At 45.4% G+C, this 134,016-nt stretch overlaps 9 protein-coding genes across 11 annotated transcripts in view; 6 read left to right on the top strand and 3 right to left on the bottom strand.

Annotated features, from left to right (window-relative positions):
* Window positions 1-6,155: 6,155 nt before the first annotated feature.
* nog5 (noggin 5) lies at window positions 6,156-6,794 on the top strand (the record flags this gene model as incomplete). Its single annotated transcript, XM_080010066.1, has 1 exon — window positions 6,156-6,794. The coding sequence occupies one exon, from the start codon at window positions 6,156-6,158 to the stop codon at window positions 6,792-6,794; it is 639 nt and encodes a 212-aa protein (XP_079866192.1).
* Window positions 6,795-9,931: 3,137 nt separating this feature from the next.
* LOC307237354 (C-reactive protein-like) lies at window positions 9,932-12,735 on the top strand (the record flags this gene model as incomplete). Its single annotated transcript, XM_080010067.1, has 3 exons — window positions 9,932-9,989; window positions 10,866-11,073; window positions 12,327-12,735. The coding sequence occupies 3 exons, from the start codon at window positions 9,932-9,934 to the stop codon at window positions 12,733-12,735; spliced, it is 675 nt and encodes a 224-aa protein (XP_079866193.1).
* Window positions 12,736-28,420: 15,685 nt separating this feature from the next.
* On the top strand, window positions 28,421-43,840 carry LOC307236430 (polycomb protein suz12-B-like). Its single transcript, XM_080008850.1, has 17 exons — window positions 28,421-28,679; window positions 29,721-29,767; window positions 29,891-29,955; window positions 32,905-32,973; window positions 33,721-33,767; window positions 33,872-33,957; window positions 34,301-34,574; window positions 34,826-34,919; window positions 35,305-35,410; window positions 36,903-37,095; window positions 38,284-38,366; window positions 38,588-38,731; window positions 39,780-39,937; window positions 40,542-40,737; window positions 41,064-41,143; window positions 41,413-42,046; window positions 42,625-43,840. The coding sequence occupies exons 1-16, from the start codon at window positions 28,523-28,525 to the stop codon at window positions 42,044-42,046; spliced, it is 2,433 nt and encodes an 810-aa protein (XP_079864976.1). The 5' UTR covers window positions 28,421-28,522; the 3' UTR covers window positions 42,625-43,840.
* A 157-nt stretch (window positions 43,841-43,997) lies between these two features.
* Window positions 43,998-60,201, bottom strand: crlf3 (cytokine receptor-like factor 3). Of its 2 annotated transcripts, none has more exons than XM_080009229.1 (9): window positions 60,116-60,201; window positions 50,544-50,668; window positions 49,436-49,643; window positions 48,015-48,102; window positions 47,615-47,792; window positions 47,266-47,491; window positions 46,606-46,744; window positions 46,403-46,515; window positions 43,998-45,723 (listed from the first exon to the last, which is right to left on the bottom strand). In XM_080009229.1, the coding sequence occupies exons 2-9, from the start codon at window positions 50,658-50,660 to the stop codon at window positions 45,455-45,457; spliced, it is 1,338 nt and encodes a 445-aa protein (XP_079865355.1). In that variant the 5' UTR covers window positions 50,661-50,668; window positions 60,116-60,201; the 3' UTR covers window positions 43,998-45,454. The 2 variants fall into 2 exon arrangements, with proteins under 2 accessions (XP_079865355.1, XP_079865356.1); XM_080009230.1 differs by having other exon boundaries at window positions 50,544-50,671; window positions 60,116-60,190.
* A 2,186-nt stretch (window positions 60,202-62,387) lies between these two features.
* On the top strand, window positions 62,388-69,088 carry LOC307236436 (mpv17-like protein). Its single transcript, XM_080008858.1, has 4 exons — window positions 62,388-62,798; window positions 63,003-63,073; window positions 64,451-64,480; window positions 64,912-69,088. Exons 1-4 carry the CDS (start codon window positions 62,492-62,494, stop codon window positions 65,125-65,127), a joined length of 624 nt encoding a protein of 207 aa, XP_079864984.1. The 5' UTR covers window positions 62,388-62,491; the 3' UTR covers window positions 65,128-69,088.
* A 2,874-nt stretch (window positions 69,089-71,962) lies between these two features.
* nde1 (nudE neurodevelopment protein 1) lies at window positions 71,963-79,909 on the top strand. Of its 2 annotated transcripts, none has more exons than XM_080009705.1 (8): window positions 71,963-72,128; window positions 73,011-73,123; window positions 73,681-73,834; window positions 76,056-76,204; window positions 76,509-76,645; window positions 76,779-76,946; window positions 77,424-77,509; window positions 79,730-79,909. In XM_080009705.1, exons 1-8 carry the CDS (start codon window positions 72,051-72,053, stop codon window positions 79,877-79,879), a joined length of 1,035 nt encoding a protein of 344 aa, XP_079865831.1. In that variant the 5' UTR covers window positions 71,963-72,050; the 3' UTR covers window positions 79,880-79,909. The 2 variants fall into 2 exon arrangements, with proteins under 2 accessions (XP_079865831.1, XP_079865832.1); XM_080009706.1 differs by having other exon boundaries at window positions 72,003-72,128; window positions 73,007-73,123.
* Window positions 79,910-84,536: 4,627 nt separating this feature from the next.
* Window positions 84,537-108,814, bottom strand: LOC307237355 (uncharacterized protein; the record flags this gene model as incomplete). Its single annotated transcript, XM_080010068.1, has 42 exons — window positions 84,537-84,774; window positions 85,999-86,171; window positions 86,916-87,024; window positions 87,459-87,667; window positions 87,805-87,928; window positions 88,195-88,283; window positions 88,459-88,587; window positions 88,716-88,877; window positions 89,137-89,349; window positions 89,498-89,710; window positions 90,113-90,361; window positions 90,470-90,622; window positions 90,766-90,870; window positions 91,065-91,271; window positions 91,601-91,745; window positions 92,103-92,315; window positions 92,842-93,013; window positions 93,416-93,539; window positions 93,640-93,777; window positions 93,893-94,099; window positions 94,302-94,433; window positions 94,569-94,677; window positions 94,863-95,023; window positions 95,440-95,509; window positions 95,633-95,754; window positions 96,097-96,284; window positions 96,578-96,692; window positions 96,882-97,055; window positions 97,173-97,346; window positions 97,627-97,779; window positions 97,880-97,998; window positions 100,206-100,301; window positions 100,705-100,848; window positions 101,035-101,133; window positions 101,286-101,349; window positions 101,457-101,549; window positions 102,098-102,121; window positions 103,136-103,235; window positions 103,400-103,427; window positions 106,501-106,657; window positions 107,724-107,894; window positions 108,650-108,814. 42 exons carry the CDS (start codon window positions 108,812-108,814, stop codon window positions 84,537-84,539), a joined length of 6,030 nt encoding a protein of 2,009 aa, XP_079866194.1.
* A 3,040-nt stretch (window positions 108,815-111,854) lies between these two features.
* hoatz (HOATZ cilia and flagella associated protein) lies at window positions 111,855-112,319 on the top strand (the record flags this gene model as incomplete). The annotated part of the gene is made up of 1 exon (XM_080010069.1): window positions 111,855-112,319. The coding sequence occupies one exon, from the start codon at window positions 111,855-111,857 to the stop codon at window positions 112,317-112,319; it is 465 nt and encodes a 154-aa protein (XP_079866195.1).
* A 20,298-nt stretch (window positions 112,320-132,617) lies between these two features.
* gsg1l (gsg1-like) overlaps window positions 132,618-134,016 on the bottom strand; it is a gene marked incomplete at both ends in the record, with an annotated part of 24,237 nt that continues 22,838 nt past the window's right edge. The window contains one exon of the mRNA XM_080010240.1: window positions 132,618-132,975. Coding sequence (XP_079866366.1) covers window positions 132,618-132,975 — 358 coding nt within the window. The remainder of the gene's footprint in view (window positions 132,976-134,016) is intronic.

Here is a 134,016-nt window from a genome sequence, read left to right on the forward strand (position 1 = left end):
ATGTTGCACATATTAAACAGCATAGGATGTTATCTTTAATAAATGATATGAACATGAGTTAACACAAATAAATGCAAGCAACTCAGTGATTTCAAGAGACGAAGAGAGTGTTTAGTACGTTATCAGAGAAGTTCATTTGGATGACCCCGCGGCTGATGGGGACACTTGCATGGTCAGAGACCCAGAAAATGTTAGGAATCGACCGAATCGTTATTGCAGCAATTTGCACCCACAGTACATACAGTTTAGCCCCTAATACACCATTGACCTCTTGGATAAACTCATTTTGGCCCATTTGTGTGGTTTATTTTCTGGGGTTTTGATCGCTCTTCTTTAGGCTGCACAGCCATCTAATGGTGAAACGTTGTAACTGTCACGCGTGAAGTCGACTGTTTCCCATTGAGGTATTTGAAATGAGTGGCGTATACAAAAGGACATTTACTGCAATTTGCTCCTGTGCGTTCGCATACGCTCGCCAGCAGAAAAGTTCTACGATATATATTTTTTCACACACCCATGTTTCTCATAATGTCGTGAGGAATAAGTGAAAAAAAAATATATTTATTTTTTACAATAAGAGTGGACATTTTTTTTAACCCTAACCTTTTTTGTCACCGCATAAACGCTCAATAAAGCTCAAAAGCATCAGTTTTATTGAAGTAATTCAAGAACAAAACCTCTCACCTCTACCCTACTCTACCTTACTCTACCTTACTCTACCCTACTCTACATTACTCTACTCCACCTTACTCTACCCTACTCTACATTACTCTACTCTATTTTACTCTACCTAACTATACTCTAACGCTTACTCTACCCTACTCTACATTACTCTACTCTATTTAACTCTACCTAACTATACTCTAACGCTTACTCTACCCTACTCTACCTTACTCTCCTCTACTTGACTTTACCTAACTATACTCTAAACCTTACTCTACCCTACTCTACCTAACTCTACTCTACTCTACCTATCTCTACCCTACTCTACATTACTCTTCTCTACTCTACCCTACTCTACCTCCCTCTACCTTACTCTACTCTACTCTAACTTACTCTACCCTACTCTACATTACTCTACCCTACTCTACCTTACTCTACTCTACCTTACTCTACCCTACTCTACATTACTCTACTCTACTCTACCTTACTCAACTCTACTCTACATTACTCTTCTCTACTCTACCCTACTCTACCCTACCTTACTCTACCCTACTCTACCTTACTCTACCTTACCCTACCTTACTCTACTCTACTCTACCTTATTCTAACCTACTCTAAATTACTCTACTCTACCTTACTTTTCTCCACTCTACCTCACTCTACCCTACTCTACCTTACTCTACTCTACCTTACTCTACTCTAGCTACTCTACTCTTCCCTACTCTACCTTACTCTACTCTACTCAACTTAACTGTACTCTACCTTACTCAACCATGCTCTACGCTACCCTACTCTACCTTACTCTACCCTACTCTACCCTACCCTACTCTACCTCACTCTACTCTACTCTACTCTACTCTACTCTAGTCTACTTCTACTTTATTCATGAGGCCTTAGTTTCCTGAATAAAATTAAAACTGAATGGCAAACAACAGCCTTTGGTGGCGAAACCACCAGAGTGTACTTTTTGCGCATTATATATTATCATGTTGAGTGTTTATTGATCCCTGTCCGAGAGCTTCAACTAGCGACCACTGAGCCCTGATTTCTGCTCCTCAAAGATCACACTAGAGTTCCGCCGCGTGTGTGGCGGGTGCACCCTCAGTCGGTGCATCGATGATTTGGCATCTCAGGAACTGCTTAAAACTTGTGATTTGAAACTTGTGACTTGACACAACTGCCTCATTACCGTTATTCTGCGTCGGTTTGAGGGGATACGATGATGATCTACAGGCCCAATCACATCACACCCGCTAAAATAGCTAAAATAGTAACAAGGCCGTAGGGTCTGTTTGAGCGGGTGACTCAGAGAAACTCACGTCACAGGGCTGGGAACAGCCCTGCAGGCCACCATTCTTCTTCACAGTTGATGCACCGCAAGCACCAAGAACCCTGATTTTAAGGGTGAAACCTTCACGCATTGCTTGGACATTACACATTACGATTACACACATTAGTGCTCGTCTCCACCACAAATAACAACAGTTCCTCATGATATTATTCCAAAGAGCCGAAAGCGATGGTGACTCTCACCCAGAAAGCGTCGATGACGGCAGCGAAACACGCCAACAAAAAAGTTATTTTTCAAATATAACGCCACGCAGGTGGCATGCAACTTTCCAAAATCAACCAATTGTGAGTAATGCAATGGTGAGGCTGATAGTGCCGTGAGTGTCCGGACGTTACGCAGAGTCTGACATGCTTCCCGTACGCAGGGCTTCTGGGAAGCTCATAGCAAAAGTAATGAACGATATAATTTGTACTTTATTGATGTTGTTGATGATGTAGATTATTTTTGTATCAACCGATAAAGCTCCTGAAAAACGTCCCTTTAATGACAACTGAGAATTGTAGTATCTAAATGAAGAATGCTAGCGTTGGTGCTTGGTATCAGCAAGACCAAACCTTTCTTTTTTTTTTATGGGATGAAATTATATCAACAAGCATTTGTCAAAAAAAAAGTCATATAAATACATAATTAAAACGGTGGATTGCGGTTATCAAACTTGAAGGAGTCTGTGAAGAGGTCCCACTTATAGCCCATGTTATGGCTCTTCTTGGATGGCAGGTTACTCTAAAGCTCCAAACACGACGTGAGCAACCACTAAAAAACAAAACCTGGCTTAAATCAGAGCCCGGGGCTAATGTGTTGTCCAGGAACCTTACGGCTTCAAAGAGCCACGGGCTATTTGTTCGGCACTTTAAGGCCTACATAAGCACGTTGTCCCGGGGCGCTCTCAGTGAAAACAGCACAAGTATGCACGCAGGCTGCTTGGTGTTCCTGTTTTAACGTGTTTGATGTCCCTGTTGACCAGCGCAGTGATTTAGAACGTAGACTGAGGGCTGAGCGCCTTTTAGCCGGTGTGTGTTACTGACTTCAGCATTTCTTTTTGTGCATGTTCATGTGCAGGAAGTTTCTTTTTTCCGCTACAGATGAAAGACCATGCAGATTGAGAAATTAGCCTGGTATTCAATATTGCTGTTAAAATTGTACGTGTGTGTGTGTGTGTGTGTGTGTGTGTGTGCGTGCACGCGCGTGTGCGTGGCTGTTGCATTTTGCAACAGATATTGGAAACTATATTCTTTAGTCCATGATACTTTTCTTTATCAAATTAATCTAACAATATTTATTACCAATACTCACAAAGGCAGCAACAGTGGAGCAGATATAGAGCAAATAGAAAATATGCTTCTATAAAAGACCTTTTTATTGGAGTGTAATTTCTTCTTGAAAATCCGAAATAACGTCACTATCAGACTTTGATTTGATGGGACATTTTGCCTGTATCACCCAACATTTGGCTCCACGACTCATTTTTATCCTTCTGTTAGTTTTTTGCCCCTCACATAGGACGCTTTGGAAGACTATGGGATTTTCTGCCACCAAAAAGCAGTATCTCCACCCTGAAGATGGGATCTATATATCTATCTATCTCAGATCTATCTATCTATCTATCTATCTATATATATATCGTTTTCTAGCATGTTCTAAGTGCTTCACATCCCAGATATGATAATCAAACTGTTAAATACCACAATTAATAATAGTTTTAGAATATGAGTGTGGTCGGTGAAAGGTCGGCGATGAAAGTAATTTCAATAATGAATGTGACACAGAATGTGAACGCATCTCTCATTATCAGCTCAACTGCGCCTAGAATGACACCGAGAACAACAAACCAATGAGCTCGCTCGCCGGCAAAACGCAGGCCATGACATCATAGCGCGCTAATTCCATCATCTATTTTGGGCTCTTCACACCTTTCCTCCTCAACACCTTTCTGTGCACGGGCCACTAGGAAACACGTCAGCGCGCGCGTAATGGATGAATATCAGCGAGGCAAAGAGGGAGAGACATCCGATGCGGTTTCCACATGAACGTCGCCCGTCACGCTGCGCTTCGGCCTCAGACTGACTCCGCGACAACCTTTCACTTCCCAATGAGTCCCATGCTTTTATGAGTTTGGCACGGTTTGCAGGGCGCAGGGCCAGAGAGCTACGGGGGATGCCCGGAAATCAGAAAGTAATAACTTATCTTGAATGGTTTCCAATCTCAGCGTCACCAAAGTCAACACGGACCAATAGATGGCCTTGAAAGGCCCCCTTCACATTCCGCTTGACTCGTAATCTGTGCTGCTGCATTAGGACAAATAGGTCCGCAGTTATCAATACCAAATACAATGAGAGAAGATAAGATAAACCTTTATCAGCCCCCCACCGGGGAAATTTACATTGTTTCAGCAGCAAAAAGGGGATAGCAGAAAATAGAGAGCATATCAGGGTAAGCACTATAAACAATATAAAATATATAGAAATAAACACCATAAATAGGAACCAGAGTACTAAGCATATTGCCCATATCTTGACACATTGCACATCAGGGATTGTACTTTTGTTTTTTGTTTGACACCAAGTGAGTTTACAAGGAAACAATTACAGACATGTAGTTATTGACAAACAACACAGTACACCTGTCTGACTCATTTTTTTTTTCTTCTCATTCCCATACGTAACAATGACTCAGCTGCTCATTTTCAAGGCAACGGGCGTGCGTATCATCTCCCTGTCAAACAGGTCCTAGTTCGTTTACGGACGCGCTGAATGACATCCCATTGTCACGTCACCAGAGTCTCACAAACGGGCATCTCTTTGGGCTTACACCCAGCGCACACGAGCGGAACCGGCCAACGGGGACTCGAGACGGGAGCAGACGGCGCCAGGGGGAACTTCCGGGGTCATTCCTTCTTCTTGAGTCATCTGGAAAAACAGTGAGGAGAAGAGAAAGGGCGGCGGGAGTTCAAAGTGTGAGGACAGTGCAATCTGGAGAAACTGATTAAGAAAATGTGTGCGGCGAAAAAAAACAAGCCAAAACAACTGAGCAAAGGGAAAAAAAAACGCACTGGGTAGAGCGTACTGAGCTGTTCTTTCATGTTACTCCACCTCAGCACGTAGGAAAGTGCGGGTGTAGGTGTTGGTGTAAAGGGTCAATATGTTGTCTCATTACTTGTCCTGCCCCGGGCGCGTCAGAGCTACCTGCGCCAACGTCTACCATCACTGTGATCAAACTCCATAATGGATTACAGTAATAATCTCCATATACTATTAAATCCTCCCCCGCCCGCCCACACATGGCTGTGATCAGTCCTAATCTATGCGAATTATAAAGTGGTATAGTTATAAATATTGTGTTACATTTTTTCAAATGACATAACTTTTTGCATCCAGAAATGTTTTTCGGTGTGCCTGTTGCAGACAGGGGAGAGAATGCGGCCCACAGGTTTGCAACATAGGCGTTGACGGAACACTGGGACGCTTGCCGTGATAATAACCTTCACTGGCGCATCAATGAGAAACTCCTAAATGTTCAGAGTAGTCGGTGAAACGTGTTACTATTTGTGGAGTAGGATAGCTGACGTCAGGATGTCGCTGTAGCTTTTCCCTGTCTTGTAGTGAAAATGATTTTATTTGTTATGGTTAAAATATATATATATATATATATATATATATATATATTTATTTGGGGGGGGGGGGGGCACTCACACAGTGCCCTGCTGCTCTCTATGGTTGGTCTGCTGCCACCCGGACACTTATGACGTGTCAGAGAGTGGTTATAAATGAGCAGCGTGGATTCTGGTCTGTTAATAAGTGCGGGATTGGCATGAGCCCGACCGAAGCTGCATGGGACTACACTGAATAGAGACATCAGACTTCATATCATTTATTCCCCAGGGGAATTTTGAAGACCTCTTGGGCCAAAAGTTTGAAAAACATCTTCTGCTCTCGGGGGAAGGAGATCTGAGTGAGGTTTGACATTCTTTTGGATTTTCACGTGGACTCTTTGGACACTCGCTCTGTTTATCAATGGCACCGTTACGCCAGTTGCACCGGCGTCGTCACCTCCACGGCCGTCGTGCCGCACGCCGCGCGTGTATATCCGGGTGTTGAGGTCCTCGGGGGTCTGGTATGAAGGATCCCCGGCACAGCGGTGGAACATGAAGCTGCTGCCGGTTCTCCTCCTCTGCGCCTCCCTCCATCCCGCACGGCCCCAGCACCGCCTCCTGCTGCGCCCCGCACCCAGCGACCACCTGCCGGTCCCCGGCCTCCAGGAGGACCCCCACCCGGACTACGACCCCCGCCGGAAGGACCTGGCCGAGAGTGCCCTGCGAAAGAAGCTGGGGCGCCACTTCGACCCGGACTTCATGGCCACCGCGGCCCCGAACCTCTCCGCCTCCGTCGCCGCCGTCGCCGAGGACGAGAGCGCGCTGTTCCTCGCCGAGCTGCGGCGCCTCAACCTGAGCAGCGGCGCGGGCGCGCCCCCGCACGGGCTGCGGATCCCGGCGGGGCGGGGCTTCCGCCGCAAGCTCGCGCGGACCCTGTGGGCGCACACGCGCTGCCCCGTGGCCTACGCGTGGCGGGACGTGGGCGCGCGCTTCTGGCCCCGCTACGTCAAGGAGGGCCGGTGCGTGGCGGAGCGCTCGTGCTCCATACCCCGCGGCATGTCGTGCAGGGCCGCCCGCTCCGTGGCCAAGACGCTGCTGCGGTGGCACTGCCAGGGCTTCCAGGAGCGAAAGCACTGCGCCTGGATCCCCGTGCACTACCCCATCGTGTCCCGGTGCACGTGCTCGTGTTAAGGCTCTGCGTGACGGGTGGTTCTCGACGTGGGGTCTGCGGACCCCGAGGGGTCTTCGCAGTAATTGCGGAGAGGGTCCGCCGCAAAGTACAATTTCTTATAATATATTTTGTATGTTTTGTATATATATATGTGTGTGTGTGTGTGTGTGTGTGACATATATATATATATTTACATGTTTTAATATATATACAACATATGTACTCCACATGATGGTTATTGTTGTGAGATTTGCACTTTTGTCAGTTTAAGGTAAATGTTAAACCTGCACGGCTATTTATTATAAAAGTGCGTGTGATTGTGTGTGTGTGCGTGTGATTGTGTGTGTGTGTGTGTGTGTGTGTGTGTGTGTGTGTGTGTGTGTGTGTGTGTGTGTGTGTGTGTGTGTGTGTGTGTGTGTGTGTGCTTGAAGATTGGAAAAACGTTGCTGCAACATTTAGATGGTAGGGTCAGAACTTAGCGTAAAGAACTGAAAGCATGGATCAATCCTGCCTTGAGGGTTAGGGTTAGGGTTAGGGTTCACACTGGTGGTGTAATGGTGTGGAGGATATTTTCTTGGCACACTTTGGGTCCCTTAGTACCAACTGAGCATGGTTTAAAGGCCACAGCATACCTGAGTATTGTAGCTGATTGTGTTTTCTTCAAGTATGTTTTCCTTGCACTGCATTCTCTGCCTGGTTGTAAGATTAAATAATGTAATGCTATTTAAAATTACTTTTAGGAGGATTTAAATGTATATTTAATACAACACAGTCAATTAATTCTATTATATAATTATAGGACCCAGAATCGCGATTGTGGCGCCTCCCCTTGCGGCTGCCTGCGCGAGCACCTTGTGTCGACTACGCACATTTTGGTATTTTTTAGTACTTATAGAGCTTATTGTGCGTAATCACCGGGTGTCATGACATTTCACTGCATATATGTATGAACGTATGTATATGTATGTGACAAATAATCTCTTGAACTTGAACTTGAACTTGAACTTATTTTATTTTGGAGGTGGAGTGGGGTGGCGCTCAGATAAGCTCAGTCTTCCAAGGGGGGCCATGGCAAAAAAAAGTTTAGGAACCTCGGTCCCAGTTTGACTAATCTTGACCGTGACTTGAAATGACTTAAAATAATGTAAATCGTAAAGCTTTTGAGATGTAACTTTCTTTGCGGAGCCTGATAATATTATTTTGTGATTTTGGTTGCACAACACACATTGCAAACTCTTGACAAGTTCATTCCATGCTCGGTTCAACCATGTGTAAATTTGACTATAAATGTATTCAAATAAACACATTCAGTACACAGTCCCCTTTTGTCAGTCTCTTCTTGCTAAAGATTTGTTTTTGCTTTTATATTTTTGTATCTACACAAGTTTCTTTTGTAAAATGATATAACGAATGTCTTAAGTGTGACACGAGTCTATTAACTGCATGTCTGCTGGGACTTTCACACAGTAGTGACTACCTTTATTTGGCTCACCTTGCACTCTGACCATTAACATCTGCAATGCAACTGTGGTGTGGGGATGGTGTGGTTTTCAGTTTCAGTGAATTAAAGGTACTATAACACTTCTTCAATAGGCATGAACGTCAAATTTCAATTATAATTTGCAATTACAAAGGCCATGAATGTGAGAGAAAAATGCAGATGATCTATGCTTTGAATGGTGTTTCACATGTGTTATACAATAGCCTTTTTCATGTTATATAATTGTATGTTACCTAACTCCTAAAATATCACATGAGTTATGTGTTAAGCTTTGAACTGCTAGTCTTACCTTTTTGCCAGGGAGTGTTCAACCATAAGTCACATCATTCTGCAGTCATGCATTCGCTAATTTGGCATTTCCAATCAAGTGAACACCTTTACCTAAAAAAAGAATAAATAAATAAATATATATATATATATATATATATACTTACTGTATATATAGCTTAGCGTATATAGCTTAGCTTTTAAAACACATTGCCTTGGGTTTTTTAATGAGTCTCTCAGAGTTTAGATGAAGAGACTGTTCTTTCTAATAATACTGACTGTATTGTAAGACCAGATCACATTCTATCTTTACTCAACCTTGTGTGGAGATAAGGATAACCCCCAGGGGGCTTGACAAAGCATTGTGGTTTGTTTTATAGCACAGTAAGATTGTATCTGTGACCTGAGTTTGGCCGTTCAATCACTGTATGAGGCGAAAACCCGGGATATGATTGAGGGACCGTAATCTTGTAAATGGCACCTGACCAATGGCACACAACCTTTCATCAGTATGAAGCCCTCTTCGTCAGAGGCAGGGGTAGATTGATCAGACCACCGCTTTGAAGCAGTTTTGTACCTTTCTCTTTATTCTGCAGAATAAATATCTTCAATACTTTCAGTTTTTTTTTCCTGTAGCGGAGAGATTAACTTCACCGATCACGCAGGGAGAATTCTCCAACCTGAATGAAAATGAAATACATACAATCACACACGCACAACACATCAAGGCACACACAGCCACACACACAGTGACGTTGCTATTCATTAGTTGTTGGTAGTCTTCCTTCCTGATCTAATGTGAGAGTCAAGTTCTGTCACTAAATATATTTTTGTAACGACACAAGTTTCTTTTGTAAAATAATATAACGAATGTCTTTTAAATGTGACACAAATGTATTAACTGCATGTCTTCTGGGACTTTAACACAGTAGTGATTACTTTTATTTGGCCTATCCTGCACTCTGACCGCTGACCATTGACATCTGCAATGGAAGCATACATAACCCCAACAGCACAGAGTTCACATCATTACCACATAGAAACAGAAACACAAGCATACAGTATATAAACAATGACAGACTTCTCAGGTTTTATCTGAGCAGATATTGCTTGGTCCGCATTGTCATTGGGAGCAACTTGGAGCTTCAGGCAAGTGTGACTTTTATTCACCAGAAGCAGACTGTGCTGGTACGTATTCAACTGCATTATGGCTGTTTGGTATATGCTTTGGTAGACTCTTCTATCATTAGATTTCCTTTTTGCCTCTTTGATCATAAAACCAAAAGATTTAGGACGCACCGGCACAACTTCATCAACAGCTGGTACAAAGCTATATGCAGGTTGAATTTTTGATTTTTGTCTATTTTTTTGTTGGTTTGTTCAGGCAACATGAAGTGGGTTGCAGTTTATTTCAGTGCCATCTTCTTCCCGGCCATGGCTCTTGCAGGTATTAAAAGTTCCCTTTCCTTTGTGTCTGTAAGTGAATGCCTGTGCATCAGCAAATTCTGAGGTTGAAGTGTTTCAGACACAGCTCTGCTTACATGGTCATGTGAGAAACAAGTTTAAATACATCAGCATCATGTAAAAATGTGTGTATGAAAGTGTGTTTCTCCATGCACATGGAAATACAGTATTACATCCTCTCTCACAGCAAACTACATCCTGCTGCGTGTTCATAAACAAACTAGGAAACCTGTGGAACAGATGTGAGATGTGACTGTTCAACTCGCATAAAATTCTCAATGTGATCCTACAAATCCTTTTGTGACCTTAAAAAAAAGTCGTGAAACTCTGACACATTATTTGGGAGGCACACTATCAATTGAAATGATGGCTCATTCTTTGTAACAGGGATTTTCTTTGTAAGCAATCTACGCATAGCAAAATATCTTAAGTGAGGAGGCCGTGCAATACGAATCAGAATCGGGCTTTCATCTCAATTTTTGTGCAAGCCCAAGACAGCGAATAGTAAAAGAAAAAGAAGAGTTAGTGAAGCAAAAGTAAAATACACTAAGATATGCAGTATAACATACAGAATTTGGGGATGGTAGCTCAGGCGGTAGAGCTGGTGGTCTAGTGATCCAAAGGTTGCTGGTTGGATCCCAGGCTCCTCCTGCTAGCATGCTGTAGTGTCCTTGAGCAAGACACTTAACCCCTAATTGCTCCTGATGGCTGCGTCCGTCAGCGTTTGAACAATTGTAAGTCGCTTTGGATAAAAGCGTCTGCTTAATGTAATGTAGAATTTATAAATAGCGGTGTTATGGTTATCTTTTTGAAATTGTTTTCCCAAATCAAATCCTTTTTTCATTCCCTGCTTTTCCAGGGGGAGCTGTGGGCAGGACACTGGTATTCCCTGAAGAGACAGCTAACACCTATGTTGAGATGGTTCCTCAGAAATCAATGACCATGAGGGCTTTCACGCTTTGCATGCGCGTGGCAACGGAGCTGAAAGGAGAGCGTGAGGTTATCCTCTTCGCTTACCGCACCAGATACTTTGATGAGCTCAATGTTTGGCGTGAACTGGATGGCAGGTAATTTTAACTTGGGTTTAACCTCCTCTGCACCGACCTCACAGTCACTCCTCCTCTATGGCAAGCTGTTCTAACATTTAATGCATCGGACGAACGACCTTTCCAACAGTTACTCGTAACTCTATTAGTTTTACTATTCAAAATGTATTTGCACCTGATAAAATGTATATATTTATTTGATACTAGTAACTATTCCAATTGTTACTAGTAACTATTGCAATGTTCATAGTAACTTGAATCCTATGGGGCTGGTAAGTAGTAACTAGTAACAATTTTTGTTTTACCAGTAACAATGTATTTTTTACCCGTCATGAAAAATTACTAGATAAAACAGCTTCGTTATAGTTTCATTTAAAAATGTACTTGTAACAAGAGGGAAAGTTACTTGTCACTAATGAATGAGTACTTGTACTGAAATAATAGTGACTAGTAACACAGATTCCATTACCAATCTCAATACATACTAGTCTGAGGCAAATATCTGATATCTCAAACACAAAACCCCAAAGGATTCAAGTTACCAGTAACATTGCAATAGTTATTTGTATCGATTGGAATAGTTACTAGTATCTAATAAATAAGTACGAGAACCTCATACAGTTTGACTAGTAAAGCTAAAATAGTTACTGGTAACTGTTGGAATAGTTACTCGTAACTAAAATGAAGGTACCAGTGACTTTTAAACGTTCGTCCTATGGATTAAATGTTAAAATGACTTGCAATACTCTTCTGCTATCTGAGCATCATTGTATATCCTTCCCCCTACAGTTTTAAAGCTCGCTCACCTCTCTTCTTCCAGTCTTTATTTGCATCTTTTATTAGGAGATGGAGAAGACACATCACATTCTGATCTGCCAAGTTATCCTGTTTAGAAAGGGCCACATTGGGTTTTAGATGGTTTACTAGTCAGTGCAGGAGCTGCCCAGGAGATAATCTGAAGGTAGACTTCTCACCATATCATAAGAATGTTCCAAAACCAGAAAATAAAGAAAAAAGACATTCAAAAAATCAAAAAGAAAATCTAAATATGTGAGCTATCAACGGGAAAATGGTGATGTGAGGTGAAATGGTTGTGATGACTATTAAACAGTCTAAGACTCAATTTGACACGGTATGTTTGATTAATTTGTTACGTTGTTGAGTAGTATATACAGTATATCCGGTATTTAATATGAAACATTATATTAATGAAAAGTTTAATAAATTAACATTGATAATCAATAAATGTGGTCTGTGTGTGTTTAAAATGTTAGATTGTCTTTCGCCCTGAGCGGAGAGGCTGCTATCTTCCGTGTCCCTGAAGATCTGGGAGCACTGGAGACCCATCTGTGTGTGGTGTGGGACTCCAGCTCAGGCCAGTCTCAACTCTACGTGAACGGCAAGAAAAGCTTAATGAAGATTTACAAGAAGAACCACACGGTGCAATCAGGGGGCAAGGTTATCCTTGGCCAAGACCCCGACAGCTATATGGGAGAGTTTGATGCCAATCAGAGTTTCACTGGAGAGATCAGTGATGTCAACATGTGGGACTATGTGCTCTCCCCAAGACTGATCCAGGACCTGTCTGAAGGGAAGGCAGTTCCGAGGGGCAATGTTTTTGACTGGGAGACAGTTGAGCTTAAATTGAATGGCAACGTTCATTTAGTGACGTATGAGCTGTAGCTTTCACAGAACTTTTCCTAAAGTCACATGAAGTCTTGTGTGGAAGTCAGTTGTCAAAAGTCACGGGCAGTCATGATCTCTAATTGAATAAACGACTCTGACACATGAATACATGACTATTGTATGTGTGCTTTTTGTCCATCCACCAGTGGGGTTGTCAAGGTCACGAAACCAGAACCACCCCATTCTTCACCTCCCCTGCACACCTCCATAGAGTTAAAGAGCAGAACGAGATGCCACTTCTGCAGATCGATTGCAGCACCTGGACTGAGCAACCCCAGCACTGTACACTGATTGCCCACAAACAGGGGGGCCGCCAGCGATTTTGGGCCCCTTGAAAAGATTTCACATTGGGCCCCACCCTCGAGATCTTATCATTTTTTAGGGCAACTGTCAGACACAGGCCCTTAGATTCGACTTAACTTCCCCCCATATGGTGTTGGTACTTGGTATCAGCAAGGCCAAACCTCTTCTTATGGGATGAGATAACAAGCATTTGTCTATAAAGAGCAAAAACATATTGTGGCCTTTTAGGCATTCTTGGCCTCATGTGAACTTCAGTTCGAATGACAAGAAGTGAGTTTCCAAGGAAACAATTAAAGTGGTACTTTGACTTACGAGTTTAATTTGTTCCGTGACAGAGCTCGTAATTCAATCTGCTCGTATAGCAATTCAATTTTCCCCATTGAAATTAATTGAAATGCCGTTAATCCGTTCCAGCCCCCAAAAAACCACCCCTCGTGTTTTTAAACAAGGAAAATATATTTATAAATAACAAATATTGTATAAAAACATAATAAAAGACAATAAAAGAGAATGTGTAGATGATTTTTGCCTTCTCGCAGATGAAACCCTCTGTCACGCTATCTCCTGCGAGCTGCTTCTCCGTCAACCACACCAACAACAGATTCTCCATCTTTTCATGGACAGCGGTCCGCAGCTTAGACATTATTTTAACGCCCTTGGCTGGCGTAATACCCTTTATCGTCTCCTTCTGCTTCAGTATGGTACATATCGTAGAAGTACTACGCTCGTACTGCCTCGCCAATTCCATCACACGCACACCTCGCTCATGTCTTTCTATTATTTTGCGCTTTAAGTCAATGGACATCATCCGCTTCTCAGCACTTATTTTTTTCGGACCGGATTCGCTCGCCACGCCCACCAGTGGCGGCACCTGAAGCTCGCTCCTCCCAACTCACATTTTTGCTCGCAAATGAATACAAAATACCATAACTCGGAAAACCCGTATGTTGGTGCGCTCGTAACTTAAGGTACCACTGTACAGGCAAGTAGTTAGTGACAAATAACAGCACACATGCTCGTGTTAAGGCTCTGCGTGACAGTGGTTTTCAACATGGGGTCCACGGCCCCCCAGGGATCATGAAAGTAATTGCAGGGGAGGTCGGCAGCAAAATTAAATTTCTTATTATATATTTTTATGTTGTTATTATATATATATATACATGTATTTATATATTTTTAAATAAATAAATAAATATTTATGTTTAAATATATACAACATGTTTACTCAACTCCACATGATGGTTATAGATGGAAGATTTTAAATTTTGTCAGTTTAAGTTAAATGTTAACCTGCACGGCAATTTATGACGAGTGAAGAGTGTGTATGTGTGTGTGTGTGTGTGTGTGTGTATTTTATTTTAGGTGTGGGGTGGGGTGGCCGTAGCAAAAAAAAGGTTGGGGACCCCGGTCACAGTTTGACAAATCTTGTCCAGCACTAAAAATAAGTTTGACACCGCTGCTGAAGGTTTTGGAATTAACATAAGGCTTAACAGCTGAACATAAGCTCAGAGATCAATTAATGTACATCTCTAAGCTTTTGAGATTTAACTTTCTTTGGCGAGCCTGATAATATTATTTTGTAATTTTGGTTGCAACTTGCAACAGAACACACATTGCAAACTCTTAACAAGTTCATTCCATGATCTGTTCAAACATGTGTCCATTTGACTATAAATGTATTCAAACGAACACATTCAGTACACAGTCCCCTTTTGTCAGTCTCTTCTTGCTAAAGATTTGTTTTTGCTTGTAGAACTCTCCAAACCCTTCGACAATCGGATTAGAACTGACTACCATGGATCAATATCCCATTGTTTGTTTTGGATGTTGGTTCTCTTTCAGACTTTCACCAGTCAACTGATAGTCAGTGCTCCAAGTGGATTCAAGTATGTTCATGTTGCAGTGAATTAAAGGTACTATATGTACTTGTTCAATAGGCATGAATGAAACACGAATACATACAATCATACACTGTATTACATTTCACTGCACATATGTTTATGTAAGTGACGAATAAAAATCTTGAATCAATCACACGCGCACAACACATCAAAGCACACACACAGTGACGTTACTATTCATTAGGTAGTCTTCCTTCCTGATCAAACGTTATTGTCAAGTTCTGTCCATAAATACATTTTTGTATCTACGCAAGTTTCTTTTGTAAAATAATACAATGAATGTCTCTTAAATGTGACACAAATGTATTAAGTGCATGTCTGCTGGGACTTTAACACTGCAGTGACTGCCTTTATTTGTCTTACTTTGCACTCTGATCATCGACATCTGCAACATAAACATACATACCCCCAACAGCAAAGAGATTAAATAGGCCACCACACAGAAACAGATACACAAGCATATATAAACAAAGACAGATTTCTCAGGTTTTATCTGAGCAGATATCGCTCGGTCAGCATTTTGTAATTGACTTTTTTTCACCAGAAGCGGACTGTGCTGGTACGTATTCAACTACATGTTTTCTGTTTGGAATATTCTTATCAGACTCTTCTATCATTTGCGATAAAATCAAAAATTTTAAGATGCAATGACACAACTTCATCAACAGCTGGTAAAAAGCTATATGCAGGTTGAATTATTTTTTTTATTTTTTATTTTTTGGTTTGTTCAGGCAACATGAGGTGGATTGCAGTTTATTTCAGTGCCATCTTCTTCCCGGCCATGGCTCTTGCAGGTATTAAAAGTTCCCTTTCCTTTGTGTCTGTAAGTAAATGCCTGTGCATCAGCAAATTCTGCTCATTTACAGAGAACAAGGCTGTCGTGTTTCAGACACAGCTCTGCTTACATGGTCAAGTGAGAAACAAGTTTAAATATATCAGCATCATGTAAAAATGTGTGTATGAAAGTGTGTTTCTCCATGCACATGGAAAAACAGAATTACATCCTCTCTCCCAGCAAACGACATCACGCTGCATCTTTATAGACAAACTAGGAAACCTGTGTGTAGAGGTATGTTCTGGCTCAGGGCCAGGGAATGAGGGAGGGAGGGAGGAGGGATGGAGGCAAAACAGCGCCGGTGGCCGTGTAACTATTCGATGTTCCAGCAAAATGCAGCACGTGGGCCAAAAGGACAACCTGAAGGCTCGCAGGCGAATAATGAAAACTTTTGTTAGTTCCGGCGCTCTTGCCGTGACGTCTCCAGCAGGTTCGGTAACGTGCTCGTCTCGCCCAAGCCGCCAGACATGTCACGGCGGGAACGCACCTGAGCGCAGATCTAACAAACGTTTTCATTATTCGCCTGCAAGCCTTTAAGTTGCATTAGGGGGATGGTCAGGATGAGGATCCCAACTGAAAGACACACGGTTGAGGGAGTATTGACAGGGGCTTATTGAGAAGACACAGAGAATCCGGAACAGGCAACAGGCGGGGGATCAGGATGGGCAGAGACTCGTGGCGGGAAAGACAGGGACTCACGGCCAGGCTATGACCGGAGGAGGGCTCCCCACACCAGATCATCCAGGCGGTGGCCACCGAACAGTTTGAGGAAAATCTCTCAGCCCGCGCCGCTAGCTGGGTGTGTTGCCTCCAGCCAGCCTCCCTCCAAGTGGCCATAGCCCTCGCTGACGACCACGCCGAGGTCTACGTCGACACCGTCGGCTACTGCACCGGACCGCAGAGGGGTGCATTGAGGGAACCGTGGGACGCCAGCCGTAGAGAACGCTGCGGGCGTGGGAGTCGTCGCGGGACCGGCCGGTACCAGCGCCACGGACCTGGCGGCCATCATCTTCCTCCTCCCATTACGGAGGAGAGAATTTGGGTACAAATTGGCCGGGTTTCAATTCTTAATGAGAGGAGCCGGGGGTGCGCTCACGGTCTGTAGGTATATGGGAGTCTTATGCAAGGTATATGCAATTGTTAGTCTCTAAAAGTCGTCGGGGTTCAGTCTTCCAGGCAGCTCATTATAACCTGATGACCAGTCACTTAGGACACAAGAAAACACTCGAGTGGATAATGGCCCGTTTCTATTGGCCGGGCATCTGGGCGGGCGTGCGGCGGCACTGTGTTGCCTGTCCCAAGTGTCAGCTATTGAATCCACCGGCTATTCCCAGAGCGCCGTTGATGCCCCTCCCCTTAGTCGAGACGCCGTTCGAGAGAATCGCTATGGAGCTCATTGGGCCATTAGACTGCAGGCTATCAATTTGTGTTAGTCATAGTGGACTTTGCGACCCGACAACCAGGAGCAGTGCCGCTGTGTGGTATAATGGCCAAAAATGTGGCGCAGGCGCTGTTTCAGGTCATCTCACAGGTATGGATTCCGAAGGAAATCCTGACCGACCACTATGTTTATGTCACGCACACTGCACAAACTGTGCACTACTGGGCGTCAATCCGGGCCGGCATTTACCACCCGCAGACAGACAGCCTTGTCAAGCGCTTCGACAAAACGTTAAAAAACCAGATCCAGAAGTTGGTACACGATGACAGCCGTAATGGGGACACATGGCTGAACCCCCGGTTGTGCGACAGTGGGGGTATGTGGCGGCCCAAGGGGGTGTGTTCAAGCGGAGAGTCAGCGGAGTCTCTCGGTTGATTCGCCCGATCCGCAGCAGCTAGGCGGCCCCGGGATGGGAGCCTGCACCGCCTGTCTGCAGTGGTGGCTTGACCACCGCCCCCTTGGCCCGCCACACTGTGGAACAGATGTGAGATGTGAATGTGCAACTCTAATTAGACTCTCAATGTGAATCTAATAATCTGTTTGTATATCAAAAAAAAAAAGTTGTGAAACTCTGACACATTATCTGGGTCGCACACTATGAATCAAATGACAGCTCATTGTTTGTAACAGAGTTTTTTTGGTGAGCAATCTATAGCAAAATGACTTACAGTAAGTGAGGAGACTGCAATATGAATCAGAATCGGGCTTTCATCTCCATTTTTGTGCAAGCCCAAAACAGTAAAAAGTAAAAAAAAAAGTAGAGTTAGTAAAGCAAAAGTAAAATACACTAAGATATGCAGTATAACACACAGCATTTACAATTTCTGTGATTGAGGTTATGTTTTTCGAATTCATTCATCAAATCCTTTTTTCATTACCTGCTTTTCCAGGGGGAGCTGTGGGCAGGACACTGGTATTCCCTGAAGAGACAGCTAACACCTATGTTGAGATGGTTCCTCAGAAATCAATGACCATGAGGGCTTTCACGCTTTGCATGCGCGTGGCAACGGAGCTGAAAGGAGAGCGTGAGGTTATCCTCTTCGCTTACCGCACCAGAAACTCTGATGAGCTAAATGTTTGGCGTGAACTGGATGGCAGGTAATTTTAACTTGGGTTTAACCTCCTCTGCACCGATCTCACAGTCACTCCTCCTCTATGGCAAGCTGTTCTAACATTGAATGCATAGGACGAACAACTATTCCAACAGTTACTCGTAACTCTATTAGTTTTACTATTCAAAATGTATTAGCACCTGATAGAATGTACATATTTATTTGACACTAGTAACTATTCCAATTGTTACTAGATACTTTTCCAATTGTTATGAGTAACTATTGCAATGTTACAAGTAACTATTGCAATGTTAATAGTAGCTTGAATCCTATGGGGATTCAAGTCCAAGTTACAAGTTACATCACAATAGTTATTTGTAACAATTGGAATAGTTCCTAGTATCTAAAACACAAGTATAAGTAACTAATTCATTTTGACTAGTAAAGCTAAAATAGTAACTTGTGACTGTTGGAATAGTTACTAGTAACTAAAATGTAAGTACTGGTGACTTAAAAAGTGACTAGTTCGGCACTTCTCTTCTTCCAGTCTTTATTTGCATATTTTATTAGGAGATGAAGAACACATATCACATTCTGATCTGCCAAGTTATCCTGTTTAGAAAGGGCCAAATGCCAAATTGGGTTTTAGATGGTTTACTAGTCAGTGCACAAATATTGCATGACCCCTTGACCATTCAAGTGAGAAATGCTAAAGCAATGATGCTTCCGCCTATCCAAAAGGAACTGACAAATACAAAATATGATAAAATTAAGTAACTTTGAATAAAATATGTGCTAGCGTAATGGTCAGCTGTTCCCACCCAGGAGATAATTTGAAGGTAGACTTCTCACCATATCGTTAGAATGTTCGAAAAACCAGAAAACAAGAATCATCATCATGAACAACATGAAGTACAACATGAAGTACAAATCAGTGTTGTCTGTGTTTAAAATGTTAGATTGTCTTTCTACCTGAGCGGAGAGGGTGCTATCTTCCGTGTCCCTGAAGATCTGGGAGCACTGGAGACCCATCTGTGTGTGGTGTGGGACTCCAGCTCAGGCCAGTCTCAACTCTACGTGAACGGCAGGAAAAGCTTAATGAAGATTTACAAGAAGAACCACACGGTGCAATCAGGGGGCAAGGTTATCCTTGGCCAAGACCCCGACAGCTATGTGGGAGATTTTGATGCCAATCAGAGTTTCACTGGAGAGATCAGTGATGTCAACATGTGGAACTACGTGCTCTCCCCAAGACTGATCCAGGACCTGTCTGAAGGGAAGGCAGTTCCGAGGGGCAATGTTTTTGACTGGGAGACAGTTGAGCTTAAATTGAATGGCAACGTTCATTTAGTGACGTATGAGCTGTAGCTTTCACAGAACTTTTTCCTAAAGTGGAAGTCAGTTGTCAAAAGTCATGGGCAGTCATGACCTCTAATTGAATAAACGACTCTGACACATGAATACATGACTATTGTATGTGTGTTTTTTGTCCATCCACCAATGGGGTGTCAAGGTAACGAAACCAGAACCACCCACTGCACACCTCCATACAGGTCACAAAGCAGAACGAGATGCCACTTCTGCAGATCGATTGCAGCACCTGGACTGAGCAACCCCAGCACTGTACACTGATTGCCCACAAACAGGGGGGCCGCCAGTGATTTTGGGCACCTTGAAAAGATATCACATCAGGCCCCACCATCATGTTCTCATGATTTTTTAGGGCCCATGTCAGACACAGGCCCTTAGATTCGACCTAACTTCCCCCCCATATGGTGTTGGTACTTGGTATCGGCAAGGCCAAAGGTTTCTTATGGGATGAAATTATATCAACAAACATTTGTCTAACAAGAGCAAAGCCATATTGTGGCCTTTTAGGCATTCTTGGCTTCATGTGAACTTCAGTTCGGATGACAACAAGTGAGTTTCCAAGGAAACAATTACAGGCAAGTTGTTATTGACAAAGAACAATACACATGCTCGTGTTAAGGCTTCGCGTGACAGTGGTTCTCCACATGGGGTCCACGGCCCCCTAGGGGTCCTCAAAGTAATTACAGGGGAGGTCGGCAGCAAAATTAAATTTCTTATTATAAATTTTTATATATTATGATTATATATTATATTTTTATATTTTTATATAAATACATGTATTTTTTTATATATAAATATATATATATATATATATTTTTTTATAAATTATAATATTTACATGTCTTAATATATATACGACATATTTATTCAACTCCAAATAATGGTAAATAATAGTTTTTTTCGAACGTATAGTATCTTGGTTTTTTTAATGAGATTTTCAGTTTAAGTTAAATGTTTACCTGCACTGCAATTCATAATAGAGAGTTTTTTTTATTGTAAAGATTGTGTGTTTGTGTGTGTGTGTGTGTGTGTGTGCGTGCGTGCGTGCATGCGTGTCTGTGTGTGCGTGCGTGTATGAGTATTTTATTTTGGGGGTGGGGTGGGGTGGCGCTGAGATTAGCTCAGTCCTCAAGGGTGCCTATGGCAAAAAAAAGGTTGGGGAGCCCAGTCACAGTTTGACAAATCTTGTCTAGCACTAAAAATAAGTTTGACACCACTACTGAGGGTTTTGGAATTAACATAAGGCTTAACAGCTGAACATAAGCTTAGAGAGGTCACTTTTCCAATTGTTATGAGTAACTATCCCAATGTTAAAAGTAACTTCAATCCTATGGGGATTCAAGTTACTATTAACATCACAATTACATTTCACTGCATATATGTATGGAAGTATGTATATGTATGTGACAAATAAAAAAAATCTTGAACAATAGTTATTAGTAACAATTGGAATAGTTCCTAGTATCTAACATATAAGTACTAGAAACTCATTCATTTTGACGAGTAAAGCTAAAATAGTGACTTGTAACTGTTGGAATAGTGACTCGTAAATAAAATGTAGGTACCGGTGACTTTTGAAAAGTGACGTTCATCCTTATCCTGTTTAGAAAGGGCCAAATGCCAAATTGGGTTTTAGATGGTTTACTAGTCAGTGCACATATTTTGCATGACCCTTGACCATTCAAGTGAGAAATGCCTAAGCAATGGTTTATTTGATTTATATTTTTTGTATTTTTAGTTTTATTATTTTTTCGTTTGTTTTGTTTGATTGATGTTATGGCATTTATAAATGTGCTGCCGGTAAATTGTTTAAAAGCGTAGATAACCAAATAGATTGGATTTTGTTTTATCCACTTTGAGTTGTGGATTATGAATGTTTGTGAGTGTGTAATAGAAAGGTATTATTTTTTTTACATCAAATTTGATATTTAATGAATTCAATATTGAATGAAATGCCATTGTGGATGAAAGTTGCTATACATTCATATTTGAAGAACACTAAAGTTACTGTAACAAAAATCCTGCTGCCACCCAATGTCAAAGATTTAAACCCCCTCCAGAACCAAGCAGATGTCTACGAAAAACGACCTTTTGGATCCATCATGGGCCGTTCAAAGCCTCAGGCGGCCCCAACACTGCGCCCCACATACCTAAGAGGGCCCCACAAGGGACCCTCCCTTCAGCAATGTCAAAATGAACTCATTAACTGTGTGAAACACCTCTGCGCCCTCCACCTACGCTGTAGCCATCTTCCGAGAGGCTAAACCAACGGTGATCCCAGGCGACAGACCAGTGCACGCCCGATCATCAAACTCAGGCCGGCAACTGGGTGTCCCTGAACGTACACAAAAGAAAGTGGGATGAGCCCCACGGACAGGGCCTCTTTCGGATAACTCTGCCTACTCCCACAGCTGTGAAAGCTCGCGGGGAAAAAAACCAAAACGTCTGGTTCCCCATCGCCCACTGTACGTCTGAGCCAGATCCCAACCCATCTGTCGCCACCATCCAACATGACCTGAGAGAGGCAGCGGAGGACATTAGAGAGAATCTACATCCGAGGCTGAGTAAACACACCCACACTAGCTAGCGCTGATACATCTAAATGACAGTAGCAATCCGGGAGCAAATCTGAATAAATAATACCATCCTGCCCACTAATTAGACCGGCACTTGCTATAGTACAGCGCACTTCGGTAATTCCGTCAGCAGACCTGGACACTCTCTTGACTATGCGCGCTGAATCACAGAACACCCGCCGTAAACTTAACGTCCAGCGGCTCGAGGACGCCCCCCGGTGTCGACATAGATGCCTTTGGAGTTCCAAGGGGGCTCCCCTCACGGATTTAAGGCACAAAACCCAATTTCAGGTGGATTTGCGTCTATTCTTTGTCCCTGGTGAACAATTGACAAAAATGTCGATTGGGTGAACTACATCTATTATAATCAACAACGCTTTGCCAATTACAAGTTTCAATTGTTCGAGGCCCTCGGTGAGAAGCTAGACGCAACTTTCCGAGTGCCCTGGCAAAATCATTTGGCCCTAGACATGAACCTCGCCGAACAGCAAGGCATATGTGAAATGTTTGGTGTGCAAACTTAAAAACCTTAGGAAAGAGTTAAAGGACAATGCCGACCATGGGCAGTGGAATACTGCCTGGCCGGACAAACTGTTCAGCAAATGGGGAGTCCTACTATCCAAAGCCGGTGTTATAATGCTCGTTATTTGTTTCATTCTGATGTTCATCGGATGTTTCTGCATTTCGTTGTTATTTGTTTTGTTCTGTGTTTCTTTGAAGCCTCTTTTATTCAGTACCTTATGCGGAGATGTTCGATCTCCAACGGGGAGTGATGGTGAGTCTCAGAATGGTTGAACAAAGAACTCCTTCGCAGGGCTTGTGAGGAGCTTGGAACATCTGGACTCGGCAAAGATAAAGATAAGGTCTTATCATAAGGGGCCCCTCTCGCTATGCACATGTACCCGCCCTTCAGAATATATTACCAGCTTGCTCCGATCATCCGTGCTATGATTTTGAAGGCAGTGGGGGTGCAGAAAATGGCTATGATGGCGGAAACTGATCCCCTGCTTTTGTCTCCTATCCCAGGAAATGACGACCCTGATATTGCGACCTTGGAAGGGATGATCGACCAATGGCTGTGAGCACCGGTAGGATGGAACCTCGGGTTGAAGTGTCTGTTATAAGCATGGTGCCTTCAGGTAAGATGTGGATGCGGTGAAGATGCAATACCCACTGGAACCGGAGAGGCTGCTATCTTCCGGGTCCCTGAAGATCTGGGAGCACTGGAGACCCATCTGTGTGTGGTGTGGGACTCCAGCTCAGGCCAGTCTCAACTCTACGTGAACGGCAGGAAACGCTTAATGAAGATTTACAAGAAGAACCACACGGTGCAATCAGGGGGCAAGGTTATCCTTGGCCAAGACCCCGACGGCTATGTGGGAAATTTTGATGCCAATCAGAGTTTCACTGGAGAGATCAGTGATGTCAACATGTGGAGCTACGTGCTCTCCCCAAGACTGATCCAGGACCTGTCTGAAGGGAAGGCAGTTCCGAGGGGCAATGTTTTTGACTGGGAGACAGTTGAGCTTAAATTGAATGGCAACGTTCATTTAGTGACGCACGAGCTGTAGCTTTCACAGAACTTTTTCCTAAAGTCACAGTCAAAGTCAGCCTTGTGTGGAAGTCAGTTGTCAAAAGTCACGGGCAGTCACGATCTCTCATTGAATAAACGACTCTGACACATGAATACATGACTATTGTATGCGTGCTTTTTGTCCATCCGCCAGTGGGGTTGTCTCGGTAACGAAACCAGAACCACCCCATCCTTCACCTCCCCTGCACACCTCCATAGCGTTACAGAGCAGAACGAGGTGCCACTTCGGCGGATCGATTGCAGCACCTGGACTGAGCGACCCCGGCGCTGTACACTGATCGGGCGGCCAGGGATTTTGGCCCCCCCTTGAAAGGATATCACGTTGGGCCCCGCCATAATGTCGTCTTGAATTCCCCTCCCATTTGGCGCCCCTGCCCACAAACTCCACTCTCTCCTCAAAATGCACATAAGCCTGTTTGTAAAACCTACAAAACGTTTGTTTGACTCGCACACTAAAAAAAAAAAAAAAAAGAAAAAAAAAAAGGAAGCTTCCAACTCGATAAGCTCCTGCGGGAGGTCACCACGTGGCCCGGGTGCGTTTCTGCTCCGGCGGGAGGGGAAGGGACGGAGCTCCGATGAAAAGAAGTTTAACACACGCACAACGAGGGAGCCCGAGGCACGGACGGGGTTCGAACCCGCGATCTTCGGTTTACGAGACCGACGCCTTACCACTTGGCCACCGCGCCTGGTGATGTAGCATGGGGGAAATATAGCTTGTCAAAGATGCGCCCCCCTCCCCTCGACGTCAATCCGTCGATAGCGCGTTATTGAACGGATTCATCGACGAAAGGGCGCCGATCGACAGCGCGCCGAGCCTTTGAGCTCGGGGGGTGGGTACGGCGTCGGGGGGGGGAGGGGAGGGGGTGGGACGCCATGTCGAGGCAAGAGCCGGGAGACCCGGAAGTAGAGATGCTAACAAGTGGGTTTCCACCAACCTCTTCCTGGACGGCTCGGTCACTGCAATCCTGCCGAAATGGGACCGAAATGCTGCGTTGACGACGCGGTTTGAATCGCTTGTTGACGGTCGGATTTTGTCCGCGACACATGCGGTGAGTGGAGTATCCCGGTGTTTCCTTCACAGCCGTCGGCCAAGAGAAAAACAATCGACGCGGGTCCCAAATCCGAGGGGGGCGGCTAACAGCTAAAACGTTAGCCAGCCATAAATGGCACACGCAGGGCATAGTGTCCGTCCGTCCAGCCAGCCAGCCAGCCAGCCAGCCAGCCGGCCGGCCAGCCGGCCAGCCAGCCAGCAGGGGGTCCTGTATCACTCTAATGTCACCGGCTGGCTGCACACTATCCCGCCTATTACACGGCTACTATTGCTAAATAAACCAATGGATTGGGACTGGATTTTGGTGAGAGGTGCGTGTTTAACAAGTGTGCCTGGTTTCAGAGCTCAACAACATGGCGCAACTCCTTCCCCCTACGTGGGACTAACCGATTTACTGTCGGTGCATGTCCGCACTCCTCTCTTCTCGTCTTCCATTGTCGTTCCTGTGGGTCATCACTAGACGTCGCGACACTAGCTACTGTTATAAGAGCGCGGGGGCGGGGTGAATCCGGGGTGGTTGCCCGTGGCAACGGTAATTATTCGGAAATAACACTGTCGTCCAATCAGAATGGAGTATTCCACAGACAAATTATAGCCAACATACGTATTTATTCAAATAGAAATTCGGCTGGCGCTGGCTTTTGGTGTTTTTTTATGTTGTATACGTCACCTGACTGGTGTTTTGTCTTAATGTCAAACATTACTAATGATTGCTTGTCAAATATTTATTGTGTGTCAATACCTCATCAAAGCACTAATAGTCGTCCCTAAATATCGTTGTCCAGGTTGCAAAATTGCTTCTTTGAAAAACCGTCCACAGGAAAAATAATGTCGTACAAATGATCATCTTTAACCAACACCTAAGAAGAGATATTATGCAATACCTCGTTTGTAAATATCACTATCAAAGAAGTACGATAGGGGTAAAAAAAAAGGCATTTACTTGCTTTTAACCAACTAATGAAAACAAACAAGATTAAATGACACCATGAGAGGTTTGCTGGTGCGCCATCCCACTCATGCTGTGTGTTCTCCCGTTTCAGTCTCTGACAAATTCTCCGAAACTGACCCCGCCCTCTGCCTGCGCTCCGCCATGCCCCTGCTGGTAGATGCTGTGTGGGCAGTGTGGAGCATCGGAGCCGGAATCTACGACTACTTCCACACCAGCGCCATGGAGGAGAGGATCCACGCGCTGGAGAATGTCCTTTCGATCCACCAGTTTGTCATTGCCGGACTGTCGGCAGGCCTGGTATTCCTCATGACCTACATACTGTGGAGGAAGCATTGAAAACGGCTGACCTCATCTCCCATCGAAAGAGGAAGCATCCGTCTACCATCCATGGCCTCGGAGGCCACCTGAGGCCTTTACATTTACTGTTGTAAATATTGACGCCGAATGATCAGATTTAGCATATCGTCCGGAATGGAGTTATGTCAGGAGTCGCAGGTCGGGCGCTCCACGAAAACTGCTTCTGAGTTTTCAAAGTGCGTTTCCATCCTCAGTTCTTCAGGGACACACAGGCGGCGCAGCGTGCTGTTGGGGGAATCCAGGAGCCCTGGAGGTTTAAACGCCAGTTCCACTGGTGCAGAGCGGGTTGAATTATTTAATGCAAAGAAACTAAAAAAAACTAAGCTGCTCGTGAAAATGGTCTCGATCAATGTGATGTTTGGTAATAATCCTGTTGCACCTTCTTATACAAATAATAAGCAGTTCAAAAGACGTGGGTACTCACACATGGCCGATGGCTGAGCCCGCATTATGTGTCTTTAGTTATATTCTGTTTTAATGTTGTTGTTTTTCTCACATTCATCTGGATTAACACAGCTCTAAAACAGTGTTTATATTAAAAAAAACCCTGTTATGACTGAATTGGAGAAATGACAAATTACATGTGACTCACTTTGTGCTATTTATTTGTGGGTTTGACCTATCATGTGCTAATGTGAGTAGGGTTACAACTACCTTGTCAATAAAAAAGGGAATCTAGCATTACTTTTCGATAGAGATTCAATTACATAACAAGACGCTTCGCATTGAAAATTAGTTAACATCTTTTTATTTCCTGACATTTTTATCAATATATTAGGGTCAAAGCACACAGAATGTGGGCGAAGACAGCTCAGTTTATTTTTCTTCTTCTTCAGCCTTTTGGGGGCCTTAAAATAATGTAAAACTTGGGAAACTGTGCACACTCGTCAGTTCCGGTGTGGCATTTGATGTTCTATTGGTCCCGTGCATTGGGCGTGGCAAAATGGCTGTTAGCGTATAAAACGTTTAAACATCAAACCTATTCACTTTTTTGGACGAAAACTTAAGAAATTTGGTATACATATGTAACATCACTAGACTTAAAAAAAAATAATAATATTGGCACCATGACCTCAACCCAACAGGAAGTCGGCCATATTTAATTAAAGCTGCCATTTGAGTCACTTTTTGGTCATTTTTGTGCTTTGTACTTTCGCAAACTCCTCCTAGGCGATTTATCGGATCAACTTCAAACTCGGCGAGCGTCTACAAGACACCATCACGATTTAAAGTTACGAAAAGATTGAATTTTTCACAACACGGTGTGGAGGCGTGCCAAAGCGTTGCGTTTGATGTTCGAAAAAAAAAAAAAAAAGGCCCTGTTTACATGACCTTTTTGTCACTTTTTGGTCATTTTCATGCTCCGTAATTTCACAAGCTCCTCCTCGGCGATTTATCGGAATCGGCTTCACCACCGACTTGCACGTCGAGGACCCGGTCATCGCTGCTTGCAGCTTTGATTGCAGCTTTGATTGCAATTATATTCACCAACACAACCCTTCCAAAATGCTTTTATTGGTTGAACTGGCACACAACAGCCTTGCTACGCGGTGCTGCGATCAACACGTTGTCACGAACTTTGTTCAAAGGTATTATTCGAAAGAACTTCCTGCACCAGTTTTCGACTGTTAGGAAAGTTATGCGTCAAAGCGACCCCCATGTGATCTCGAGCGACACCATTTGGGGGTCTGGCACCCCAGGTCGGAAACCCCTGCCAACGACTAAATATACAAACAACACTTTGTAGGGGGAAGCAGCGCATGGTAAAGTGTGAGGATTTACAAAATATAAATAAAACAGCTCCGAAGGTACCGCCAGAACTTTAGGTGAAGTGTTAAAAAAGTTGATCACGTAAATAGTGAACCCCCACCCTTCACATCCGCTGACTGACAGTGACGACTGAACTCGGCGAACGTCCAACCAATGACAACGCCCGTTTACCCAAACAAGCGCTCTGATTGGCTGAACGCGTTTGAAGGCGGGCTCATTCAAGCCTAACCGAAGAGGAACCTCCCGGAGCCAGTTACTCATCGGCAGGAGACGATGGCGACCCCGCTCTTTGTACGTTTCTGAAAGACAGAGATGCCAGACCCCGGCGTGCTTCACGGACACTCGCCAGACCTGAACCGAATCCGCGATGTTGTTTTTGGCTCTCGGCGTTCGGTCGGTGCTGAAAAACGCCGGCTAGCACGCAGTCGCTAGCTAGCTAAGGAAGTGTTAGCCGCGGTGGCTTCTGGGGGTTTCGCTCCTTTCGCGCATTTCCAGTCCGCTCAGCCTCTTCTGCTCAGATATTTATTTAAACTGCACGGAAAGTCGGCCGAGGGACCGCGAATAGCTCTCGGTTTGGGAAAATGGCTCCCCATAAACACGGGACCTCCAACGGGACACACGTTGGTCCGGGTCCAGTGGGTTCGGGTTCTGGGATGTACCAGGCGGCTTCAACCAACAAGAAGCCCGACATGGAGCTGATCCAAGCCGACCATGAGCTCTTCTTGCAGGCCTTCGAGAGTGAGTTGTCCGTAAAGTGGTGATCTGTGAGATTATCGTGCTAAACAAAACCAAAACCCTCATCTAATACTTTTTTAAAGAGGGCACAGCCATTCTATGTATTTGCGTTGTGCATGTGCTCCTCGCTGTCTGCTGCTTTGCGTTGTTGGTGGCGGGGTCCGCCTTTGGCATGCGCAAGAGGTGGAAGGCAGCAGTGGTCAATTGGATTAATTAGTTGCGGTCAGTAAACTATCGATATGGATGGACATTCGAATAACAGAAGTGCACCGGTGGATGGTGCAAAATATCACCACCGCCTCAAATGACAAAAATATATATCAAAACTCATTAGAAGATGAATATTTCGAGAAGAGATAATGATCGACCACCTTAGAGAGGAGACCATGACAAACCCGGAAAGTAGGAGGGGAAAAAAGATGCGGGATCTGTTGGAAATCTGAAAATGGGTGGATTATGGATCCAGACGGTATAGATTGCTACTTTAAGTTAAATAGATACCCAAGTATACCAAGATGTGTAATTTTCAGAATTCATAGACCTCTAAAGGCTTATTCAACTAAATGCGAGGTTGCACACACAATGTGCCTGATAAATATTTTGTCAATAACTTGAGACATGTATGAATATTGACAACTTCAATCATCTGGAAGATTTTAGTCACGTGCTACTCCCTCTTAAATATGGAACATAGTTTTATGTGAGGAATGATGAATGTATGTCAGTATAGATGAATGTCTTGATGCATAGCTCCCTTTGTTGTCAGAGACCAGAATGTATTTATCAAGTCCAGTTTATATGCAGTTAAACGTGTATATCCTTGAAAGAAAATCTTGAGCGTGCAACTGCAAAAGGATCCCGTAGGAAGCAAATATCTTTGAGGTCACATTCTTGTGCGTTTGATAGATTACAAAAGTCATGGTTAAATACACAGTCAATGTCACTGTCCTTTTAAAATGCAAACAAGTTCCAAAATTCACAGTGGCAGTTGCCATATAATAACTAGAAATACATTGATTATGCCCCCTGGGTGTCCCTCTGCAGAACCGACCCAAATCTACAGGTTTCTCCGCACCAGGAACCTAATAGCTGTGAGTGTTGTCCTTTCAAAAATAGAAACATGGAGACATGGCTTTCAAATACAAGAGGACCCACTGAACAGTGGGTCCTCTTTCTACTTTTACATGTTTTTATGCCTCTCCCCCCCCCCACAGCCTATCTTCTTGCACAGGACACTGACCTACATGTCCCACCGAAACTCAAGGAATAATGCAAAAAGGTAAAAAAGCTCAGTGGGACCACTGACTTTGATCACATCTGTTTTCTACCCTCTATCCAGTCCATTTGTTTTGTTTTGATTTATGTGTTGTGTTCATGTTGTTGAAGTAGATTGTGTTAGGATATCTCACCAACTCTTTAGCCTGGGATGGTCTTCTGTGCCTTGGGGAAAATTGGAGACTTCCTCATTGTTTCTGAAACAAACTAAAACGTAACAGGGGAAAAAAAAAATCTTCTGTTGATTTTAGATAAACTGTGTATGGGTTTTCGAGTGATTCAGGGCTACCCGCCAAGTCCTTTTCAATGACTGTAGTGGAACAATAAATTCCTCTTATGTATTTTTGGGGTTAAAAAAAACTAATTGCCTGATATCTAAGGTGGAGGATAACTGCCTGAGCCTGCCTTTTGGCAGGCTCTGCTGAATCCGTTAAGACTGGGATAGGAGGCGTCAGTTTTGCTGTTTTGCATACTGTGCCACAGAAATCTTTAGATAGGCCGTGTGTGTTGACTATGGTGTAATGCATTGGTGAGAAATTAACATGGGGCCCACACTGGTGGTGACAAGACGTCTGTATCCTGTTTAAACAATGACTATTCATTTGAAACTGAATTAGTTTGTGTGTGTCGGTGTGTGTGTAGATGGATAGATAGATGGATAGATACAACACACACCCCGATCAGCCATAACATTAAAACCATTGACAGGTGAAGTTAGTAACATAGGCATCCTTCAAGGGGTGGGATATATTCGGCAGCAAGTGAACAGTCAGTTCTTGTCAGTTCATGTTAATGTGTTTGAAGCAGAAAAAATGGGCAAGCGTAAGGATATTGTGGTGGCTAGACGCCTGGGTCAGAGCATCTCCAAAACAACCGGTGAACTGGCACATGGGCGCCCATAGACTCATTGGCGTGTGTGGGAGCGACGCTCTAGCCTATCATGTCCGATCCCACAGAAGAACTACTGTAGCACAAATTGCTGAAAAAGTTAATGCAGGTTATGATAGAAAGGTGTCAGAACACACAGTACATCACAGCTTGCTGCGTATGGGGCTTCGTAGCCATAGACCAGTCAGAGTGTCCATGCTGACCCATGTCCACCGCCGAGAGCGCCTACAATAGGCACGTGAGCGTCAGGACTGGACGATGGAGCAATAGAAGAAGGTGGCCTGATCTGATTAGTCACGTTTTCATCTACATAATGTAGATGGCCGTGGGTTAAGGTCTGATCCGATAGAGCATCTGTGGGATGTGCTGGAACGACAAGGCTGAGTCCATGCCTCCACAGGTCCCGGCTGTTTTGGCAGCACGATGGGGCGCGCGTGTGCGTGTGTGTGCGCGTGTGTGTGTGTGTGTGTGTGTGTGTGTGTGGATCAGCCACAACATTAAGAGCACTGACAGGTAGACTGCATAACATTTATCTTCTCATTCGATGGCACCTGTCAAGGGGTGGGATATATAAGGCAGCAAGTGAACAGTCAGTTCTTGAAGTTGATGTGTTGGAAGTCGGAATAATGGCCAAGCGTAAGAATATGATCTCCAAAACGGCAGGTCTTGTGGGGTGTTCCCAATATGCAGTGTTTAGTACCTACCAAAAGTGGTCCAAGGAAGGACAACAGGTGAACCTGCGACAGGCTCATGGGCACCCATGTGATATACACACACACACACACACCAATACAGAGGTCAAAAGTATTGCGTAATTGCCTGACCCCAAATAAGAACAAAAAAGACAATTGTTGATTGCAGCTATTTGTAGGGCAGTTAATCCTCATGAGCACATGTGGATGGGAATGTAGCTGGATAATATAGTATTTTATTTATGATTTATTTATATGAATAAGCCCTGAATTGTGCACTCATATAATATCCTTTGTTCAGGACACTTATTGAAAATGTTTGTGCTGTAATTTGATTCAATGTAATGTTATGTTTTGAAACAATGCTATCTTCTGAAGACATTAAGATGAAATTGAAATTTGCTGCTATTAAAAGTTGTTAAATAGCAGCATAGCAGCAACATTTTTTAAAACAAGTCCAATGACCATTCCAAACTATCGGTATAATAGTATGAAGTCCCATTTTTAGAGCTTTGACACCTAAATGTAATGTATAAGCAAAGCAGCTGAGATGTGTACAGGCATTTTATGACTGACCATCTTTAATCACTACTTTATATCTAGTATGCAGCAGTCAGTCCTCTCTGGGCCAGTACTCGGGAGTGGTTTATGTGTTTTATTTTATACTTATTAAAGCACTCTCTTCATCCCATATAACTTCTATATAGATCCAGTCAGGCTTTAAATGTGACATGTTGGTGTCAGTGGTGTATTACTTTTAGCCTGGTTCTTTATTCACTGTAGTGAGTGCATGTTTAAAGTGTTCGGCCCGCTCTGAGTACATGAGTTCCCCAACAGAGAAAGTACAAAGTCCACCTGTAGCAGGAACCGGCTTTGAAGTCAAGGTTTCAGAATTTGATTTAAACTATAACCGGCTCTATACAAACCAAAAAAGAGAGCATATTCCTTAACGTATAATAGGAACCAGGCAACCCATAAAGCACAGAGCTCATTAGGTCTGATCAGGGTCTCTAACGGTCTTGGTCTGGTATCTTGGTCTACATCTAGGGGGGGAGGGTTACACTGCAAAGCCAAATTGGATATTCAGCCAGCTGTGTTCAGTTTAGTTTGTCTTAACACGCACTCCCACAGCAGCACAACATAACAGCCAAGGTTAACATTATTTTCTAACAGCAGCGCAGAAATGCAACAACATCAGAGTCAGGATTGAGTGAACGGGCAGCTATCATATATTTGATTTATCCAATTGGGTCATCCCAAGAGATTAGTTGGCCTGAGGAAAACCCAACCAGTTAGGCCTCCATCTGTTACATCAACTTGATATTGCTCACTGTGGAACTGAATTTGACCTGGCGGTGTGTCTGTATCTCCAGGATGAGCTCCAATGTGGACAATCTGCTCTTCAAAGTAGAAAAGATGAGGGGAGAGCAGGAGACACCCAGGTGAGCGGCAACATCTCAATCTTACATTTTCTCTACCTGCTCCAGCGGTTCCCCTGGAAGTCTTCTGTTAGCGGGTGGGCATGCCGTGCTGTCGACAGGGGGTTCCGTCGTAAAAAGTATTTAGGACACTTTTTTGCCTGGCTCCCTTCCCGTGTCAAATTTATGTATATATTTATTTATTTATTTATTTATTTAGTTATTTATTTATTTATTTTTTGTTCTTCTTCAATAAGCCGAGATGATCATTACACATCACAGCTCGCAAGTAGGAGTGGGTGCTATTGCATGATATTTATATTACAGCCTGTTTTACTTTTGTTCTGTAACTGTCTATGACAGGGCATATGATTCGATATTTTCACATCATTTCAAACAGAACATGCTTAAGATCATCTTGCTTAAAAAAAACCTTCAAATTAAAGCTGAAAACAACAACACAGTTTACCTGTACTGTACCTTTCAGCGGGGTTGGGGAAATGGTGTTCACAAAGTATCGTTGGGCTTTAGTTATTAGCCATTCTTACTCTAAAGGAGTTGCATGAACATGTATTCTTCTCAAAGTACAGTATTTTTTTGGGGTGGTGGGGGGGGGGTTGTCATTGGCCTGGTGGTAGACTAAGCCAATGAATTTGTAATTACAGGGAAACACTGTCATCCTAATGTTCCCTGTAAAAGGACACATGAACTGAGTTGTGTGTCTCACTGGTGGAAAGCTGCTACAAGCCTGTATGCCTCTTGTTTCCACAGCTTGGCCTCTCTCCAGCTGACCTTCACTGGGTTCTTTCATAAAGATGGTAAGTTGTTGATTTATATGCCCCCTGCGATTTAGGTTTACTATTTAATGTCATACGTGACCTCACAGGTCAGACTCATTACCTGTTTTTTCCTTGTTTTTAAGGTCAGCCACCCCAAGACTGTGAGAACGAACAGAAATCAGTATCTCTGGAAGTACTTCTGGTTAAAGTCTGCCACAAGAAGAGGAAGGTAGGATACATGTGCATGGTTGTCTGCATGCATTTGTGTATCAAGCTACGTCATTGTAATATTGCAATATAGTTAAATGTTCTCTTAAAGGCTGCATTTCAGTAAAATAATGCACTTTCTGAACGTCATAGACCCTTTGAGCTCTTCTAACTAAGGTCTCTACCCCCTTGGTCATAATATCCACACTACCAATAATTGCTACCCAAATATTTATAGTGTGTAAATGTATAATAAAAGCACCAATAGTCATCACAAAAGTATCAAAAGATATTTTGATATTTGAGTATCAACAATTTCATACAGCCCTATAATGGTGCATTTCCATGTGACTGAACGCCTCCAGGACGTTAGCTGCCCGGTGAAGCAGGTTCCCACGGGGAAGAAGCAGGTTCCTCTGAACCCGGCCAGCAGCTCTGCGGGCGCTCAGGCCAAACCGGGCTCGCTGCCCTCGCTGCTGGTGCCCAGCACAGAGTTTGAGCCCAGCAGCTCCCACATGGTCAAGTCCTACTCGCTGCTCTTCAGGGTGTCCAGGCCCGGCAGGGGGTCGGGCTCCAGCCCCGCGCCCCCCCGCGCTCAGCTCAATGGACTGACTAACGGAGAGGTGCATCTAAATAGAGGTGGGGGAGCAGGGCGTCCTCAGTTCAACCATACTGTGTATGGAGTTGTTGTATCGTGATCAACTTGAGATGTTTGTTCAGCACTGTGTGTGTGTGTGTGTGTGTGTGTGTGTGTGTGTGTGTGTGTGTGTGTGTGTGTGTGTGTGTGTGTGTGTGTGTGTGTGTGTGTGTGTGTGTGTGTGTGTGTGTGTGTGTGTGTGTGCGCGTGCGCGCGCGCGCGTCTCTCTGTGTTTGCATTTCGGATGGTGCAGCCGAATTGGAGAACAGGAAGAGGTGGAGCTCTTCACTAAGAGAAGACGGAGAAACCACGTTTGTGGCTCAGATGACAGTCTTTGATAAGAACAGGTAAAATCCAGTTTCACTCAAATGGGATTTTAACATGAGAAGATGTTCACTTTGTTCAGTGTGTTTAACTGAGAGGGAGTGTAATAAAGCCGGGGCTATCAAAACATTTGTTGTAAATGTAAACATTGTCATAAACATTTGTCTTAGAAACTTGGAGACAACCATCTGGAAAGTGCAAATACGTACTGTATATATTAAAAATTATCCCCTTACTTTTGAATGTCAACAAAATTATTCAGTGATCTACTCAACTCTGACATTGGTAGTATATGTAAAGTGGTGTTTTTAGTGTTAAGAAAAGCCCTCTCACAGAGGTGTAGAGAGAGAGAAGTATACCTGAGGCTGTAGACTCGTGGTGACCGTGTGGGTGTGGTCTTGGGTGAAGGCGCCTGCAGCTGCTGGATGGAGAGTATGAAGTGTCCATGCAGCAGATGGAGGAGTGTCCAGTCAGCAGGAAGAGAGCCACTTGGGAGACCATCCTGGATGGAAAGGTCTGAACCACCTCAACCTAGTTAAACCTGCAGATATCACACTGACATTTTCGCCATGTTCGCTTTGAGACCAAATTGATCGCTAGGCAGAGCGAAAAGTGGAAACCATGCAATGAAAATGTCTTCTAGCAGGGTGCGGTCGAAGTTCATTCGGTCCCATCTTACGGAGCTTGATATCCCGATGTGTGTCAGGCATTATTTCCTGTACTTTCAAGATTTCCTGATAAAGTATATTGAGCACTGGATTGAGATGAGCAAAGGTCAGTCGACAAGAAGAGTCTTAGTCGACCAAGTTTTTCATTGTCGGTTGGTAGCAGGAAAAAGAAAAACCTCCATTCGGGAAATGCGCCTTGTCAAAATGAATCTTAAAACCTTTATGCTGGACCAGTGTATGAAACGCTAGAGGGCTTTTGATTTGAAACAAATTTGAACGAAAATAAATGTTCAGTCTCCTTGCTGGTTTTTCCTGACACATTTAGAAGAGTAATTACAGCTTTTAATGAACGGCTTTTGCCGGTAATTAACAGGCGGCTTGCTTCATGCATGCGCACCCCGCAGCGCTTGTGAATTAAATGTATATTTTAAAGGCTATTTATAAGTTATATTGTGTTGGTGTAACTGATAAATGAACAAAATGTTCAGTCTCCTTGCTGGTTGTTCCGACATATTCAGGATTATTGGCGCACGGATCTCCGTGCGCCACATCTTCATGCAATTGATTTCTATGTCATTTAAATATGTACATTAATAAAATAATAATAAGGCCTTATATGTTTAACCAATGTAATGTTTAGCTGAACCAGCAGTGCTTCATGCGTGCAGCGCTTGTAAATTTAATTCATCTTTTAAAGGCTGGCTATTCGGTTCTGTAATGTAGCACAGTGTTAACAATGTTAGTTATAACATTCTTTCTCAGCCCTCAAACCATTCTCTGATGGCCCAAAAATATTTATTAAAATGATTTAATTAATATCATAAACGTGCAAAGATTAGTCGACTAATGGCTTGAACTGGCGACTAATAGTCGACTAGGAAAATCTTAAGCCGGGAGCATCCCTAATAGATGCATGTCTGTACTGCCTCCCCAGGGGGGAGAGGCAAAGACAGCGCAATGAGGGCACATTTTGCGCACCCGTCTCCATTTCCGACGGTACCGATGATGAAAAAGAAATCTCAATTTGATTCTTTTCCCAAATCGTTCAGCCCTCATACTGAGCTGTCACGACTATTACATAAAAGCCTGATCATAATTGTTTGCACTGACTGTGACCATTATGTAAAATTGGCAGATTTCACAATTATATTTACATTCAAATTTAGGGGAAGAAAACGTTGAAATAATTACAATGTGAATAAGTGCATTTCCATAATTTGAGTAGAGGCAAATTAACTGTCAACCCAATATTATGTTTCAACGTTCAATTCTGCAAATGGCACTTATTCAAAAGGTAGATGTGTATTATCAACCCCCCCCCCCCCACAAACTCTGTAGCTCCTGCCCCCCTTTGAGAGTTTCTCCCAGGGTCCCACGCTACAGTTCACCCTGCGTTGGACGGCAGACTCCTCGGACCGCTCCACCGCCACTGTGGCCAAACCACTCGCCACCCGAAACTCTGACACCAGCTCCCCCGCTGCTGCAAACCAGAGCTCCAGATCCAGCCTGGCCCGGACCGCTCACACTCCAGGTGACCCTGCTGCTTGTGATGCTGCATTTAAAGTGTGTTGATCAGGGATGCGATGACATGTTGCTCATGTTCTTGACCTGTAAATCTGCTCCGATACTAGCGTAGTGTAGGCATGATGTCAAATATTTTTCATAATTTCGTGAAAAGTGTCATTTAGTCCTTAAATATAATAGGGAATCGCCTTTTTGTTAAAAAACAACTTGCACCAAGATTTCATTGTGTATATATTCACCCTAAATAATATGTATTCATCAAGTTTCATTCAAATTCGTATAATTAGTTGAAAATGTGTGTGTGTGTGTGTGTGTGTGTGTGTGTGTGTGTGTGTGTGTGTGTGTGTGTGTGTGTGTGTGTGTGTGTGTGTGTGTGTGTGTGTGTGTGTGTGTGTGTGTGTGTGTGTGTGTGTGTGTGTGTATATATATATATATATATATATATATATATATATATATATATATATATAAAAATTTTGAACTGATGTATGAATTATGGATGTTAATAATTAACCTTTAACCGACAATAAGAATTTTGAGTGACAAATACTATCAGTTAAAACAGTTAAAGTATATTATTTAAAAAAATGTATAAAAAAAAAAAAAAAAAAGGTTTGTTGCATGGTAAAATAAAAATGCATACAATCTATTTATTAAATACAAATCATGGGGGGTGACACGTCCTCGCTGCAAATAGGGAGCACGGAGGAACCAATTCCTCCAAATAAAACAGCAAAGTACCCACTGTTTTCAGTTGTTTTAAAAACGGCTCCAATCACGCAACGGCTCCACGGCTCTCTGATGGGAGCACAACACGGAGAGCCGTGTTCATGTGTAAAAATATATTTACGTTTCCACTTATTTCTAATTTGAATTTGTGAAGTCCAATTAAAATAACATGATTGTTTTTTTTTTTGGTATCCTAATGTTTTAATCTTGTCTAATAACGGTTAATGATCGGTTAACGAGGGTCGGCTATCGGTCAGGAAAAAAACAAAAACGAAATGACCATCCCTATTATGAATTTGAAGTACTTCGGCAAAAACTCTCATGTCAGTGGCTGCTTCTAGGAAACGTGTCCCATTGAAAGTGACGTAATTGGAATGGATCACAATATTCACAGTCTGTCCTGATCATGATGATGTCATCTTATCTGTGTGTGTGTGTGTTGCTGTTTCCGTTCTCACTGCTCCAGCTTTGAAAGAACCAATCAGCTCCCACGTACAGAACAGACACATTTTGGTGGAGCCGCGGCAGAAACTACGGATCTTTTATCAGGTGAGTCCCTGACTGACTGAAAAGTGTTATATCAACATGGGTGTTTAATTTACTTTAATTTTACAATTGACATAATCTAATTAATCTGTCTTTCTACCCTGACCTTTCTATCTTCATCTTGCTATACTGTAATTATATACAAAGAAACTGCGTACCATAATCACATTCCATTAACATGACCATTTTAATTGTAATAATAACCGTAATTCCTGTTCCTGTAGTTTCAGTACAACAACAACAGCCGCCAGCAGACGGAGGCTAGAGATGACCTGCACTGTCCCTGGTGTACGCTGAACTGCAGGAAGCTCTACAGCCTGCTCAAGCACCTCAAGCTCTCCCACTCCAGATTCCTCTTCAACTACGTGGTGAGGAACACAAGCATGTGACTTGTAAGGCTACATGCCGATCACAATCAGATTATGTGGATTCATGTATTTTATGTAGATGGTTAGAAGACTATTAATTCCCAAGCAGGAAACTGGATTGGTCGCCTGCGCATATAAAGCCCCTTTCCCACTTGCACTGAAAGGCGTAAATCAAATGGCAATGTTCCTTGTTGGCGTAATGTGGGGAAAAATAGCTGGCGCCGATGTTCCGTAAAAGTCGTCTGTAAATTTCCGCACTCTCGACTGAGATTAATTTCGGGCTGACAATGGAAGAGTGTGAATGGAAGCAGTAACATTACTGGGACAAGAACGGAAAGTAGGGGTGGAGCCAAATCCAAATAACGGCAAAGCACAAATAGTGGGTTTTTACGAATATGTATTTTGTACAACATCGCAGGTGTGCCGAGGCCCTCGTGAATATATCTTGTCCAGACAATCCGCTACCTCGATGCCCACTTACTCTTAAAAATAAAAAGAAAGAAAAAGGACACCTTGGGGTCCATGGGGCATCAAGGGCAGGTGCTGGGGCACCCTGCGGTTATCCCAATAATTTACCAGGAACTATGTGTGAAAGACTCATAACGGTACTTGGAGGAGCAGTGCATCTTAAGAGGACTCCACTGTTCAGGAACCAGCCTTGACATTAACATATCCAAAACAATACAACACCAGCATTTACACAAATTGCTGCAAAAATACTGTAATATATATTTACTGTAATGAACTGAAATAACATAATAATAACTGAAATATACAATGACAAAAATACAAGATAGAAAAAAATATAAGATGCAAGGACTAAAATACCAATATTGACGTAACAAATGTGGTTTTCAGCCTTTTTTTGGCAGTCATTATGTGCTAACCACCCCAAACTAAGCTTCTGAGCCTGTACCCTTCATTAAATAAATTGACCATATCAGCAGTTAGTGTTGGTCAATACTTACTAGGACTTGGAAACAGATATCAGAATTCCAAGTGTCCTCACCAATACCTCCTGTTTTGGAATACCACACCCCTCCTCCAGCCCCACCCTAAAGGAGCGAAGATCGAGGTGTCCATAAACGAGTCCTACGACGGCTCGTATGTCGGGAACCCGCAGGACGTCCACAACCAGCCAGGCTTCGCCTTCAGCAGGAACGGGCCGGTGAAGAGAACCACTGTTACCCACATCCTGGTCTGCAGGTCGGACATGCCCCAAAACTGCTTCTGTGAACCTGGACAATTTGGAGAGATTTTGTGCTATAAGTCATCAAAATAAGACCTGCTTGTGTTACACTTTTTAGCCATATAGTTATGTCTATTACTGGAGACATTGGTTGCACTTTTTGTTTAGCTTAATAATCTGAGGAATGAAAATATGCAGTTGATGCTTTTATTATATATTATTAGCAGTATTATTGTTGTTATTAATAATAATATCAATTTTGTAATTTTTATTATTATTATTATTATTATTATTATACTAACTGCAAACTTCCTTTAGTGCCAAGTCTTTATATATGCTACATTCCTGTTGATAAGTGGCAGCATGTTACTGTGAGATCCTTTGTATTTGCTCATTCTGTGCTAGTGTACTGAAAAGTACTTTATTTATATATATATATATATATATATATATATATATATATATATATATATATATATATATATATATATATTTCTCATTTAGATTAAAAAAAAATACTTCCCACTTTATTTTAGCCTTGAGAATTTTTCCTTTTTTTTATCATTTCACTGCACCTTACTCTTATGCTGTATGCGACCAGTAAATAAAATCTCCGTCCAGGCCGAAGAGGTCCAGCCCCAGCCTGTCAGAATTCCTGCAGTGTGAGGACGCGGAGCAGCAACACAGGACCTCCATCAGCGGACACCACCGTCTCTACTTCCACAGTGACGCCTGCCTGCCGCTCCGCCCCCAGGAGATGGAGGTGGACAGCGAGGACGAGAGAGATCCCGACTGGCTGCAAGAGAAGACTGCCATGGTGCGTTAGCGGGCCTGTCTAAAGAAATGAAACATTTAAATATAAGAGAATCAATGCACATATTGAGTCAGTAACAACATTTTATTTTAACCCTATAATTCGTATCATGGGGTCAAAAAATAAAAACCCTGAAAATAAGTTATTTTATTTTTAATTAATTAAACTTTGTGTAGGGTATTATGTGCAAAGTATTTTAAGCAGTACCTTTTGACCCTACATGCATTCTGGGCTTAATAGAATCCGAAAAACCCAGCCACTTCCTATCCGTAGTTTCTAGAAGGTTTTTGGTGAACTCACTGCCACCGCTCTGTTGTCGCTCGCTGCAGCAAATCGAGGAGTTTATGGATGTCAATGAAGGCGAGAAGGAGATCATGAAGCTCTGGAACCTTCACGTCATGAAGCACGGGTGTGTACGGGGCTCCCTGACACCCCCCCACCACCACCACACACACACACACACACACACACACACACACACACACACACCTACATAGCAGTCACCACCACAAAGTGTGCTACAGCCTCAAATAGAAGTTGTGTATACTGCATCCATTTGGGGGGGGGGGGGGAGTTATTTACAAAGTTTGTTGAAAAGACTGGATACTCTTGTTCTGCATAGGTGGACTACAGACAGGTGAAGGAGGTCAAAAATGATAATAAAAGCGCTCTCTCCAGTTTCATCGCAGATAACCAGATGAACCAGGCGTGTCTGCTGTTTGTCGATCAGTTTGGCGCTTACGTGGTTGAGCGCAAGCTCTGCCGCAACCTGCTGCTGCATCTGGTGAGCATGCACGACTTCAACCTGCTGAGCACGGCCACCATCGACCAGGCCGCCGCCCGCCTACGCTCCCTCCAGCAGGGGGCGGCGCCGCCGCTGCAGGCCCAGGGGCGCCGAGAGCACGAGGAGGGGGCGGCAGCGGCGGAGGAGGAGGAGGAGGAAGACTGGGAGACGGCGGTGGAGTCCCAGCCAGAACCAGAACCCGAACCCGAACCCGACCTGGCAGGGCTCCCGCCCTGCCAGTACGACGTGAAGGTGGAAGCGCCTGAGAGCGGAACACGAACAGAGGAGGAGGAAGAGGAGAAGGAGGAAGAGAAGGAGGAAGAGGAGAAGGAGGAAGAGGAGAAGGAAGAGGAGAAGGAGGAAGAGGAGAAGGAGGAAGAGGAGAAGGAGGAAGAGGAGATGCAGCAGCAGCAGCAGCAGCAGCAGCAGCAGCAGCAGCAGCTGGTGGTGGTGGTGGAAGGTAGAGGTGTGACGGAGACAGACGTACCAATGACTGAGCTCCCAGTTCCACCCGATCACAGTTCTTAGGTGACGATCACACTGTGTTGCGTTTATTTTGCTTTTTTTTTTTTCGGGAGTTTGTTTTGGCTCCTGCTGTTTTTATCCTCTCCTGTCTACAGCGAGTGCAACATCCGAATAGTTTTAGCAGATTGTAGATTTTGAAGATTCCAATCATGTTTCCATCCACATTTGAGGGGGGTTGTAAACCAGTGGTAGAATTTGTTCCGAAACGTGTACGTGGGATGTATTAAGAACCGGCAAAGTAAAAATTAAATACCTAATTCTTAAACCAAAGATGCGGACCTTATGGATTGGAATTGCCTTATTTTGTAAATCAGTCTTTGAATTTAAAGAAAATAATATAAGGATATGACATAACAAACAACTTGATCAAAGATTTTGTGCTTAATATTCAAATGATGATGGACATCGTTTTGAGGCTACAAGTGTTAAAATTCAGTAAATCCAACCTGTATGACTCACAGGTAAACAAACACAACAGTATTCATTCAGGAGACCGTGTGGCGGTTACAGTGTTTAAAACCAAATTGTTGTACTTTCCAAGTTACATTTTTTATTTTTTTTTTTTTTTTTCTTCCCTTAAGAGGCCGACGTCCTGAAGATCCGGCTTCTGATTGGCCCATGTGGCGCAGACGGAAGCGTCTCCATGACCGACGCACTTTCCGTCTGCCAGATGGACGCCTCCGGAGACGGTGCTAGATGGATGGATTTGTGTGTGAGAACATGTCTTATGTAAACACACACACACACACACACACACACTATTTCAGGGTAAATTTCAGGACTCTGCGGCGTACTCGATCTATGATGTGGAGAAGGTGTGTTCTGGCTGAACTCTTTGATCGCAGCCTATATTGGATTATATTGCAGATATATATTGTCTTTTTTTCTGCTGCGTTGTTTCCAAAATCCGATGATTGGTCTTCCAATGGCCGACAATCACACACTCCTCATATGCCTTTTTTTTTTTTTTTTTCTTTCTCTCTGCCATCAACTTCTCGGTCCTGTCTCCTCTCGTTAGAAACCAGAACGAGGCTTCTCCACAAACTACTCGGATCGGGCCCCTTGTGACCTTAGTGCTGCGTCACTTTTTTTTTTTTTTATTGCGACTGCTCTGTCAACCTTTCTTCTTCTGTGCCTCCTTTTTGTTTTGCAACTCTTTTGTACATAATACGTAGCGTTTAACAAGCTGGACCCCTGTCAGCTGTTGGTGTGTATGCTGTGTATAATCGTCTTTTTTTTCTTTTGTTAGAAGACCAAAGGAGAGGATTTTGCCGAATATTCTTTCGGTCCTCGTTTTGTGTTGAAAAGTCAAGTCAAAACGCGAACGGAGGGCTTTTCCAGCCCAGCAGGGCGACACTTTTTAAAAGGTCCACTCTTTATGAGGCGCGTTTGCCCATGAAGCTTTTTACCTCGGTTAAAAGGCCAGAAACGTCACCAAAATGAGACTGGTTGCTGCGTTGTTGCCCTCCACAATAATCACCAGAAGGTTCCGAGCAAGCACTTATTACAAAGCTCCACCGGCGATCTGTTTCGGGCGGAGCGGCCGAGTCTGTCGTCACGATCTGAGGAATGAGCTGTTTTCCCGTGGAGAAGATCCTTCGTGCCCCATTGAAACTTTAGGGTTTTAGGGTCGTCGCCACCCCACCCCACCCCTTGATTCACTCAAGACCAGCTGCATTTTGCACAAGATGGTTGGCACAGTGTTGAGAAGACTTGTGACTATGTTTAATCAGCTCCAAGTTGGAACTTTGTATCAATTGCAAGAGTCAAGAGAATTGTTTTCTATTTTAAAGAATAAATTTGTACTATTCTTTACCGGCACTGTCTTCTCGTTTGGTGTGGGACGCACCGTGGTTTCACGTAGGACGGAGACGTCTGTCATGTTACGGCTCCACTCTCACAACAAAAACGTTACGGCTCCACTCTCACAAGAACAAAAACCTTAATCAAAGCGTGTGTTTCATTCTCTTTATTGTGGTTCTCCCTGCCTCAGACAGGGTGGAGGACAGAACAGGGTCACTTTGAGGCCACGCTGCGGATCAAACAACCTGAGTACCATCCACTGCTCCGAGATCAGCCCTCCCACCTATTTTTTTTTTTTTTTTTTTTTAAATGGAGGAATAGGAGTTTCTGTATTAAAGCACAGGAATGACAGCTAGTAACAAACCATGTGATGCTCTATTTGAGAATTGTAAACACCGACAGTAATGACTGTTAGGAGTGGACGCAGGGTGGGTGTTTAACCTTTTATTCTTTCATTTAAAATCACCATGTCTTTGTCTTGTCCTCGTCCCCCACATTCTTTCAATGGGAAAAACATTGAGAAACACATTTTTACACCAAAAAAAAATAAATGACCAGAGTGATTAATTATCCACAATCGTTGAGCTCCCTCCTCGAAATCCATTCACATCTAAACACACCGGCTTCCTCCGCAAGTTAAAAGTCACAGTCGTGTAAATACTGTCAGGATTGTCACAGCACAAGAATAACAGGAAGACGTTAGCAAAACGATAAAAAAGGAAAGTTAAAATTAAAGAGCCGTGAATGGAATCGGCTGAACGACACTAGAATCGGAAGGACAGCGTGTAACAGCAACTTTGAACGGATGACATTTGAGTAAAATAACAAATAAAACAGACATTTTTCACAGTGGATGTTTTCAGACCAGCGCGCCTCGACTGGCGCTGAAATCTCAACTTCCGTCGCCTGGGAACTCTTATTTATTCAGCCGTCTGTACGGAATCACCATAAAAGTGTCAACTGTAACGGTATGTAACTAAAAGTATGCAATGCATAGATTAACACCCCATCGCTATGGATACTGAGACGTCCACTGACTCACTGGATGTAAACGATGGCTACCTCACACGCAGGCCCGGCCATGGAACGTAAACTAAACTTAAAAACGCGCTAAGAAGATGCACCTCGCTCGATTCTAAAAAGGCAAAAAAAATAGAAATAACACCCGCCCCCCCGTGAGGTTCTCCGGTGTCCTGGTTCGTCCCAGCAGCATCCTAGCGTTCTCCAACATTCAGCCATGTTGTTTTTACAGATACTGGGAAAACAGTAACGAACGAGGGTCGGTGGAAGCAGTTATTACTATTAGCAGACAAAGTATTAAGACACATCTGCTCAAATTTTGAACCCCACGACACCAACTAAAGTTTGTGAAATTAAACTATATTGTAATGTAAATTTGATAATTTCTCAGGCCCGATTTCGACACGGACATCAGTTTATCCTACGAAACTACTTGAAAAGGTCTTCATTTCATGACTACGAATCAAGTGAATAATGACGATATCGCCCAGCCCTCGACCCAATAGTATCTGGGTTTTGAAGTTAGAACGCCGGCTGCTCCCTTGGGATAAAAAAATAATAATAAATAAATAAAAAAAAGAAAAACCTCTAGAACACCAGGAGCTTCCAGCCCGGGTGGGTGAAGCAACAGCCAAAATACAGGCAGTCCACAGCCTGCTCCAGAAGCCAGTCGAACACCACCTCCCGGTTCCCCGAGCCGATGGTCACCCTGAGCTTGAAGTTGGCCCCCACGTCGTTCAGGTTGTTGTTGTTGACGGGGAACAGGCTGACCACCTCCATGTCAAAGGTCACCGTGGAGCCCAGGGAGACGGCCGGCAGCTGGTTGGTCATCTCTTTACCGTTGACGAACACCGCGCCTGTGTGAGGAAGGGAGGATGAGAGGAAAGGAAACAACAGGAGGACGAGAGAGAAGGGATGGACAGATTCGGCCGCATGGAAACTATGAATCTCCACCATAATTATTACTTATCGGTGGAAAAATGAACACAATTTAAATTCCTGACAAAAGGTCAAGAACAGAAGTTTTGTAAATTATGTTCAAATCTTGATGCCAAAACCATCTTTTTTTGGCCTCGGAATGGAATGGTTTTCATGCTCATCGACCTTAAAGAGCTACAGGATGACCACTTCCAATGGAGCGTTTGTGATGACGCCTTTCTGTCATATGTTTGCCATACAGGACGTCAGTTCCACAACGGACTCCGTCTCCAAATGACACTTTTGCGTGACAAAGGCACGGCCCCCACAAAGTGATATGTTTTCGTCAGAACGATGGTTTCCACACTTATATCATTAAAGCGTTGCAAAAATGTACATTTCTATCGCAGAACTAAAAAGCCCCTGGTAACCAGATCTTGTTTCGTCCATCGAGCCCAAACCAAATGGAAACATTCACTGAACCTTTGGCTTAGGAATCCATGGCTCTGAAAAGGATAATTATTATACTTTATATGATGCAATTACCCTTCCTAGTCCTGCTGGGTACACCAGGCAGTGAGACATCACAGACAGACAGACTGTCTCACATAAGCGTACCGTTGGTGGAGATGCAGACGGCCTGATCCCTCTGCAGAGAGTGTATGTCGCTCTGACTGTCCACGCACACGCACAGAGCGTCGTGCCGGTGCGTCTGTCCCGCTGCGGAGATCCTACACACACACACACACACACACACGCGCGTTACGTTACGTCTTTCAGCCAGTCACTGAAAATACGAATGTGTTTGAGCGGATACTGACTTGAAGGTCAGCGTCTGTCCGCAGAAGTAGGTGGGTGCGTTGGAGTAGAGGATGGGGCAGCGGGAAGGGGTGGAGTCACTGCGCATGGCGATGTTCCGGCGACTGCTGAGGATGTAGCCGTCAGTGCCGGGACACCACTCTGGGGGGGGGGGGTTAGGGTTAGGCTTTCGGTTTAATATGTAAAAGGCACGAGGAGATTTTAAAGCTCGTTTTTTCCTCTTATTCTTAAGAAGTTTTGACCCACAAGTCTGGAGTCATTTTATGAAGTTTCAAGTCAACATGAGTCTGCCTTCGTGCAACATAACTGGGACTTGACTGGAAGTTGTGTTTTCAGTGTTTGAGTACATAATGAATTGGAATCTGTACTTGTCTGTGCTCATGTCCTGTTTCAAAGTCCAAGTTCGGTTCCAAACTGAACTCATATAAAAGCCAAGAATGTCTAAACTGTCCAGATGTGCTCTCACTCCACCCAAAACATCTGACATACATCAGTTGGTGACTCGGGCGGTTACCGCTCCACATACACCGGGGCGGCGTTTCAACGACGTTGCGATGGAGCGAACGCCCGACGGAGTTTTATTTTCTCCCCCGAGAACAAACCGGAGGGGGGAGAGCTCCTCCAGATGGGGGCGTGTTTTGTTTTTTTAATCGGGAGCTCACCGTGCGGCGCCAGCGTGGTGGTGCCGCCCTGCGGGACGCTCCAGGGGCTCCACTCGGTGCGGCCCTCCCCGCGCGCGCACACCCTGAACAGGTGCTCGGCGTGGGGATCCAGGTGCAGCACCAGGAACTCGCAGTCCCTGCCGATGTAGGTGTCCTCGTACTGCCCTCCGGTGGTGCCACGCCGGTACTGCAGCCTGTAGTCCGCCGCCGCAAAGTCCTCGTCGACCTACACCCCCGACCGACGCGCACATGGAAACACAGGCGAAGGAAATGAAGACACAGAAAATTCTTATCACATCTTACGAGATGCGTCACGTCTAGAAAGCTTATAACCCCCTGCCGGTCTGACCTTGCACCAGCGGACAAGCATGCCTCCCGGTCGCTCCTGCAGCTCCTGGATCTGGACGGGAGGGTGGGAGGAGACGGAGGCGTGGCGTCCCACCTGCTCCCGCAGGACGCCCAGCAGGGAGTCGTCCAGCTGGGCTGAGACGTACGGGACGTCCACCAGCGCCGGCACCTCCGGCAGGCTGGACATGAATCGTAGACGTGAGGATTAATGAGCGCGCGCACACACACAGCATGGACATACTCATATGGTACAAGGGGAGGCTTTAAACTTAAAAGTTGGGTCAAAAAAAATCTGAAGTTAATCTCAACTCCCAATGACACAGTTCCAAACTGGTCTGCAACCATCCAGCAGAGGGCGACAACAGTTCCAAACGATACCACCACGAAACAGGTGTGTGTACCTGTCCAGCTGGATGTGCATGGCTTTCTTGGTGAAGCTGCCCAGCTTGTCCTCCTTCTCCCCCAGACCGCAGCGCAGAGCAGCCTCCCCTGTGGAGACAGGACGGGGAAAAAACAGAAGCTACGGAGCTGTCCCAAAACTGTTGAAATAAATAAGTAAAAAGTCACATTCTAAAAGCCGAAATACAGACGCTGGAAAATAATTTGTCTTCAAGTGGAAGTCCCATTTTCTTGTCCGCACAAGATATGATCTCCAGTCCCACAATACATAGTTGTTGCCTCAATATTCCATAGAACAGTTTGAAAAACAGCCCAAACGCTTGACTTTTTGCCCAAACGCTTGACAATTTAATTTTTACATTTAACTTTGTTCATAAATAGTTATGACGAGGGAAGTTAAATCGTTTTTTGTAACTTTCTTCAAACTTTACTGTTTATAGCCGATTAAAAAAACCAAAACGAACTGTACTGTTTTTCGCTTTCTGAGATTTCCGACGCCGATCGGAGATATTCTTCTCCCTCCTGTCCCATAATGCAGGCACATCGCCACGAAGCAAAATGAGGTTTCATTCCAGACGCCGCTTGTCATCATCATTTTCAGGTTCTCCAGTGTTTTTCTAGCTGAATATCCAATTCAGAATAAAGATCGAATTTCAAAGATCGGTCGCCGCTCCGCGCAATTGTGGTGCTGAAAGGACACAGCGCCGCGGTGATGAAGTGTGGGGAAAAAGCAAACCCGTATCTGATGGCTTTTTAAACATCCGGCTGTAACGCGTCGCGACGGCAAGAAGTTGAAATATTTTAACTTGGATGGCAAATGCCGCGTTCCGTTGTCCTTTGCCGGTCTGCCGTCGTGCTCTCATCCACTAACACAGAATCTTAAAAATCTTTAAAAAAAAAAAAAAAAAAAAAACAAAAACGACTAACGGGTAAATGCCTACGATACGTCGACTATGAAGAGTCTGTGTGGTGACATCCCTAATTATGACATTCATGCGTTTGTCAATAGAAGCATTAAGTTGCCAACGCAGCTGGTGTGGTGGCCGCCGGCCTCCTGCACCAAGCACAACGCCCTCGGAATCCTCCATCTCATCCAACGGCTTCAGGCAAATCAGCTGTTTGGCTACGACTCGGCGCCTCCAGCCGATATATTTACAACTTTACAAAGGCGATGGCAGCTTGATAAGAGTGTGATAAGCAATAGAGTTTACATAATCGCCCTGGGGCTGCTGTGTGGGAGCGTTTCTCACACGAGCGGCCTCCCCTTTGGAGACCTGGAGCTACGGGGGGTGAAATTGGTACTGACCTCCTCGTCTAAATCTGGGTAAGATGGGGGGGAGGGGGGGGGAAGAATCCGAAAGTAGCGATTAAAAAAAAAAAAATAATAATAATAAAAATAAAAAAACTCTTCGGCGGACCCCACCTTCCCTCAGCAGGTCGTCGGCCTGGCCCACCCCGTGCTGGATGAGGCTCTGGCAGTCCTCCAGCGGCCGCACGCTCTGCGCCTCGATGGCGTCCACCTCGGCCAGCAGGACGTCCAGCCGCTCGGACAGGAGGCGCCTGGCCGCCGCCTGGAGCTCCGTGAAGTGTCTGCGCAGGGCCTCGCGGGCCTGATCCGAGCTGCCCCGGACCTGGCGGGTGGGTGGAAAGAGCGAGAGGGCGAAGTAGAAAACATCAAATGAAACAACGTATTTTACATTCTCTACCAAGTGTGACGGTGACATGTTACTTGCACACACACACGCACGCGAGTGTTAATCTTTGAATGTGTGCTTTTCTAACTACAGTTTTACTTCTCCTTTCCACACACATACAAACGATGAAGAGAGCGATAAGCAGGCAGACAGCGGGACAAAGACGGACAGCTAATAATACCGTTGAACACAAGACACACACACAGACAGGAAGTGCTCCGCTGCAGACGCTTCACTTCCTGTCTCCTCTCAGTACCATCCAGATAACGACGACCAATATTTTGGGATTACAATATGAAAAAACAAAAACAAAACATGCAGCACAGGAAGGGTGCGTACGGTGGGATGTTTGGGGCGAGATGCCTCCATGATAGCATTGTTTTAAAATTTCACTCACACAGTGTGAGTGTGTGTCCCGTCCTCCCAGGTGAAGAGAGCGGGACTGAGGTAATAAGGGCGGGAAAATGGGTCGGGTGTTTCTTGACAAATCGCACACGTTCCACATATGGCTTCTCAGTAACATGTAGAAACATACAGTATATCAACGTAAAGAGCCCCTAAAACCCCATATACTGTAACAAATCCTCCCTCTGCACCACACAAGCTGTCACTTTATTGCATGAAGCTGCGATGATGTCAAAGTAACTAACGCAAAGTATGGGGCATTCCCCATGATGTCAGACGAATCAAACAACAAATAATTTACTTCTGTGGTCTGGATTTTTTGTTTAAAACACACACACACACACACACACATAAAACCTGCTAAAACACTGAATGGTAAATAACTGTCAAGCCATGAACATGGACTCCTGACAGCTTCCTCCTGCTGCGTACCTGCGTGCGGGCCTGGCTCAGCCCATGCAGCCGCTGTTGCAGCTCACTGCGGTAGTTTTGGGCGGCCTCGATGCTCTCCTTGGCCTCCTGGAGCAACAAATCCACCTCCACAGACATCCTACCACCTGCTGACACACACACACACACACACACACACACACACACACACACACACACACACACACACACACACACACACACACACACACACACACACACACACACACACACACACACACACACACACACACACACACACACACACACAACAGAAATTAGGACTGCCCCCTGAAAGTCGACGAGTCGAATCAGAGGTCGAGCAGCAGTTTTTATTTGGTCACTGTGCATTACAATAAACAGGATAAAACAGAAGCTTAGAAAATGCTCCTAAATAAAAAGAAATGTTTTTTTTTTATGCGTGTGAATCGAACACAGCTCTCCGTGCGTCCCGGTGGCAGAGCCCCGTTCCTCCAAATATTGAATAAAACTGGAAACATTGCGGGGGGGCAGGGCACGGCGCGACTCGTTCAGATGATTTTCTGTGCGCAGCGCATGGAAAGGGGGCGGGGGTGATCGGGGGGAGAGTCACGGAGAAAGTGACCCCGTTACACAGGGCTTCCTTCTATAGCGTTCCACGCGCCCTTGTTCCGTTCCATAAGGAGACGTAAAATAACCCACATAGGCGTCCTAGGAGGCAGCCTATCCCTCCTTTAGGAAGAGCCCAGCCGGCTGACGTTTGGGTTTTAGGTCAGAGATGGTTAAGTATAGGTATAATAACAGAAATGGTTCCGTTGAGGTATACAGTGAGAAAGGGTTAAGGTAAAGATAGAGACAGTTCGATATGGTTATTCAGGCTAGGGGAGGCGTATAGGAGGGCCATAACCAAAGCAAATGCCATTCTAGGGAAATCCTAGATACGCAGAGAAGTTGATCCTAAGTTAAGTTTTAACTTGACGCCTAAGATGGTTTTACTTAAGTGTGAGTTCTAAGACTCCATTCATACCGAGTTGAATATACCAAAAGAGACTTAAGGTGGCGCCTCGTACGGTCGCCTCGGTGCGCGTTGTTTCTGAAAAATAAATAAATAAATAGGAAACATTTGCACATTCCTGCACAAACTGTACAGCTTTATTAAAAAACAACAAAAAAAAAAGCCTTATTTGACATATTCTTATATATTTTACTTATTGTTTTACAGTTATGTTTCATGTGTGCACCGTCCCCCAAGACTAAGGACTTGTTCGTGTCAACTTACTTGGCAATAAAGACGATTCTGATTCTGATATTAACTTTGGACTAATCCAAATTTAGTGTTAGAAGAATTCTTCACTCTCAATTCAATTTATTAACTATTATGTTATTATTATTATTATTTTTTTTTTTAACTTGTTTGAGGAGGACAATCGGGAAATGAGAAAAAAACTGAAGTAATGGATATGACGGCCAGGGTCATCAAGGTATTTATTATAGGAATGAGTTCTGAAAATGGGATGATGTCACTGCTTTTAAGACCATGTGACACCAACATTTATGATGTATGACATGTATTTAATACCTTAACCGCAATCCCAGATGATACCCAATACATATACAGTACGTCGCCATGGTACGTACGCACACACACACACACACACACACACACACACACACACACACACACACACACACTTCATTTTGGCTCGCCACCTGGTCCAAAACCAGTTAATTCAAAGTCTTCCCTCGTTGGGTTCCATGCCATAACTGCCTTTTTCCTCTGGCACGCTAAGGTCAGTGTGTGTGCGCACACCCGTGGCCACATTCAGCTCAAGGTTTTTTTTCTTTTTTAAGTCAGCCGTAAAATTATAATCACGTATCTTACATTGCGATTAAATTGCTTTAGTGCCTGAAAAAAAATAAAATAAAGCAGGAAGATTAAGAGATGGCGCGACGACCACCAAGCGTGTTGTCTCTCAAGGAAACAGGGAAAAAAACATCCCCCCCCAAAAAAAACAACGAAAAAAAAACCTTAAAAGATAACAGCCTCAACTGCCCTTCCAGGAAGACTCTGTTTCACCCTCAAGGTTTGGAAGACTCTTCCCCCAGAAATCCTCCGGCAGCGGTGGTAGGCCACCATGACTGGAACATTTCAACCAATTATGGAAACAGAAATAAATAAATAAATAAATGAATGGGATAGAAAGTGGGATGGGAGTTTAAAACTGAAAATTCAAGTTACAGGATTTTCTGTTTTTTCTTTCATGCAATATCATCATCATCATCATCATCATCATCATCATCTCCATCATTAAAAGTGAGTTGTATTTGTCCTGCAAAAAGTGATGGCTTCAAGGAACATTTCTGACGATTCTACACTGGTTTGGTTGGCTGGTTTGTGCAATATCACTATCGAGCAGTAGAAATTCACATGTTGTAGTTGACGGAGTTTGGAATCCTGTTTTTAATACTCTCTCTATATACAGTATACTGTGTATACACACACACACGATCCTTCTTTGTCTCTGTATATTCCCACTCGGCCCCTATTTGATCTCACCACAATTCCCCGGAGGAAGCACTCCACGTGCTGCAGGGTGTGCCGCGTGAAGCCGAGCGAGGGAAGGGGGAGTGCGTGGAGGAGCAAGTCCACATTGAGTTCAAAGTTGGTGATTAGGAGGCGAAAAAAAAAAAAAAAAGACCGGGGCGACGTGAGACGAACCGTCGAGAGAGGAAACAGGATCCGAATGTAAACCACTTCCACCATCACCAGGAAGTCCAACGCGGCCTGCGACGGGCCAATCGCCGTCGCAGGCGGTGACGCGGACATCCGGGATTCAAACAATCAAACGCGCCACATCACACGCCGGAGGTGCTCATCTCGGTGCCGTTTGGTATTGGTATTGTTTCATAACGAACTAGGAAAGACTGCGTCAAAGACGATGGGTTAGAAGGTTTCGCTTTGAGAATGTTCAACTTGATTCAGACACAACAACTGGAAGCCTCTGCCAAGGCAGAGTGATTAGAACATGCATTGGCGGTGGGGGAAAAAAAAAAAGGTTTTACAGCCTAAATAATGACCTTATCAACAATAATATTTGAATATCCATCTCCAATACATTTCCCTGGATATTGACACATTTGGCGTATGACACATTTCGAGCTTGAAAACCTACTTCCTGTTTGTCTCCTGCAGCGTATTAAGACACCAGAAAGCTGGGATGCCACAGAAATCGACCGTTCTGCCATTTCCTCCTGACGCATCACCTGAGAGTGAAAGGCGGCTTGGGTTTCATTTTCTGGCTTCCCCGGCCTCGACGAGAGGAATACTCGGGCATCGAACTTTGGCAGCAAATGCCACAGAACGCGTCGTGGCGCTCGACGGCGTCAACACAGCTCCGTCATCATCGTGAAGGTGTCGCATTTCGACACCCAGCTCTAGCTCCTCGACGGGGCGGCACATGTCGGGGCCTCTCCTCATCTGAAAGCCAAAACGGTCCCTCAGTCCGGCTCCACCGCCCCGTCCCACCACACCTCCAACACTACGGGGATTCGGAGCTCCCTCACCCCGGTGGCAATTTCGTTCCTCGCACCGCAGCGGTGGAACGAGCTTTCCCCGCTGCTGTCGGCGCAACGGAGTTGCTCAAAATCTTTGGCGGGAGGGTGAAGAGCCATCCCAACCTCCTTAGAATCATTTAAATCTGCTCTGTTCCTTTAAGTTGAGTCATTATCGTATGTACGTGGATAGACACACGTGGCCGAGGTGATGAGGTCAAAAACATCATGAGGTTTTCCACGCTGGTATGTGACTGGTATGTGGATGTTGTAATGCACATTTCATTGTAATTGTGCAACTTGAGTCTATTCTCAATTCATCCGCCAGTCCTTTAAGACACTGCTGCAATATGCAATTGCGAGAGCGGTTTGGTTAAATCAAATTTTCTTTCTGAAAAATTAATCTGGGAAAGACATAAAAACGTGACACGATTGTAAAAAGCAAAGTGGCGGCCTCTTGCCCAACCCTGTGTGGACATCGACAGCTGCCGCCCGAAATTTCAACCACAGGCCTGAGATCTTCCGCCTCGCCGTGACGGAGCTTCAGTTGCCAGTCGGCTGTGTGGGGTAAAGTTGAAGACTGAGTTTTATCTGAGGGCGTACACTCGACGTCCTGGTGGGGTCTAACCGCGCGCGCGGTTATTTTGGCGGCGCGTTCTCAAGTCTTTGGGAAACCGATTGCACATAACAAAGCAACATCAACAAGTCGAAAGCCCCTCTGGTATTAAAATCCTTGTTAGGACAACAGCACGGAGGCTCCTAATCTCACTCAAAACAAGCACGCTAAGGTCAGTTATGACATCACCACGGCCAATGACAACACTTCCCAGTGAAATGTCGGATAACGTGCTTTCGAAATCTTTTGAGCTGTTTTTGAGTCAGATCGCTTCGAAAGGTCAGCCGTACAATGAGATACAGATCTATTTACGATCAAATGTTCCCATCCAAATGTCGACGGAATTTAAAGCTGGTTTAAAGTTTAAATAATGGAATGGAAATTAGCAGTGTTGGAGGCAAATGAAAATGCACCTGAAGACAGTTGGATCGGGTTATTTTTAAGACCAGGAAGTCGTGTCGTTGCCTCGAAAATGTGCACCCACGCAGCTTCCCCGATCTCGACCAATCCCCAAAGCAGTTCCGTTACAAGAGGATTCAAAAAGTTGCTACTTCACAGGATGACTCGATAGGGCGCTATAACGCTTAGGTGACATTTCAAATACAGACAAAAGAAATGCATTCTGAAAAAGCGTTTTCTGAAATCATAGTGCATCCACGTATTTCATACTGTAAAAATTGTGTTTTAATTTGGACCAAAGAAATAGAAGGGAGAGCACTCATCAGTACAACTGGAGGTAACTCTGCTGTAAATTCATTTATTTCATATGGATCACAACTTGCACGTTGCATCGTCGGATTCATACTGCTGTCCCCCAAATGGATGCCTGGCTCCAAATCAGCCCCTCTGTCGATGGATCCCATCACCCTGCACGAACGCACGCATTCTGTTTCCACGCCAGCGCCAGGACGACGTCATGGCGACGCCTCCGAGTCCGGCCGTTGTCAGTCTTATTTCCATTACGGAGGGAAAACAGGAAGTCACTTCCAGGCCGCTGCCAGATCTACTCCCCAGAGCCTCGTCGGCCACAGGAGGCTTCGCGACAGTCTCAGATGGTTTCCTTGTCCCATCTCACACACTCCAAGTCTAACCCTGCTACATAACCTACTGCCATACCCTACTGCACAAGCCTAACCCTACTGCATAACCCTACTGCACAACCATAACCCTACTGCACAACTCTAACCCTACTGCACAAGCCTCACCCTAACCCTACTGCACAAGCCTAACCTTACTGCATAACCCTACTGCACAACCATAACCCTACTGCACAACTCTAACCCTACTGCACAAGCCTCACCCTAACCCTACTGCACAAGCCTAACCCTAACCCTACTGCACAAGCCTAACCTTACTGCATAACCCTACTGCACAACCATAACCCTACTGCACAACCATAACCCTACTGCACAACTCTAACCCTACTGCACAAGCCTCACCCTAACCCTACTGCACAAGCCTAACCTTACTGCATAACCCTACTGCACAACCATAACCCTACTGCACAACTCTAACCCTACTGCACAAGCCTCACCCTAACCCTACTGCACAAGCCTAACCTTACTGCATAACCCTACTGCACAACCATAACCCTACTGCACAACTCTAACCCTACTGCACAAGCCTCACCCTAACCCTACTGCACAAGCCTAACCCTAACCCTACTGCACAAGCCTAACCTTACTGCATAACCCTACTGCACAACCATAACCCTACTGCACAACCATAACCCTACTGCACAACTCTAACCCTACTGCACAAGCCTCACCCTAACCCTACTGCACAAGCCTAACCTTACTGCATAACCCTACTGCACAACCATAACCCTACTGCACAACTCTAACCCTACTGCACAAGCCTCACCCTAACCCTACTGCACAAGCCTAACCTTACTGCATAACCCTACTGCACAACCATAACCCTACTGCACAACCATAACCCTACTGCACAACTCTAACCCTACTGCACAAGCCTCACCCTAACCCTACTGCACAAGCCTCACCCTAACCCTACTGCACAAGCCTAACCTTACTGCATAACCCTACTGCACAACCATAACCCTACTGCACAACCATAACCCTACTGCACAACTCTAACCCTACTGCACAAGCCTCACCCTAACCCTACTGCACAAGCCTCACCCTAACCCTACTGCACAAGCCTAACCCGACTGCATAACCCTCAACCTACTGGGAGTTTCAAAGAGGGATCCACCCTTTGTCAGAGAGAAGGTTAACCAGCTCCACTGGAATTACAGCAAAAATAAATAAATAAAGTAAACAAGATTTATTGTTCGACTACTAAAAAAAACTCTGCTTTCCTAGATCCTATAAGCATCTATGAGTTCATAACCGACACGCACCCAACACCCATCTGCTCTGCCCAGCAGCAGGTGGGGCATCATCGGATATATAGATATAGATATCTATATATATATATATATATATATATATATATATATATATATATTTTTTTTTTTTTTTTTTTTTTTTTTTTTCCCCATCAGACTTGTTTTTTTTGGTTTTTTTTTTTGCTGATTTTGTTTATCTAGCGCTCATTAGTTCTTTTGTCTTTTCTTTTTTGTTGATTGACGAGCACTTTTCTAAAGAGCGGCTTCCGGAAGGATTTCTTCCACGGCTGGACTGGTTTTAATAATAATGACAATAATAATAATAATAAGAGGAGACAAAGCCTGTCTGCTTTTGAATGTTTGACCCACATCAGGGGCCGGAGTGGGCGGGAGAAGAGACCCTGTTCCCACCACAGATTAAGATTAATTATCCAAACAAATTCAAGCTTATAATTGCTTACAAAATGATGCCTTAAATATTTGAAAAAAAAAACAAAAAACAATGTCCCACAGCACAATTGAAATACTAGAGAGATGAATCAAGTCCTCTCGTCCACACGGCATTTCTCAGCTAATCCTCAACAATAAGTCTCTGTAAAGCCTAGACTGACAGTGTGAAATGTCTTTGTATTGTACTCTGTGGCTGTTTAATACGGTTAATGTGTATTCATGATATTCCCTGTCTGTAGAATAGACAAACAAGCCTTCTACTGATAAGACAGGCATACAGAAAGACAGCAGAGAACCCCAGTATATACATATGACACTCAGAAGCTGATAAAACATGTTTGATATTCATGAATATTATTCTTTATGTCAAATAGAATTGATTTTAAAAAAAAAAACACGCAAAAAAAACACTGTAATGATGTGTTACAACACTTAACAAGTAGTCCTAGTCAGCGGCTCTCAATGTGGGATCTGGGGTCCCCCCAGGGGTCCTTTTGAGAGGTTCCAAGCAAATTGATTATTAGTTCGATTTTAACGTGATATGATCTAAACACCATAGCACCATTACAAAATGTTCAATAATGACTTGTTTCGATCATAGTTTGAATGTTATTTCCGTAACTCTAAAAAAGACAGGTCCAGGAGTTTGGACTAAAACAAACCTAATCCAAATCTAATATAAAACAATTTGGGATTGGGGCCCCAGAGACAAATCTAATCAGATGGGGGTCCGGGGCTTAAAGCGTATCAAACTGAGGGTCCTTGATATAAAAAAGGTGGAGAATCACTGGTCAAAGTAATATACACTCACTGAACAGGTTATTAGGAACACCTGTACACCTCCTTATTCATGCAATTATCTAATCAGCCAATCATGTGGCAGCAGTGCAATGCTTAAAAACATGCAGGTACAGGTCAGCAGCTTCAGTTAATGTTCACATCAACCATCACAACGGGAAAAAAAATGTGATCACAGTGTTTTTGACCGTGGCCTGATTGTTGGTGCCAGACGGGCTGGTTTGAGTGTTCCTGTAACCGCTGATCTCCTAGGATTTTCACACCAATCGGCCTCCAGAGTTTAGAGTGGTGTGAAAAACATCCAGTGAGCGGCAGCTCTGCGGACGGAAACGCCTTGTTGATGAGAGAGGTCAACGGAGGACGTGGCTGAGCTGACAGAAAGGCCACGGTAACACCGATAACCACTCCGTGCAATTGTGGCGGAGCAGAAAAACATCTCAAGAGTGCACAACGCGTCGAACCTTGGAGGCGGATGGGCTACAACAGTGGACCACGTCCGGTTCCACTTGTGTCGGCCGAGAACAGAGAGCTGAGGCTGCAGCGGGCACAGCCTCACCAAAACTGGACGGTTGAAGACTGGAATAACAAAGCCGGGGTCTGATGAATCTCTATTTCTGCTGAGGCCAACACATGGCAGGGCCCGAATTTGGCGCCAACAGCATGAATCCATGGACCCAGCCTGCCTCGTGGTAGTGGTGTAATGGTGTGGGGATTTTTTTTTTTCTTGGCACACTTTGGGCTCGTTAATGGCAATGAATCATGGCTTGAAAGCCGCAGCCTATTTGAGTGTTGTTGCTGACCACGTCCATCCCTCCACAAGCGGCCCATCCTCTAATGGCTGCTCCCAGCATCATAATGCACCGCGTCACAAAGCAAGTCCTCGCAAACTGGTTCCGCGACAATGGGTTCAATGTTCTTCAGTTTCCTTCCCAGTCACCGGACCTGAATCCCACGGAACACCTTTGGGATGTTGAGTGAGCGCGGGACTCCGCCGCACGAACGCGCCGCTGACAAATCCGCAGGGGGGGGGGGGTCGCGCGACGCAATCACGTCAACACGGAGCAGAATCTCGCAGGAAACGTTTCCAACGTCGCCTGGAGTCCACGACGAGAACGACCGAGGCCGTTTCGAGAGCCCAGGGAGGCCCTGCCCACTGTAGCCTGGTATAGCGCTCCCGATGAGGCGTTCAGTGAGCGGACGACGCGAGGTTTGGGGATTTGAATCAGTAATCACAGCGAAAATAATTCAGCCGATTCACAAAGTAGTTCAAACTGATTTACAAGTCACGGTGGGGAGGAGTGCTTCGATATAATCAGAGAACACACACACACACACACACACACACACACACACACACACCTCCCTGTCTTTTAACATCTCAGCACTGAAAATGCCAGATGTTTGGACGGGGAGTGTTTGTTGTCATGGTATGCACCGCACCGCTCCGTTCTTGCTGCGCACAAAACAACAAGTGCAACACGACTTGACGCAACACCAGCGCACCCGACAAGTTGAAACCGGCTCACAACAACTTCCGTATTTTTTTTATTTTACCCCCCTCTCTTCCACTGACTCCCATGAGGTCGAACCACCGCCCACCCGCAACACGGGCTCTTAAAATGTTCAAAATGTTTGTTTTTAACAGCGCTGAATAAGTCGCCAAATAACTCCCCTGGGACGCGGGGCGGAGGAGCGTGTCCTGTACACAGACAATGAAAACCCTGCACGTTTGATGGAGCACGCACACACACACACACATTTTTATATATAATCACTCGCGTTTACGACACAATAAATGGATCAACAGTTCGTTCGACATGTCAGACAGACCTTGTGTTCAGTACAGCTGCTCCACCGCCATCTCCTCGACACCCAACACACACATCTGACGCGGTCAAGTTTTTTTTTTTTCTTTTCTTTTTTTTTTGCCCCCGATTTGCAAAAAGAAAAAAAAAGACATTATCGATGATGTTCGGACACGGGCCAATCAGGGAGCAGGGACGTGTCAGCGTCATTCGATCGGCCGGCGTGTCAGCCAATTGGAGGAGGTTCCAACCCGCCCTACTTTCCCCGCCCACCCGAGCCAAGCTCTTGGGTTGCCAGGTTGGTTATCTCTCGTCAGTCTGTCTACTTAATGTAGACAATAATACAATAGTATATTTGTCTTGTGGCGTAAATTATGCGACCTGGCAACACGTTAAAAAAAAAACAACAACTCGTTAGAAATGACGCCATACATTGTTGATATTTGTGCACAAGTCGCATAAGAAACACTTTTGGGACACAGGACTTCCTTCAACGCATCATCGGCGACCGATTCAAACCTCGGCCGCGAAAATCCAACCCGACAATATAATGGAAGAAAGATTCGTTTTATGAAAAACCAAATACGACGCGCATGCGCGGGTGTTGCCGACAAGCCGGAGCGTCACTTGGGACGTTCCTCCACCCGGTGTTTACACTCAGGACTGTCACGTTCTCTGCGTGAGAAATAAAAAGCAAGGGAAAACTTTAAAAACGCCGTGAAAGGCAATGCGGTATTATTTATTGCATGTATATGTAATTTTTTTTTTTTTGCACGTTATATATCCACATTAAAAACCACAGCAATTAACAGATCATATGCAGGTTGTATGTGGGAATATAAGCACACACAATAAAGAGACGGTGAATTTATTCTAACAGGGCATGACGTACTGAAAGACAAAGACGCACAGCACACACCGAACTTGTGTCAACCGAGACGTGAATAAAAACACGCACATTAATAGTAAATACGTTCAAGTATGTATGATGATGAAGTGTACGATCAGGTCAGAGTAGCTCAGTCGCGTGTGGAGGGAAGTTGGTTTTAGTTGTTTTGGTTTCGTTATACATATGAAGCCAACTTTAGAAAGCCAGCACAACTTTATTTATATAGCACATTTAATTCGGCATTAAATATGATAATACACAATTGTTAAAATTCTATACAGCCTACACATGTGTAAATAGATTATTTAAACATTTTAAATTTACCTTTTTTCCATGACAATAAAAAAACATTTGAATTCAATAGAGAGAGGGAGAGAGATAGACAGAGAGGCAGATAGTCAGAGAGAGATAGAGAGAGAGAGAGAGAGAGAGAGAGACATAGACAGAGAGATAGACAGAGAGAGAGGCAGATAGTCAGAGACAGATAGACAGAGAGAGATAGACAGAGAGAGGCAGATAGTCAGAGAGAGATAGAGAGAGAGAGAGACATAGACAGAGAGATAGACAGAGAGAGAGGCAGATAGACAGAGAGAGATAGAGAGAGACAGAGACAGAAACAGAGAGAGATAGACAGAGAGAGAGGCAGATAGACAGAGAGAGAGAGATAGACAGAGAGAGAGGCAGAGAGAGCGAGATAGACAGAGAGGGAGATAGAGAGAGAGAGAGGCAGATAGACAGAGAGAGAGGCAGATAGACAGAGAGAGAGATAGACAGAGAGAGAGAGGCAGATAGACAGAGAGAGATAGACACAGAGAGAGAGAGAGAGAGGGGCAGATAGACAGAGAGAGAGACAGACAGAGAGAGAGAGAGACAGATAGACAGAGAGAGAGATAGACAGAGAGAGAGAGGCGTTGTGCGGCAGCAGACTTGGCACACGGCGGATGGTCTCCGGGCGCTGCGCTCGGGGCGCACGGGGCTCCATCCGGGTCACTGCAGATCAGTTGGAGCCGCAGGGGAATCCAACAGATTAGAGCTCGGAGCTGGATTTGTCTGGGCACCTGATTCACCCGGAGGGGAAGCGCCCGCTGAGGACAACCGGGCAGAACGAACGATGTAGTTACGCTCACCGTCATCAACGGCTTTCAGTTCCCTCTGGTTTCACCGTCCGTATAATGGTAGCGTGCGTTTGGGTTTTGGGGGAGGAGGGGTTGCACTCGGGCCCTCCGACTCCAGGAGCCATGACCTTTTGAACACCCCGTCGGGGGCTCAGACGTTCGCAGATGTTCGCGGAATTGAGACGTAGACGTGTCCGGCGTCCGTCCATCACGCGGAGTGACTGATCCCCGCCTCGAGTGACACGGTTGGAATGCTGGCGAGGTAACGAGGCCCCGCCGAGGTCGTCGGGAAAGTCCTTACAGCCCCCCCCCCCTCCCCGTCCCGCGGGCAGCGAGGTGACGGTGCAACCCGCGGCTTCCATTCGCGACCGAATGAGCCGGCGGAGCTGATGCCAAGATGAGAAGGGCTGTTCTGAGAGAGGCGGCCAAGAGGTTCCCCTGGCTGGCCAACGTCACCCTGTACGGCTGCCTGTTCGCCGGCGGCGACCTGGTCCACCAGCTCATGGCGCAGAAGGAGCGCCTGGACTGGAAACACACGCGGAACGTGGCCATCGTGGCCATCAGTTTCCACGGGAACTTTAACTACTTCTGGCTCCGGGCTCTGGAGCACCGGTTCCCCGGGAAGACGGCGGGTATGGTTTTCAGGAAGCTCCTCCTGGACCAAAGCGTTGCGTCGCCCCTGGCCACGAGTGTCTTCTACACGGGTAAGAATACAAGCAACGCAGACGTTGCGCCCAGGACTCGTTTATTGTTCACGACTCTCCCTTCCACGAACTACAAGGAAACCATGTGCACTTGTTTTAGACAGACAAGGTGTTGGACACAGGGTGTGATTCGCCGTACCGCGCGTAAAAGGCGCACGAGGTTAATCGAGTGCGTAAAGCTTCCCTCTCTCCCCCCTGGTGCAGGCGTGAGCTTCCTGGAGGGGAAGGACGACATTTTGGAAGACTGGAGGGAGAAGTTCTTCAACACCTGGAAGGTAAGGCCGAAGCAGGAAGCGAAAGGAAAGTCACCTTCCCCAGCACAGTGCAGCTCACCCCCGATTAACCCAGATTGAGACACCGCTTTTGCGCACTGGGCACGTTGCCCGGCTAAGGCAATTCAATCACGACTGCCGCTCGAGGGTGACATGAATATATTTATATATATATATAAACGGTGCTTCCGTGCACGCGTGGCACTAGGAGCCCGTCGGGAATCGCGTCATCACTCTTGGAGTATTAGGACCAAGCAAACGGGCCTCTGTAGGGTTGCGGGTGCAGGGTAAATATAGCCCTCCTCCCGTTCTTAACATTAGGTTGTAGGAACCTCGACCCGAATGGTGGTGACCCTTCACAGATCAAGGTCTGCATGGTCCAGGTCTGCCAGTTCACTGTGCTCAAATATATATAAATATATATACATTCAAGTAAAAGCATTGTTGCTTTAAAATAAATATTAAAGTGATAATCCATGAGATTATTTTGTAAAGCAAAATACCATCATATTTGATGCTTTGATATTTGTTTGCGTTATATACAGTATGTGTCCTTTGTTGGTGGCGGGGTCCACCTTTCCCAGCAAGAATGCTAAGACCGGGAGAAGTGAAAGGTAGCCGCAGCGAATTTGAAAAAGCAGCATAGCTAGATGTGGCCAGTAATCTCTTTATGGATGAACATTCACCAAAAACATCAAAGAATATCCCCACCACCTCAAGTGAGCAAGGAGAAAAATAAAAAAATCAAATCCATCAGATGAAGGCAAATTTCCGAGAAAAGAAGGTGACCTTGTTTGAACGAAGACCTCGGATGTTGGAAAAAAACAAAAACCCAAGACATTGCATTTTGAAATGGAATTCCGGGACTAGGAGTGTAATCCACCCAATGCAGGCGATCATGGATTGTGACTTAACTCAAGTAATGGAAGAAATGATTATGGTATGCTATCTGACCCAGCAGCTGACCTTCAAGTACTTAGAGTTAAAGCACTGAGCGTTCACTTACTCACTTACTCAGAGTCAAAGAACGTGTTTTCAATGTACAGAGGGTGTTTTTTTAGCCCACATTGTGTAAAACGCAGTGTCGGTCACACTACACACACAAGAAATAGTGTCTTCCAGATCGGTGGTGTGGAGCTTGAAGGGACCTTTTCCAGGTTTAAAGCCTGAAAATGTGAAACCAAAATATGATTGGGGGAGAGAATGTGAAATAAAATATCCAAAATTCCTTTACAAAAAAAATAATATTTTCAACAGAATACTTAAGTACCTGCACAGTAGTTAACAGAGTATATGTCACTACCCGCCTCCGTCTACTCGTATTTGTGCTATTGTTGTTTCTGACGCCATGCCACTAACTGGGACACGTTTGTCTTTCAGACTGGACTCATGTACTGGCCTTTCATGCAGGTAATGAATGAATAATGGGTGGAGTTCAAAATGATTCATGTTCTTAATATAGATGCACAGAACAGGCCCAGACTGGAATGTTACACAGTCACACAACGCAAAGGGCAGAATCTGTGCGTGTGTGCGTGCGCGTGTGTGTGTATGTGTGTGTGTGTGTGTGTGTGTGTGTGTGTGTGTGCATGTTTACAGTATGTGTGTTATGTGGGCGGGGCTAGGAGGTTAGTTGTGGTTGAGAGTAGTAGATGTCACAGAGATTATATTTCCTACTCCTGGTTCCGACTGTGCTTTAGCCTGACCGGTTGCTTAGTGAAATCCTCCCAGCTTAATATTGCATGATGTGAGACAAGTTGCTGTCTCTCTCTCTCTCTCTCTCTCTCTCTCTCTCTCTCCCTCTCTTCCCCTTTCCCACCATCTCTTCTCCACCCGTCCAGTTCCTGAACTTCGTCCTGATGCCGCTGTACCTGCGCACCGCCTTCATGGGCTGCTGTGCCTTCCTGTGGGCGAGCTTCCTGTGCTTCTCGCGGCAGGACGGCGACGGCACGGCGGGCGTGGCGCTGGCCTTCCTCATGGACCCGCGCCGGACGCTGGAGGCGGTGCGCGAGGCCCGGCTGGCGCGCCGCAGGGAGAGGTCGCAGCGGGAGAACTGAGGGCGCCGGACGGACGCCCAAACATCACCGCGGCCGCCGAACCCCGACGGCGGCAGTAACTACAACCATGGCAAACACCTGTTCACTGCACACTATGTATGTCTATGTGCAGAAACACACAGACACACACGCATACGCGCACACACACACACACACACACACACACACACACACACACACACACACACACACACACACACACACACACACACACACACACACACACACACAGACACATTTTGTTCGGACTACAGAGGGACTGAGGCCAGGTCAGATGCATTATGGGAAGGGCAGACTATGGAGATTTAGGGACCACAGCAGACCAAAACCAAATCTGTCTGTCTGTATTCTATAACTGGTGCTCTTTCCCGCCACAGGACCTCAATGCGACGCGCCGTGAGGTCCAAACAGGTTCCTTTAACAAAAATAGCGGTGTTCGGATTTAGCTCCGAGCAGCTCAGGCGACTGATACGAGGACTGTCGAGAATTGTCACGGACCTGACGTACATCAGCCTGATTCGTGAGGATTTCTGATGAGCGTCCTCGTTGAAGCATTACCCCTTGGGGAGCAATTCTATGACATTTTCTTGCAAGTTATCATGGAAAAGGTTATTTTTTTTCATACTATATTCAAAACTTTCGCACTTCTGTTTGAATGAGAATTTAAAACAGCTGCAAATGCAGCACAGAGGGACTCGGGGCGGCCTCCATGAGTCAAAGTGGGTCAATCAGGATTTTATTTTAACGGAATGTTTTTCTGTGTATGGTTGACAAAGACGTGATTAGATTAGATTAGATTAAACTAACTGTCATTGCACAGAGTACAAGTACTGAGGCAACGAAATGCATTTCTCTGCATTTTGGACGGGCGTCTTGCAACTTGTGATGTGATGTGGCGCTCTCTGGTGGTCAGTGAGACAGCTACTGTGCAGCCGCCGAGAAATGAGATAGAGACTCAATACTTTAGTGCCTTCTGCTGGTGACAAGACTGCCCAGTGTCAGTATTTGTGTGTGTGTGTGTGTGTGTGTGTGTGTGTGTGTGTGTGTGTGTGTGTGTGCGTGCGTGCGTGCGTGCGTGCGTGCGTGCGTGCGTGCGTGCGTGCGTGTGTGTGTGTGTTATTTTAGTCAGAGTTTCTGCATGTGTTCTGGGATGCGCTGATGTATCACGCCGATACTCGTCCAAAGCTTTGGGCTTGAAAAAGACAAAAAAGAAAAAGGACACTGTTGTCTGTAAACCTTGATGGACTGATCCAGGCCTAGACAAACCCCAATGTCTCTGTTAAACCATTCTGATCATATTCAAAGTGAAACAGTTGGCAGGTTGTAGTTTTTTTTGTCTTTGCTTTTTGGGTTTTTTTTTTTTTTAAGCCATATAGAAGGCGTTTTGGAAAAGTTTCCCCGTTTCAGGTTCTATTCTCTGGAAGAAAAGATTCAAGATTCGAGAGTTCCAAGAGGTTTATTTGTCATATACATATACATGCGTTCATACATATATGCAGTGAGTAATAAAATCTCTGGCGGCCCCTTCGCATCCGCGGGTAAAAAGTTTTTGTATCCACGAATGCATCGCGGTCGTAGGAGATCACTGCCGATGAGTTTTTACCGGACATAGTGATGTAAAACGGGAAAAAACAATACTAAAATGTGCGTAATCTACACCGAGCACCCGTGTAGGCAGCCGCAGGGTGAGTTAAAATAAGGTGGTTTTAATGGTTTATATTTTATTTTATCATCATAATTTTTAGAAGGACAGACTAACAGCTCGGGGAGGGGGCGGCACGTTCCTGCAATAGAGGAGGCTGCAGCCTCAGATCCACAGTCCTAGGACCGCATTTCTAGGACGCATGGACAAGCTGGACGACACCCTAACCCTAACCATCCCTAACCTTACACCTAAACCTACTTAACCATCTCTAAGTTTATACCTAAATAACCTTATACCTAAACTTTACCATATCTAACCTTATACCTAAACTTTACCATCTCTAACCTTATACCTAAACTTTACCATCTCTAACCGTATACCTAAACGAAACCATCTCTAACATTAGACCTAAAACTATAAGTCACTGACAGAAAGTAGCATTTGGGTGGAATAAACCTTTAAAACCATACTTTGCTAGGTGGCACTCGCGAAAAAACAGGGTTCTAGGACTGCGGCCCTGAGACTGCGGCCTCCTCCACTGCAGGTACATGCTGATGCCGGGTGGGTGTCAGCAAGACAAGGAAACTCTTATGTAGCCAAGGTCAGAGGTCAAATGGCGTCACAGGGAGAAGCTCATAATGACCCTCAGCTCGTCAGAATGCTCCATTATGAGGAGGCGTTATTGCGGAGTCATGAGGCATCACGCCTGGAGATCGTACTCCCAAGCCCTCCACTCGGCGTCCCCAGCTGACAGTGAGTGGTATCGGAGGAAGACAGCAGCCGCATTCATAATTATGGGATAGAATGTTGCGTTGGATAAACGGAAGCGTTTTGGAAAAGGATTTTGCAAAACAATTGCTTACTGAAACGTATTTAAGGGCGGGGCAGTACGTGTCACAGAACTTTAGATGCTTACATTGAAATGCCGGATCAGACCTTGGTAGGATGCCGTCAGTGCATCCCGGCCTGTGCAGAAACTCTGATGGTACAGCATCATAATCCTGTCCTCCTGTCCTACTTGAAACGTCTCTCTAAGATCAAACCAACTAGGCTGCCATTGACCCAGATACCTTATCGTTTTCAATATCACACCTCACACTTTACTCCGGCTACCTTCCTGTGAAAGTTACCTTTAGATTGAATATTCAAATAGCGCTTCCTCTACACACACACACACACATTTAATTTACACATACCACGCCTGGTAAAAAGGGATTTTGGTAGGAGGAAGTAAAAATACGTCCACATGGATACTCTCATTTTACCCTCAAGGGCAAAGGGCACAATATTGACTTTGTGCTCACACAAAAAGGTTGACATACAAGCCTATGGAAAGGTTGATTCTATTCCAATTGGTTATATCAAATCAACACGTTCCGTCTGATAAATGAAAAGCATGAGTCTGCCTCAATAACGAGGATTCCACATGTGTAGGTTGCAATTTTAGGCGATATGGCCACATAGGACTGTCTCAGGGCGACCATCATTCAAATTTGAGTTTCAAATTTTGAATGCATTGACCAGCTCATATTGATGTTTTTTGTGTTTTTTTGGGGGGGTTTTTTTGTGTGTTTTTATTTTGGTTTCATTGTTGAAGAACAAAAGGGGAGTTTTCAATGTGAACTTTCAAACATGCAAACTGACTGTAATTACAACCAACCACCTCTCTATAACGTTATTTAACTTATTTATTTCATTTAATTTATTTTTATCTGGCTGTCTTTTGGTCGACAGGTGACTCTGGGTTTCTCCGCTAAGGATGCATTTAAATAAAAAATAACAATAAAATAAAGGTACACACATATTGAATGATAACTTTAATAACTATAATATGATACTGATGTGAAGTGACTGCTGTAGTCATGATTACTGTAGTGCTAAGAATGATCAACACCAAATAATCTACATAATCAATAATCTCAGGCACAGTACACTTCAATATCTTCATTGATCACGCCATTTAACACATGGATTCATCGCTTAGGGAGAGTGCAAACATTTATTTGAATGTGTATCTTAAGGATGCAGGACTGCGGCCTCTGACCGTACGGTTTGAACAATCAGGACGGACGTGTGCGTCCAGCCGCAGTCAAGTGCATGCACATGAAATCTCAACTGCTGTGGATGTATCATCACCTCACCGTAGGACTGGGTGCTCTGTATTCATCCATTCACTATATATCTTTGTGATGAGGATGAGTGTGTGTGTGTGTGTGTCTGTGTGTGTGTGTGTCTGTGTACGTGGGTGTGTACATGTGAAGTTGTGTTAATGGTGTTTACGTCAAGCTTCTTGTGGACTTTCGAAATAAAATGATAATGGATCAATGAGGGGGAGTGTCCTACATCATTTTAAGGTAGAATTTACGAGAATTAATGAGAACTCATTCAACAGATCGGGGTATAAAGGTTTATGCGTTCCCTGTATCCCAAACTATCTATCTATCTATCTATCTATCTGTCTGTCTGTCTGTCTGTCTGTCTGTGTCTATATCTCTGTCTGTCCGTCAGTCTGTCCATATATCTATCTATCCATCTGTCTGTCTGTCTGTTCATCTATCTGTCTGGCTGTCCGTCTGTCTGTCCGTCTATCTCTATCTATCTATCTATCTATCTATCTATCTATCTATCTATCTATCTATCTATCTATCTATCTATCTATCTATCTATCTGTCTATCTGTCTGTCTGTCTATCTGTCTATCTACACATATACACTATGTTCTAGCAGACACACAGACCCAAAGTCTGGTCATCACATGCATTTTTCTTTTCATACACAGGCTCTGGTTGTTCAGTGGATCTTTGATGATCATGAAACATAAAAACAGTTTCAGAGACTTTCTCACACCAACTGAACACATGACAGACATTACTGGTCATTATGTAACTCATGGTTATGACTCATGGCTGCTCTTCCTCTTGTGTATTATGTTGGGGAACGGGTATACTTAAACCCTGGAAGTCAGGAGGGAATACTACAAGGAACTTATCTAAACATTATACATATATACACAACACATAGATAAATAGACAGACAGACACACATACAGCTGGATAGATAGATAGATAGATAGATAGATAGATAGATAGATAGATAGATAGATAGATAGATAGATAGATGATAGATAGATTACATTGTCAAAGCAGCTTACATTTTAAATAGGCAATGACATTAATAAGGCAGAAAAATAAAACGTAGAAAAAAGAAAAGGAAATACACAATAAAACTCAATATAAAATCACCCAAGTAACCGCTACAATAAATGTAACACTAAACCAAAAAATCATTAAATTCACTGAAGATAATGAATGAACAATAGACATTTGGTAATGTACGCTAGACCTATTGATAAGCATTTCATATAAACCTATAAAGTGACGAAAGAATATAAAATAAACGTTAAATTCAAAAAGTGAACAAGAGAAGAACTGACCATGTACAGCAAGCTAGAAGTCAACTCGAAGGCTGGACGGTGGGGAAAGTCAATAGCAACAGAAATAAAATTAAACATTGCAGTCAATTGGGAAAAATAAGCCAAAAATAAGCATAGAGTTGGTAATCATATAGTTAACAGTCCTGCATTTGACTGGATGTGATTATAACAAAGGTATTTTACAATGATTTATCGTCCTGCAGTTGGTTCATGTTAATCCTCAGCAAACTGGCCCCAAGGTCATGGGGGTCAAAAGAAGTGTGGTAATCTGGTTATAGTACAGACAAGAGGGGGTAGGCTGGACCGTCTGTGTGTGTATTTGTGCAGATATGTCTGTGTCCATGTGAGTATTTACGTTTTAACGCATGTGTATGTGTGTTTGTGCATGTGCTCCGGAGCTTGAGTGTGTGTGCGTTTTTGTGCGGTTTTGTACACGTGCATATGTTTATATATCTGTGTGTATGCAGCAGCTTTATGCCAGTGATGTTGCGTGAGGCTTAACTGGGATCAGATCAGTTCAGATCATCTCTCTGAAAGGGACACTCTGACCGTGCACAACCTTTGACCCCACCAGGGGGAAGTGAACTCCTACGTACAGTCACCGTTGTTCTCGGCTGGGTTGGCCACTGCCCCTGGTGCTGCTCTCCCTCATGAAAACTGGATGAATTACAACTTTTGCTTCAAGCTGAGAACCGTGTTTACCATTCTGGAATGTGAGGGCTGGCACGACAGTAACGTCACTTAAAAATCTTAAATACACTAACTGTTAGGGTGTATCCTCTGTCTGGAAACAAGGATTTATAAAGTTTTTAAAATGTTTAATTATTGTATTTCACTACTGCTGTAAACAATGCTTTTGTATGAATTAGTTAATTTAAAAAAATGGGACAAAAACGGAAAACAATAGGTTAAAGAGTCTATTTTAGGTCTATGCTTTATTTTAATTTCTGGCTGTTTATTGTAATTTTTAAATAATTGATTTTTTTTTAAATACAAATTTTTATTTAAAATAATTGTTTCTTCATTGAGCTGTTCTATTCTTATTTTTTTATTTTGTATGCTGTAACGCTTCAATGTCATGGTATTAATAAAGAACTATTTTATCTTATCTTATCTTATTTTATCTTATTTTATCTAATGTTATTTTATCTTATCATATCAAGATTCAAGAGGTTTATTCAAGAGGTTTATTCATCACATACATATACATACTTTCATACATATATGCAGTGAAATGTAATGTAAATGTAATAATATATCTTATTTTATATTATCTTATCTTATCTTATCTTATCTTATCTTATCTTATCTGATCTTATCTTATCTTATCTTATTTTATCTTATCTTATCTTATCTTGTCTTATTTTTCTTATCTTCTCTTATATTTTTCTTATGCCCTTATGTTCATCCAGGGATTACATAAAAAATACATAATAATCAACCAATTAATTTGAGCTACTTTTTCACTCCCTAAACATGGGGCCCGCGTTTTCAGTGGATCAATAAATGTTTTATTGACACCGAAACAAATGTATTTTGTCATAGAAATGTTGTCGCGTCCTTTATTTGGACGGACACTCTGATTGGACAACCACCCGGATTCCCACAGCGCCGTGGTTTGATTGACGGATGAGACCGGCCAATAGAGAGGGGAGGCGTGGGCTCCGGCTAACTTGTGATTGGTGGACCGGTGTGTACGACGCGAACGTCAACCCGCATTGTTCCGCGCGTGTCCAGACGACTTCGTGTCTCCGCGAACTTCGAGCGAGTCCTCTCGGTTTTTTTGTTTTGTTTTTGTTTTGGTTTTTCTATCGCAATGTCGTCGCTCTAGAAAGTTGTACCATGGATGTCCACATTTAAAGACAAGTGTTTGCTGTACTCGCCCGGAAGGTTCCCCTGCACCCAGGCGAAAGCAGCCGGCTCGGTACGTGAACTTGTGGTTTTGTTGTTCCGATGGGATTTAAATGCCCGACTCGTCCCAACGTTCCACGTTCTGACGCTCAGTACTTTTAGAGCACAACGTTGATTTGAGTCTCTTCCACTGTCAGAACACACTGTATATTCTTGTTATCACTTCACGCATATGTTCAGTATTAGTAGTATTTCAGAGTATACTGTACACACTGTGTATGGTTTATGTGGGTCAGGTACTGATGAAACAACAAAGCGCTTATTGATTCCACTTGTTTTGCTGTTTATTGTTTTGTGTATGTGGTCCTGACCTGACTCTTCCCCTCTTCATTTTAATGTTAATAATAATAATAATAATAATAATAATAATAATATAAAATACGCTTTAAAATGACTACAAGACTTTGTTTTCTCGAGTACGTACTTATACGGTTGTTGTCAGTTGACCATAAGTTAGCTGCTCCGCTGATTCATTAGTATTTTTGGACAAAGTTTACACCTGGAAAAATAAAAATAACAATCATAAAGAAAAAATGCAAACAACTCAAATGTATTTAATGAAAATTAAGACTACAATACATTTTCAAAATAATCCTCAACATGGTTTGTATTATATATTATAAGAACATTCATATTCTACTTAGAACTTAGAAATAAATACAGGAAACCTCTTAACACCATTCACAATACTTAAAAAAAAGATTATCAAAAGCTTGTACCGTATTGTTTGTGGCTTTTACGGTCTGCAGGACCATCGGCTTAAAAGGGCTGTTTTGCATACTCCGCGGATCTACTCTTGTGTTCATAAAGGTTAAAAAAGAAATCACTCAGCACAAGACACATATTTTGCACCAACGTCTGCTAGTTAACCTACAACTCGGTGTTGTTCAGGAAGGCGGTGCCGCCCTCAGTGAGCGGAGCGATGGGGGAGCCGGTGCGTCCAGAGTTTGGTTCTCTGGAAGAGGAGCTGGAGTTCTGGAAGGAGCAGGCGGCCAAGCACCTCCAGAGGTTTGTACGTTACAGACCACCTCTGCTTTTATTTTGGTCTTTCTATGGCAATTCCCTACTGCAATACATTTATTCCACAGTCACGGTCACACATCTTTAACAATAACTAAGTTTAGCTTTAAAACTTTAAGCATTTATTAAACTGTGACTAGGCAAAATGTGACATGATTATCCAAGCTGGCATGGCCACTCACTGTGAAATAAAACCATTCACCTGCATGGGTGCAGCCCATCTTTTCACCAAGAGCTGTAACATTGATTATGAATTATGACATTATCTCACCCTTTAAAATGCCTTCTCAAGTCCTTATCCGAAATGGGAAACTGTTCATGAGACTTAAACTTTGGGCATTATCAATGTCATAACCTCTAATTACAGTTTTCTATCAATTATTCAGACATATACAATAGGATTGAATCCTGCCGAAACACCCTGTTTCTCCAATACGTGCTTATCTGTTCGAGAAATGTGATATAGATACAAAGTGTGTGTGTGTGTGTGTGTGTGTGTGTGTGTGTGTGTGTGTGTGTGTGTGTGTGTGTGTGTGTGTGTGCAGGGCTGAGGAGGCGCAGGAGGAGCTGCAGGAGTTTCAGCAGATGAGCAGAGACTACGAGGTGGAACTGGAGACGGAGCTCAAACACTGTGAAGAGAGGAACCGTGAACTGCTCACCGCTAACAACCGCCTGCGAATGGAGCTGGAGAACTACAAGGTATAAGCTACATGTGAAGCAATACGTAAACAACAAAACAACCGCCTGTGCACAGGGCTAGAAATATATGAGATTAAAAACATCTCAACAACCACCTGCATGGAGCAAGTGAGCTAGAAAGTAAACTAAACAAACTCAATGAAGATAAAATTTGCACGTTATAATTTGCGTGGTTTAAAAAAACAAAACTGATTCTCTGAAAGCAGGGAGATATCTGGAAGGATGAAAGGTTTCATAGTCCTAGATTGAGGCTCCTGGGGGCCTGGCATTGTTTGTGATGTCCTTGACACTTCAGAACTGGATGTCTTTGCCACACAGGCAAGCTCTCCAAGCGATTCCAACCGCATGACGGCTCTCTCAGCATTCATTTGACATGGATTTTCATATTCTGTGGCTGACGTCAAGTGTGTGTGTGTGTGTGTGTGTGTGTGTGTGTGTGTGTGTGTGTGTGTGTGTGTGTGTGTGTGTGTGTGTGTGTGTGTGTGTGTGTGTGTGTGTGTGTGTGTGTGTGTGTGCTCACATACAGAGGATTGATTCAGTGTGGATGGAAGCAGCTGATGGGTGAATCTGTGTTTGTCTAAAGGCGATGGCTGTACCAGCTGCAGAAGAACCCAAACCATCTCACTGTCCACTCTCCTGCTGTTATTTGCTAAAGGTCTTTTGAGATGTCATCTAGTTAGTATCACAGGATAAGTTTTAGGCCTTGGTTGCCTCCCCTGAGCCCCGGATTTACGCTTTCACGTTCTTGCAATCTGTACAAACATGACCTAATTCAATAAGGCTGGGCGAACGGGAATGCCGAAAGGTTCAGCTTACAGCGGCAGGTAGGAGGTGTAGATGGCGTGGATATGTCACTAGTGGAGGAAGCCGTCCCTCTTCCTCTTTTGATATACCTGCAGTCTTTTTGAGACTGGTTTTTAGAGGAGTTGCTGAAGCTTGCTAAATGTGTGAGCTTCGGTAAATCCAACAGAATGCAGCCACCCAATGCATCTCCTCCCCTTATTTGCATGGATATTCCGAGCATTGGGGAACTACCTTGTTGAGATGGGTTCGTGAAATGAGACGCATCACACCTTTTGAGGTGTAACATCTAATGAGGGGAAAATTTCAGTTTCGGTGTCATCATTTTATACACAGCCTTTTATTTATATTTTGCACTAGCACCACAAATGTTGAGAAGCCAATCAAAAGCTCATGCAACCAAAGGAATTTATCAGTGTTGTCCCCAATAAAGTGACGGGACCAGACAAAATAATTATAATGAACAATTTTGGTCGTCACATACCAATGCAGATCTGTACTGTCCGGTTTAGTTTGTTGAGAGCGTTCGTTTTGGCTCGGTTACATATGCAAGTCGTCCTTCCTTCCACTCTGGTTTCACTTAACGTAAACATAACTGAAATACATAGACTCCCCCCTGCTGCAAAAACAATTTGGAAGTCCTGGCTCTATCCATGCCAAGATGGCAGCAACGGTAAACCCAAACTTCAGGCTTGAAACGGTCTCTTCAGACATCAACGGGTGCCGTCACAAACAATAGGCCCTTTTTTTTTTTTTTTTTCCTACAGTCCGTGGCATGTGAAGGCGACTGAACTATACCCCAGATAACACCCGTTTGGTTTTACATCTCCCCCATGTGCCTGTGTGTACACGAGTTTGGAAGCTGCGGGTTTGACTTAACGGCGGGCGTCAGAAAGTACAACGGGCAATTTCTCAGGTGAAAAGTTGGCCGCTTCCTAAAGTGTCGGTGTGGGATTCACTTTGAATACAAACAGCAAACAACAAGTTGAGCGGAAACACGAGTGTGAAACGGTTTATGGCGTGAAGCGTCCAGAAGCTGTGCGTGTGTGTGTATGGGCGCTGAGGGCTCAGTTACAAACAGATGCCAGCTCTGTGGAATGCAGGGAACTCGTGGTATTCGGCCTGAGCGTGCTGACGCTTGAGATGTGATGCTGTTCTTTTCATCCCGAGACGTCGGCCTGTCGTGCCGTAACATTGTCCTCGCCTCGCCCATCACCCGGGCCTGATATTCCGAGTCAGGCGGTTCGGAAAGACTTCCTGACGCGTCTTGAACGTCGTTGGCCTTGTTTAATATGGGGGGAATTGTTGGTAATTTATTTTGCCCGGGAGTTCTTCAGATTGGTTTCCTAGTTTGTGGCTGTAACAACACAAGTCTGCCCTCCGGTCGTCACGCTCTCCGTCTCTTCTTCCTCCTTCGCAGGACAAATACGAGACGCAGCACTCGGAGTCCTACCTTCAGATCTCCAACCTGGAAGGGGAGCTGGCTCAGACCTCTGCCATCACAGGGCGGCTGCACAAGTACATCAGAGAGCTGGAGCAGGCCAACGACGACCTGGAGAGGGCCAAGAGGTCAGAGGTCATGTAGACAGACACACACACAGGGATGTAATGATTGTGAGAGGGGACCAGTTCCGAGTCAAATGGAGTAAATTGAGTGTATCGGACAATATCCCAAAAGTATCCAATATCAAGAGCCATATCAAATAGATGTTATCTTAAAGATAAGATGAGGTAACACGTTCCCTACAGTGGCAGAAAGTTGACAAAACGACAGAATAATAGCTTAATTTTAATCATCATGTAACATTTGGAATACGTTAGAGTTCTGGTGGAGGGGGGAAGCCATGTTTCAAACGTGCTATCTTTCTTTCAGGGTGACGATCATGACCCTGGAGGACTTTGAGCAGAGGATGAATCAGGTGATTGAGAGGAACGCCTTCCTGGAGAGCGAGCTGGATGAGAAGGAGAGCCTTCTGGAGTCGGTCCAGAGGCTGAAGGACGAAGCCCGAGGTGGGAACCGTACGGTTAGTTCCCGTGTGGTCGCTTCTCTCTGCTACACCTGAGGTTTCCTAATATCTCTCTCTCTTTCTCTCTCTTTCTCTCTGTCTCTCTGTCTCTCTGTCTCTCTGTGTGTGTTTCCCAGATCTGAGACAGGAACTGGCTGTGAAGCAGAAACAGGAGAGGAAGCCGTCCCTCAGCTCCACCTCCACCAAAGACCTCCTACAGGAGAAGACCAGCTCCTCAATACCGGACCCCGTCTCCTCCTCAGAACCGCCCACCCCTGCCAAGTCCCCCATCCCCCCAAACAGAGGTGTGTGTGGTTACAAGCAAACTGCATTTCCTGCTTAATGAACCACACGGACGTTTCAAGGCTCAGGATTTGTCCAAAGTAATCTTCAGGTTTATTTATAACCCTACGTCTATTATAGGATGGCGGACCGGGATTATCATAAGATCCACTTCTTTTTTTAATTTAAAACTACTTTGAATTATGGATGCAAAGCCCATGCTTACTTTTAATTGTGGCCTCAATGCCCTTTGGGCGGGACAAAATTAGTTCCTCTGAACTACATCCACTTAAGGTTTATATCTTATTGTCATGGTACAGTAAAACAGGCAAACGTCTTGTTTTACGACGTATAAATTGTGTATGTGTCTGTGTCTGTGTCTGTGTCTGTGTGTGTGTGTGTGTGTGTGTGTGTGTGTGTGTGTGTGTGTGTGTGTGTGTGTGTGTGTGTGTGTGTGTGTGTGTGTGTGTGTGTGTGTGTGTGTGTGTGTGTCCGTCCAGGTGACAGCCAGCCTGGGAATCCTCTCACCAAGTCGGCTCGGATCTCTGCGCTAAACATCGTCGGGGAGCTGCTGAGGAAAGTCGGGGTAAGACCTCGTCTACACCCAGCCAACCGAGCAGCAGGCGCGCGCAGAAGGGGGGGGCGGAGGCTGCCCGAGCACCTGCGCCTGTGCCCTTTGATGCCCCATAGTGCCCTCTTCATCAGGCGCGTTTTTTTGTTGTTTTTGTTTTTTTGTTTTTTTGTTTTTTTTTGCTTTTTAAGCGTGAACGGGTATCGAGATAGCGGACTGCCCGGGCGAGATATGCATATCCGTGAGTGTCCTCGGCACGACTCTGATGCGCGCGCACGGCGCGGATCATGGCCGCCCCGACGGGCACCATTGCGGGCGCCCCTGATTTGCGCGCCGCTGTGCATAATGGGAATACCTCCTCACTCACCCTCTTACTGCTATTTGGGAAATAGGCGAAACAATTGTTAACCCAAAAAAATAAATAAATAATCTCCGGACCGCCGGACTAGGATATCGCCTTGGGAGAAGGAAAAAACGCTATTCGGGGACGGGCAAAAAAGTTGTCCACAAAGAAAAGATCTCCAGACCAGTTCTGCGGGACTCAGTTATCGCCCTGATGAGGAAAAAGGCGATTCGGGGAAAAGGCAAAATAATTTTTAACAAAGAGTAAATCAAGGTTTCTTTGATTCATCTCTTGTACTGCACTGTAACTTTTATAAATTTAATGTATTTAATTTTTTAACTTTATGCATTCTATATCCTTTTATAATGTGTTTCTTTTGCACTTTGTCTTAATGCTTTGGATGTTTTATGTAAAGCACTTTGAATTGCCTTGTTGTTGAAATGTGCAATATAAATAAACTTGCCTTGCCTTACCCCTCCACCCCCTCCCAGATTGCCCAAAGCAGCAAAATGCCTAGACCCGGAGCTGTGGTTTCACATGCTGTGCTTTTTTTTTTTTTTTTTTTCATATGAGGTAGAAAAACCATCCGCATAAAAAGCTGTGGCTTGAGAGAAGAATCCAACAAGGAGAACATTATCACATTTATCTGACTATCCATGACGTTGAAGAGCTCAGCGGAGGCTCCACCTGAATCTCTGGTGCTCATCCCAGCCACAACACCCCTGGTGGCTGCTATCTCGATACCTCCTCTCCTCTGCCTTCTGGAGGGTTTGCCATGTCGAAGGCTTTCCCAGAGGAGGAGAGGTACTTGGAGCTGGACTTTGTCGACAAGTTTCCATTGATGCCAGATTCACTCCCCCTAAATGGAAGTGTATGTTAAGGAGGAACAATGGCACAAATATAAAATATTATAATTATTTTTCTGCACGTGAACCCTTGTTGCAATTTGCTCTCACTGGCCTTACACAAAAGTCATGGAAGGTGTGGCGAAGTTAAAACTAATATAACAGAAAATATATTTATATGTGATATATGAGTGCATCAATTCTTAAAAAAAAAAAACCCAAAAAAAACCTCCTGTCCATATAAACAGCGAGACCAAAAAGTTCAAAGTTTTATCGGGCAAATGCACATTAACAATACAACAATCAGCAGTAGTTTCTGGCATTAAAGTGCTTTCTCTATGTTTGACTACCGAGCTTTAACAATTTATTATAAAATCTGAATTTCATCTGATCGCACACTTATCGTGAAAATCGATAGATTCCACGATCATGTTTCCATCCAATTGAATAAGATCCATTTCTTTTTATTTATTTATTTATTTTTTAAATCGATTGGATTGAAGAAAGTGAACCGTCTACCCAAATACTTACGTTCCAATCTTCAATGCCAATAAATGTGCTTTCTCTCAGCAATGCCACCAGTGAAATAACAAGTTGGCGCATAATAAGGAAGGATTATGAAATGTCAACATGAGTAGGTGCCAGTGCCTTTAATCCAGCCACCAATAAAGCCTTGGTGCTCCCTGTCATGTGGTGCCGGCCGGGGGCTGGCTGCTGGCTGTTGGGGAACAGAGGCCGGGATTGTTGTGTGCAAGTTGTTCAGTTTTCCCCACTTTTAAATATTCGCAAATTAAACGTATTAAATGTCCCCATCACGGTTCGCTGGGCGACATTGTGATGTGCGACTAGAACATCGCCTGGGATTTGGGTTATGCGTCTTACGATGAGGAAGGGGTTAACGTTTGTGAGGCAGGTAGTGCGCTGAAGGCGTCCGCTCCTGCTTTTGGAATGTGTACAGGGAATGCAACCATCTTAAGATCTACATCGTTCCGCTATCCCCCCCTTCCCCACCCCTCTCTCTCTCCCTCCCTTCCTTTCTCATTACAGAACTTGGAGTCAAAGTTAGCTTCGTGTCGGGACTACGTCAACGAGCAGAAGGCCGGCCGAAGTGTCCTCGTCGGGCCACCGGGGGCAAAGGTGGGTCATGGCAGCGCTTCAGAAAGTTCCTCCACCAACGGCCTCTACAGCAAGGGATAAGGAGTTTTCACACACAGACAGACAGACAGACACCCAACCCAGTACACTTGGAGTAGTGATAAAAATCTTAAAATGCCTTAAAGCGCCCATAAAATGAAGAAAAGCTTCCACAGTCATGACTGGATTTGTTTCTCGAAATACCAAACAAATAGTCAGCAGATGGAGCCGGAGCGAGACAAAACAAAGGTGGATAGTGGTGTCTTTATTCAGGAGTTCGCGGGGTTGGAGTTATTTTCAAACCCTTGTGGTCGGCGGTACGATGTGTGAAGGTCGACCCTCGCATCAGAGACTGTCAAAAACAACTCTGCGTTTGTTTTACGGCGACCGAAATGGGGACGCGTTGCATTTCGAGCAATAATCTCTAAAAAAGAACCCATTTGCAATGGCGTGCAGAGGGGAAGACCAGCCTGAGCTCCACATCCTGAGGGTCTCAGCTCAGGATGGGAATTGACAGGAACCATGAAGGAATGTGATATTATGAGTGTTGTGTGTTTTTTGGGGATCTGTTATGTTATATCATTTCATCGGAACATTACGATTTCGCCAAAAAAAAAAATGGACAGATTTTTAAATGCTTAACTATACATTGAAGGCCTTTCTTTGCTCTTCTTTACCTTGTGCATGGTGACATCTAAAGCTCTGCGGCATTTTATGAAGATGCTGCAATGCAAATACTTTTTTTGGAATTATGATGATGGTGGTGGGGGCGGGGTGGGGGAACAAAAACTGCCAACACGTGAAATCCTGGTGCTTGGATTTCTTTATTTTGATCTCCTAGTGCGAACCGTCCCACCCTCCCAGCCTCTAACAAACGATCCCAAGTCTGCGATATGCGACAGGATCGTATCGTAACGATGAAGATGATCAGAGCTCCTGGTCCAGCCCGACTGCGAGAGATGGACATGGAGTTTTTTTTTTTTGTTGTTTTTTTTTCTTTAAGGATCTTTCTCACTTGCACTTAAAATATTTATCTGCCTTCTTCTGCAACCAGAACACACACACATACACACACACGCACGCACACAGGAGTCATGAGAACTGAACGCTGGAATCGAAATCAGCGCCGAGGGAGCTGGATTTGGAAAAACTTTGATTTGGAAACCCTCCTGGTATGAAGATATATATGATATGTAAGGAGAATTAACGGTGGGAGGAGTTGGTGTTGCTGGTCTTCTGAAAAAAACCCCCCAAAAAAAAACAGTCCTGGACCAGGACCAGGACCGGTTTGAATCCTGGCAAATTACTTTACTTGAATAGTTGTGTGCGAGGCATTTTAAAGCCTCCAGATTGTACTGACTGTCATGAGGCTGTTATGAAATATCACATTTACCACAATGCCCGATATGCTTCTATGCAAAGCGTTTTTCAGTCTGTGAATATGACGTTGTATGTTCTCACAAAGTTTTATAAAGAGTTTGGACGTTTTATGACGCCATAATGAAAATCTTAATGCTACTGTGTATGATATAATGTGCTTATAACAGAACGATAAGGCCTTATTTGTGTGTATATGAGCACATTCGACTGAATCCTGTTCCGGAAGGTAAAGCAAAAAGGAAAAAGAAAGCGCCGTGATATAGCAAAGTCAATCCAAAGCCACCTTGACGTGACCAGGATGAGACCTGGTCTGGAGGCCCCGGAAAGGATCCAGAAAGCACTGGAAACCTTCACCATCAAACACGGTTGGCTTCACCAACGCAAGTTTACCGTCGACAAAAACGGGACTTTTCAAGCAAAAAAAAAAAAAAAAAAAAAAAAAAGACTCTTTTCGGGACGCGACGTTGAACAAAGACACAGTGTCGGGAGTTTGGCTGGAGGCGGTGTGTGCAAGCCCCCCGAAACCTTTTTCAGCCGCTCGCTGTCGGTACAAATATCACACGGCGTGCGGCGTCACGGCCGGCTCTGCCACGCCCGCGGTCTGAAGTGAGCCTGGGATTCGGGAAGGCGGAAAATAATGAGTTGTCAAGGAGCTTCCTCCGTACTTAACCCAGCCATCACAAAAAAAATAACGGGGGGGAAAAAGCAAATGACAATAGAGAGTTTTAAGCTGGGTTTGTAGCTCCTGTTCAGTTTGTAACACCGTAATGTTTTTGTTCCGGTGAAGGGGGACGCGTGAGGAACCAATGATGTTTTGCTGTTGGGGAAAAGTTTGCGTTGAGGATGTAGACGGCGAGCCGCCGTTTGACGGCCCCGCCCCCTCGATAGGCTTTCCATTCAGTCCTTCATGTTGACGTCACCGTTTAAACATTCTGTCTAAAAAATGTCACCCTCTGCCTGATCAGCGGTGAATGTATGGAACCCGCCAGCTCCGGGCGCGGTCGGGAGGGTTCTACAGCGAAGGCTTCTAGTGTTGTACGTGGAACACCAAAAACCAAACAATGTTTATTGATCGACTTAAACTTTTGTTTAGGATTTTTGGTTTCTTGCACAGACGGTAGCTCACTGGTTAAAGTAGACAGCCGTGCTCAGGGCTAGTAGAAACCTAAACTGGCACATTGGATAACTGTGGATTCTTTCAGGCCTCAGTGTGTCTAACTCCACTTGAGTTGGTTTCGACTCAATGAGCCTTTGTGTGTATTTTTGCCTTACGGTGGCTTCCGTCTGTTTCATTTGAAGGAAGTGACGGATTTCGCTTGTTTTTGTTGGTGTTTGTCTGACTTTTACACAACGTTTGTAAAGGGTTTTGTGAAATATCTCTGTAATAAATGGATCAAGCAATGTTTTTAACTGTTTTATTTTTCCTTTTATAGTTTGAACGTGTCTTCTTTTTCCTCGACCACCAGCAGGAGCACTAGTCCATGAAGGGCTGATCAAAACAAGAACACAAAGTGGGAATTGAACTTCAGTGTCTTCCTTCCCCGACCGCTCTTCCTCTTGCACATACTCATTCAGAGTTGTTATACACTTCTCTTTGTCAGGCATTCATCTATACAAAGAACGGTACATCTTAAATTGCGTCTGTCGTTGCAGCTAGGGATATGCTATTCTAGCCGTTAAAGTGATTTGAATATAATGTAACACAAATATAAATTGTTGCACTTTTAAAATGCAAATATAAAATAAAATAAATGAGCTCAGTCTTTATAAGGGTTTTGTAGCAGTTTAATAGCACTTAAGTGATGTCACAAAGAAAAGACCCTGAATTAAACATTTCAAAACAGATTATCACACAGTCCCGAATCTAGTCATTTATTCATACTTTGTCAGAGTAGCACTCATTTTAAATATAGCGGATGTGTTTGTAAGCAATTCTGACTGTATGAATCACACTGCCCAAATTACTCTATATATATATATATATATATATAAGTTATAAGTTATTTAGCACAATATATTATTCCATTCCCAGATGGATTCTCTTTAAATTACTGCAAATCTTAAAGTCATTCAAATAAAATACAATAACATTTAAATAGCAACACAATACACCGTGATGTGATTAGAAATTAATTATGTGGTCCAACTTTTCACTTTTAACTTAAGGATTATTTCTTAGCTGACCAGTCAACCGGCAATAAAAGGCAAAACAGCCCACCACCACAACAACAACAACAACAACAACAAAACAACTGGTTGAATGTAATGATTGAATGTCCTTTAAAGAACAAATTGACATAAAACACGTCCAAACACATCCTAAATTCAGATGTTATCAGTAAACCACACTGGCAGTAAATGTTCCAGCTGGTTTTGGCTTTTATCAGTTTATCTTTTCAAAATGTCAGATTAGACGATAGGAAGCGTGTCGGATCGCAGATATTTTCTTAAATAAGGTTAAAAAAAAAAGGTTTAATATTCTAAATGGCCTTTTTTTATTATTTTTTTTTATATAATGTCATAAACCATTCTTTTCAGCACAACTAAAAAAATAAAAGTGAGAAATAAATAATTTAAAACACCATGATGAAAACAAAAGAAAATGAGTAAAGGGCTGCTGCTCCAACCAACCACACAGGTTAAGATAATTAAGGTTAGAGCTGGGGAAATATATGGATATAATATTGAGGTCATGGTCTCAGAATGAATGTTGTCTAAAATTTGGGGTTTTGTTTATATCGTCCTATAGCCTAAACCTTGAAGGTGGTATTACAATAAAATTATATCAATTTTTTCTGAATTTAATAGAGTGAGTTCTGAGTGCTACGATGCAGCGACGTGCTTTGTCGTCATATCCACATTAGTAGTGAGGCCTCGATACGGACGATTTGATGATATTTTGGGGATGACGCTTTCACAAGATATTTGGACACAAGAAAGATTTTTGGAACCAATCGTTAGTGATGTGGATATTTTGAAGCTCAGAAAGCCGCATTACTTTACCGTAATGGAGCCTTAAAGACGACGCCTAACTATGTCATGATATTACAATCCCAGTCTCGTATCACAATATCGATATTATATTGATATATCTCCCAGCCCTAATTGAGAGGCTATAACACCCACCCTTAGAAATGACATCATCATCATCAAGCCTTTCAGTCCAAAATATCACCCAGATGTAGTTAAAGGTGTGTGTATGTTAGTGTGTATGGCTGATGATACACTGGGCAACATTCAGGGTAATATTGAAGGGCGACACATCATGTGAATATTATTATTATTATTATTATTATTATTAATAACTGATCAAGCATTGATGCTCTCTTTTAGGGACGCTCTACTCGTCGGCGGGGCAGCCGTTGAGCTCCCCCCCGTCCAGAGGCGGGGAGCCGTGGCCGAGCAGGGAGTACTGTGTGGGGGAGGGGGGGAAGGAGGCCGGCTGCTCCTCATGAAGCTCCAACGAGTTGTCCCTGTTGGCGCTCCAGCGTCCCAGGCTGCCGACGCCCCCCAGGCTCCCCATGCTCCTCGCGCTGCTCCGGGGCGCAGAGTACGAGCCCGAGTCCCCTCCTCCACGCCTGGGACGAGGGGGTGAGACAGGGGGGGAGGCAGGAGGAGTTGAGAAACAAGCCGGGGGGAAAGGTGGTTTTGGTGGAAGGGGAAGGGTTAAAGCTTTTGAAATCCAAAAAACCCCCGAAAAATAAATAAATTAAAAATAAAAAGTGTTGGTTATCCCCCAGGGCCAGGCGATATTCTGATAGTATTATTATTTATTCTATGTCAGTGTTATTAAATTGTCATGGAATTTAAACGTTGTCAAATCTGATACTAGACTTTTATATTCATGGTGATAAGAAGATGTGACGTGTATTTCTACACCAGATGAGTTTTATTTGTAACACAACAGTTTTAGGCTGATATCTTACTGTACTTCAATGTGACTGTTTAACGTGTGATTTTTTAATAGATTTCTCTGTCACAAATGCCCCCATATCGCCCAGTCCTATATCCCGGAATGCCTTCTGTCCAGACCCAGAGGAGTTTACAGGAGGGACAGGTCAGTGTTGTCTGAGGACAGGGTGGAAAAAAAAGAAGCAGCCAGAAAGGAGAGAAAGAAAAGGCAGTTTTAAACTACAAACAACCGGAATGCTCTTTACATCTGCCCTCTCTGCTCTGTGTAGTCCTCACAGACACGCAGATATCAATGTGATAAACGACTAAATCAACAGAAAATACTTTGTACTGCTTTAAATGCGCATTTTAATAGAGAGGCGGAAGGACTGATCCGTTCCATTGGTTCTGTTAAAGACTTAAATTGACTTGGGAGAATGACGTTAGGTGTCCCGACTTTCACTTCATCAACAGAATTTGTCACGTGAGAAATAAATCTTGGACAGTGGAGTGTTTCGATAAATCGGCAGCTATGAATAAGACATGAAAATAAATTTAAAAAAAATCATTCATGTTTATGGTGTTCTCAAGTAAATGTAATGTATTGTTAAAACAAACTCGCAGTAGTGTAAATATGAATATCTTGTGAGAAAAAAAACATCCATTTCCATATAGAATATATAAAAAATATATAAAAAAAATACACATATATATTTATATACAATTTAAAATACATCTTTAATTTTTGTTTTTACTGCAGATTCATTCACCCTAACCCTAACTCTGAGAAAGATTCTGTATCTATCTGCTTACTGTCTAAGCTGGATTCTATCTGCAGTTCTGTTTAAGCTATGTCTGCTTCTATCCGGTCCATGTCTCTCTGTTCTTCTATTGGATCTAGGTGGTCGTACCTGAGCTTGCTGCGCATGGACGACACCTCCCTGTTGAGGGCGTCGTTGGACTCGCTGGCCTCCTCCAGCTCCCGCTGCAGCTTCCTGCGAGCCGCCGCCATGCGCTGCGCCTCCTCCTCCGCCTCCTCCAGCTGCCGCTTCAGCTGCTTGAGACGGACGTTGGCCTTCTCCGACTTGGGGGGGAGGGGCGGAGGGGAAGGGGAGGAGGGTGGAGGAGAAAGGGCGGAAGAGGAGATGATGTTTAATCGATTGGCGCTCATCTTGAAATTGAGGGTTTGCGCTTCAGGGGTTGATATGTTTCCAGATAGTCTGAGCCCCTCGACCTGGGCTCAAGCCCCTAAATTTCTTTTTAATAAATAGACCTGAAAAAAAACGTATTTTTGGGGGGCTGCAAGAAAGGAAAAAAAAACAAAAAAACATTAGCTTCAGTCACACACAAAACAAAAGGCGAGAATTTTTTTTTTAATGTTAAAGCAGCGTCACTCTCGGGCTCCATTTAAATGTCAACACAAAACGACTTCAATGATTGGAAAGTGCATGTAAGAAAGGGTTCCGAAATTCGAAACCGTCTCAAAATCTAAATTTTTTCAAAAAGAAAAACGCCTGTGAGATTCGTTTGCATATTATGGAGCAGGGACACGAAAAGAACCCTCAAACCCCTGGTCCTAAATGTGTATAGAGTAAAGCTGCTTCTGGTGGAGTTTTTATATGTACTGTAAAGTATTATATCACTGATCATTGGTCCACACCAACACAGGTTGAAGCCAGTTTCAGATTAATGGTCTTGTGACATTTTAGTGCCCAAAAATGAATTAATTTAAATGATTCTCTGATAAGTTAAATAACTCGCTCCTTCGCCATGTAACTGATAATAATTCCCATAATACTCCAGGAATGTCAGAGTGCAGGTGACTCACCTGGTCCTTGTACTGCTGGGCCTGCTTCCGCTCGTCCTCCATCTGGATGGTCAGATCCTTCATCTTCTTCTCCTTCTGACGGAGGCCTTTAGCGTTGGCCTGACGCTCCCTGCACACACCAGGCACGGGATTAGATATTCTATATATATTATATTTCTGTCTTGTTTTTTTTCCTCCACTCCGGAGAAATGTCCACTCGTGCAAAAATAAGTGCAAAAGTAAGCAGTCTCGCAGCTGAGAGCTACATTATTTCAAGCGCTTCGTTTTTCAATCCGTTCATAAAATCATTGAAAAGGGCAACTGAAATCATATTTGACATGATTTATTCATTTATTCAGCGGTTGCAGAATATTGCAGAAAATGCTGGTTCGTAACTCCAAAGTTTGAAACTGCAGATTGTTATTATTGTTTTGTTTTTTTACCACAGATTTCTTGGTGACCTGATCAGCACATTAGAGTATTTCATAGCGTTGCTTCTTCATCGTCTCGGAGGATTCTGACCCGGGGCTCCATCTCCCAGTACTCCTCGCTCGTCCGACCTACCTGTTCTCCAGGTCCAGCTGTTCCTCCGCCTCCCTCAGCTTGGTCTCCAGGCCGGCGATGGTGGACTTGAGCTTGGATCGCCCCTGGCCCTCGGTCTCCTGCAGCTTGGCCTTCAGCTCCCTGTTCTGGCGCTCCAGCTGCTGCCGGGAGCTCTCTCTGCTCTGACCCGTCAAGCGCTCGGCCAGCAGCTCGGCGCTCAGCTGCTCCACCTGAGAGACGACAGAGAGGGGGTGGGGTGACGTCCAAATCACCACTAAATAACCGGTCAGGCGAATTTGAACGCTGCGCCGTTTGGTATTAATAATGTTTATTTTTTTATTTTCCCGCATCGCCCGGTCGCGCGCACCAGCTGCTGGTTCTTCCTCAGTCTGTCGTTCAGGTTCTCCACGGTGTTCTGCTCCTCCTCCAGCTCCTCCTCCAGCTGGCTGATCTTCACATCCTGGCGACGCTTCTCGTCAGACATGGAGGACCTGGCAGAGAGGAGGAGGGCCATCTTAACTTCTCAGGTGCCTTCATTCTGCTGGCTTTGAAAGCACGAGCAACTCCATTGCAGCAATATTTGCGCCAGAATTTCAAGCCAGAGTTGTGACGAACAGCTTTGACTAAAAGCCTCCAAACTCATCAGCGTCTTTGGAGGACGGTCGGGAGTTGAGAGGCGGCAGCCAAGCAAAATGGGAAAGAGCCAGGGACGGATGAGCGGAGGATGTAGGAAGTGAATGGCGGCCATGACACCTACTTCCCGGAGGAGTTGCTGGCCAGTTCCTCCGACAGCTCATCTCTCTCCGTCTCCACCTGCTTACGGGTCCTTTCAGCCGCTGATAACTCCTACGGAGAGGGAGGGTTTTCGTTTTAAAGATCTCTAGTATTACCAACAAGAAAAAAAATAAAAGAATAAAACCATAAATACCTTCAACCCAATAAATATGAATATCTGATTTTAAAATAGAAAAAGATTATTGATGAAGATGAAGAGGTGAAGGTGAGAGAGTGCTAGTTTTACCTCATGCAGCTGGAGGATCTCGGACTCCATGGCCTTGGCCCTCCTCTCAGAGTCCCTGGCTGAGGACAGCACCTCCTTTTGGGCCGCTCGCGCCTCCTCCAGCTCCCTCTGGAGCTCCTTCACCTGGCCCTGATTGAAACCGGGAGGCAAAGAGAGAGTCCGACGTGGTCCAGGAGCATTTTTCCGACGTGTATTTCGAACGTTAATCTCGCCCCTTAGCTGCGCCACCCAGACGGTTTACCGCTCTGCCCGCTCACCTGGATCTTGCGGAGCTGCTTGAGCAGCTCGTCGCGCCCCCTGCTGGCGGCCTCCAGCTGGTCCTCCTGGTCCTTCAGCTCCCCCTCCAGCTTCTTTTTGGCGCACAAGGCCTGGCCACGCTGCTTCCTTTCCTCCTCCAGCTCCGTCTCCAACTCCCGCACCTGAGGATGGGCGTCGGGGCGTAAGACAAGCAGCGGAGAAGACAAGAACGGCACTGGAAAGCAGTTGACCATCCTATCAGACCCTGGTAGATTTCCAAGTCAGTCAAAATTCACCAGGTAAGCACTTTAATATTTATTGAGTGAGGACCCAGAGGGATTGTGGCAGAAAGCACAAAGGGAGTAACGCAAAGTCGAAAGATAAAGCAGGAACGCCGCGTATTCCCCGATTGGGGGGGTTGTTAGGATGGCGCCTGGCGACCTGTTTGTGGAGCTGCTTGCGCTTCTCCTCTCCCATCTCGTCCCGGCCGAGCAGCTCCCTCTCGTGCTGGGCTCTGAGCGCCTGGCCGTTGACCTCCAGACGCAGCTTGGCGTCCTCCGCCACCTGCAGCTCGTCCTCCATCTCCTCCATCTGCAGCCTCATCTCGTCCACCATGGCCTCCAGGCCGCGCTTCGCCTTCTCAAGGTCGTGGACCTGGCGACGGCGAAGAAACCAAGAGGGGGAAGCCGAAAAAGTATGTAATCGATGTGTTCAACAGGTTGAGGGTTTGAATCCGGCAGCTCTGCGTGTTTGAAGCCGCTTTGAATGAAAGCTACTAAATGAGTGTGAGTGTGATGCTTACACTCTTCCCCACGTCGTCCTTGGAGCTGATCAGGTCCTCCATCTCAGCGCGGAGGGCCTTCATGATCTTCTCGGCCTCCTCCAGCACTTCCTGCTTCTCCTCCAGCGCTCTGCTGAGGGCCAGCACCCGGGTCTCCTTCTCCCGGACCTCGGCCTCCGCCCGGTCCCTCTCGTCCATGTGCTTGCTGGACACCAAGCGCTCCTCCGCTAGCATCTAGGGGGGGTGGCCGATGGATGATGGATGGGGTGATGTATGGTATTACAGGGGGTCAAGGTTAAAGGGAAGGTGGGGGGGGGGGGGGTAGAGGGAGGAATGGGAGGTCCAATGTATGAGGTTCTATGGGGATGTATAATGCCAAGTTGTTAAAAGGTTAGTTGCACGTTCACCTGAAGAAATTGAAGTTGATTCACCTCAAAATAAACAAACAAATAAATAAATAAATTGATGGGGGGGGGTTAATTAAATAGATAAATAAAAAAATAAAAAAATACATATTTAAGGAAAATGCCAATGCCACTGAAGCCTAAAAGCCTAAATTTTAAATGCCATTCCTAACCATAGTTATTCTCATTTGACTATGCAGCATATACTCTCCAGTGTAGTGCACATGCACACCTGGTCAAATTTCTTCTGCTTCTTCTCCAGGTTGGAGACCAGTTGTCTCTGGCTGTCCAGGTCCATCAGCAGGTCCTCCAGCTCCTGCTGCACGCGGGTCCTGCTCTTCTCCAGTTTGTCGCACGCTGCCGCCTTCTCCTCGTAGTCGCCGTTGGCCGCCTCAAGGTCGCGCTGCAGCCTCTTCTTCCCTTCCTCCAACAGCTCCACACTCCCGGACAGCTCGTCCAGCTTTTTCTTCATCTCCGACATCTGAGATGAAGATGACGCGTATTTCACTTTGTGCAAAGGCGCTAACATTTTTGAACCTCTTTGATCGTTAACCTCTCTCGAAAAACTGTGCGGGCCACCACCACTGACCTGCATGTTCAAACTGGACACCTGTCTTTCCACGGCCCTCTTAGACTCTATCTCCTCCTCCAGCTGTTCTATCAGACTGTTCCTATCCTCCTCTGTCTGTCGCAGCCTCCCAGACAAGTTCAGCTTCTGACGCGTCTCCTCCGAAAGCAGCTCCTGAAGCCGGTAAAGAGAGGAAGAAGCCATCATCCACCTGCTGCTCAGACAAGAGGAGGTACGACCTCCATAATGCCTCCAGACCTCCATGACCTCCAATATGTCTGTCGAAGACTCCGGGCAGGGTGTGTGTGGATACCCACCTGGGCGTCGTGCAGCTGCGAGTTGAGGCTGGAGACGTCTTTGCTGAGCTTGATGTTTTTTCCCTCAGCCTCGTTCAACAGAGCAGTCACGCCGTCCAGCTCCAGCTACAGAGAGAGAGAGAGAGCCACACACACACACACACACACACACACTTCAGGGGGCTTTTATTTTTAGATAAATCGCCCCCGCCTCCCTTGGCGACGTAGTCAACAGGTTGGAGCAGCTTTCCCACAGTAGGAAGAGCTAGGTGTGGTGTAAAGGACAGGCGGAGAGCGTCCGACTGGCCACGTCTGCTCACAGTGGTCTTGGAGAGACGCTCCCCCAGCTCGGCCTTCTGCCTCTCACTGTCGCCCAGGTGCGACTGGACGTCGGCCAGCTGACCGTCCACCTTCTTCTTCCGGTGGTCCAGGTCCTGCTTGGCGCTGGCCAGCGAACGGAGCTCGGCTCCCAAATCGGCTGCTTCCTTCTCCAGGGACTGCTTGGCCTTCTCCAGGTTAGTCCTCACCTGGAGGGAGAGAGAGAGAGAGAGAGAGTGAGATTTGGAGCGGAAGTGGGGTAAAAACATTTTTTTTTACTTTTTTAAATCACACTTTTATACACTCTTTGTAAGAGAGAAGGAAGTTGATGAAGCAAGGATAGGATACAGAAGACCAGAGAGAGACAGAGAGTGAAATTTGGTACATAGAGTCGAAGACTATTTGACGACTAACTGAAAACTGAAAAAAGTGATAATGCACTGACTGATTGACATTGTGTGTGTGTGTCTTTGTATGTATGTATGTGTGTGTGTGTGTGTGTGTGTGTGTGTGTGTGTGTGTGTGCACGCGCACTCACCCTCTTGGCCTGCTCCAGCTGCTCACTGAGCGCCTCCACCGCCTGGTTGTGTTTCTGTCGGACATCTTGTATCGTCGCCTCGTGGCTGCGGCTCTCCTCCTCCAGCGCCTTCTTCAGCTGGGCCAGCTCCTGCTCGCGCTTCGCCCTGAGCACCATGAAACAAAAACAAAAAAACCCCACGATGAATACCCATGAACAAATCAACAAAATACTTGAAATAGTCCCCCAACAATATATACCATACCATAATACAAAACCTTTAAATCCTGCTGGAATATTACAACTGACTACTTCTCTGATACAGTATGTTCCAATGGAATTCCATTGGCACATACTGGGATATGGCTGTGGGTTTGTGCAGTTATTTTTGTGTGCATAGTTCATTGATTATGAGTAATTAATAACATGACCAAACAGATATCCTCGCAACTCGATGTATCTGCTACTTAAACCCATTAAATATTTCCACTGTCAAGGCCGCTGGCGGTGGAGCCGTGCCCACCGTAGCTCCTGCTGTGCGGCCGTGGTGTCCAGGCTGTCCTCCAGCTCGCTGCGCAGGGCGTTCAGCTCCTCCCCGAGCTCCCGGCGCGCCGCCTCCGCCTTCCCCCGCGCCGCCCGCTCCGCCTCCAGGTCCTCCTGCAGCTCCTGCAGCAGGAGCTCCAGCTCCCGAATCCGCTTCACGGCGCTGACGCGCTGGGCGCTCTCCTCCTCCAAGCTAGGGCCAGAGAGATCATAGCATGATGATGTGGAAGAAGTAGCGAGCCGCTGGTTGTCGTGTGCATTGCAATGGTCACGTGATGCAAGAAAAATCCAAATGTATTGAATTCAACAAGATCCAACAAAGTGTTGGTTTTCAATCAATCATTCATTTTGTAATGGACAATCTGTAGGATTTTCCTTAATTCATTTGAAATCATGACACTGCAGAAGTGGAAAATTCCATGTTCAGAAAGCCCTAATCCTGCCATGTCTTAGCTGTAGCCACGCACCGATGCAGTTGATTGCCCTCATCACTCGGACCTCTGACTTATGTTATTGAGCTTATCCGAATGGTTGACTTCAAATCCCAGAGTGGAATTTTTACTTTCTGGACCTGGATTTTCCACCTCTGACACACCGGGGGGGGTTTATTTCCCCGTCTGTATATTCTCACGGACCGATCCCTTCACGTCATCGTTCACGCCCCACAGCGTCTCCTTTCAGGCCGATGGTTCGGTGCGACAAACTCCGAATCGGCTCACCGGGTCTGGCTAGCCTGCAGCTCCTCCTCTTTGGCGGCCAGTTGGGCTCGGAGCTCGGCGAGCAGGGCCTGCAGGTCCTCCTGCTGCTCCTGCAGGTCGGCGAGCTCGGCCTCCACCTTCCTGCGAGCTTTCTCCATGTCCTGCCGGCACTTCTCCTCCTTCTTCAGGCGCACTGTGCACATACCCTTTTTTTTAAGAAATTCACACTGGCTGCACGATAGCAAAGAAATTCAACTCTCTGAGTTTGATTTAATTGCGTCAGTTGAGCAAAATGAGCAATGAATGTCTCGACCTGCTTGATCACCATATCCACATTACAACGATCATTTCTACAAATGCGATGATGTGCAGTGAATAGTTTATGTTGAAACTAATTTGTTCTGAACTTGTTGACAATATAAATATTGACTGAAAATGTCAGTTATCATCCACAAACTATTGACACGTTACCAGGTTATGAGGTATTTGGTCGGAAATGCCTCGGTATTACATTTTGTCATGTTATCTACGTTTCTCCACTTTTTTCCAAACAGGAAAGAGGTGAAAGGTGAAAGTTGAAAGCTCATTCACTGACACTCCAGATCCGAGATCATGGACTCGTGTTTGGTCTTGAGCTTCGTCAGGTTCTTGGACTTCTCCTCTTCCTCGGCCAAATTGGAGCTCATGTCTGCCATGCGCTCCTCCAGAAGCTTCCGCTCCTGGAATCAGCAGAGAGATGGAAACTAGTGTGGACCAAACACGCACGCACGCAGGCAAGCATGTACACACGCACACACACACCAGGATATGTATACACACCTTCAACAATTTGTTGTTCTGATCTTCCATCAGCAGAACGTCCTCTTCAAGTTTCTTGACCTTCCCCTCGATGGACTGTTTCTCCAGCTGCAGCCTCTGGCGGCCATCTTCCTCTTCAGCGAGCTGAGCCTCCAGCATCTTCAAACCAAGCCAAAAGTGTGAAAAACAACTGAGACTATATGTATATATATATATATATATATATATATATATATATATATTTATGTACATTGTAAACACAGTGTTTCCCCACCTGCAGGTGCTGGTCCATGCTCCTCTTCTCCTGCTGCAGAGCATTGCTGCGCTCCTCCTCCTCCTCCAGCCGAGCCTCCATGTCCCGCAGCACCTCCTCCATCTCCTGCTGCTTGGCCTCCAGGCGAACCCGGATCTCCTCCGCCTCGGCGTACAGCTCCGTCTCCGCCTGCAGCCTGGACTGCAGCAGGGTACGCTCCTCCAACAGCTACGATACATAAAGACACGTGGAATATAATAACTATATACGGTGTATCACAATATTTCCCGGATAGATAGATAGATGGATAGATGGATAGATAGATAGATAGATAGATAGATAGATAGATAGATAGTAATATCAGTAATATAATAAAAAAAAAAGTATTTGGCAATATACAATAATCCTATGTGTGAGTGCGTGTGTATACCTGTGTGTGTTTCACGCTGATCTCCTTCAGTTCTGTTTGTGTTTTCACGGCGATGTCCTTCGCCGCTTTAAGCTCCTCCTCCTTCTGACCCATTTCCTCTTCCTGTCGGGTCACTTGCAGCAATGGCTTCACCTGGACAACAGACGGCAAGCACGGCCAATTAAGCACTGTAGCGGACACTTATGATGTTAAAATACTGTTCGGTGTGTGTGTGTGTCTGAGAATGTGTATGTGTGTGTGTGTGTATGTGTGTGCGTGCGTGCGTACCTTTGTGAACAGCCTCCACCACTGCCAGTTCTTGAGTTTGAGGTAACAGGCACAGTTCCTCTGGATGATCTTCATGGCACTCAGCTGCTGCTGCCGCTTGCTGAAAGCTCTGGACACACACACACACACACACACACACACACACACACACACACACACACACACACACACACACACACACAATAAGTGCCCACGACAATTCCTTACCTGTTAATCCTTAAGATGAAATGAGTCTGGGTTTGATTCCTCACTTGTTGTCTGTGCTATAAAGTGAGTGTGCACGTGGCTCCTTACTTGCGGGCCAGGAAGCCCCGGGCCTGGGCCTGGAAGGCGATGATGACCACAGTGAGTTTGAGGTCCCGCTCCTCTTCCAACTGGGCCAGGACTCCGGTTCTGAAGAACATCTTACTCTGACCAATACGATACAGGTTAGTGTCCAGGTCCAGATGTTTCACCTGGAAGAGGCGGAGCGGAGCGGAATACAGAAAACACACAGGAGAAGAGGTTGATCTCTAACACGTGCCTATACAGTAGATGCCCTTGAAACCTGGTTTTATGCCTCATATTTGAAATAAATGTATTAATCCTTAATTTACATTTCATAGTTCTGGAGCCAGAAAAAAAGGGAGAAATTTTCATTGTTTGACATTAAAATGTTTAAATCTTCCCGCAGCCCATGTGGTGATGTCATAGTGCGTCTTCAGGCACTCTAAAGCCTTTGCAAAGACTTTTTGCGCAGTGGACAGAAAGGCTGAGAGTACATTTTCTCACTCCAATACTTTTCTAGTTGACGGCGACATCAAATGTTTCACCAAACACCAACCACTGACTCCAAACAAACGGATCAGAGGGGTTCGACCCTGGCTCTCACCATCAGACAGCAGGCCTGTTTTCCATCCATGAAGCCTTTGGGAATGGCGTTGGCTGCCAGGATCTCATACCTGCGCACAGAAAAAACAGCAGCGCCGCGTGCTTACGATGGAAAGCCGCGCACGTTCAAATGCGCACCCGGGGTAAAAAATGATTAATTCACTGATGGACAAAAAACATGATGCGCAGTGTACCTCTGTCTGAACTCCTGGAACACGATGCGGTTGGGGAAGCCCTGTCTGCAGATACGAATTCCCTCCAACACTCCGTTGCATCTGAGCTGCTCCAGAACCAGGTGAGAGTCCATCTTACCTGCCTGCAGAACCACAGGAAATGATATTATTGTTGATCATATTTTAAATGGTATCATGGGACTAAGATCGCTATATTGTTATAGATAAATTTGTTGCCTAAATGAATGACACATAAGTGCAAAGTTCTCGTGATATGTGGTCTCGTATTATTAAGTTAAATGAGGAGCCATAGTGATCAGCGCACACATTACCATACGCAGTAGCTCAATACGATCATTCTCAGGTGAATCTTGTACACGGAATCTAACCAGACATCAAATTTCTTCCCATCATTATCAATCCCTCCAGATTGCACAGCGCGGAAAGACAGCACTGGCGAGGGTGGTCTCCTGCGGAGCGCTCACCCTCTTTTCGTGGTTGGGGATGATGCAGCGCACAAAGTTGGGCTGCGTGTTGTGCAGAGTGGTCATCAGCTTCCCCAGAGACTCCTTGTAGAGCTGGCCCACCGTGCGGAACATCCCCTTCTTGGACTTGGTGGGAGCCGAGCTCTCCGACATCTTGGTGATGGTTTCCAGCCCCACCACACGGTCCGCTGCAAAAGGAGGAGGAGATGTTTATTAATAATTCTTGGGGGGAATATCTTTGTTGGTGATGCTTCATAACTGTGAAGGCAACTTTGTTATAAGGCATTATCTATTTGAGTTGTTTTTTTAGTTTAGGGAGAAGATTGAGCTTCGTCATTAATAATCCCTTTAAAAATTAGGTCTTTGTTTTCATGTGTGTTGAGGCAGGGAACCTTCCAGCGTTTGCGTTATCTCATCTAATCTTACGTTTTTATCTTTCGTCTCTGTGTTTTTAAAGTTCCAAATGACGGGGACGACTGACCGTCCTTCCACATGTCCTGGATGAAGTTGCTGGAGGAGTTGCTGAGCAGCGCCGTCACATTGTCGTTCAGAGGGTCCATGTTCTTGGTCAGCCAGTTGGCGGCGTTGTAATCCACCTGGGGAGAGAACGGATACACCAAGACGCACGGTACCAATGTATATCCCATCATATCTCACGATAAATCCAAAGTTCCGTGCTAAAGAAACCATCAGAGGGTTCACCACATAAACCCATTTTGTATTGAAAAGTGTGACATCGGACCCAACTGTGTGTCACAGAGAGTTTTTCTGGCGTTGGTACGGACCTTTCCGGCGTAGTGCAGCACCGTGAACATCAGCTTGTCTTTGTGCTGTTTGGGTTTCGAAAACTTGACGTGACCCGTGTGAGTGTTGAGCAGCTTGTCCACGAAGGAGACGTCGGTGGCTTTGGGAAACCAGCACTCTTCATCCAGCAGAGCCAGGATGCCTGGAGGGTTGTTCTACATCCCAAAACACAGTATATACATATATATATATATATATATATATATATATACTGTCTATACATGCTAGTATACTGAATATTCGCGCGTGTGTGTGCGCGCGTGCGTCCGGACCGGCCTCTCGATGAGCTCGATGCAGGGCTGCAGATCGAGGCCAAAGTCGATGAAGTTCCACTCGATCCCCTCCCGCTTGTACTCCTCCTGCTCCAGGATGAACATGGTGTGGTTGAAGAGCTGCTGCAGACGCTCGTTGGTGTAGTTGATGCAGAGCTGCTCGAAGGAGTTGTCCTGGTGAGGGGAGACGAACCCGGCGACAACAAGACAATGTGAATAGACGAGATGAATATGCATATCTGTGCATTACAGATATCAGGGAGCGAGAGGTACTGCGGTAGTAGACACCGACTGCCGCCGCAAAGAAAAAGTACATTTATGAACAAAGCCTCTTAAAAATATAAATTGGCTGATAGTAAGACTGATAGATAGTTTGATCTGTTTCGGTGGTTTTGGGTGGATTTTACAGTTTACAGGTACAGTTATCCCGTTCAAACCTCAGTTGGGATAATACCTCAAAGATCTCAAAGCCGGCGATGTCCAGGATGCCCAGGAAGGAGGAGGACTGTCTCTTACTTCTGTCCAGGGTCTTGTTGACCCGGGCCAGGATCCAGCGGAACAGACGCTCGTACATGGCCTTGGCCAAGGCCTCGATGGCAAAATCCGCCTGGTAAAGAGATCGAGCCGTGTTTGGATCCGGAATCGATTCGTCCGCACGAGGTGATGAACGGGCGTCGTCGTCACCCCCCCCCCGGAGCACCACCTACCTGCTGCTTGGTCTGGGCCTTCTGCACCACCTCCCGCCCCACCTTGATGCGAGGGGTGAGGATGGCCCGCGTGAAGTCCGTCACATTGATCGCCTGGAGGTGGCAGACCTTCTGGGCCACTGGGGGGGAGGGGGGAGGGAGGGGCAGGGTGGGGTGAGGTGGGGAAAGGCGGAGTGGAGATGATAGGGTGTGAGGGGTCAGACGGTGGGGTGCTTGTGGTACTGAAGACAGTTTGAGTCAATTTTGCTGTCGATAAGTTGCATTTATGTGGTCGCAGCGCATTCTGTGCAGTCGAAATGCTGTAAAAGGCGCTTTCAATAAATACAGCCAATAATACTGTGAAACGATTTAAATAATGTGATTACACTTGATGTGTGCTTTGTGTCAGCGGGGGCTTCGGATGGTGAACGACACAGCCGTGTCCTCTGTATCACTACAGAATTTAAGGAACCCCAAAGTCCGACAGAGGTGCAGCAAAAGCATTGAAAATACAATAAAGTTACTTCGGGTTTACTTTCCGGTAAACGCAAATTAAAAGCAAATTTTGTATAATTGGGGGTAATTCTCAGAATAAAAAGTTGAGTAGAACGAATCCAGTTTTTAGTTTGTTTGGGGTACTCTGTGTCCAACCTGTTTTCATATCTTAGAATAGATCGGACGTCTTATGTTAAAGGATCGCACCACAGGGCAGCAAAGACTATTTGAACGTTGTATTTGTAAAGCACAAATGTCACATTATGTGCCTCACAAATAAGTTTTGGGTAAAATGTACCGTTTCCAAAGATCAACGCAGAAAAGTTACGAAAGAAAATGAAGTAAAATACGTAGATGATTTCAGAGTGTGGAGTAGTGGCTCCCACATCTGCTCATGGACAACGCCGGTGTTCTTTCTCGCAACTCTGTCCTTCAATAATGTGCCGTCTGCTCCGATTATACTCCCATCCATCCTTGAATGGGGATCCCTCTTCACACTTTCCTTTCTTCCCTTTTACCTTTTAGGGGTTTTACTGTTTTCCGCCCCCCCCCCTGCTCGCCCGGGGGCTGAGCGCTGGAAGGTGTAGCGGAGTGATCCCTGGTAATAAAGCACCTGGGAAGCTTAGAGCCTGTCACAGTGATAAGACGCTGTATAAATACATCACACCGCCGAAGTTCTCTACACAAATAAGCGGAACCGTGCTCCCGATTCGGTTCATAAAAGTTAACTTCATTACAGCGACAACGCTGCGTGACGTGAATACAGAGAGACGCTTTCAACTCTGGGAAAAGGTCTATCACCGTCGCGGGCTGCTCCGCTCTAGAGCCAGCGCATCGGCGACTAGAGTTTTGCAAAGACCTACGGCGTAAAGGGAAAAAGGAATAAGGGTAAATCATGGTATTTCAAGGCCGCCTGGGCGGTATATGTTTCCATTTAACTGGTTAAAATGGGACGGGATCCTGCATATTGTGCCTGTGCAGGATCCCTGCACGCTCAACAAAAAGGCGACTTGCTACCATTCAGCCACGTCAGGGGTGTTGGGCTGTGGAGGTCTTTTCTGATGAACGCAGATGTTTTAGGCAACGTTCAGGTGTTTTCAAACCCGCCATCAAAGATGATATTGTTTCTGTGTGTTTGTAGTGTGCCTGAGTGATGGCCTGGAGCGGCTCCGTGTTCTAATTGATGCTTCCGAGAGGCTTTCTATGGTGGCTGTTGAGTTAATGGTTGTCGTAACCAGGGCAACGCTGGGGCCACGGTGGATGGATTTCCCCACATGAGCAGAGGTTGCACGAAAAAGATGTTGTTCCTCCCCCCCAAAAATAGTCTCTTCCCACTCCCTTTCCATTACTCATCCTTAATAATCCTGCTGCCATCCGTCATTTTTTTATGTATTTGCTCCAAAATGGAAAACCGTAAAATGTCCATTTTGTCCAACTATGGCATTGTAAGCACACGGAAATATGGTAAATGAAATTATATATCATCTATATCCAGAGCAGTCAACCTTCCAAAAACATGATGTCCATTCCTAGGTACTGTGCTGTATGAGTACCAGTAGCAGTATGTTAATGTAACCTGTGTATTAGTACTAGTATCACAGTATTTGTATTTGTACAAATTATAAAATTATAAACAATACATTTGCATCAGTAGCAGTATTGGTATACTGTGTATTACCTGTGTTGTATTAGTAGCAGTATTAGTATACTGTGTATAACCTGTGTTGTATTAGTAGAGGTATAAGTATACTGTGTATTACCTGTGTTGTATTAGTAGCAGTATTAGTATTCTGTGTATTACCTGTGTTGTATTAGTAGCAGTATTAGTATACTGTGTATTACTGTGTATTACCTGTGTTGTCCAGCATGGTGGCCTGCTCGCTGTTTCTCTCCTTCTCAAACTTGATGTTTCCCAGCTGGAGAACCGTGGACACCACCTTCAACATCCCTGAAAACGAAAGATGAACGTGGTGCAAACCGTCGGTAGCAGAGCGCCGTCTTCCAAACCCTGGACGACCGACAACTTCCATACCAATAAAAGGGGAAGTAACAGTAATGACATCTACGTGTTTTCTTCTCAACTAATTTCACTCCTGCAGCTGTAACATTTACAACCCCGATCACCCACGTTGCCCCGTCGCTCCAACTCTGCCCCCTCCCGGCAGGTTTTGCCCAAAATCCGTCCTAAAAGTTTGCCTGCGCTTCGTGGACTTCATGCCATTGACGGCGGTACCGGTTGTCCCGCCGAGAAACGGAAACACCTCTGCTTCTCGCGAGACGCCGCGACGTGCGCCGCGACGTGCGCCGCGACGTGCACCGCGACGTGCACCGCGGCGGGCGGGCGGCTTCACCTAGTCTCTCCTCCTCGGTGAAGCCCATGATCTCCATGGCCTCCAGCGTCTCCACAAACATCTCGTCGTCCTCCTGCCCGGGGAGCTCCACGTGCCCGGCAACCAGGAAGCGGTAGCTGCTGAAGTCCTCCAGGAGCAGCTCCTCTGCGCGCACACGCGCACACACACACACACACACACACACACACACCCACACACACACCCACACACACACCCACACACACACACCCACACATACGTTTCTGTAAGAGGCGTAGTGTACGGGGCGTGGGGATTCCAGAGAGCCACGCGGCCCGACGGGGCCCGGCGGGCGTGTCTCAGGTGTTTTACCACGCATCTTGTCTTGGGCGCCTGCCACCATGTAGTAGAAAATGTGGAACGCTCGCTCCACCTTGGCCTGCCGGACACAGCGGGACTTCTCCAGAAGGTCTGCTCAGGTCAGGGAGACAACCATCGTGCGTGCGGGCGTGTGTGTGTGTGTGTGTGTGTGTGTGTGTGTGTGTGTGTGTGTGTGTGTGTGTGTGTATGTGTGTGTGTGTGAGCAGTTTGTCGCCAAAAGCAGCAGTAAAACGGAAGGATACAGGTGTCGATGTTGGCCCCCACGATGTAGCCCGTGACGTCGAAGTTGAGCTTGATGAACTTCCCCTGGGAAAATAAAGCGGCAGTGGAAGCGCATGGAAAAAGAACGACGGCATTCGGGTTATTTTGGCTCCTTTGAAAGATATTCCGGTCCGTCCGGCGCTTGGACTTACAAATCGTGAGGAGTTGTCGTTCTTGATGGTCTTGGCATTGCCGAAGGCCTCCAGGATGGGGTTGGCCTGGAGAAGCTGCTTCTCTAGCTCCCCCTGGAGGAATGCGGGGAGAACAAGTTATCTATCTATCTATCTATCTATCTATCTATCTATCTATCTATCTATCTATCTATCTATCTGTCTGTCTGCCTGTCTGTCTATCTGTCCGTCTGTCTATTCATCTATCTACCTGTCTATCTGTACGTCCGTCCGTGCGTCAGTCTATCTATCTATCTATCTATCTATCTATCTATCTATCTATCTATCTATCTATCTATCTATCTATCTATCTGTCTGTCTGTTTGTCTGTCTGTCTGTCTGTCTATAGATGTTGATAACAAAAAAAGATAAAAGACAAGTACTCCCATGCACATGCATCACTACCACCACGAGACCTCAGTCCCGGTGTAAATCATGGAAAAGCAGCGCAAACAGGCCCCTCACTAGGAGTGAATGTGCTCACATCTAATGACCAAGCTGTGATCGAGCGGCTGACACGGCACAGCCAAGCGCTCCAAGCCGCAGTGCTGCGACCGGCCACATGCCGGCGAGGCGGGAAGCGGCGAGAAGCTCCGAGACGACGTGAGATGTCAGGTACTTACGAAGGCCAGCGATGCAGCCTGCTGCTGCGGAGGAGAGGCGGCGACGGGACGCGACAAAGTCAGGACGGGAGACAGGAAGCACCCAAAGTCAGACAGGAAGCACCCCCATCTATCCTACAGCACCTCGACTGTTCTCCATTTACACCCCAGATTTAATATCATATTAATTGTGTCCAATTTTTCCTAATTCACCCACTAATTAGTATAAGGTTTCATTACACTAATAACTGACAATAGACTTCTTTAAAATCCGTAACAAACAAATTGTGTAGCGAAAACTATAAGCAAAATTTAATTAAGATTTGCAATATTCCCAAACGAGAGGAAGCAGCTCTTCAGCAAAGCAGCAAGATCAGTAAGTTGCAATGTAGATTAAAACTTCTAGTTAACGAAGGAATAACGTAAAGTCATAAAGTATCGCCCTCCACGGCTGTCCTCACCTTCGCCATGGCCGCGGCAAAGACATCCTGCTGGGTGGAATGTGTATTTTAGAACACGTCGCCGTGTGTCATTACAGGAACATCTCACAGTAAGATCTGCCGCTCCAGAGGCTTCGCTTTGCGGTCTTACAATTAATAGGCCGACAATTGTTGTAGATCAAGTTCAAACATTTGTCCCTTCGCAATACTGCGTGGTTTTTGTTTTAGTATCTTCCCTAAGTTGGAAACGACTGTTTTCCAAGAATATATTCCATTGAAATACAATTTGTATTTGCAAAATTACAAAAATACATAAACCTTTGCGACTGGTGACGAGACCGAAACAAAAAGTTACTCATGAAATAAAGCACGATGCTGCACAATTTTATAGCCTTGACCCATTAGAGGTAAGGAATTGATCAATTTGTTCGCCACTACTTACCCGTAAATATGATTTTATTTTGGAGGGGCTATGATTGTACTGTGACTCTGGTAAAGAGATAAAATGTTTAACTACTGTAACAGGAGTTTACAATAACATTAACTATGAGGAATGACGTATCAGCTTCAGATCCTTCCTGAAGGTGTGCGCCGGTGCATCACATGGGGTTTCACTCACTGGGTTGGCGTCCTTCTTGCCCTTGTGGGACGAGGCGATGACGGCCAGGTACTGAATCACCTTCTTGGTGTTCTCCGTCTTCCCCGCTCCCGATTCACCCCTGGGCGAGGGGAGCGAGAAGGCAGGAAGGGGGGGGGGGGGGGCAGGGTGAGGGAGAACAGAGAGGTGGATGAGGAGGGCGGGGTGGAGGGATGGGGCGTGTCAGAGAAGGAGTGCATGGAAGGAGATTCGGGTGGGGAGGCGTCTGGCGCTGTTCTCACTCACGTGCAGAGGATGGACTGATCCTCACGGTCTGCAAGGGAACAACAGAGGGAGAAGCGGTGGGTCAATATGGGGACGTGCCCATACACTAGACCCGCCCAGTAGTTGTTCCTAAAAGTTTTGGTAGTATTTGGTAGTATTTGTTTTGAGTTGAAATTTAAATTGAACAATTGAAAAATATTTTGCCTCATACTATTTCAAACTACGCCCTTTACTTCGCTAGTCTTCTTTTGATCGCATATTTGTCCTGGTTTTTTATCTGTTTTCTGTTTAAGAAGCACTTGGTGAGCTGGTTTTGAAGTGATCATCATTATTATTATTTTAGTTTTTAATTATTATTATTATTATTATTGTTATAATAATTATTATTTTATTATTCATTATTATTATTATTATTATTATTATCATTATTATTATTATTGCAAAAGGGCTGACACACCAATGAATCGTGTGCCCTTTTGCTTGTTATGGATAATATTTATACATACAACAATGGCGGCAGGGTGGCTTTGAAACATTCCTGTGATGAGTTTAAAAACCCAAATAACCATTTTTATTATTAATATTTACTCACTCGTAAATGTCGTGTGTCATTTTACCTCCAGCTGACATTATTGTATTGTTATTTTATTACAGTTTTTCCTCAATTGTTGAGCCAGGTTTTCTGGACACATACCTCATATTCTCAGAACTAGACACACAAATCCAAAAACACACACACACAACAGGCAAAACTCCACAAATCTCCTGCAAAATGTGTCCATGCCACACCACGCCATCATATGAACACACATTTCTAAGAACCGACTGAACACTGAAGTGCTCAATGTAAAACACTATGAATGGAAAACACTCGTACCAATGTCTCATCAGGAGACTCTTCTGCAAGTTCAGTGATACTTACAGCTGTACAGTAGTCTGTTGTGGAAAAATTATAATGTTTTTATACTTTTATACTCAAACACATATATAATATGCTTTTATTTCCCACCCCAAAATTTTTGTATACAGCCCAACAAACACGAAATCGGATGTGTTAGGTGTTCTACACACAGAACGAATGATAGACATTTTTAATCATTGAGTACTGTATTGATATGCAGTACTGCAATACTGTAATCAGAGTACATTTTTCACCTATTCTCATTTTGGAAAGTGCAGACGATGGACGCTACTGTGAACCTGCTCACGTTTGGTTGTACCCTCTGCCTCCGCCTCCCTCATCGTTTGACCAAAGTGGCTCGGATTTCATCAGAGATTATGGCTCTCCCTGGTCTTGCTCTTCCTCCTGCTCCTGCTCCCCCTTCTCCTCCTCCTCCTCCTCCTCCTCTTCTTCCTCCTCCTCATACTCATCCTCCTCTTACTCCTCCTCCCCATCCTCCTCTTCCTCCTCCTCCCCATCCTCCTCTTCCTCCTCCTCCCCCTTCTCCTCCTCCTCCTCCTCTTTGTCATCTTCCTCCTCTACCTCCTCCTCCTCCTCCTCCTCTTTGCCCCCCCCCTCCTCCTCCTTCTCCTCCTTCTCCTCCTCCTCCTCCTCTCAGTCTCACTCCTCTTGCCGTGCCTCTCTCTCCTATGTTGGCAACCATTGCTCCAAAGCAGAAGAGCTCGCCTGGGGCCCTTTTGTTACAGTGAAGCTCTGATTGATGTGTTTGCCCATGTGCAGAGTCAGTGTGGATGCTGGGAAAATTGAAGTTTAGCGTTTTGAACGGCAGTGTGTTCCATGTCAACACCTGTGGTTTAGAGCGGCATTCTGAGCGTAAAGCAGGAAATGTGCTTGCATTTTAGGAGAATTAGTGCAGGGGATTGGTACATGGGTTACAGGTTGTGGTCATTGTGTCTCACGTACCAGTGTCAATGTGTAAACAATTGAGAAGAAAATTATAATTTTGTCTTGACGGATGGATTTCGTCGTTCGGACCCCCACCCACCAGTCGCCTGTTCGCTGTGGCCTTTCCGGGCCCCGTCCACCCTGAGCGGTTCGGGCCGTGAACTGCTGGCCCTCCGCGGTGAGATGAGAGGGAAACCTCTGCCGCGATCCAGCCCAGGGGGGAGATTAGCTTTTTATCCGACATATAAGCTAAAAATAGGCGGATTCAGCGCCGCGTCAGTGCAGGTTCATCGCCGGGCTCCATGTATGGCTGTTTGAGAGAGGAATGGAAAGTGGGAACGGGGCTGAGGGTCACCGCCCCCGAGCATCCACAACCAGACAGACTCCGGAGCGAGTGTCCCGGGGTAAACCTGCTGTTGATCTGACCCACGGGACGGACGGCGCAAAGACGTTCATAACGAGGGCTAAGAATAGGAGAGGTTTATGGAGTCGCTGAGGAATCGCGTTTTTAATTTTGGCAACTCTCCACCGGCTCCTGAATCCATATTTAGATTTCGAATCCCGCGTTTCAATGTTTTGGGGGGGGTTTCCGTAAAGGAAAAGTTGTGTTTGTTGTTTGACTTGGCCACACTGCTGCGTCTTAGTTCCGAGTGTGAAATGCAGTACATATGGATTTGTGATTCGTGTCTCTCAGTCCATCCCAAATAAAAAAGCATGTGCACATAACCAGGGAAAGACATTTTCAGCGGCATTGATATTTGTTAGGATATTAAAAAAGCTCAAACAGAACCAGGCACGCCCAGAAAGTGCACGAGGGAGTAAAATGTTAATTAGGGTTACACATCATCTGCATGTGAAGTGAAGTGAAGAAATTTCACCAGAGTTTTTACCTGAATTGTGAATTAAAGTGTTATCTTATTGATTTGACCTTAAATCATATTGAACGATGTAAGCATTTGAAAGTGTGGAAGGATTTTCTTCCTATTCATTTTGTGTTCTAAAAAAATTCATACAATGCTCTATTTTTATGAAAACAAATATGAATGTCAGTCGTTGTATAAAGGGGAAATTGGAGTGTTTGAAGGGGATTGGAAATTTTGATTTTCACTCTTTTAAATACGTTACATTTATGTCAATTTGGACAGTTGACATGACCACAAAATCCTAGCTCCTAGCTCCTGTTCCTACACACACACACAAACACACACACACGCACGCACGCACGCACGCACGCAGGAACACACACTTGCACACACACACACACACACACACACACCTTGCATCATGTTCCTGTAAGCGTTGTCCGTGATGGAGTAGATGTGCGGAGGGACCTCGTGGCGTTTCTTGCCCTTGTATATTTCGATGATCTTCTCAGAGTAGATGGGAAGCATCTTGTAGGGGTTCACCACCACGCAGAACAACCCAGAGTACGTCTGACAGGGGAGGGAAATAAAACACTCTCATAGCGTGGCACGCAAAGTGGAAATGAATGATGGGAAGAGAATACATCACCCAACTTTCTCGGGTGCTGAGGTCTTCCGTCGAAATTATAATCATAGCAAAAACAATCTATTTTTCAGTCTACATGAATAATAAGGTGAAGCCTTCGTGATTATAACACATTTAATTACCATATTGTTTTAACCAATGAGCTAGAGTTTTACCAGAGTTCTTTAACATGTGTAATTCATAAGCAGATATCACGACAAACATCAATATCGTGTGTATTTCTTCTCATCGACAATGGATTCCAATGAGGGTGTGTGTGTGGTTGTATATTGAGATGCGTGTGTTGGTTGGATTGAATGTGTGTGTGTCTGTGTCCTCACATAGATCAAACTGGAGAAGTATCTCTAGGTGTGTCTGTGTGTGCGTGTGTGTGTGTGTGTATGTGTGCGTGCGTGTGTGCGTGCATGTGTGTGTGTATGTGTATATGTGTGATCAGGCTGGAGAAGTATCTCTCGGTGTGTGTGTAGGTGTGTGTCCTCCTATAGATCAGGCTGGAGAAGTATTTCTAGATGTGTGTGTGTGTGTGTGTGTATGTGTGTGTGTGTGTGTGTGTGTGTGTGTGTGTGTGTGTCCTCAGAGACTGGAGAAGTATCTCAAGGTGTGTGTATGTGTGTGTGTGTGTGTGTGTGTGTGTGTGTGTGTGTGTGTGTGTGTGTGTGTGTGTGTGTGTGTGTGTGTGTGTGTGTGTGTGTGAGATCAGGCTGGAGAAGTATCTTTTGGTGTGTGTGTGTGTGTGTGTGTGTGTGTGTGTGTGTGTGCTTGTATGTGTTTGTGTGTGTGTGTGTGTGTGTGTGTGTGTGTGTGTGTGTGTGTGTGATCAGCCTGGATTAGTATCTGTGTGTGTGTGTGTGTGTTCACTTAGCTCATGCTGGAGAAGTATCTCTATGTGTAAGAGTGTGCATGTGTTTGTGTGTGTGTGTGTGTGAGTGTGTGTGTGTGTGTGTTTGTGTGTGTGTTTGTGTGTGCGTGCGTGCATGCATGTGTCCTCACATAGATCAGGCTGGAGAAGTATCTCTCCCGCAGGTTGTGCAGCACTGACGCTTCGTTGAGGCAGGTGAGCGCCGCCATGTCCTCCACTTTACTGAACTTCGGAGGATTCATCTTCTGCACGTCGTCCTTGTTGATCGTCGCCTTCTGACCGTTGGAGAGCTCCACCAGCACCTGCAGCGGGAAACGTAATGCTGACTTAAAGACGCGATAGCTGATGAGATAACCGATGGCAGCGTGCTTCAGCAGGGACATTTCCGCTGGAGCATATTGAAACATCAGCCTTTAATTTATGTGCAACAGCCGGTGGCGTAATGGTGCCCGCGCTGTGCCCCGCTGCTCCGAATTTAAAAAATACGTTTTAGATGTCGACTTTTTTATGCTACTCCCTTCCTCATTGAACGAGACAAAAGAAGCACCTTGCGTAATGGTGAGGGGCGGGGGGCGGGGTCCGAAAAAATATTTGCACCGGAGCCTATCATATCACATCACTGGCGACAGCAAATGTTTTTAGTGCAGTTCATTTTGCCTATTGTACAATAATTGAAAAATAAAAATATTATACGGTATCACAAGAGGACCACCACCAGATCACCATTTTGTCTTCATTTTCACGAGATTTGATTTTCTTCAACGTAAGAATAGTGAACGAAACGAATCGATTTCTAACGCGGGTCACGTTCCACGAGTTCTCTGCAAAGCCTAAAAAAGCTAAAAAATCCAAATCAAATGCATTAAGTTAAATAGTCTTACATTCCACGGCGTGACAAGCCCTCTGACTGGATTAGGGTTAAAATGAAACAGCATTTTTGATTTAACATTTCTGTGCCTCTCGGGGCTCGGCAGAGGCAGCTTTTGAGTCGAGTGCTGGTGCTACAGCCGGACAGCACACATCATTATCTATTATCAGCCTCTGAACCCCCCTGTACCTCATCCCCCTTCTCCTCCTTGATGCTGGCCGCCTCGAACCCCTCCCTCTCCGACGGGATCCACACCATCTTCTTGGCCGACCAGTCGGCCTGCGCCACGCCGCTGTTGCGGAAGTCGTTCTCGAGGAAGAGGAATTTGCCGTCGTCGGTGGCCGCGTCAGCCATGTCGGGGATGTCGCTCCGGGCTGATTGGGCCTCTGGTGCGCTGGTGCGGGCGTCGGTGGCGGTCCCGGCGTCTGGCGGGTTGGCGGTGTCCTTGCCGAGCTCTGGCGAGCCGATTGGCTGAGCCCGCGTCGGGTCACTGGTGGTTGATTTGACCTTTGACCTGCCAGAAAAGGTCACGCACAGCCACGCACACACACACACACACACACACACACACACACACACACACACACACACACACACACACACACACACACACACACACACACACACACACACACACACACACACACACACTAGAACAATGCAGATGTGCAGCGAGGTAGAACTCGAGGGAGAACAAGCTGAAGCAACTGAGGAACACGAAATATCAACATGTGACACCTCCACCAATCTCCCCATATAACCACATGAGGGTGGAGGGATGAGGGTGGAGGAATGGATGAGAACCAGACTCACAGGACTTCCCCTGTCACTCAAAAGTCACACGGTAGTCATTCGTAAACATCATTAGTTGAACTATCTCGCACCATCGATCTCTCTCTCTCTCTCTCTCTCTCTCTCTCCCTCTCTCTCTCTCTCTCTCTCTCCTTTTTCCTCCCTTCGGTATCTCTCCTCCGTCCGCCCTCCCTTTGCATCCTGAAGCCTGCCGCGCTCATTTAAATGATATTTTAAGCGCTCCGAGCGTCCGATAGGGCGATGGAGCGGCCGATACAGCCTCGCCGCATCCCATAAACCCCCGTCGCTTTGCATCGTGGGCTACTTACTCCTTTGTCTGGGTCTGCGGCCCCGGGTCGCCGGGCGGCCGCGGCCTCCCGAGCGCCAGGAGACAATAAAGCATGTAAACTAGCGCGCAGATAAGCCCTGAGATCAAACAGCCCAGCTGCCATCCTGGAATGCCCATGTTTGGCTACCTCCGTGTTCAGTGGCTTGGTGGCCGCAGACGGACATTGGGGAATCAGAGGGCAGACAGCAACGCCTTATAAGGGTGCAGCTCGCGTGCCCGTCGAAGCCTAACGTTTACCCCAAAACGGCGCCGTGTCACAGGACACGTCGGCTGCCGTGGCACCTCAGGATGAGAGCCAGGCAGATATACCGACGGTAATCAATATCTCTGTTTATTTCACGGGGGGGTCTACAGGTCGTATTTAACAACCTTTTTTTTATTCCATTTCTCAAGATATATTTGGGTGGGTGTTAACTAATTGAACTCCATCACAACTTCAAACCACATTGGCCCAATGGGTGTACCGTGCATACTGTAAAAATGCAGCATTTTACATGACTGTTTGCCATTGTTTGGGGAGAGTATTTTCCTTGTAAGCAAAAAAAAACACTGGTTAATATTTCCAAAGAGCTTGAACCGAGCAGAGAGCATGTATTGTTACAGCTCACAAAACCACACTTTTAAATTATACGATTAAATCGGATAAAATATTTTGCATACCTGCCTGTATCTCAACTCAAAATGTTTGATCCAGTGTAATCCTTTTTTCTCTTTTGTTTCCGAGTTCAATTGGTGCATCCACCTACTCGGGCATACACCTGTCCTCGTCAATAAAGCCTCCAATTATCGGACTGCGCAGCGTGAGGGTTTTCAGGGGTAACACAAGAAGTTTTCTACTCACTTTGGTGTTTCCCCAGCTGTGTCTGGGTGGTATTTCCTGCAGGTTGGATGCAGTATTCCAGGGAAAAGGTGGAGAGAAAAGACAGTGATGCTGGTGGTGGGATGCAGGGATGCAGCATCCTGCACAGTATTTAAACCAACCCACCACGCCCACCCCTGGGGGAGGAGCCACTTTCCTCTGGGACCATAGTTGACAAAAGTGCAAAAATACTTTCTAGGGTAGGTAGCTTTTTTTTTTTTTTTTTTTTCTTCCCCAAGATGGCCTCTTTGGCAACAGAAGAAGTTTTTTTTTTCTTTTTTAACCATGGTGAAACAGTTTTCTTTAACCATGGTGAAAGTCTTTTTTACCATAGTAAAACTTTTTTTTTTTACCATAGTGAAACATTTTTTCTACCATAGTGATTGTTTTTGTACCATGGTGAAACAGTTTTTTTGACCATGGTAAAACTTTTTTTTACTATAATTAAACAGTTTTTATTTTACTAAAGTGGAACCGTTTTTTTTACCATAGTGATTTTTTTTTTTACCAAAGTGAATTTTTTTTAGCCATAGTGAATTTTTTTTACCATAGGGAAAAATGTTTTTTCTACTATAGTGAAACATTTTTTTTGCCATAGTGAAACAGTTTTTTTTACTGTAGTGAAACTGTTTTTTTTTTTACCATATATGCGTGCATAACGTCATGTCAGTTCGTTCGTGTAGGAGTGAACAACAAAACAATTTTCTTTTTACTTTTAACTTTTCAAAGTTAAAAGTTGACATCTTTGCTGCCAGTGATGTCTGAATGTTTGCAATGTTCTGTTATATGTTTGTGATATTTCAATAAATACATACATACATGTATATTTTAATTAACTAGTCTGTATCAATACATATTTTTTTAGTTGGACAATGATACATCGTGTTTATACCCCCTTTTTAAATTATATATGGATTTTCTGTAAACTATTGCATTTCTTTACATTTTAAATAATGAGTGTTATTTATGTACAAGGCGCTGTCTATTTTTTTCCACTTGGCTTGTCACTAGGGCATTTTATTATAAGAGTATATGCCGAATAATGGAAATAATGTATTCATTTATCCCATGTTGTATTAATTTATCCCATGTATTATTCAGCAGTTGCACAAAAGGAAGTTACAGGACGGGCGTTTGTTTTTCCGTTACCATGGCAACCGGACTCCGTGGGGTCCGCGTTGTCACAGGTAGACGATAAGGAGGGTCTCGATCCAGTTGCCATGGTGATCGGAAGCAGCCTCGCACCTTGCACAGACCCATTATATCTGATCCATTATATCTGATCCATTATATCTGATCCATTATATCTGATCCATTATATCTGATCCATTACATCTGATCCATAATACCGCCGTGGAAGTTGATCCCAGTCCGGAGCCCGGGCGAGCAGCAGGATGTCCGGGCAGGAGCAGCCCGAGGGGGCGAGGCTCCCGGCGCGGGAGGAGCTGGAGAGCGGCCTCACCGTGTTCGAAGGCTCGTCGCCGCAGGACGTGTCCCACGCCAGGCAGCTGTGGCGCTCCGCGACCCTGCCGCCGCCGCGGGAGCCGCGCCTCGTCAAGGCGGACGTCGGCCAGAGGCTCCCGGTGGCCTCCGGGACCCGCCGCCTCCGCCACAACAACAACAACGGCGCCCCCGCCTCCGCCACCGCTGCCGGTCCTCCCGGCCCTTCCGCCGACCAGCTCCGGAGCTACCGGGCCATGGCGCGCCAGAGGGAGGAGAGCATGGCGCGGCTGAGGAGCCAGAGGGAGCTGAGGATCCAGAAGGAGCAGGTGTCCAGAGAGAACAGACCAAACAAAGTGGCAGGAGAGCGGAGGCCAGACCTGCGGGAAGACAGGGAGAGCGTCAAGCAGCTCAAGTGACGAGGGAGAGACGGATCCCCAGACCGAACACCCGAATGACTTTATTATTGGGTGTTTTTTTTCTTTGTCAAATGATCATCTATAACCTCTGGATCGAGATGAGGCCTTTGTGAAAACGTAAACTAAATCGAAGACGTCAAAGAAATCTAGTCTAGAGCACACGAAACAACCGACACATTTTAGTCACTGTTATTTAACACACGCATTCGAAAATGACTCAAGTCATATATGACGTCACTCGAATAATACTTTAACGAATAAACAGGCCTATCAATTGAAGAACGCGCTTCTACGTGTGCAAATCCGTAGCCACAGGTGATCTGGGAAGTTGGGGGGGGGGGGTCTAAAAACACGCCACATTGACATTATTACATTTACATTTTTCAAACTTGACGCCTCGTTCACGCCGCTTGGCGTTGAAACGCGACCTGCTCCGCGTCGTAATTGTTTTATGGTCAACTTTCACCTCCCTCCGGCGCCGCACCACACGATGCACCGGCTGTGGATACCCAAATCACTTTTACCTGATATGGTTTTGACGAAGCGGCGGCCGTTAAAAAAAAAACCAAACAAAAAAACCCCCAAAACAACGCACCGCCCCCCGCTTCTCCACAAATGGGCCGAGACGGCGGCGGAGGTGGAGCGTCGGAGACGGATGAGGTGTAGCTCGGGGCGCCGTTCTGAGATATGACGTGCGGGAGGTGTAGACGCTGCCCGTCGTGGAAACCGACGAAGGAGCGACCAAAACCCGGCCGCTGTTGAGGCGACAAACTTTTTTTTAAAATTATTATTATTATTTTTTTTTATCGAGAACATCACGGTTTATTCGGTTTATTCGTCACATACATATACATACTTTCATACATGTATGCAGTGAAATGTAATGTAGTGCAGTGTAATGTAATGTTATTACGTTTCACTGCATACACGTATGAAAGTATGTATATGTATGTGACGAATAAACCTCTTGAATCTTGAATCTTGAGGAAAACATTAAATCAAATAAACAATAATAACAAAATGAATTTAAAAAAATAAATAAAAAACAACAACCCTGCGAGAGAGCAGAGCAGATGGATTCCTCAATTAAAACACGAAATATCCGGTGTATCGTTTATCGCCGACCACGCCGTTCACACCTGAGCACCGGCCGCGCCCTGCGCCCCCTGACGAAGCCCCAGAGCTCGGGGCGTCGGGGTCGTTTAGGGCGGCGCTGTTGTCGGGGACCGCTCCCTTCCAGCCTTTGGTCGGGTTTGTGTTCGGGCTTTGGAGACGTCAAGCCGCGGTGCATGGCGTCCCCACCACTTTACACAATGTCGTCACCAACATTGCTGGGAATGCAAATATAATCTGATATAATATAAGTTGTGTTAGTTTGGATTCCACACCCTGATGGAGACCAGGAGGTGCTGGGAGGCGTGTGTGTGTGTGTGTGTGTGTGTGTGTGTGTGTGTGTGTGTATGTGGGGTGGGCTGCAACCTTCATTATCTGGAGGACATGTTAAGACAATAATAAAGGCATTTTTAAGACATCAATTCTGCTTTGTGCTTTGGTTTCGGTTTTCTTTTCCTTTCTTATATATATATACGTACATATATATACTGTGTGTGTGTGTGTGTGTATGTGTGTGTGTGTGTATATATATATCTATATATATATATATATATATATATATATATATATATATATATATATATATATATATATATATATATATATATATATATATCCAAGCCTTGCTTCCAATCGACACCCTGCTCTACACTTGGAGCTTGCCCATGTCATCTCTATGAGTAGCTGTTTAAATAAAAATATTTGAAAGAGCAGCCACCAGAGTTTATTCTGTACTCGTTCTGATACTGTACTTTCAGAAGTTGAGCAGATTATTACATCATATTATCAACCCCTATGTATGACTACGATTACTGACCCAGGAAAACAAATACTCAAAGGCGCATCAATATAAAAACATATGTACTCCATTGCACTGGTATGAGTTGGGGTGTGAATTTATGTCTGCGCCCACAGTGAGCCTCTCAGTTTGGGAGCCGCGGCAGCAGATGGCGCCAGTCAGCTTCCAGGCGGTAACACCCTGGACTTTTCCAATGACATTATCTTTTTTTAACTTTTTCTTATCTTCCTTTTTTTTTTTTTTTTTTGTTTCACAAACTTTTGAGCACACTTAAAAAGGACAAAATAGAAAAACGCCGCACTGTGTGCGCGTCACTCATAATAAGCAGCATCGTGGAAAACAAAACATATTCGTACTCTTTTAATGAGTCAGTTCTCCCATGTGGCTGAGTTTCAAATATAAACAACACATTCTGCTGACTACTTAGGGTTAGTGCATGTACCTGTGCACCTACCCAGTGTGTTCATCTCAGTGTGTGTGTGTGTGTGTGTGTGTGTGTGTGTGTGTGTGTGTGTGTGTGTGTGTGTTTTACACTATCCTTGTGATGACCTGTCTCTGATTTGACTATTCAAATTAACTAATAAACTTACCATGTCTATTTAGGACCTCACTTCGATACCAGTACAAGAATGTGTGTGTGTGTGTGTGTGTGTGTGTGTGTGTGTGTGTGTTTGTGTGTGTGTGTGTTTCTGTGTCTGTGTCTGTGCGCCACCATCTACATTTTGCACATCGCATGCACACAGGCACACACACGCACTCACGCACGCACGCACGCACGCACACACACACACACACACACACACACACACACACACACACACACACACACACACACACACACACCCTGTGAGCCTTCCAAGGTGAAGTCTATTTTGTCTGAAGATAATTCTGAATATTAATTCACAACACTATACAAAGCTCTACACCTTATGGACACACACACACACACACACACACACACACGCACATGCACACGCACGCACACGCACGCACACACACACACACACACACACACACACACACACACACACACACAGACACACACGCAGCCCTTAACTCATTCATTTTGTCTGAGGGGAATGCATATTATTTATCTCCACTAGTGCTGGGGTTCTGTGGACCGTTTTGTCCCCAGGGACCAGTATGCATTTTCAACGTTTTCTCGTTGTTGTTGTTGTTGTTGTTGTTGTTGTGTGGTCGGGGTTAGCGGCCGTAGCAAACAGGCTCCATCATTTTTTTGAGAACAATCCGAAATGTCTTTGAACACGTCATATGTTGACTGACATCTTGGCGGCGAAATGCATAATGCAATACGCTGCAGATTTTGGGTACAGTTTTTTCCGCCGTCAAATTGCTCTGCCTTTCTGGAGGTGACGCACAGAACAGACGTCACGTGAGCAGCCCTGAGATTCAAACACAACTGTAAGCAACACTCACAGCGTGCCCCAATGCGGCGGCAGCGGCTTCCCAAGCCTTGCCTTATGTCTTATTCTCTCTTTGCCTTATTATCTTATTCTTATTGTCTTTACATATAGGATTTTCGACCCCGATCCGTGTCGAGACTTGTGGATAAGACAATGTGAACGTCCATTCCAAACTTGGAAGGGTATTTTTTTTAAATGGTTTTGGACACACAATGATGTTGTAAAACCGAGAAAATGGACTCCAATTGAATCGCCGAACGGTTTCACAGAGTGAAGATAAAAAATGTGAGACCAATGTCCCGCTTTGATGACACAAAGTCATTCCACACTAAACAGAAAAATATATTTTTTAATTATAATCTACACAATTGAGGTTGAATCTCTAGGGAGCTTTATGGTGACAGGCTCTCGTGGCGACAGGGACATTTTGATTGTTAGTGTGGGAATTGGCAAGTGCACAGCAAGCACCGGTGGCAGGTTTGGAGCCGGTGCTATAGGTCTAGAGACTGCACTGGGGACTGGTCTAGGCACTGGTCTGGGGATAAGATAAGACTCTGGGGACGGGTCTAGTGTCTGTACTAGCAACTGGGCTGGGGACTGGTTTGGGGACTGGACCGAACTGGGGACTTGACTCTGGGGTGAGGACTGGTCAGGGGACTAGTCTAGTGAGTCGGTCTAGAGACTGATCTAGACACTGGTCTCGCAACTGGTCAGGGAGTAGTCTAGGGAGTCGGGACTGGTCTAGGCACTGATCTAGCAACTGGTCAGGGAACTAGTCTAAGAAGTTGGGAGTAGTCTAGGCACTGATCTAGCAACTGGTCAGGGAACTGGTCTAAAAAGTTGGGACTAGTCTAGGCACTGGTCTAGCAACTAGTCAGGGGATTAGTCTAGGGAGTCGGGACTGGTCTAGGCACTTGTCTAGCAACTGGGCAGTGGACTGTTCTAGGGAGGCGGGACTGGTCTAGGGACTGGTTTAGCAACTGGTCAGGGGACTAGTCTAGGGAGTCGGGACTGGTCTAGGCACTTGTCCAGCAAATGGTCAGGGGACTGGTCTAGGGACTTGTTTAGCAACTGGTCAGGGGACTAGTCTAGGGAGTTGGGACTGCTCTAGGAACTGGTCTATCAACTGATCAGGGGACTAGTCTAAGGAGTCTGGACTGGTCTAGGCACTGGTCTAGCAACTGGTCAGCGGACTAGTCTTGGGAGACGGGACTGGTCTTGAGACTGGTCTAGGGACTGGTCTTATCTGGGGACTGGTCTGGGACCAGTGGAACTAGTGGACTAGTCGGGTAAGCACCATTGTGCTAGAAAGACTATCACTAATGTCACTATAAGTGACATTTGTGATTTCTCTATGTGGACACAAAGGAAAACAAAACAACAGTTTTGACATCTCAGTGCAGCATCTCACATTTTAAATCTAATATAACTTTAAATCATTTTGACCCAATCCAGAGATAGAAAATGCTGTCAAAATAGAATTTCAGCAGCACAATTGTCTTGTTTCTTCACATTTGATGATATTTGGGTGAATATAAAGCTCGATGGTTCAGTATGATTTAATCCTTCATCGTAAAAACCACAGCTACTTTATATTTCATTGCAGGATGGAGCCGCTGAGCCCTATAAAAATCAAGCGCCGTCAGTTTCTGCTTCCATCCTTTTTTCCCTGCTCATCGTACAGGCTAATAACAGGCCTTATCTGCGCGACGATCCTTCATCGGCATGTCATTTTTAAAATGAGACAACAGGACCGGGAAGATAAAAAGGAGCTCTGCGTCTGATGAAACTCCCGAGTAACCGTCCACTCGAGTGGCCACTAAGCCCCTTAAAGCTCCTCGCTCCACACTCTGGGGCTTTATCGCTCAGGAAGAAGCTTCGGCTGAAACCGAGACGTTCATCAGGACAGAAGATGGCCGTGCCTAACGCAGAGCTCACCGCCTTCTAACATAAGGAGGTATAAGTAACACACCTGGTCATTTGTTGGTTTTGTTTGTCCCCGTTCTTTGGGGGAGTCAGTCCAAGCTTTCTGGAGTCAATCTACAGGTGTGAAGCAAAGAAGACTCAACATCCAACATTTATCTACCCTGTCTTGTTCTTTGTTTTTTCCATTGCAAAGCGTCCTTGGGTTTGTGAAAGGCGCTATATAAATCCCAGATATTATTATTTTATTATAATTATTATTAAGTGGGATATTAGAGAAAAATATATTTATAATAGTTTATCATTCAAATAAATAATAAAAATGAATAAATAACTAAATAGATAGATAAGAAAAAATAATATAAAGAAAGAAAAATATATACACAAATACCACATAGTTATAAAATAGCGAGAACTCATTGTAGTAATGATCTATGTATTTATTTATTTATTTATTTATTTATTTATTTTCCACATCTTCACAGTATACCATGTGTTTTTTTCTTCTCCAAATTCTGAAGAAAAATGTCTGCTTTTGAGTCAGTGCCATCGGTGCCGCACCCCCACAGTGAGTAACTGCTCAGTTCTCAGTGACCGCGGGGCCCCAGGGAGGCGGCGGGGCGTCTCTCCCCCCATCAAACCACTTATGTTGAGAGAGAAAGTGTCCAACCCGGCTTGAGTGTCTTTCAGCGAGACCCTAAATCAGCGGCAGCCCTGGGTTGTGTTGTTGTTCCGTGGTGGACCGTGACCATGAATCCTTTTCACGCCCCCTCCTTTCCGGAACAAACCTCTCCATTCACCCGCCGCCGTTTGTCAAGTCGCATTCGAGTGAAATTCTTATCTGATGCGAAACAACCGTCTCCCGACTGGCTCCCGGCCCGGCGCCGAGGCTTTTATGAGCTTTTTGAATAAACGGCGTGGTCTCCTAATGTTGTCTCCGACTGCTTCGCCGGTTTCATCTGGCTCCGAATTAGAGCATCAAGCTGATTCTTACAACTCGGGCCATTTAAAGTAAATGTGCACCTGTTACGAGCACACCAAACGCCTTGTTTACTCTGTTGGAGAGCATATTTATGTCTTTGTCTCAGTCCCAGTGTCCCAGTGTGTGTGTGTGTGCATGCATGAGTGTGTGTGTGTGTGTGTGTGTGTGTGTGTGTGTGTGTGTGTGTGTGTGTGTGTGTGTGTGTGTGTGTGAGGAGGGGGTAGGTATAGCATTGTGATAAAAAAAAAACAACAAAAAAAAAACAACAACAACAAAACAACCTGAATGTAAAAAGTCTATGGGGACACAAATCAGCGAGGCACCGGGAGCCTGCCCTGAGGCATGCCCCTGAGCCGGCGTTTTAAAAGGGAAGACGTGTTCCTAATAAAAAACCCGGCCCACGCGGCAGGATGTTTTACTGTTAATAAATATGAAGAACCGCCCGGTACAAAGTCCCCACTTTTAACAAGCGCACGTCGCGTTCTCACTTTGACTTTGAGAAACCTCGTTAGACGCTGGTCGGAGTTGCCGGTCTGGCCCCCGGCCTCTCTGCAGCCGCGTTAAGAGGGATAGATTTTCCCCGCTTTGTCGTTGTTTTGGGGCTTTCTTGGCTCTTGACGCCTTAATCCCGCAGCTATGCTATCTTATTATCATTTAATAAGCTGTGATGAACATCCCATCTGGGTTCTTCACAGGACAACTTGTTTCTGTTCCGTCCATCTGTTACTTCTTTTTAAGTAGCTGCTTCTTTGGAGTTGTGTTGGCAGGTGGCGACGGCGGTAATCCATTATAACTACTCACAGCCACTGTTACTCTTGTTGAATTGATTTTTCTTTTTGTTTTTGTACTCAAGTGAGTATTTTTTTTTTTTTTCTGTCTGTATTCCTACTTGATAATGTGATCAAATCAGACTCTGCTTCGTTTTAAAAAGTGAACATATTGAAGGTCTACGGTATCTCAAGGCTGACTGACTGTGGATACGTCACTGCATTCCTACAGCGAGGGAAGGTACGGCGAGGAGACGTCATTCGCAGAATTCCAAAGTTTGAGTGACTCTTCTCAGACTTTTGCCACTTCTCCTCATGATTTTGTTTTTGAATAATTCTAAATTCTGCTGATTCAGACTTTATTTTCTGAATTCTGATTGACTTTCTTGGAATTCAGACTAATTTTTCAGAAATCTGACGTTCTTCTCAACTCCTTCTCAAATCCCCTTCTGTTGGGAAGCGATACAAACAAGATACATACAAAAAAAATATAGGATGTTGAATTTTATTTTTATTACAGTTTTATTTATGATTTCTCTGCTTATTTATTCAAACAATGCAATTTTCCTAATTCTGCTGATTATTCAAATTTCCATCACTCCCCCTGCCTCTTTTCAAAAGTAGAGTCGTGTTCATACTTAAACTTGAGTAATTAATTTCAATAAATATCCATAATTAGGTTCAATATTTTGCAAGCAGTGGCACTTCTTCTTATGTATGAATTATTAATGGGTGGGACGTTGCTCCTCCCTCTATACGTGGCCTGCTCTCCTGGCGCGGGGATAATGGCCGCCACAGTAATTCATTCCATTAGAAACGTCCACTACTATCTGCCAAGGACATTAAATGTCACCGGTTGCTATTAATGGGAAAGGCTTTGATATTAATCAGCCCGGGGAGGTTGAAGCGCCGCCTAAGGTCTGAAGGCGCGCACGTGCGGCGAGGTCAGGGTGACAAGCCAGGAATTCAATTCATAAGTATAAAGTGTATTGATTGCCGGGCTGTCCCCCTGGAAATAGAATGGATCGTTCCAAATGTTTTCTTCCCTCGCCTTTCGTTCCCCTTCCTCCTCCGCAGTCTAATGGATGCAGGGTCTGCGATCTGTTTAGGAACCCGCACACAGCATGCTGTATATTAATATTAAAGCTCCATATTTCCCAACAGGGATGCACTGATATCAATACTGGTATTGGATATCGGTAGAGGAATATTCAATACCAGAGTGGAATGAGGTATCTGTGTTAGTGAATATGAAAATTGAATGCCACAGTACAAGCTTAATTATAATTTGTTCAATGTGACCCGCTGGATCTGTCATTGAACTCATCGCCGCATTAATAATTAAACTAGCGGAGGACAATCCCAGGTTCACAAAGTGAAAGTCCTGCCTTGTTTTGGCTCCACCCGTGCCCTGATCCAGCCCGGCTCGCTCGTTATTCCTGCCCCTGGATTGGGCTGATGAGCAGACCAGGACGGGCTGGTTGAGAACACTGGGGAACGCAGCACGGAACAAAAGCGAGAAAACCGAGAATAAAATCATCGTCCAATCAGCTCTAAAGTCTGCGCTTGATTATGGAGATAACCTGCGAGCTGCACGCTCTTACCTCTGCCCCGGAGCCATGAAACACACTTTACCACCGTGCAATTCATTACTCAGAACAACGACCACGCTCCGTTGAGGCTCCCCTCACGTCGGATGATTCGAAGGAATCTGCATTTCAAATTTTTTTTTGTTTTTTTTATAAACAAGGCCTTTATTCAAGGTTAAGACTGATAGTCGTTGGAATAGATTACAGAACAGAAGTCCCTCGTCGACACGCTGAACTGTGTGTCAGTGCATCCAACCTTTTCACCGGAATGAATGACAGAGAATCTTACGATCACACGCTGCTCAGGATGGTTTTAAAGTTTGGCATGGAATATTATATTCATTCGTGAATATTAGAATTGCGAGTCCAAACTGTTCTGGGCCGTACGAGCAACAGAGCCCGAATGCAGACGCAGGAGGCGGACAGAAGGTTTAGGAGTTTTTACTACAAACTGGGGAATGGTAGAGTAGAGGTTCAGGTGGATCCAGGAAGAACAGGCAGAGGAAGCTGGAGGCTGACAAACAGCAGCGGGAAACACGGGATCAGGAAACACGGGATCAGGAAACACGGGAGAAGAACACGGAGACTGGAAGTGTGGTCGGTAGTGGAAGATGATCTGACACCAGAGCTTTTATGCAGGGTCACCAATTGCTGGTCAAGCTGCTGTACTCTGAGTGGAATGGGCCCGATTGCTGACAATCATACATACATATGTACATACATACATACATACATACATACATACATACATAAATACATACATGTCATGCATACTTTCAAGGTACATATTTTTCAGTGCATCCCTTTGTTTCATCCTTGTACCATTTTAAGAAGTTGGACTCATCATATCACCTTTTTTTATGGAACAACAAAAGGGCCAGAATATCCAAAAATACATAGATGTAAGTACAAGGCAGGAGGAGGCTTTGGTTTATCTCAATTTAAATGATACTATTGGGCAGCCAATCTGAATGTACCTTTTCGGCACGGTCGCCTGCCGACGAACCACAACCACAAGATCAGATCCCCGTGGCTTCAGATTGAACTGATTGCAAGCAGCCACATCTCCTTCCCTGCACAACATAATAATCCCGTCCCGAACCATGCGTCACTCCCTAACAGTATGGAAACAAATCCAATCTTTCTTGCCTGAACTCCTGCCTGAGTGGACCCGGTATTTTCTATCTAGAAAGACACAAATATTGTCACAATAACGGACTCGTATGTTGAGGGGAACCTTGTGCCTTTTCCAACATCCAGATAAGGAATTTTATGAAGACTCATATATCACACTACGAACATACGGCCAAACATACCGGACGGCGTCCTTTGTCGGGCCCCCGGCACGAGGGGATCTGTCTCTTTCTTGTATGATTCTTTCCAGGCTCAAGTACTGGTGCCCAATGACAAACTGAAAAAATGATCGGGAACAAGAACTGGATACTAAAACCTCTGCAGGAGCGCCAGACACGCCGTAGTACAATTCAAAGTAGTTCACGGACGCCGTTATTCAAAGACCAGGCTTCGTGCCACGTACCTCAACACCTCTCCTTTATGTGATAGTTTAAGTGTGAACTAGGGACCGGAACACTTACCCATCTGTTCTGGAACCGCAAAAAAGTTAAATTCCTTTTGGACTCTTATATTTTATTATATATCCAAGGCCTTCAATAAAACTATCCCAGCAGATCCACCGCTTGCTATCTTTGGTGGTAGTGGTAGTTAATCCCTCCATCAATATATATGAGGGAGAGCAATTTCCCTCTGTGCACTGTTGCCCAAACTCCTTATCCTACAGTGGAGGTCAGAGGTTATCCCTCCGTCCCAGTGGTGGCTTCAGGGATCTGGGGAACGTGCTTCATAGGGAGAGACCAATGTATATGAAACACATTGTACCTTATGTTGGCTGTCAACGTTTCTAACATCCCCCCATGCTGGTGTCTTTGTTTTTACATCCATCTTTCCTTTTTTTAATCATCATTATTATTATTTCCCATTCGTTGTATTTTCTGCTCTTTTGTTATCTCCTCTGTCCTTATTTCCTATTATTACTAGTACCACTACTACTCAATCTTTTTTTTGTATACTTCCATTCTTGAAAACAATGGACCAAGAGACCAAAACTTGTACCTTATGGACCTCCAAGGCAGGGGCGGGGGAGGGGATGGGTGGGACGTTTGTTGAAATAAAGAAAAAGGGAAGGAATAATGCTGTACTTTAATTCTACACTGTGACCTGCATCTAAAAAAATAAAAGAAAATATTTCAAAAACATACATACTGTCAAGGTCAAACATACATGCATACATATACATACTGTGGGGAGGGGGCGTGGTGCAGGAGGTAGAACGAGTCGTCCAGTCATCAGAGGGTTCCTGGTTTGATCGCGGCCAATGTGTCCTTGAGCAATCAACTGAACCACTAAACTGCCCTCGATGCGCTTGAACTTGAACGTGCTCGGCAGTGTGAATGGATGCGTGTGTGAGTGGGTGAATGTAAAGCGCTTTCAGGGGTCCCGCGGTTAGAAAAGCGCCGTACGGGAGGCAGCCCGTTCACCGCTTGTTACGCGCCTCCAAGTTCTCCTTCTACGCACACGACTGTACACACACGCTGTGTGAGCCTCATTCGTGGTTATTCATCGGAACCATCCACTTGTTTCACTTGTAATTTTACCTCTGCGTACGAAACACTCGCATTTCAGCGTTTGGTGAAAGGGCAGATAACCTGGGAAAATATATTGCAATTTAAGGGTGTTCATTCACTGTCGAAACAGCCGGAGGCATATCGCTGGAGGATCGCACGCGGCGCTGTTTTGATGACCTCATTCGACGGCACCGTGGAGATTTGAATGTGAGAGAGTCATTCTCGCTAAGGCAGCTGACTTAACGATTCGGGAAACAGACACAGTTTACGCTCAAATTGGATGAAAAAACCCGGAGCATTGTTGCCAGATTTTACTTTCAGAAACGCACCGATTTCGATGAAACGGAAAGCTAATCAGCGATCCCTGGATCCCGAGGACATCTGGTGTGAATCAATGTTCGACAAATGGTTTCTTATGGCGTCCGTGAAGCCAGCCAAAGAGATGATCACAGGGCTGGTGTTGGCTAATCAGCTGATCAGCGGCCAAGATACCGTTTCATACCAAAGTTTTTTTTTTTTTTTAATGGATGGGACGTTAAACGATAAACCCGTCGGCGCAATCAGCGGCCACCGACTTAAGACATTGTTCAAGTTGTCAGAGATTCATTGAATCGCCTGCACATGCATGTGTTTTAATGGCTCTTTTATCTCTATTTTACACTGTATGTTTTGGTGAACTCACCACGTCCTGAATCCATATTCCAATGAGGCTTATGGCTCATTGGCTTTATTTGATTTGGCAAAATCTAGAGGAAACCAAGAATATAAATTGGAAAAACACATTGAAAGCTTCAAATAATTGTCCAAGCTAAAATTGAATGTAAACAACATCCCTGGTTGAAGTGAGTTTGTCGCATCGGTCCGCAGCGCAGGCACGATTGGCGTCGGCAGAACGGGCGGCGGCTTCCGACCAATCTAAAGGTAAAAAAACAAACGTTTCCAGACAGGTGCCAAGGGGACAAGGACGTATCCTCGCAAATGAGACGCAAGTCTGCGTCACTTTTGGCCGCGAGCCCCCTCATCGCTGCCGGCAGCCGGCCGCTCCGTCCGTCCGGCAGCGGTGAGATGTAACGGGGCGGATCAATCTGAGAGAGAGAGAGAGAGAGAGAGAGAGGGAGAGAGAGAGGGAGCGAACGTCCAGACTGTCCAGAGCCACCGCATTCCCGAAAGAGCAACTACCCTTCCAAAGAAAGAAAGAAATATAATAGATATAAATATAATATATCCACCTGGACTGGCACAGCGTGTATGACATTGGCCTGCACCTCAGGTTGGAATAATATCCACAGCCGTTATTTCCCTTCACGTCCCTGTCGACTTTTTAAACCTCGTCATTCTTTAATTTGCGGCGGCCGGAGCGGTAGGTCCCGCCAACGCACGGACCGCATCACCTCCTCACTTCCTCTCAATTTTCTCACCCGTGTTATCCTCAAATCATGTTGTTGGTCTCATTTGGGGGCCAGTTCCAACGTTGATAGACCTGAAAGCTATGGTGACAGGGTGAACCCGCATTTAATAGACTTTTCCATATTCCATAGATTCTGTACGATGTGTCTGGCTGTAAATTAGCGTCGCGGCGGCCGAGGAGGTTCCCCCCCCACGCCCATAAATCTCCGTCTCCTCCGTTCGCGGGCGGAGCGCCGAAACGGAAGCTTTTAACTGCGCAGCTCATCTCTCCGGCTCCGCATCTAGCGGCCATTACGGCTCCCGCAGAGTCCATCCGTCACGGCGCGGCGTGGCACCGCTGTGGATCAAGTGTATTTTGCACATCCGTAAAAGGGGCCGTTTGCGGGGAGTCTAATCGCACCGGGGCCGCTGAGCATGAATCACGGTGAGCAGCGTAGGGCGTAATTGAATGGAACTGACGGCCAAGTGACACGGGGGGAATGCGGCGCGGCGGAGGAGCATCGCTTTGTGAGCGCTTGCTGGATCGCCCATCACATCTGGTTTAGGAAAGGACATTCTTTTTGCTGTTCGTCAGAGGGCATCACGCGCACGTGTTTCCCTGCGCGGCTTCATGTTGAAGGATCCCATTTCGGCGCCGCAGTCGCCGCGGAAGGCCGCGCCGAGGCGGCGGGGAACCGGGATCTCGGCTTCTGTTTGGATGTGGTGACGCACGTTGCACTAAAAGAATTATAACCGAATTAGAGAAAAATTAAAATGAAAAGAAATCTTTGGTGCAAGACGTGCTGATTTTCACCTGCAGTCCCAACGTTTCCTATTCCAGTCGGCAAAGTTGGGTCACATATTAATGATTAACTACATCAGGTGTTCTCAAACGGGTGGTCCTCGGCCCATTTTGTTTGTTTATTGTACAACTTTTTTTGTTTTTGTTTTTCTCCAAATGATATGAACTCACGGTCCTGAGTAACGGTGAATTTTATTTTTGTCGGGAGATTTGTACTTTTTGGGGAATGTTTCACTGCAGGTTTAGGATAAATGTCGTAATTGCCTCGCCTAATTTTGCGCTTCACAATCACAGCTCATTTCCGGCAGAACCCTCAGCTTTTGCCGTTCACTTTACTTTGCACTCACTAACTATTTTCCTCGCTCTCTCTCCATTTGTCAAGCACAAACATTAAAGCCTCTGAGGAAAAAACCCGAACGAAACGAAAAAAAAAAAAACAACGTTTCTATATCAAACCAGCCTCGTATCCTGCTGGCATCCGTCCACACTGGCACGTTCAGGGCAGAATCTCCAAACCCAGCCGCGCCCGGGGACGTTACCGCCAGTGGGCTCAAATCCACGAGGGTCCACCTAATTAAACTCCTCGCCTTAATTTAACACCCAGCGTGATGCCTGAAGAACCGCCCGTCGGCGCATCCACGGCGCGGCGGCACTCGGAAATCCACGTGTGGTTATCGCCCGCGACGGCTGCACCCAACGACGGCCCCGGGTGGGACGGGCCCGAAAAAGGGCGTCGGTGTCAAAGGTCGTTGCCGGGTCATCCATCTTCCACGTTTCCCGTTCGCCGCCGTCGTTTGACCTTAAAGATTATCCGTTCGCCATATATTTTAGTTCACCCGGCTGACGGAGGGGAAAAGGAAAACAGTCGACTTGACGTCTCGGGAGGGAAGGAGGGAAGCGTCGGCCGGCGCCTTCACCCGCCCGCTCTCTTAAAACCCACAGCCGCCTATACGACGGAGGGAATGTCCACCAGGATGCCATTCAGCTGGAGACGTTCGCGCTCTCGGGGCCTCGACGCCCGATTTCCCTTTATTCACCGGATTCCGATCCCCGGACTCACCCGCGCTCACAGCCAAGCTTTTGTCTTTTGGGCGGGGAAGGGAAACGGGCCGGTGCCAGAGGGCGGAGCCCAGTGAGCTGAGGATGGGTTTTTTCCTCGATCGATATCCTGCGCTTCAGTCTTCCCCATTCTGGCCTTTGTCAATATGAGCGTGCGGGGGGGTGGGGGGGGGGGGGGGGGTGCTCGGGGGGAGTCAGGAGGAGTGGGAGGGGGGGGGACAGGGCGTCTTGTGCGCTCTTCTGGCGACGCACAATTAACTTTGGAAATTGTCCTCCTGTGCAACCCTCTTGTCCTGACAAAGCACTCTGTTTTTGCCAAGTGGGCGGGACGTTGAGGAGGAGAATTCCGTCTCAATTGAGACGCGGCACGGAGGGGAGGTGTGGTTGTGTCCACGGAGGCCTTTTCTCCTCTTTAGATTCCGAGCAGTTATATTAGGGGGCGGCGGGGTCAAAAAAAGGTCACATCGTAATGATAGGAGAAAGGCGGCCTCCATCTGGGGGTTCCCAAAATACTGCAGCGTTCTTGAAGGAATTCCAGGGGCTTTTGTACAACACAAGTATTTTTTGAGGAAAAAAAAAAAAATGTTTATTGTATATTTCTTCTGCATTTATTTATTTGGATATATTTATTTTTTGACAAAATATATCAATAAAAATGAAAAATCAAAAAATGGGAAAATGAATACACACTCATTAATTGTTTTCGTTGTGAGATTTGAGCCTTTTTTCGTCAGCAACGTTTGAGATAAATGTTACATTATACTATTACAGGCAGTAATCATTTTTTTTGGGGGGGAGTGCCTAGCTGGGAACAGTCATGGAACAACACCTGGCCCCAGCCATACGGACGTGACAGCGAGCAAGACAGACAGGTTCAGTTTGGTGTTTTATTTAAAATGCTTGGATCAGCACTCCGTCATGTATTTTACAAGTAACATCGCGAACATCCCGCCGCGTTCCCGCGGGACGCCCGTTTACACGTGTCGTCGGCTGTGAATGCCGCGGAAGGTCACGGCTCGGCCGCTCGCTCGGGGAGGAGGGAAAGCACTTTGACGGCAGGATGAGCAAGTGACATTCAAGCAAAAGGGCTTTTTCATGAAGACGGCTCCATGTAAAGTAGCCGTCGATTTAGTGGCTTACCTTCGGTAGAGCAGGCGGGGTGGGACGCAAAGGTCAAATGGGGGGAAGCCGCGGCGGGAAAAGGCTCTCAGCGCCAGCCCCGGCCGGTGTGAGTGGATTTTTACCGTCTGTGGGATTTGTGATTTTAGGCGGGCCAGCGGCTCCAGTGGCCGGGAAGCACGCTGCGAAACATTAAAATTTCATCCGCCCCGATCCAGCCTCGCTCGCTCCGTTCCTGGGTTGGCGCGGTGGCGCCGTATCGGCCGCGGCGGTGTAGCGCAACTCAACGGAAAATTATTTTGCCGTGGGCTCGACGAGAGGGATCGGAACGTGGGCTCCGATCATCGAAATGTCAAACATTTCGCCGCCGTTGTCCTGAGCAGGGATACCTTTTGCAGTCCTCCAATGGCGCTGCGTCTCGGAAAAACCAAGACCGTCACTGCGATGACTTATTCATAACATGGGAAGATGGGCCTAAATTATTAACGATTTGGGGTCTAAAATACAAGAGGGAGATTTATTTGAAACCCATAACTTTTGGTATGATGTAATATATATAATTTTTCATGACTACAGCATTCGAGGTGATGAACCTGAGTGGGATTCTTCTGACACGGGGGTTTTGAGTTCCTCCGCGTTTGTTTTCTCACCAGCAAAACCGAGCTGCACGAGAGCAGCCATGCTAAACCATTTGGAGGCGGCGGCACCGACAAAAAGGCAGGTGGCTGAACTGGAGGTGGCAGGGTTGAGGATGTTGGGATCCTCATTTGGGAGCGACGAGGATGGACAGGATTGAGAACGAGTCCATCAGAGGGACGGCTCAGGTCGCACAGTTGGGGGGGGGGAGCGAGAGAGGCCAGATTGAGATGGTTCGGACACGTGTGCAGGGGAGATGAGAGTTACGTTGGGAGAAGGAGGCTGAGGATGGAGCTGCCAGGCGAGAGGAAAAGAGGAAGAGCAAAGAGAAGGTTTATGGATGTGGTTGAGGGGAGGACATGCGGGCGGTTGTTGTAAGGGAGGAAGATCCACGAAAACAGAAGGTGTTGGAGGCAGATGATCCGCTGTGGCGACCCCTAACGGGAGCAGCCGAAAGAAGAAGAAGAAGAAGAAGAAGAAGAAGAAGAAGAAGAAACCGAGCTGCGTATGCGGCACAGTTCGAAGACAACGTTCATTACGTCGGACGACGGCCGTGTCCGTTCATTTAGTCATGAGATGAAAAAGCCCCGAAACACAGCAGGTTCCGGCCACGAGTAAGATGACGGCACCAAACTAAAATCGTGAAAACAGTTTAGAATCAGTCGTTTTAACTGATCGTCCACCCGAACCTGTCCGGTTCCCCGTCAGTCTTTCGCTTTTTAAGAAGGGGGGGGTCCTATTTAACGCCTGCGGCAGGAGTCGTGGCGAAGCGGCGGCGGCGGAGGTTTCCCAGAATAAAGATCGCATTTTCCCAACAGCGCCGCCTCCCCCCCCCGGCTCAGAAAAAAAGCTCCTTCGACTCCAGAAAAGTGAGAGGTGTACGTGAGGAGGAGAAAAGCAGCTTTTCACCGGATGTGTCTGCAAAGTGGAGCTCCGGCCTCCCCGATCCTGGAAAGGAGAAAGGTTTTTATGGTTGATACTGCGAATCCATCACGTCTCCCATCATGGATCCCGTCAAGGGATCCGCCATCTCATCCGTCCGCCATCTCGAGTCGCGACACGGAGAACGGGCGAGGAAAGCAAACCTGCTGTTTTCGTCTTTCTCCGGCCCGGAACTACATGGGGCGACATGGGACATTTCCCAATCCTGACGTGTAGTTGGATCTTTTTTTTTTTTTTTTTTGGGGCAAGCTGTGGAAGCCCCTACCGAATGGCACACCGAGCGAACGAGACACGGCTCCTGATATGACTAAAATCAAGACATAGCAGTCAAACTGACCCCTGGGAAGCGAAGAATAAAATGGGTTTTTTCAAATCGGGTTCTGCAGCCGCCGCCGAAAAACATTACTGTCACTGTCGCGCCGCGACGCCGAACCCGCGTTGCCACGGCAACATCTCCAACGGCAGCGCTTTCACCGCACAAACCGCTCGTCGCAGACGCTGGCGCTTTTGGTTTTCTGGTTTGCTCGACGGGCCTTTCCGTCGCCTCAGAAAACCGGAGATGAGTACAATCGGAAAAGGACGTGTACAGTGATTCTTCAGAACTTCAAACACATTTTTAACATTCATGTAATTAAAAAGGGCGCGGCTGGACGCGACCCATTTAAAATGAAAGATTGTGGTCGGACACACAATCTTACCTCACAGTTCTTAAGGTCAAATTACATCATTCAATACCTATATATACACATATATATATATATATATACAGTGGGACAAAAAAGTATTTAGTCAGCCACCAATTGTGCAAGTTCTCCCACTTTAAAAGATAAGAGAGGCCTGTAATCATAGGTATACCTCAACTATGAGAGACAAAATGAGAAAAAAAAATCCAGAAAATCACGTTGTCTGATTTTTAAAGAATTTATTTGCAAATTATGGTGGAAAATAAGTATTTGGTCAATAACAAAAGTTCATCTCAATACTTTGTTATATACTCTTTGTTTGCAATGACGTGAAGTCTTCACAAGGTTTCACACACTGTTGCTGGTATTTTGGCCCATTCCTCCATGCAGATCTCCTCTAGAGCAGTGATGTTTTGGGGCTGTCGCTGGGCAACACAGACTTTCAACTCCCTCCAAAGATTTTCTATGGGGCTGAGATCTGGAGACTGGCTAGGCCACTCCAGGACCTTGAAATGCTTCTTACGAAGCCACTCCTTCGTTGCCCGGGCGGTGTGTTTGGGATCATTGTCATGCTGAAAGACCCAGCCACGTTTCATCTTCAATGCCCTTGCTGATGGAAGGAGGTTTTCACTCAAAATCTCACGATACATGGCCCCATTCATTCTTTCCTTTACACGGATCAGTCGTCCTGGTCCCTTTGGAGAAAAACAGCCCCAAAGCATGATGTTTCCACCCCCATGCTTCACAGTAGGTATGGTGTTCTTTGGATGCAACTCAGCTTTCTTTCTCCTCCAAACACGACAAGTAGAGTTCTTACCAAAAAGTTCTATTTTGGTTTCATCTGACCACATGACATTCTCCCAATCCTCTTCTGAATCATCCAAATGCTCTCTAGCAAACTTCAGACGGGCCTGGACATGTACTGGCTTAAGCAGGGGGACACGTCTGGCACTGCAGGATTTGAGTCCCTGGCGGCGTAGTGTGTTACTGATGGTAGCCTTTGTTACTTTGGTCCCAGCTCTCTGCAGGTCATTCACTAGGTCCCCCCGTGTGGTTCTGGTATGTTTGCTCACCGTTCTTGTGATCATTTTGACCCCACGAGGTGAGATCTTGCGTGGAGCCCCAGATCGAGGGAGATTATCAGTGGTCTTGTATGTCTTCCATTTTCTAATAATTGCTCCCACAGTTGATTTATTCACAACAAGCTGCTTACCTATTGCAGATTCAGTCTTCCCAGCCTGGTGCAGGTCTACAATGTTGTTTCTGGTGTCCTTTGACAGCTCTTTGGTCTTGGCCATAGTGGAGTTTGGAGTGTGACTGTTTGAGGTTGTGGACAGGTGTCTTTTATACTGATAACGAGTTCAAACAGGTGCCATTAATACAGGTAACGAGTGGAGGACAGAGAAGCCTCTTAAAGAAAAAGTTACAGGTCTGTGAAAGCCAGAAATCTTGCTTGTTTGTAGGTGACCAAATACTTATTTTACTGAGGAACTTACCAATTAATTCATTAAAAATCCTACAATGTAATTTCCTGGATTCTTTCCCCCCATTCTGTCTCTCATAGTCGAAGTGTACCTATGATGAAAATTACAGGCCTCTCTCATCTTTTTAAGTGGGAGAACTTGCACAATTGGTGGCTGACTAAATACATTTTTTGCCCCACTGTATATTGATATGTATGTATATATATGTATATAATCGTTAATATATAATATTCACTTACATCTAAATAGATACAGTACATATAAATATAACCTCATGAATCATTTTTCTCCCATTCATGTCTCTATAGTTAAAACACAAAAATAACTGCTGTGCTTTTGCTTCGTTTGGCCGGTGCAATAAAGTGTTCGAGGGCGTGGCCGCTTTTCATGGAGCTCCTGCCATCGGAACTGGAGCCACCCACCCGGTACAGGAATTGAACAGATGCTCTTACCAAAAGTAACCTATAAATACCCCCCTGTTATACACACATAGGGCGTCGTACTGGATCCCTCGGGCATTCCTCCGGTGAGTCATTTTGCTTTCTGAGGTGCGACAACGTAACGCTGGTTAGGTACAGGAAGCGAGAACAGCGGTTAACTAGCGAGCGAGTGACGGGGAAAAACACTCCGATTTTGACGGCATTTTCCCCGCTCGTTCATTACATTGATACGTCGATGTTCTTGTCATCACAGTTGACAAAATATACTTCATATGTAATACCAAGATGCCACTAAATGCTGGAGTCAGACTCCAGAACCACGGACAGAACTTTTTTTTTTTTTTTTTTTTTTCATGCCATTCTCCCTCATCCGGCTCCCAAAAGGGGGTTACACACGGCACCACGGAGACAGATAGTTTGGAGTCAAATCCTCGAAGGTGACCTTTCAGACTGCTGGGCCGCCACCCCCCCACCCTCCACCCCACCCCCCCGCAGGGCCTCCACCCTTTCAGCACTGTTCCTCCCCCAGGGAGTCTGTGTTCTCCCCCAGGTCCATGGAGCCGGACGGGCCTCGGATCTTCCCCCTGCCCAGCACGGGCCCGACTGGGCCGCCCACCGGGGGCCCCCCGACGCCGGGCAGGCCCGCGGCTCCGTGGCCGGGGTACACCTCCACCGAGCTGGAGATGGACTGGAGGGAGCGCTCCCGGAAGTAGCGGAAGGCCTCCTGGTCCAGAAAGTTCTGCTCCTCGCGGAGGCCCTGCTCGAACAGCTTGCGCTTGTGGCGGAACTCGATCACCGTCTTGGTGTAGGAGTTGAGGGTGGTGACGGAGGCCGCCATGCAACAGGTGAAGGATCCCCACGCCATGCTGGAGGGAGGGGAAGGAAGCGAGAAGCAGCGCTTTGGTCACGGCTCCACGACAAAAGCTTTCGACATTCTCGTGACGCAATCGGCGAAGACCAGCAAATACAACAAGGAGAAGATCAGCAGGAGGGGATGTTTGCGCGTCTACGTAGGGAGGCGTCGCCCGCCAGCACTTTCTGTGCCCAAATGAAAAAATCTTTTTTACATCACGCCTTGACGACGAGGAGGCCACTCGCCCTGTCTTTGGCCCTGGCCGTTGACAAGTTCATTTTCACCGTCAGAATCTACCCCTCGACGCACCTCGACCCTCCCTCTCCATCTCTGTCTGTGGGTCAGCCTTTCCTTCACTGTGATCGGTCGGCCGATACGATAAGGCGCTGACGCCACGAGGGCTTTTTTTTTTCGGAAGGCTGAGCTGTTTTTCAACTTTTGAAGGCGGCCCGCCGAGCGCTCCCAAAGGGGGGCCCGCTTCCCACGAGGGTTCCCCGGCGTGTAGGGGAGGTGGGAGTCGGGAAAACGCCCAGCTGGGCTTCCTGTGAGGTGCTTTGCCTTTGAGGCAGATAACGAGGGGACAATTAGAGACGCCTGGAAAACAATTTCATCGAGCATCTCGATATCCAGCGAATTGAGGTAAACGTCGAGCCGAGCAGCTGAAAGGCTCTCGCACCGATTTACTTTCACTTCAAGCTGGAGTTTGGGAGTAGTTCAACAGCCAGTGATGTACAGTGCTCTTATCCCGAAACGCCTGTCAACAGCAGCATTAGTTTCGTTTGAGGCGGCTGGCAGTGATGGTAGAAGTAGGCCAGCGTGTCATTCTTCTCATATTTTCCCGTTTCCAGTGTATTTTCTTTTTTTTTGAAATCTAAAAATAGCATCAGATACAATAACAAAATAAATAAATAAGTACGCGACAAGAAAAACAAGTTGTATATAATGCTCTATTATTCTAATAATCTATTTACCATGTCCATAACCGCTCGTAAAATCTTCCTTCCAAAGTCTCCAGACATTATGCAAATGGCTTCGGAGAGACATCAGAAGGAGG

The sequence above is a fragment of the Zeus faber genome, assembly GCF_960531495.2.
Source record: "Zeus faber genome assembly, chromosome: 11".
Lineage (NCBI taxonomy): Eukaryota > Metazoa > Chordata > Actinopteri > Zeiformes > Zeidae > Zeus > Zeus faber.

Excerpts from the sequence above, each read along its gene's own strand:
- LOC307236430 (XM_080008850.1), top strand. The coding sequence starts at position 28,523 with ATGGCTCCCCATAAACACGGGACCTCCAACGGGACACACGTTGGTCCG. Across the intron at positions 33,958-34,300 it reads TCTGCCACAAGAAGAGGAAG|GACGTTAGCTGCCCGGTGAA; the intron begins GTAGGATACATG and ends GAACGCCTCCAG. Across the intron at positions 38,367-38,587 it reads AACTACGGATCTTTTATCAG|TTTCAGTACAACAACAACAG; the intron begins GTGAGTCCCTGA and ends CTGTTCCTGTAG.
- crlf3 (XM_080009229.1), bottom strand. The coding sequence starts at position 50,660 with ATGTCTGTGGAGGTGGATTTGTTGCTCCAGGAGGCCAAGGAGAGCATC. Across the intron at positions 46,745-47,265 it reads CACCACGCTGGCGCCGCACG|AGTGGTGTCCCGGCACTGAC; the intron begins GTGAGCTCCCGA and ends CCCCCCCCCCAG. Across the intron at positions 45,724-46,402 it reads CGTCTGCATCTCCACCAACG|GCGCGGTGTTCGTCAACGGT; the intron begins GTACGCTTATGT and ends TTCCTCACACAG.
- LOC307236436 (XM_080008858.1), top strand. The coding sequence starts at position 62,492 with ATGAGAAGGGCTGTTCTGAGAGAGGCGGCCAAGAGGTTCCCCTGGCTG. Across the intron at positions 63,074-64,450 it reads AGTTCTTCAACACCTGGAAG|ACTGGACTCATGTACTGGCC; the intron begins GTAAGGCCGAAG and ends TTTGTCTTTCAG. Across the intron at positions 64,481-64,911 it reads TGTACTGGCCTTTCATGCAG|TTCCTGAACTTCGTCCTGAT; the intron begins GTAATGAATGAA and ends CCACCCGTCCAG.
- nde1 (XM_080009705.1), top strand. The coding sequence starts at position 72,051 with ATGTCCACATTTAAAGACAAGTGTTTGCTGTACTCGCCCGGAAGGTTC. Across the intron at positions 73,124-73,680 it reads GCGGCCAAGCACCTCCAGAG|GGCTGAGGAGGCGCAGGAGG; the intron begins GTTTGTACGTTA and ends GTGTGTGTGCAG. Across the intron at positions 77,510-79,729 it reads AGCTGCTGAGGAAAGTCGGG|AACTTGGAGTCAAAGTTAGC; the intron begins GTAAGACCTCGT and ends TTCTCATTACAG.